This window comes from Dryobates pubescens, chromosome 16 (assembly GCF_014839835.1).
Source record: "Dryobates pubescens isolate bDryPub1 chromosome 16, bDryPub1.pri, whole genome shotgun sequence".
NCBI classification, from domain to species: Eukaryota; Metazoa; Chordata; class Aves; order Piciformes; family Picidae; genus Dryobates; species Dryobates pubescens.
Window position 1 is genome coordinate 248,889 of NC_071627.1, and position 144,179 is coordinate 393,067.

Sequence of the window (144,179 nt, forward strand, 5' to 3'; positions counted from 1 at the left end):
GGACAGTGGCACTGACTGCACCCTCTGCTAGTTTGCTGATGACACCAAGCTGTGTGGTGCAGCAGACATGCTGGAGGGAAGGGATGCCATCCAGAGGGATCATGACAGGCTGGAGAGGTGAGCCCAAGACAACCTCATGAGGTTCAACAAGACCAAGTGCTGGGTCCTGCATCTGGGTCAGGGTAATCACAGGCATCAATATAGGCTGGCCAGGGACTGGCTTGAGAGCAGCCCTGAAGAAAAGGACTTGGGCGTGCTGGTGGATGAGAAGCTCAACATGAGCCACCAGTGTGCACTTGCAGCCCAGAAAGCCAGTCCCATCCTGGGCTGCATCAAGAGAAGCATGGCCAACAGGTTGAGGGAGGTGATTCTCCCCCTCTACTCTGCTCTGGTGAGACCCCACCTGGAGTATTGTGTCCAGTTCTGGAGCCCCTATTACAGGAAGGATCTGGATGTGCTGGAAGGTGTCCAGAGAAGGGCCACAAGGATGATCAGAGGGCTGGAGCTGCTCTGCTATGAGGAAAGACTAAGAGAGGTGGGGCTATTCAGTCTGGAGAAGAGAAGGCTCTGAGGAGACCTTATTGCAGCCTTCCAGTATCTGAAGGGGGCTACAAGAAAGCTGGGGAGGGACTTTTTAGGGTGTCAGGGAGTGGTAGGACTGGGGGGAATTAAACAAAAATAGAAATGGGTAGATTGAGATTGGATGTTAGGAAGAAGTTCTTCCCCACAAGGGTGGTGAGAGACTGGCACAGGTTGCCCAGGGAGGTGGTAGAAGCCTCATCCCTGGAGGTTTTCAAGGCCAGACTGGATGTGGCTCTGAGAAATGTGATCTATTGTGAGGTATCCCTGCCCTTGGCAGGGGCGCATTGGAAGCAGATGATTCTTGAGGTCCCTTCCAACCTTAATGATTCTATGATACCCTGGGCACAGTCAAGATGTAGTTCCTGTTTCATTTTTTGCATATCTTTCAAGCAATTTCTACCACAAAAGGAGACATGTGAAAGTATTGTTCTTCACCACTTTTTTTTTTTAGGAACTGATTCAGGGAGTCTTATGAACAGCTGTTTCTGTGTCTTAGTTATTTTTTTCCAGGTGATTACGGATTTACCCAACATCAGAACATGGATAAAACTTACTTGCATGCAGGGACAGATTACTCTACCAGCTCTGAGGAATGGCAAGATACAAAAAATTACAGCAAGGTATCTCACTGTTGTAGTATCACACAGCTCAACACAACTTTTATTCTTTATTTGAAGAGCCATTTTTGTAGAAATGTCAGGGTCTCAGCTGCAACTGGTGTGGAGCTATCTGCACTGGGATTCAAAGGGGTGTTCACCTCTCCCTCCAATTTTTACAGAAAAGAGTCTGCCTTCCTTCTCCATTCCTGCTTCTCCCAACGACAATCTTATGACTTGTTGCAGCTTCCTAATGCTACAAAGTGTCCTTGATCCTGCTAAACTCAGCAATAAATGAAGGTGTAAAGGGGTGACTTGAGTTTGTGCATTTAGTTCCACCTGCAGGGCCCAGGGGAATTGTATGTGACTAAAAGACCACGCTCCGCCTGCATTCGCACTGGGGCGGTGTTGATATTTACCGAAGCACTGAAGTTCACAGCTCTCTGTGCTTTCATAGATAATCAATAAATCATACGTCAGTTCTGGTGATTGTGCATGTCAAGTAACAAGTCATCAACATCTAATCTATTAAAGATGGTGCACTATTTTTGTGCTAGTTTGAGAGCTGTAAATATGTTCTCGCTAAAAGAAGGAAACAGGAGGTGGGGACTGGGGGGGGGGGAAGAAACTCCATGTATGAACCATTACTTGCAGCCATTTCTGGGGCTGGTCAGGAAATGCAGAAACGTTTATGAATAAGGAGAGATGCCTTTCCAGTTAGACAAAAAAAGAAAGACAAGAAAAAATCTGCATGGTCTCTAAACTGCCCCTAGTTGTCACCAGCTGACAGATCTGAAAAATGAAAACCACTTTTGACATTTACTTATCTACCAGATGGTGTATGGCACTTCCAGACCAGTGTGAAGGGGAAGATGGGAACGGATGGAAAGCAAAGCAGAACGTAATTGTAAGCATCCTCTTTTGTGATTCTGACCATTTGCCACCTCATAAATTAATCAATCTAATTTCCAATGTATAGTTATAATTTTACTGAAAATCAGGCTAGGATAAATGGATCCCAGATAAAAATAAAGATTACAGAACATAAACAGAATTCTGTGCAACTGGCATCAGCACTTTACGTCCACTGGCTCCCTTCTGACACAAATGTATTTATGGGCTAAATTACTGCTAATGTTTCGTAGAGCTTAATTCATATTACTAAGTGGCTTTGCAATAAACAGCTAAAAGTGTGAAACATTACAATTCTATTTCCCAGACTATAATTTTCTGCAGCAGTAGAAATGCATTAGTGCTGGCTTTGCCTTCTCTTTTGCTAAATAAGGGCACGTTTTAATGCGTTTCTGAACGTACGGTATCTCATTCTTCCGGGGTAGTTCATTGATGTCTTTACAACTAATAAAACACACAGGCAAATGCTGTTGCTCTGAAATCTGGGATTGTACATAACATCTAAGAGCTTCCCTCAAGATGGCACTACTGAACTGCTTCACATACCTCTGAACCCTTATGTAACCTTGTTTGTACAGCATCAGGGTCATTTTAAAGCTAAGATCACACAATACTAATTTGCCCAACGATTTTCATTTTCATTTTGGCAAAATGCCTTCTTCATGCCTAAGCAGAGACATTTAAATGCAGTATTTTTATCAACAGCGTTGTAGTCAGCAAATGCTACTTAAAAACCAGCCAGGATTATATTCCATTTGCCTTAGAAACCATGAACCTCTCTGAAATCTGCTACGTAGATGTGTGTGCCTCGAATTTACAGACCACTTTCCACGTTGTTTGAGACTGGATCTTTGCCCAAGCATTTGAATTGAAAAGGATGGCACAGGAGAAGAATGGGAAGAACATTTTTTAATGTATATACCTGTGAACAGGGAGAGCCCCTACACACAGCTGTCTTCATTTTTAAGCAGGGAAACTCTTGCCTTTCTGCCACCTTCCTAGAGGCTCTTGAAACACTGCATAAAAATCAGAGGTCATACTGTATCTAGAGGTGAAAATTCTGGAGCATCTTCTCTCAAGCTACCGACATGATGTCCTGACCTTTGCATGTGTGCACAACCTTCCAGACTGGGTGCTTCACTGCAAAGAAAATCTGAACTATGATCAGTAGAGGCAGTCCTTAGAAAATTATATTGGAGGGGTTTTTGTCTTTTCTGATTTTCTACAGCTGTTCTCAAAATCCCTCTCTCTGAGAGGACAGGTCCCTGATACAATACTGTAAATATGGATTATAATTTGGGGTAAAATATCAAGGAAACCTTTGCTGATCTATATCAATGAGCTGTAGGAAGAAGCTGAGAATATTGATGAGCTGTAGGAAGAAACTGAGATAATATCATTTTTACTAGCAATCACATAAAACCACTGGAATGAATCTGGTTAAACTTCATTCAAGTGTTGTAGGAGTTCAGATGAAATGATCCCCATCACAGGACTAAGGAATCTTCCTGTTCTGTGCTAAAGCTGTTCTATTGTCCTGTCTGATTCATCATAGCAAAATGCCATCTGTGTACCTATGAATAATATGAAACTACCTGAACAATAGAACTGGAAAAAGTTTTTTGCACTGTGGAACATGGGTGCCATCATAAGCACAGACTCAAAAATATCACAGAATGGTGGGTGTTGGAAGGAGTCTCTGGAGATCATTGAGTCCAGACCCCCTACTAAAGCAGGTTCACCTAGATCAGGCTGCACAGTATGACACAGATTCATAGATTTATAGAACAGTTTGGGTTGGAATGGACCTTAAAGATCATCTAGTTCCAGCCCCTTGCCATGGGGAGGGACTCCCTCCACTAGACTAGATTGCTCAAAGCCTCATCCAACCTGGCCTTAAACACTTCAAGATGAGTTTTTATTATCTCCAGATAAAGACACTCCCAAACTTCTCTGGGTAGCCTGGTTCAGCGCTCTACCACTCTCAAAGAAACTTTTTTCCTCATGTTTGGATGGAACTTGCTGTGTTGCAGTTTGCTTGTTGCACCTTGTCCTGTTGCTGGGCACCACTAAAAAGAGACTGCCTCCAACCTCTTGACACCTGACCTTTAGATGTTTGTGAGCATCAAATCTTGTAAGAGATTTACTCCAGTGCCATAGTCATCTTCTCAGCCCTTCCTGGCTTCTCTCCAGTAGTTCTGTGTCTCTCTTGAACCCAGAAGCTGAGCCCTAAACAGAGTACACCAGAGCAGAGGTGACAAAAATCTCCCTCAACCTGCTGGTCACACTCTTCTTAATGCACCCCAGGATACCATTGGACTTCTTGGCCACAAGGCCACATTGCTGGCTCCTGGTTAACTTGTACATTAGGACTCCTGTGTCCTTCTTGTGGTGGTTTGAAAGGAAAGGCTCTGCTTTCCCTCCCCCACTGAGAAAGAGACCACGGCTAAACCCAGTCGGAGAAATGAGAGTATATTTTACAAGGAAACAGATTCTATGTAACACAACAAATACAGGTATTTTATAATATATACAGGAATATATAGCAAATGAACTCAACCAGAAACCAGACCCCCCACAGAGGGGGCTTCCCCCTGTGCCCCCTTCACCCCCCTATCTCCCTTCTCCCCCAAAGAGGTAGAAAAGAGATGTGGATGGTTAACAGGGCAGGAAAGGAAGAAAGGCCTGGCACAGGAGTTAGTATCTTATCTTAGTTGGCCAGAATCCCAGAAGCAGATCCAGCCGAGAGGGACAGCGAAGGAAGGAAGACTGAGAGAAAGTTCCCAGCTCCCCTGGGTCCAATCTCACCTCCCACCTCCTTGGCCAATGAATTTCGTTTAGACTACCAAAATATTTTATAAACATTTAGCCAGTGTGCCCCTTCCTTAAAGGCACAGCGTCAAACGGTCACACTTCTCCAGAGAGCTACTTTCCAGCAGGGCAACCCCTAACCTGTATCAGTGAACGGCATTACTCTTCTCCACATGCAGGACTCTACAGCTGCCCTTACTGAACTTCATTAGGTTCCTCTCTACCCAACTCTCCAGCCTGTGCTGGTCTCACTGAATGGCAGCAGAGCCCTTTGGAGTATCAGCCAGTACTCCCAGTTTTTTATCATCGGCAGATTTGCTGTGACTACACTGTAGCACTTCTTCCAGGACTTTGATGAATATGTTGAACAAGACTGGACTCAGTCCTGACCACTGGGAAACATCTCTAGCTGTAGGCCTCTAACTAGACTCCATGCTGCTGATCACAATTCTGTTTGAAGCCTCTAATATTTTGTGGCTTTTAAGCGTGTCCTCCATGTTTTAAGGCTAGTTGGAATACTAGATTTTTATGCCTAAGAAAGCTGATACAATTTTTTTTTTTAAGATGTAGTGATCTGCAAAAAATTCAATACACCTTCCTGTAATGTGGCACTAACACAGCTCAGGATATGCATAACACAAAATTTGTTCTATCCATATGAGACTTTTGGGATCACAAGTAGTGTGGAATGAAAAGCAAGTCTTCTTTTTTCTTGCAACTCTGTCAATTGATTCAGTAAAGTAAATCACATCTCCCTCAAAAATGTCACCTTCCCACAGCTGCAATTACAGACATCTTGAATTACTATAGAAGGAGCTTCACAGCTGTATGTGGTGGTGCAGCAAGAGATGACCAAAACTGTTCACTGCAGGTGAACAAGGGCCCATGAGCAGAAATAGCTAACTTAAATAAGGGCTTCTTAAACAAGCCTGGATACATTTGCAAATGTTGTCACACTGAAAAACAATAATTCAACACCATCTCTAACATAACAGTTGGAGAAGGTGATGCAAAGATAGTGTGTGGGACCTGCACCTTTAACAGTGATACCTGAGGGAATCCATGGCAAGAGACTACTTCCCAGAATGCTGGTGGATTCTCATTGACAATTACTGATTGTTACTTCAAATTCACAAATTCATATTGTGTTTTCCTCTCTCCATTTAAATAAAGTTGTGTTTTCAGAGTCTGATCAAGTACTTGTGGACTGCCCAACAGAAAGATTGGTTGGTATGTGCAACCAGCTTTTGAAGGATGAGAGTAGAAGTGCATATTGAGCTGTATTCATCTTATAACAAAAAACACAGACTTTAATCAAAATGATAAAAATACACACTGTCATTCTTGGGCTTTTTCAGTGAGGGAAATTACCTGAAGAAATTATTTTGTTGTCTTCCTTGCATGGAAAATATCAGTGTTTCTGAGCAACAGTGGTAAGAAACACTGTGATTAAAAGGTCTAGCTGAAGTTAATAAAAGCTTGCAATTTATTCAGCAGTGTCAGTGGCTCACTCATGAAGTTCCTGTGATGGCAAACCCGAAGTAAAGTAGTCTCATGATGTCTTGCTACTTGCTAAATCCAGTGATCAGGCTTAAAATAAATGGTACCCTGTTGCTCATGGGGTCGTGTGATGGGTTGAGGCAGACCCCCTCCCCACCACAGGCAAAAATAATGACTCAGACAAACGGATTGCAAAAGTGCTGGAAAGTTTAAATGAAAAGAGGTGAATGTTTACCGAGAGCCAGAAGTGCAGTGACAAAGGAGATCCCAAAGCACAACCAGAAAATATCCCATCCCCACCTGAGGGTACACCCAAGACACCCAGGGCTCCTACTTCCCCCCTCTCATCCCACTGCTAGGCTAGACTCAGCTGGCCAGATCTGAGACTGCCCATCCCCCCAGCCTTGGGCCTAAGCAGGCCCAAAAGGCCAGGAGACATCTCCCCCAAGTTACTGGGGGAAGAAAGAGAAAGTGCCAAACCCCACACTGGGATCTTGTAGTGGCACAGGGAATTATGGTACAAAATACCTGGCTTCCTGTGTCCACCCACTGGGCTGGACTTCTGGACACCCCTCGTATGAACACAGCAGAGGGCATCCAGCCCAAACTGCCACATACCACCCCTTATTTCATACCATAATTCCTGCACCCAAAACATATCATCAAATCGGAAATCTTCTGGTGACATGTCCAGCAAAGTCCATATCTTCATCTGGGCATCCACCCAAACAGTCTCTCATTGAGGCTCAAGTGTCAGTCCACTCCAGTTCTTCTGCTTTCATCCAATGGAACCTCCCAGCGACGCAGGATTCATTCTTCTGCAGTGCAAGTTCTTTGTGGATTGGTTGGACATCCTGGTCACCTGGAAGAACCTCACAACTTCTCAACCAAACCTTTATTTCCATCTATATTTACTCAGCAGCATATTTCCACCCCTGGGGTAAGCCAGTCAGAACAATCAGGCTCTAACTGCTTCTCCACCCTTCCAGGAAAAATAGCAAGCTGAGCCTTCCACAACCCTGCACGGACCTATCCTGAGCTCAGTGCTGACTGCTTCCAGCCGCGGCCCGAGGCTATAGAGATGCATGTCACAGGTACACTGCCCCCCGACTGGGCGTTCACATACCAAGGCGTGACCGCATCCGGTTACACAGCCCCCACCCCCTGGAAGAGGGAGGGGCTGCACCACAACCTACTGAGAAGAAAGGAGGTGGAGCCAGAGGGCACCCAGCCCAAACTGCTACAGGTCTTAATCCCAAAATCACTCATGCATGAGCTGCACTTCACAAACAAAGAACTTCTGACTAAATAATGTAAGACAACTTTCTGGAAATATTTTCAGAGTTAAGACCTTATATTTACTATGGATGAGCTGCAGGACTGACTTTGCTGATTAGCTCATCCACAGTGTAGAATGGTAGAATCTGTCCCATTATTAAATTGATTATATTATTGGTGTACTTACAATGTCTTAAATGGTAGCCTAGAAGGCACAGTCCTTCCTGCAAAGTGTAATAGTCTGAAGAGGTATGAAAAAAGGGATGAAGGTCAACACAGGAACGTGAATGAAACATTCAAATAAAGCTAGAAGTATTTCCAGTCTGCCTGCTGTTCCTTTAGCTCTGGCAAACTAGGGAAACCATTGCAGAACATTTCTGACTGTGTGAATGGATAACAATTTCAAGGTATGCCAGAAGAGACTCAGAACCTTAGCTAAAAGAGTTACTTTCTGAAGGCAGAAAGTCTTAGAACAGAAAAATTTCAATCCCACTGATCCATACATATTACACTTGTTTTTTCAGGTTTTCTACCCTTCCTCTTCCCACTCATCATTACATTTCAAGGCTATGATTTAGTATCTTACTGAATGTTTCTTCTACTAACCATGCATTTGGTAAATATTATCTAAAATTATTCCCAGATTTAAGGACAACAAGAAGTAGAGAAGCAGAGGAAAAAAAAGAGTAAACCTTTGCATCTTGGTCAACTCACACCTGTGAGTACAACCTCTAAAAATCACCCTCTTCAAATATATTGTACAGTTCCTTTTGCTTAGAACATTACAGATGTCAGTGAAAGGTGCAAGAAAGTGAACTTCTAATTGCTAAATGTGTCATACCCAAGCGTGTATGGAATGCCTGCTTTCATACTCGGCAGCACTGCAATGTGAAGTAACACAATAGGAATTTCTAGCAAATGAATGGACTTACAAGAATGGAGGTGGGCAACAAATAGATGTATGATATGTCTGTTTGATTCTGATGAGAAAGCAATATTCACACGTCCAAGTAGAAGCAAGAAAGGAACCACTAAGCTAGGCTTTCACAGAGAAGCCACTACACTGCTAGATGGAATCTAATCAATGCAAGCTTGCTTACAGGAAGGTTGGCATCAAAACACAACAGCTGAAGTGTAGCAGATGGCTAGATCTGAAGGAGATGTAAACAGAGGCTGAATAACTAAGCATTGCATTCTGCAGATGTCAAAGTTTCCAGGCTGTAAAAAGTTTAGTCTAAGTGCTCTCCTCAAAGCTCTTTATAGTTCTGGTTACCTAAGCCCTGAACTCTACCCACACTCTATCCGTGTGAGATCTTGAAGGCATCCAAATTGTCAAGTTTCCCAGCATTTAGTATCCCAGGTCAATGGGGACCTGTCCCTGAAAGGCCATAAAATGCAGAGGATTATAATTTCCCTGCTCCTTGTACATGAAGCCTGCCAGTACTGGGTGCTCTAGTGATCTCGTAACACTCATTCTAGGTAACAAGGAGATTTTGTAAAGGTGGGAACACTGACATCAACAGGGTTAAAAAGGATAGGAAAGCAGAAGGATGGAGTGGTTAATTCCAATTTCCTGCAGATCAGGGAAGCAACAGAAGTCTTTGATGCCCTTCCCCTTCCTCGCATGTTCCCAGCTTTACAGGCCTGTGTATGAGGAAGGAGAGAATGGCAAAAAAAACAGAAAGCAAGGCTGTGTGCAGGAGTCAATCGTCCACAAGGCAAATAGATTTCTGTATAGTCCTCCACAGAAATAAACAGACCTGAAAGCCATATGAGTCAGCCCTGATCTGTTCCATACATTTTCTGCTGCCTACTTCTTTTGTCATGGTCTTGCACTTGTGACTTGCACTTCTTTTCATATAACACCTCTACTTAGAACAGACCACTGTTTTGCAGCTTATAAGCACCACTCATCCCTTTCAATCCTCCCTTAAAACATTCTACCATTGGGGGGAAAGAAAAGAAAAAAAAAGGTGAGACCTCTTCAGCAGCAATAACTGGCCTCTGGATCACATTCTGCAAGCCAAGCCGAGCGTTGTTCATTCTCAGTGTGTTCTGTAATGGGTACGCACATGCTTGATGCTGAATACACAGTAATATCTGCTAGTGTCAAGTAATTCAAACTGTTAGGGAAGATATTTAGACTGGTTTTCAAGGAAAGGACAGCAAACAGCAATGCAGAGGGGAAAAATAGCTCATACAATGAGCCACTACCTGGAAACTGATACTAAGAAAGATTTGTAGGTAGGATGTTGTGTACCAGCTTGCAAGTAATGGAGAATGAAGTTCAATAGGAAAAAATACTGTGATAAAATTAACTCAGATTGGAAAGACTATTTTTAGTCTCTCATATTTAGTTAACTGCAACTGTTCCTGATAGTTAGGCATATCATAAATGATTTTTTTTTGTCTCATTTCTACCTTGCTTTGCAGGATTTTCAGATTTATGCCCTCTTAACTTCGGGCTGCTGCCAGCAATGCAGCTTATTTAGCATAATATGCCTGTCTCCAAACATCAACAATGCCATACTATGCCTTCTACTGTCAACTTTGTGAAAGACCATCAAATAATACCCTGCAGTTTTCTCTCCAGATCCTGCTCAGCAGGAATCTTTGACCCTTCTGGAACAAGGATTTGTAGGTCTTCCTTTGGACTCTTTCATCCCTCTTTGTGGCCTAAAGATAAACTTACAATCAGTTGCAATCTTGAAACTGACTGAAAAAAAGGACAATTTAAATGGTGATTTCAGTTAATATAGAGGATCTCAAACCATGCTATAAGGATATTTATGGTATTGAGATAGGTTTTACTTAAAGAACAAAAACTGATCATGCTTCAGCTGACATTCATCTTCAGCAATAAAGCTTTAGGTAATCAAATGTAATATGAGACAGTACTGCCATTCAACTAGATCTGGACAGGTTGGCGAGCTGGGCAAAGGTGAACCTCATCAAGTTCCATTAGGACAAGTGTAAAGTCCTCCATCTGGGGAGGAATAACAACAGGCACCAGTACAGGTTAGGGCTGGCCTGCTGAAAAGCAGCTCCACGGAGAAAGACCTGGGAGTCCTAGTGAACAGCAAGTGCTCCATGGGATAACAATGTGCCCTTGTGGCCAAGAGAGTCGGTGATATCCTGGGGTGCTTCTGGAAAAGTTTGTCCAGCAGGTTTAGGGAGGTTCTTCTATCCCTCTACTCTGCCCTGGTGAGACCACACCGGGAATGCTGCATCCAGTTTTGGGCTTCCCAGTTAAAGAGAGTTGAACAGAGAGCTATGAGGATGATTGCAGGACTTGAACATCTCTCCTATGAAGAGAGACTGAAAGAACTGGAGCTGTTTAGTGTTGAGAAGTCTGAAAAGGGATCTTATTAACGTCCATAAATATCTGAGGGGTGGGTGTCAAGATGAAGGTACCAGTCTGGTTTTGATGGTGTCCAGTGATAGGACAAGGAACAATGGATACAAGCTAGAGCACTGGAAGTTGCACCTCAACACTAGGAAACACTTCTTTACAGTGAAGGTGACAGAGCACTGGAACAAGCTGCCCAGAGAGATTGTGTCCTCTCCTTCTCTGGAGACTTTCAAAGCCCACCTAGATGCATTCCTGTGTAGCCTGTTCTAGGTAATCCTGCTTTGGCAGCGGGGCTAGACTAGATGATCTCTAGATGTCCCTTCCGACCCCCAAACATTCTGTGATCCTGTGATCATAGCAGAAGATAACTCTGAATGACATTGACCAGGTTGATGACTTTGCTGTTGAAATTATTATTAATGCTGACACTTCAGCTCTGGCATGTGGAAAACACTATGCTGTAGTCTGGGCCACAGACCACACAGGAAATTTAAGTCTACATCCCTGGAAGTCTAATTGTATAGTGTATGCATGGGCCGTGGATTCATGCCACTATGGTTTTAAATTCAGCTCCACATGTAAATTTTGACAATTCTAAAGGTCTTTTTTCCAGCTATCTAAGTGTTCACATCCATCCTTAGCTAAATGCTCTATCTTCTTTTCTTGAAAGGAGGAAGATTAATGTTATATAATTAAAGAATTAAAAGAGTTAAATAGAGAAAGCCCATGACCTTGACTGCCTTTTAAGTTCTGACTGTTTTCAGATAGCATGCTTGAAGCTTCTGGTCACTCACAAATCTTCCAACTTCATACTGAATAATCCATTTCACCTCTTTCCTGAAACATACCACAACACTGAGAATTTCTCACTATCTAGAAGGCTCAGGCGCTACACTGATGGACACCAGCAGATTTGAGAGATCAGTTTCTCAGATAACTTTGGCCCTAGTTTTGTCCTTTTGTACTAGCTCCTTGCTTCCCTAGCTACACCTTCCACTTCACTATTCCCATTGCAAACTTCCTGTGACTTCTGGCTATGAATGAATGCTTCAATCTTTTGGTGCAAATTCAGTCTTTCTCAGCTCCAAGGCACGCACTCATGAGTGCTGCTCTGTGGGGTGCCACACACTCTGGGCTGAGGCCTGGTGCTCTGCATGAATGCTGTCAATTTGATCTCTGTTTCTGTAGTTCACCTTTGTAGACACAGAGCAAAATTCCTCTTCCTATTGCTGCTATGGGGTGAGTTCAGCACCAGCCGACTGCTGCTCTTTTCCTTAGGGAGTATGGTATTTCAGACACTGCTTCCTATAGAAATATATTTGTGTACACAGACATATGTATGTTTATGTATAAATATATGTTACAGTTTGTTCAGATTCTTTTGGGGTAGATGCTGCTAACATAATGTTTTATAAGCTTCAACTTTGGCTATTTGCCATATGCAAGGGAAACATTATGACTTTATTTAATAAAACAAACAAGAATTCCCAAGCTGGTCCCAAAAAATCTAGGATCTGACCCTGGCCAATATCAGATACTTCAGAGAAAAATATATGAGATGCTACAGTACCTATATACAGAATAAATTTGTTAATTATACAGAATCACACTACCACAGTACACAGTATCACAGTACATTAGGGGCTGGAAGGGATCTCCAGAGATCATCGCATCCAATCCCTCGGCCAAAGCAGGATCACCTAGGGTAGACTGCACAGGAACGTATCCAGGTGGGTTTTGAAAGTCTCCAGAGAAGGAGAGTCCACAACCTCTCTGGGCAGCCTGTTCCAGTGCTCCATCATCCTCACTGTAAAGAAGTTTCTCCTCATGTTGAGGCGAAACCTTCTATGTTCAAACTCGAACCTGTTGTTCCTTGTCTTATTATTCCACACCACCAAAAAGAGCTTGGCCCCCTCCACTTGACACCCACCCCTCAGATATTTATACACATTGATGAGATCTCCTCTCAGTCCTCTCTTCTCAAGGCTAAACAGCCCCAGGGCTCTCAGTCTCTCTTCATAGGGGAGATACTCAAGTTCCCTAATCATTCCCGGTGTGGTCTCACCAGGGCAGAGTAGAGGGATAGAAGAACCTCCCTAAACCTGCTGGACAAACTTTTCCAGAAGCACCCCAGGATACCACCGGCTCTCTTGGCCACAAGGGCACATTGTTATCCCATGGAGCACTTGCTGTTCACTAGGACTCCCAGGTCTTTCTCCGTGGAGCTGCTTTCCAGCAGGGCAGCCCTAACCTGTACTGGTGCCTGTAATAAACCAAATATAGCTTCCACATTTGGTAAGTGAATAGTAACCATGCATTGTAAGAACACAAAACACAAGTGGAATCAGCTATTACCATGTTGAGCTGTGTATGGAGTTTGAGGAGGTTAACATGGTCTCCAGCTCATGCCAAACTTCCTGCATCTGCTTCTTCCAGACATCCCATTTGCCTCAGTAGAGTATGCCTATCAATACTTCAAGTACAGAGTTGTTTGTCTGTGTATGCTTGCAGTACAGCTAGCTGTTTATAACTGAAGCATTCATAAATGTTCTTATAAATCTCACTCTACTGGTGACTACCCATTATTCTGCGGTGTTCCTCTAGCATACCACTTATAGCATTTGCTTTCAGTTTCTGAAGCTCAGAAGCAGAGGAAGTTTCTATACACTGACAGATACCAGTATACACAGTGCATAATGAACTCCAAACCACCCGTGAGCTTATCCTCTGTTGGACAGCTTTGCTTTAATTAGCCTTGAATAAAAAATGATGGTACAAAGCTTAGCTCAGAAAATGCAATTTCCTTTCCATTCCAGGCTCAGAAATGCTCTGGATTCATGCCTTTTCACTAGTGGTTCATCTAAGACTGTGGGACTTTCTGTGAGCTTAGTCTCATATCAGTGACCAAGCCTCAGCCTCTGACTGCTCATCAGATGTGTCACTGGGCCTGACTGCCACCCAAAAATGAACTGACACGTATCTGCCAGGGATCTGCTCATAATTGCTCCTTTGATTGATTTAACACTGCCCACAGATATAGTTCATCATAACACAATGATATTATCAACTAGTCAGAAAGGAAGCTCAAAGACCAGGTGTGGGGTCAGTCAAAGGAAATGGTGAGGCATGACTGCAAACCTGCTTCATTGGGCTCTTCCCCACCTCCTACACCTTCAGGGAGGTAGGATAGAGAACAGATAACCCAGACAGGTCCTCTGACTTCACTTAGGCCTGAAGTCACTCTTCTGATGACTAACTCTGGGCACATGCCCTGAAGAGACAACACTGATACAGCCATTGTGTTTTGCATTCTATAATGCTGAGTTGCACAGTTCCCATCCTGTGTGCTTCTCCTAGGGGCTGCCAGAGAAGGAAAACAAACCATTCACTCTACTTGTTGCTCCTGCACATAGGCAGTCAGGCATCCATCTTGTTGAACCCATGCCATGATGGGAATGCACTTCTCAACTATCCAGAACTTGTATGTTTAAATTAATCACTATGAATAACAACTGTTTCTTTTTAACTTAAAAAAAAGGCCAAATGAAAAACTTGTCTGATTTAAAGAACAAACCCCCACAAAACCTGAAAAGCATCACTGTGAGATCTATTTAAACATTTGGAGGCAATTCTGAGGCAAGCATCTAAATTTAGTCAAGTGATTCAAGAGTTACATTAGCCTACATGATACCAGCACTAACTTGCCTGGCAGACAGCCAAAGCTACAGGGCCAGAGTGAGAGCTTCTAGAAACAAGACTTACTTGTCTTAAGAAAGGACTTACTTGTCTTAAGAAAGCAGTGCTAGTTGCTTTTATTCTTTTATGTGTGCATTCTATAACAAAAATATGTGGAGTAAGAACATAGGATATAACTATATCAAATGCTCTTGATTTCTGGCTCACTGACACCCAAATATTTCAAATTCTCCACAAACACTGGTGTGTTTACTTGCCAGCTTCACATAAGGCAAGTAGGATGCTTATTTACAAATAAATACTACATAGCACAGCAAAATTAAGAGACCTGTCTAGAATTTCTGAATAAGTGAATGTATGGTCTTTAAAAACAATGGAAGGCTATTCCAAGAACTTAAGTTCATTATAAGTTAACAATCTCTCCATAAACATTGAGGAAAATTCCTAAATGACAATCCATTTGTTCCTTCCTTCTGACCTATTCTCCCTCCTTAGAAGTGGAAGATCCTTAGAAGATCTCCTTAGAAGGGGAGATCCTGTCTGACCAACCTGATAGCTTTCTATGAAATTATGACCAAATGGGTAGGTGAGGGAACAGCAGTGGATGTCATATATCTCGACTTCAGTAAAGCTTTTGATACTGTCTCCCATAACATCCTCATAGAAAAGCTCAGGAAATGTGGCATAGATGGCTGGTCAGTGAGGTGGATTGAAAACTGGCTGACAACAGAGTTGACAGAGTTGACAACAGAGGGTCATCATCAGTGGCACAGAGTCAACTTAGAGGCCCGTGTTCCCCAGGGATAGGTATGGGGTCCAGTTTTGTTCAATATCTTTATCAATGACCTGGATGAGGATATCGAGAGTACCCTCAGCAAGTTCACTGATGATACAAAGCTGGGGGGGGGTTGGCTGACATTCCATCGGGTTGTGCAGCCATCCAAAGTGACCTGGACAGGCTGGAGAGCTGGGTGCAGGCAAACCTCATGAAGTTTAATAAGGACAAGTACAGGGTCCTACATCTGGGAAGGAATAACAACAGGCACCAACACAGGTTAGGGGCTGTCCTTGGGAGCTCTGGTGGACAGCAAATTCTGCATGGAACAGCAATGTGCCTTTGTGGCCAAGAGAGTCAATGGTATTCTGGGATGCATCAAGATGGATGTGTCTAGCAGGTCTAGGGAGGTTCTTCTACCTCTCTACTCTGCCCTGGTGAGACCACACCTGGAATACTGCATCCAGTTTTGGGCTTCCCAGTTCAAGAAAGACAGAGAACTGCTGGAGAAAATGCAACAGAGAGCCATGAGGATGATTAGGGAACTTGAGCATCTCCCCTATGAAGAGAGAGCCCTGGGGCTGTTTAGCCTTGAGAAGAGAGGACTGAGAGGAGATCTCATCAATGTGTATAAATATCTGAGGGGTGGGTGTCAAGTGGAGGGGGCCAAGCTCTTTTTGGTGGTGTGGAATAATAAGACAAGGAACAACAGGTTCAAGTTTGAACATAGAAGGTTTCACCTCAACATGAGGAGAAACTTCTTTACAGTGAGGATGATGGAGCACTGGAACAGGCTGCACAGAGAGATTGTGGACTCTCCTTCTCTGGAGACTTTCAAAACCCACCTGGATACGTTCCTGTGTGGACAACCCCAGGTGATCCTGCTTTGGATTGGACCCAATGATCTCTGGAGGTCCCTTCCATCCTCTAATATACTGTGATACTGTGAAGCAAGTATCTTGTTGGAAATTACAGACTGCTGAAATAGATCTTTCTGATAAACAAAACACTCCTGAAATTTGCAAGGCTTTTTGAAATTTTCCCCCCATGTACCTCAGCGGTAATCAGATTTTCCAGCCTTCTTGAAATACTGTAAGTTTCAGCTCAAATGTTAGGTCTAGGCCTGAATTAACAAATACTTTCAAAAGGAGGCAGAAAAGATTTTCCTTATCACAACCCTTGTCTTTTTGGTGAGATGCATCAGGACAATCAGCTTTGGGAAATGGCTGAAACAGACCTGATTCTGGAATTTCTGTAAAGGTGTGGGAGATGCTGGGAAGACATTGATGTGCAGCAGAGCTGTCTCCCAGGCTCTGAAGTGGGTTTAAGTGCAGTGTACTTCATGGCAGGCCACTGTATCCACTATTATGACAACCCAGCTATCTGAGAAAAGCCATTAGCATTTCTAATTCCAGGACACTCTTTTCAGGCCCTAGGTACCTTACCCTATTAAATTATTAATTTCTGTTTCAGCTTTGGCCACTTTCACATACTGGAGACTATGCTGTTTTATAATTGCTTTATTAAAAGTGCAGATGAAAATCAGTTTGAGCTGCACTACTGGCAGCAAATGAATTTCACTTAGAAGCTATTACAGTTACCAATCCTAAATTATGCTTATCCCAGTTGGAGTGGTGCCTTAGTCAGCACCTCACCTTTTGAAATGTTCTTTGTGTGATTTAGTCTCAGAAAAAATAATCTAGTTGGCCTTTATTGTAATTTTTATTGTTGCATTTCCAGTGGAGCTTTTTGCTTAACATTATGACAGAGTAACTCAGAAGCTCTGTGTGAATCACTTGGATTAACATCACTGCCATGAAAATGGAGATAAAGCCTCAGGGTGGAGATTCAGCCCTTGGCTTGTGCAGAATCTGATACAAACACTGAGGAAAGATGGTGTCTTTCCTGATTTTTTTTTCAGCTGGGACAACATCAGCTGTTGCCACACCTCTGGTGTGGGATCCTGCATGCCTTGGTACAGAAGAGCACTGGTGGGTGCTGTTAGATACTCTGAGCACATGAAAAGCAGTCCAGAAACACCTCAGACACCTCACTCTGGTGGGATGTTTTCCACATTGCTCCAGGGCTACCTGTTCTTACTGTTCTTTGTGCACAGGTGAATAATTCAGAGGCTGCACAATCCCTGTTCTGGGGTGATAGGGGTTGCATGGGACCTCTGGAGGTCATCTAGTCTAATCCCCCTGCTGGAGCAGCTTTACCTAGAGCAGGTTGCACAGGACAGCATCCAGGTGTTTTTTGAGTGACTCCAGAGATGGAGTCCACCATTCCTCTGGGCAGCCTGTTCCAATGCTCCAGCACCCTAAAAGTTCCTTCTCATGTTTAGATGGAACGTCCTATGTTAGAGCTTGTGCCTGTTGCCTCTTGTATTTTCACTGGGCACAAATGAGAAAAGACTGGCCCTGTCCTCCTGACACCCACCCTTTAAGTATTTATAAACATTTATAACATTTTCAAGATCCTGCCTCAGCCTTCTTTTCTCTAGGCTAAAAAGCCCCAAATCCAACAACCTTTCTTCATAATAGAGAAATTCTAGTTCCCTAATCATCTTTGTAGCCCTATACTCTACCTTCTCAAGCATTTCCCTGTCCTTCTTGAACTGGGGAGCCCAGAACAGGACACAATACTCCACAGTCCTGGTTATGGAGGCTTTTTGTATAAGGAAGGCCATTTGGTTGGACTTGATGATCTTAGAGGTATTTTCCAACCAAAACAATTCTGTGATTCTATGATTCTGTAACTACAGGAAACACCACATAACCCTTTTTATTATTTGCATGACTGACTTCAGTGGCAACACATCTCATTCACAGAATAGGACAGTTGTACAAGGAACAAAAAGGAGGACAAAAGGCCTGGTAGCTTGCATTTAACTGAGCAACCAACTGAGCTGTTTCCTCCCTTTGGAAAGAACCCTATATTCCTGGCAAGTCTCTCCACACTCTGGGTGGAGCAGACCATCAGTAGCTCTGTTGTGTGCAGCAGTGATAGGAGAAGGGCTTGCAATGTGGATGTTGATATGCCTGAGATGTCCAAGAAAAATCACCCTTGAGGGAGATTTAGCATACAAGACACTGAAGGAATCTAGTCAGAATTGGGTGAAGTTTTCATTTCATTGGAATGTGGTCATTTCAGTACGATTTTATTTCCCTATTGAATGTGTTAGATCTTGTTCAGCTATTGCTTGTGGTTTTCAGTTTAGATCAGCTCTAAAAGTGAATTTGTTCTCAAAATGATGGCATTATGTTACCCATGGCTACTGATTTACATATCCAGTTATTCAGTTTGTAACTAAATAAATTGGTTTTCTTTCTGCATAGCCTTATCATATAAATTTCATAATAATCAGCATCCATGGCCTGTCTGATCTTTGGAACCCTTTGAGCTATGACAGTTAAGATATACCAGCTTCTGATATGCTCTCAAAACTGTGAACACACAGTTGGGCTGTGTCAAAAGCAGCCATTTGACACCATCTCCCACAGCACCCTTGCAATTAAACTGAGGCAGTGTGGTCTGGATGGTCAGGTAGTGAGGTGGATTGTGAAGATGAAGGAAAGAAGTCAACGAGTTGTGGTCAATGGGACAGAATCTAGTTGGAGGCCTGTGCTTAGTGGAGTCAGTACTGGGACCAGAGCTGTTCAATATATTCATCAATGACCTGGATGAGGGCACAGAGTGCACTGTCAGCAAGTTTGCTGATGACACCAAATTGGGTGGAGTAGGTGACACACCAGAGGCTTGTGCTGCTGTTTAGTGAGATGTGGACAGGTTGGAGAGTTGGGCAGGGAGAAATTTGATGAAGTTCAACAAGGGCAAATGTGGAGTCTTGCACCTGGGAAGGAACAACTCCATGGACCAGTGTAGGCTGGGGACTGACCTGCTGGAGAGCAGTGAAGGCAAAAGGGACTTGGGGGTCCTGGTGGATGGAAGGTTGAGCATGAGCCAGCGATGTGCTGTGGTGGCTATGAAGGCCAATGCCATTCTGGGCTGGATTAGAAGGGGTGTGACCAGTAGGTCAAGAAAGCTTCTCTTGAGAGAGAGGAAGATGTTCCACTCCTTTAATTATCCTTGTGGCTCTGCGCTGGACTCTCTCAAGCAGCTCACTTCGTTTCTTGAACTGAGGGGCTCAGAACTGGACACAATGTTCCAGATGTGGCCTCACCAGTGCAGAGTACAGAGTAGAATGACTTTCCTGCTCCTGCTGGCCACACTATTCCTGATGCAGGCCAGGATGCCATTGGCCTTCTTGGCTGCCTGGGCACACTGCTGGCTCATGTTCACCCTACTATCAACCAATACCCCCAGGTCCCTTTTTGCCTGGCTGCTCTCCAGCCACTCTGACCCCAGCCTGTAGCTCTGCATGGGGTTGTTGTGGCCAAAATGCAGCACCCAGCACTTGGACTTCTTAAATGACATCATGTTGGACTCTGCCCATCTGCCCAGCCTGTCAAGATCACTCTGCAGAGCCCTTCTACCCTCTAACAGATCAACTCCTGCTCTCAGCTTGGTGTCATCTGCAAATTTACTGATGATGGACTCAATCCCCTCCTCCACATCATCAATAAAGATATTAAACAGGATGGGGCCTAGCACTGATCCCTGGGGAACACCACTAGTGCCTGGCTGCCAGCTGGATGTGGCACCATCACCACCATTCTCTGGGCTCAGCCTCCAGCCAGTTCCTAACCCAGCTCAGAGAGCTGCTGTCCAAGCCAGGGGCTGACAGCTTGGCCAGGAGTTTGCTGTGGGGGACGGTGTCAAAGGCCTTGCTGAAGTCCAGGAAGACTACATCCACAGCCTGCCCCACATCTGCCAGGCAGACACCTGATCATAGAAGGAGATCAGGTTGGTCAGGCAGGACCTGCCCCTCCTAAATCCATGTTGTCTGGGCCTGAGCCCGTGGCCATCCTTCAGGTGAGCAGTGATTGCCCCCAAGATGACCTGTTCCATAATCTTGCCTGGCACTGAGGTCAGGCTGACAGGCCTGGAGTTTCCAGGTTCCTCTATCCAGCCCCTCTTGTGGATGGGCATCACATTGGCCAGTTTCCAGTTGTTTGGGACCTCCCCAGTGAGCCAGGACTGGTGGTAAATGATGGAGAGAGGCTTGGAGCTCATCTGCCAGCTCTCTCAGCACCCTAGGATGGATTCCATCTTGTCCCATGGACAAGTGAGTATCCGAGTGGCTCAGCAAATCTCTAACCACTTCCTAATGGATTTCAGGGGCACAATACTGTTCCCTGATCCCATCTACCAGTTCAGGAGGCCAGTTTTCCTGAAGTCCTCCCATCGAAAATGGAGGGAAAGAAGGTATTTAGTACCTCAGCCTTTTCCTCATCTTTAGTTACAGCATTCCCCTCCAAGTCCAATAAAGAGTGGAGGTTCTTCTTGCCCTCTTTTTAGCATTAGTATATTTATAAAAATGCTAAGTTATGTTGTATTTGCAATTCTACCTGAGAAGATGCATACAATCAAGTGATGGGAATGAAAATAAAGATTGTTTTGTTCCCTTCCGTGCTATGCTAATATGTTTATGAAAGGCTCACTATATTTCCACAATCTGCACATCTGCAATTGAAGGAGTAGCCAGAATGATGACATCCTGTTGTACCTAAAATAGACTGGACAACCAAGGGGATGTGTCACGAAATGACATTTAGTAAAAACTATACTCTCTTCCACAGCCCTGCTCCCTGCCATGTCCTTCATACCAGTTATTGATCAGCTCTTCACTCAATGCAAAAAGCCTCTCTTTGAGGCCATGCTTTAAATGCAATAATAAAGTAGGTCATTGATTAACTGGAAGTATGACAGACAGCTCCTCCAGTCAGGTCCTGATACACTGTAAATCTTGAGGGAGGGAGAAGAGCAATGGATGAATCAGTGATGTGAAAAGAAAGCAAGCCCACAGGTTTGAGACTTTTGGGAGATCTGTCAGCAATGTAGTTAGTAGCATTCCCCTCAGCAAGTCGATGGCTATGCTAATTTACAAGATAAGCTTTTTGGGTTGCCAAAAAAGAAAAAGAAAGAAACCAATGGGTGAGGTGAAATTCACTTTAATGAACTGCAGTACCTAGGAACTTTTTTACTTTGCAGGTAACTAATATGGGCTACTCCTACTCACTGTTCTCTACATGTAGATATATGCAATTAAGCACTGTATAATTAAGCAATTTTACATGCATTGGTTTTCATTGCACTCTCTTCTGGCAGCACTTCCTTAAGAATCTTTATCCCTAGGTCCGCTCCATAGCTGCCCACTCCATCCTGGCCTCCAAGCAAAGCAGCTGTCAGCAGGAAGGCATGTGCTTTGCCAGGCTCTGCTGGAGCCTCAGGGTTTCTCAGTCCCAGCAGCTCTTTGAAGGACAGTTCTGAGAGCAGTTCTACCGTCCTATACACCTCATTGTCCCAATCTGCCCATTGCCCGCCAGCAGCACAAACATCCTCTTACGTGTCTTACTGTGCCTTTGCACTTGCCAAACAAAAAATGCAGCTCATGGAAGCCTTTCATAGCTGGTTTGCACCATTGGTAACATCTAAGGAAGGATGGTGCTTATACCACAGAGCAATTCCCTGTCAAACTTTAGCTGAGAAAAGAAGAGAGATGTGGCTTTGACTGAGCTGGTACTAGGCTTATCCCAGCCATGCTGAGTAGCCAGTATTTCCTCTGTCCCTGCACCCGCTGGATTTCTTTTGTTGCTCCAAAACTGTTCACCATGTGCCATGACTAGCACTGCTAGATGTCAAATCTGCTCATCAATCAGTTCAGAGAGCAGAATGATGTTGGCTCAGCACTATGCACTCTGACACCCAGCAGCCTTTACATGCTCATATTTGATGTGATTTTTTTCCTAAGCATGTAAAATCTACAGCCTCTGTTACTGCCTCCTCACTGCCTCCCATGTTCCCACTCAGTAAAAGCTAGCTCAGCTACTTCCATATTTGATTTTTTTTAAGATACTAGCACAGCCCACAGTCAGTCTACACAAACATATTTGTATGCAAAAACAGAAAATGAAACAAGTGGCATTTACTTAGCTGGTTTTGATTTACAGCTCCATCCTGTGGGCTTCATCATCACCCATCCAACTCTAGCCTTTCTGTCTCTCATGTCCACATCTCTGGTGCCCTGATAACTCCAGCTCTCCGCTCTCTCTGCTTAAAGCTGCAGTATACTGAGCTAGGTTGTGGCTACTTTCATGGCTTAAAGGGGGGAAATTAAACATGTGAATTAACTCAGCCGGTATCAACTAATTTAAAGTCAAATTCATGATACTTTTAATCAGAATCACACAAATATATGTATATGCATACAGTCAACAAATACACATCTAGACCTACAAAATACTGTCACATTACCCACTGCCTTGCATTTCGTACAGTCATCATACCTGTGCAAACAAACTTCAAGTGATGGTTAATATTGTCAAAGCATGTTCAGCTCTGGTGAGACCCCACCTGGAGTAATGCATCCAGTTCTGGAGCCCCTATTACAAGAGGGATATGGAGGTGCTGGAGGGTGTCCAGAGAAGGGCCACGAGGATGAGCAGAGGGCTGGAGCACCTCTCCTACGAGGACAGATGAAGGAGTTGGGACTGTTCCGTCTGGAGAAGAGAAGGCTCTGAGGTGACCTCATTGTGGCCTTCCAGTATCTGAAGGGGGCCTACAAGAAGGCTGGGGAGGGACTGCTCAGGATCTCAGGTAGTGATAGGACTGGGGGGAATGGAATGAAGCTGGAGGTGGGGAGATTCAGGCTGGACGTGAGAAGTTCTCTTCACTGTGAGAGTGGTGAAGCCCTGGAATGAGTTGTCCAGGGAGGTGGTGGAGGCCCCATCCCTGAAGGTGTTTAAGACCAGGCTGGATGAGGCTCTGGCCAGCCTGATCTAGTGTGGGGTGTCCCTGCCCATGGCAGGGGGGTTGGAACTAGATGATCCTTGTGGTCCCTTCCAACCATGACTGATGCCAAATGAAGCAGCATACTGGAAAATTACCAAGATTACTCAGCAGTTTCATCATAGGAGATCCACCTGTTCCTAGAGCAGAAAAAGCCTTTAATCATCCTTTTCCAGAAAAGACACAGGATTGAAGGATAGAGGATGACAATGTATTTCCTTAGTTGAATTAATCTACTGTCTATTTAGACAGAAAGTGCATTCAGGAATTACTTAAATCAGGAAAACACTACAGGAACTATAGAGAATTTTAAGAATAAGCATCTCGAACCCTCCTGAAAACTTGTAATAGCATCCCATTACCTAGTTACAGGGGCTGAAATTTCCTTGAGAGTTCAGAGTGCTCTTTGAGGTCTCAAGGGGACTGAAGTACCTGAATGCTTTTACAGATTCTCATCCAATAGCCATGCAGCTGAAGTGAGGAGCAGCCTTAGCCCCAAGATATACTAAAGGCCTGCACATGAACCCATCCCACCCTTCAAGGCAGTCTAATAAAAGTGAGCAAAGACTGCCAGAGCACTTAGGAGCTTCCACTGCCCAGGCTTGGGAGATGATAAGCAATGAGAGTGGCTCATTCCTGCGATCCAGGGATCCATCCTTAAAAGCCCCTGGAATCACATAAGGGAGGTAAATACAGTTTTCCCTCTTGTAGGCCTCGTCAGTGGACCATCAGTAGGTCTGACTGGAATGTTTGAGGTGTGAGTCCGTGAACTTCAGTTTTGAGGTTTCTCCTGTGAGAACTTGTGAAAGAAAAGTTAATTCCATGCACCTCTTCGAGACCCTGATAGCCTCTGCTGGAAAAGAGATCCTCCCTCAAGGATAACTCAAGAATTTATTAAGTCCTCTCATGCAGCCAAGTATTAAATCATCTCTGAAAAATACTTTGTTATGAACCTCTTGTGTGATTTCCCTATTTCATATCAAGTTTTGAAATACCCCCCCCCCAAAAAAAAATTCTAGCAGTAGCTGACAGAAAACATAAGGAAATTTGCTGAAATTTTGATAATTCAAAATAGTATTCATCAACCCACTTTAATCATAAGGAATACCGCAGAAAGAGCAGTGCATCAGATAACTGGGGGTTGCTTCCAGCAACATTTCATAGTGAGATGACTAAAGTAGACACTACTTTACATTTCTGTATGAAATGCAGCTTAAAATACACAAAGCATATTGACTACTGACTTTCTGTGGAAAGACTACACCTGAGAATATATTCCAAAGAGGTGCGTATATACATAAGTATACATTGCATGTTTATTTCTACAGTAATGAGTTTTTCTGCAGAAAATGTTTTCCACTCTCCACTCTTTAGCCAAAAACCAGCAACATCCTACAAGTTTTAACCGAGTAAAATACTTGAAGTAAAGCTATTACTGAATAATACTAAGTGAACATAGTTGAAGACAAGTATTTCTAATCTTTGTGTTCTTCTTTTTTTGCAACATGTTAGCTATTTTTAACAGATATTTTGATAACATCTTATTTGCAACTTGGATTAAGTGCTGAAATCTTTGGGCTGCATGCGGGGAGTTGGCAACCCTGACTGTGCAGTGAGTAAACAGCTTGCTTTGGTAAATGTGTATTTGAGTCTGTCCGTGTGGTTGGACTTGAAGACTGGAAGCCCAAATCCAGCACTGAGGTCCTTGTGACACTCACAAAACACTTTGCCCTCAGAGCTTCTTGCAAAACCTTCAAGCGGCATACTCTCTTCTGGAAGGTTACCTGTCTTAATGACACTAGTACACTCCTCAATTCAACAAGAATCACAAAATTCATATTCCTCACCCAGGCAAAGGGCCAAATCCAGTAGAAAAGTTCCACCTATGGTTAAATCCTTACAAAAATAGGCAGGACTGGCAAATGCAGCCTCCTTTAGACAGTGTATAGGATTTAATATATAATTCAAAGGATTAAAAAATATAGCCACATTTTTACTAAGACTACTAGCATACAGCATGAGCAAATGAAGGGCAATATTAATTCCCTAACATACTAAGTAGGTGACACAATTTACCTGGAGAGTTAGTAAACAAAAACATAACACTTAGGAGTAAATCTAAGAAAGGGGTACTGATTGACAGCTGGCTGAACATGAGCCAGCAGTGTACCCAGGTGGCCAAGAAGGCCAATGGCATCCTGGCCTGCATCAGGAAAAGTGTGGCCAGCAGGAGCAGGGAAGTCATTGTGCCCTGTACTCAGCACTGGTTAGGCCACACCTTGAGTTCTGTGTCCAGTTCTGGGCTCCTCAATTTAAGAAGGATATTGAGACTCTTGATTGTGTCCAGGGAAGGGCAACGAGTACAGCCCTGTGAGGAGAGGCTGAGGGAGCTGGGGTTGTTTAGCCTGGACAAGAGGAGGCTCAGAGGAGACCTTATTGCTGTCTACAACTACCTGAAGGGAGGTTGTAGCCAGGAGGGGGTTGGTCTCTTCTCCCAGGTAACCAGCACCAGAACAACAGGACACAGTCTCTAGCCATGCCAGGGAAAGTTTAGGCTTGAGGTGAGGAGAAAGTTCTTCACAGAGAGAGCTGTTAGCCATTGGAATGTGCTGCCCAGGGAGGTGGTAGAATCACCATCCCTGGAGGTGTTCAAAAAGGGATTGGATGTGGCACTTGAAGCCATGGTTTAGTAGTCATGAGATGTTGGGCGACAGGTTGGACTTGATGATCTTTGAGGTCTTTTCCAACCCTATTGATTCTATGATTCCATGATCCTCCCTTTGAGGATAATGAGACAACAAATTCAGAATGCATTTACCAAGCTACTGGGAGAGTGAAAAACAAGAGTCTGCTGCCTAAAATAAGAGGTTAAGGCATTCCTGTTTACATAGATTTTAACATATCTGATAGAAACAAGGCCTCTGTTTTACAACTGGATTAGGTGATGTGAATCTGGCTGCATCTGTGCAGCATCACTGTAGCAAGTGGGATCCAAGTTCATGACTAATCATGGCAGTGGACTTGGTTTCCACGCTGGGTTTTGAGATGGTCAGCTGATCAAATAGCCGTGTACGTACATGCCCATGAGCAATCTTAGTTCATTAGTTACATTGTGAATGCAGCCATATCACTTCTGAAATTTCCCTAATCTTTAGCAAAGCTAAAGAAAAAGTAAATATTAGAGCTCTCAAAATGCATTTCTTATGTAGCTGTACAGATTGGGGTATGCTGGGTGATAAATTATGTATAGAATGACAGGCTGAAGAAAATGAAATCTGTTTCAGAGGAAAATAAAACAGAGCAAACAATTGTAACTTTTCCACAGAAAATGGAAGAGAAGAAAGCAGGAATAATTTCAGCCTTACAAGTGCTCATCTGCTCTGCATTCAGAGTATTTGAAAAAGATGCCATAATTAAAAAATCCTTTGGAACAGAATTGACACTGTTTTGCTTATTACACTGTTGGTGATGTCAGCTAAATAACTTAATTTTTCATAACATCTTATTAGCCACTTGAAATGCTGAATGGTGGAAACAATTAAAACTGGAAGAGAGGAAAAAAACCCTTTTGATTCAACCAAATAATCAGAAATCCACCTAAAAAGTAGCAGTTGCTCACTTGTTCGTCAGTGTAGTGCAGCTGTGTAAATGGTTTGACTTGCAACCTGAGGCTTTCCTGACTGTTTTGTTTGGTTGATTGTTGGGGTTTTTTTGTATTTGTGCTAGCTTTGCTTAATGAAAATAGCAGAATAGAGGGATTTTTAATTTTTTTTTTAACCTCACATGTTGAGCTGAGAACACCTACAATATTTTATGAAAGTTTTGGCTGTTATTAATGTCATCTAGACAAAAAGCAGGGGGATGGCATTATTTTGTTACTGTGAAATGTTTCTAAATGTACCTAGCGGATTCATATAACCGTAGGATGGTATGTCTGCTGATGACTCATGCTGACTCACTCACCAAGCCAGAATTTACTGAGCTTTCTTCTATGCCCACACACAGGGATATGATTTCCAGTCTGAGTGAATTCTTTAAAATTTAATTTAGTAGGCTTTAACTACAGAGACAGATACACTTCTTCAATGGTTGCTTTAATTTGTATTTATGTCATATTAAATGTGTGTGCAGATTATGTTTTGCAGGATCCTTTCAAATACATTTTTAAAATAATGTGGATAAGTGCAACTGTACTTTCTGAATACGAAGGTCTGTCTGAAAACACTGTAGGTAAATAGAAGCAGTGATAATTTGCTGATACCATGGACCTAAAGGCCTAACAACATAATCACTGCCTTTTTGGTACGGCTATAGCAGCAGTGCACACGGGCCTCAGCTGCAGTAAGTCCCTAGGCTTAGGCAATGAATAATTGATAGAAAGACAGATTGACCTGATTCTGTTTTTATTTTTTATGACTGAAAATCTTATATTACCCCACTGAAGCCAACAGAATTAAATGGTACAAAACTGGGTGTGAAAGCAATTCTGTCCTGTCCTCTAAATCTGAAAGTGCTGGATGAGTGGACACTTCATCTCCTGTGGTTTCTGCTTCACTGACTTCTTGTACTTTGGGTATATGGTCCTTTGTTTCGCTTTTGCAAAAAAAAAAACAACCCAGACTTTAAGTCTTTACTCACACCTTCATGCCTGCATCATTGTTCACATAAAGCTTTATTGTCATTCTGTCACTAGAATTCAGAAGTTGTTTGAGTTAAACATGCTTGAAAACAGTATAATTTTGTTTTGTTACTTCAAGCCTCAGCAGTCATTAAGAAACTGTATGTAATTGGGATTGATAGGAGGAGAACCACATAACTGCATGGTAAGGTTTAAATGAAAGCTGAAATAGGTGTTTTTACCTCAGTCCACATATCTTCTGCCTATTAAGGCTCCTCTTGCTGTTGCACTGCCAGTATGTCATGGTAGGGCTAAACAGCCCCAGTGCTAACCCAGACAGACCCTCATGTGTCTAGACATGGTCCCCCTCTCCTCCCTCCTTCCTGCAGAAAGTCAAGGTAATGTGGGAAAAGGAACAAAGGGGACAGGACCATGTGTGTCTGGTAAACAACTCTCCTTCTGGGGTAAGGGCACATGTACTGCTCCTGCCTGACCAGGCCTATGGTTCTGCCTTTTATGGCCACAGCCTGGCAGAACCCCTTCTCATTGGGTAACTGTGTGCTGGCTTCAGTTGCCCTATTAGCCCACTTGGATCTCAGGCAAGATATATATATATACAGACTGATTTCTAGTTGCTTTGCCTTGCTTAAGCTTTGCCTAAGCTTTGCCTAAGCCTTGCCTAAGTCTTGCCTTGCTTAAACCTGTCTGGCTTGATGTTGCCTCGAGTTGTGTTGCCTCGAGTTGCATTGCCTCGAGTGCCTGGTCCAGAGCCTGGGATAAAGCCACGAGCCTACACACTGCAAGCTAAGAGAGAAGCCGCAAACCTTGGAGCCAGAGCCAAGCCTGCTTTCCCTTGCAACTAGAATTTCACCATGCCTCAGTTTCCCCAGGACAAAGCAAGTGCCCTTCACAAGAGGTGCTGTAACCAGCCTGCCATCGCTGAAGCCAGAAGAGCCATCAAGACTGAGTGGACTTCCTGCCAGCAACCTGCTGTTCCTGACGCATGACAGCACCCCAAAGCCTCAACAGCTAGTAGCAGCAGCACTCCCCACTTGGGTGGAACCAGCTGTGAGTAATTAATACATTGCCTCTTTGGCTTAACAGTTCTTGTCGAGTCTCCCCTTGTGTGGTCGATGCCATTTCACTCCCCGGGGGTATTCTCTCTCTGACATTTCCTCCTGGTTTGCATAAAATATTTTAAATGGTTATAGTTGCCTGAATACTGTATACTCCCATTGAAAATACATATTGTAACCATACATCGAACCTATTTTATAAGTTTTGGCAATTTTTCATGTTAAGGTTATTAATATTTTTATTTATATTTGCCATATAGTTTATAAATTAAGAACAATATATTCCTTAACACAGTCACAGTCTACATTTCATCTGAGGCCATCCACGATTTCTGTCAAACAGGCATACACAAAGGACTCTGTCCTGCTGAACTCCTGTCACATGCTGTGTAGGAGAGATGACCTTTTTTGAGATGCTACATTTTTCTTTAGTGATAGAAGAGAGCTATATACTGCAGTCCATCCTTTGCTGCTGAACACATCAATTTCCTGAATGTGTCATAATTACTGAATATATACAACAGGTTGCTTACAGCAAGTTTCCCATGCTGGAGCAATGAATGCCCAAAAAATACAGTAGCTGAGAGTAGACTAGTATTGCCAAGTAATTCAGACAGCTCACTGTTGGTCGTTATCTTTCCAAGTGTGGTGCCACAGACCTGCACAGAGAAAAGTGATTACTGGATTAATTGTTCTGACAGTAGCTCCTTTCTAAAAGCTGTCTTTCTCAAGGGACTCTGGTCCTTCCCATGTTTTATTGCTGAGCAGGGAAAGGGCCTCTGGATGTAGGCTACTGCCACAACCAGGGCAAGTCGTCTTGCCTACAGCCTATTGCAAGTCGTCTTGCCTACAGCCTATTCTAGAGGGCCACAGATGGAATAAATAAACCTGGAACTCATAACCACTGGAGACTGAACGCCTCTGCCCTTTTTGATGTCTGCAAACACTGTATTTTCCTTTCTTATACTCCTGAGTTGCAGAAAGTATAGTGATGGTGTAATGGTGATGTGCTAGTAATTGAAAAAAATAACATTCTTTGCAAGGAGTAAAAACTCCCAAGCCCCATCCAGCAATCTTATACACTGCTGGCATCCAGTTTGAAGCATCTTACTGTGATATGACAGTGCCAGCCACGTGTTTTGGCAGTGTCTACTCTGTACTTACCTTTGCACTTATTATACTTCAGCTGTGGAGCCTCTCTTAATTATCCATTTTTCAAACACTTTATGAGAAAGCTGATATTAAAAAGCTTTGTACAGTACTGCTCCACAGAGTCTGTTGTCATTCTTTCTTTTCCAGCTTACAGAATTTTGTTGTTCTTACACCCTTTTGCAATGGAATGTAGTATTTACATTTCTTGAATATTTTTCTAGATGTAAGATACTCACATGGCTTATGCTGGCAGACATACACTCTGTGATTCCCTATGGCACTCACACTTAACTGTCTTGGAGTTCCACCTACTCTGCCTCACTCCTCCTTCCCTGTGATGCATTCTGTACTTAGTAGTGCTGGAGCACTGTGTAACCTCCAAAAGATTTAATCTCAGTTGGGCACCTGAAATTGTGCAATCTCTTGCGTTAAATAAGTACAGCACTGGAAAAAGTACACCCCGTAGTGTAACACTGGCTCTAGCTATTTGTTAAGACATGTCCTAGTTTCCCACATTTCTCCTGGGTTGTGGGTATCCTATAGGTATGTGTGCCAACTGATTTATTTGGACTTGAAGCTTCTTCAGACATAATGTGCATGGTTACTTGAAATCACTGTTATTACTAGGCAAAATTAAGTAAGGAAAAGATTATACTAGCAAAGCAAGGCTTAGGTTGATGATTACAGAATGTAAACAAACTTAAACACACAAACAAAAAGCACAGAAGAAAATCTAATTTCAATAGGTACCTTGTTCTGGCAGTCACTCAGAACTTGCCTTTGGGAGCCAAGTTACCACTATAACCACACATTAGGATGTACTTGGTTGGGGGTTTGCCTGCCTCTGCCCAAAGTATGAGAGACTTTGCTATCGCAACAGAGGGTAAACCTAAGAACATTTCTTTGAACCACTTCCCTTCCCTTGCTTCCTTCAATTTAGGGAAAATTCTAACTTATTGTATAGTAGTTTTGATCAACCTGACCTGTTTACATTCATGCGAGTGAAATCTGTTTACACTTGCTTCAAATGGAATCATTTTTCATATGTAGTGATCTTCTGACATACTGATTTCCAAACATAGACTTGCCTCCTGCTCAGAAAGTCAGGTGAATTCTTATGAGGACTGGCTGAGGGAACTGGAGTTGTTCAGTTCAGGCAGGAGGCTCAGAGGAGACTTTACTGTTCTCTACAACTACCTGAAAGGAGGTGGTAGCAAGGTGGATGATGGTCTCTTCTCCCAAGTAATAAGTGATGGGACAAGAAGAGACGGTGTCAAGTTGTGCCAGGGGAGGTTTAGGTTGGTTATTAGGCAAAATTTCTTCACTAAAAGATTTGTCAAGCATTGTAACAGACTGCAAGGAAAGTGATTGAGTCAGCATGCCAGGAAGGTGTTTAAAAGACATGTAGATGTGGCATGTAGATGTGGCACTTAGGGACACGGCTTAGTGGTTGACTTGGATATGCTAGGGTAATGGTTGGACTCAATGATTTTAAAGGTCTTTTCTAACCTAAACAGATCTATGATTCTCTGAATTATAATCTGGTTTGGGTCTTCATCACCCAGACAATATAACTTCTTCTATGAACCATTCTTCATGGCTTTTAAACATCTTCTAAATTACAGATAACAGAACTGTCAGCTGTACATCGTACCCTAACGGTGCAGCTTGTGAAAAATGCATTACTTTATTCATAGGATTCATACAAGATATGTCACTAATAGTGATGATCAGTTAGGGTTGTGAGCATTTTCTCAAGTAATTTTCATTCCTCTTACTTTCTTACTTTAGCATATCAGAGACTTTACAACTATCATAGTAACATTCAACTCTAATTCCCTTAGCCAGTTATAGATATCCCAGCAATTTCTTTCAGTGTTATTTATTCCAGAGTTTCTTGAGGGTGAGTGGGCTAATCAGAGGTCTTCTGGTCTGCCCTATTACTTTGAGAAATACTGCTTTTAAACTGTCAAGTCCTATCACCGAGACTTTAGGTTTGTTTCATTTTTGTACTGCAGAGTGTAAAATTCACAAATCTGCTCATTTCTCCAAAGCAGAACATTTACATTTAAAAGCCAGTGTCCTCTTACCACTAGCTTTAGATTATCCTTGAAATCAGAAAATATTTTCTAATCATTTGAAATACACTTTTTTAGAGTTGCATAACAAGTAGCTTGTTAAAAGGGTACGCTTTATACATTTCACAGACTTAGTAGTTTTCCTGTTGGCAAAAAGCATGCTTGCAACATGCTTATTTTAACTAGCACTCCTTTGGTGGAGTGTGGGAACAGAGTTCATAACATCTGTTGTGCAGAGAGACAACATGGCTATTCTTACACTTTGATAACTGCAAGTACTAATGTATGATTGTATTTAAAAAACATCACTAGATTTTATTTTTCCTTTTAGGGGGGTTAGTCCTCTGTTTCTTACCTGGCTTGTATTCTTGCAAAGATTAGTGGCACTCTGGCTTAAGCAGAGCTGAACCCAAGCTGTGACCATGATGCTAGTTTCCCTTTGTTAAACAGGAGAGAGTCAGAGCACTCGGTGCCTCAAAGGAAGTACACAGCATACTCAGTGTTGACACTATTATTATTATGGTTGGCATATTTTGATCATCTTATTTTCTCTTTGATACTGATGTACAGTAAAGTGTGAACATTATCTTTAAGCTGCAATCTGATTTTACTGAGCTTTAAGTGCAGTGGAGGGCAGTGGATTTTCTCTTCAGCAGCAACACGAACAGCAGGAGCTCTGAAAATTGTAGTGGCAACAGCAGCTTCTGTTGTGACAGTTCTCTCATAGGTCACCATGGTGAGAATCTATCTGAGCAGGTTTGTGGGTTTGTTTTTTTTTCTGCCCAGATGATAATATAATTTCCAGAAGCCAGAATAGCTTATATAAATTAATACCCTTGTCATTAATAATCTCCACATGGATATGCCAGTAAGAAACATACACATTTTCTAGGAAAGATTTCATAACTATGCAAAGAAAGATTTAACAATACTTTCAAAACTAAATGTAATGTGTTTACCTTAAAACAACTGTCCTGTCTGCTAGTATATAATTGGGGGAAAAAAAACCTGGAAAAACAAACACTTAATAAATAACAACATTGAATAAGATAGAATAGAATAAACCAGGTTGGAAGAGATCATCGAGTCCAATCCATCATCCAACACCACCTAATCAACTAAACCATGGCACCAAGCACCCCATACAGTCTCCTAAACACCTCCAATGATGGCGACTCCACCACATCCCCAGGCAACATATTCCAATGGGCAATCACTCTCTCTATGAAGAATTTCTTCCTAACATCCAGCCTAAACCTCCCCTGGTGCAGCTTGAGACTGTGTCCTCTTGCTCTGATGCTGGCTGCCTGGGAGAAGAGACCAATCTCTGCCTGTCTACAACCTCCCTTCAGGTAGTTGTAGAGAGCAATAAGGTCTCCCCTGAGCCTCCTCTTCTTCAGGCTAAGCAACTCCAGCTCCCTCAGCCCCTCCTCATAGGGCTTGTGTTCCAAACCCCTCCCCAGCTTTGTTGCCCTTCTCTGGACATCTTCCAGCAAGTCAACACTGAACCTAGTCTACATTCTGCTTTGCTTTTCTTTGTGAAGTTTCATTACATGCTTGTATGTTTTGACATTTAAAACGTTTCTTTTGAACTGTGGACACTGCAAGACAATGCAGGAGTCATAGCTGGATATAGCCTGTAGAAGCCTAAGCTCTTTTCTCAGAGCTCAAAATTGAAAAGGCTGCAGAGCGACAAAGGGTCTAACATGGGCTACGTTGATGGTCAGGGGTAACACCTATCAAACCACTCTACAGAAGTGCAGAGAAGGAAGAATTTATTTTTTTTGAGCATCTCTATCTGGAGTCAGTGATAGTGCTATTGCCAACCATGCTTATTAGCTTTACCTCACAGCAAGCTGGTGTGCAGCCTGTTGATCCTATTGGATAGATTTGCTATTGGTGACTCTCTTTAACTGAGTCACCACCAAGTGTTTCCATGAGCAAGCTTACAACTAATCTGCAGCAATGACCTGCTGGGGTTGTGCACCACTGGAATGGATTCCAGAGAGGCCTGCTTAGATGCTATAAGAGGCACTTCCCTTGCCGTGGGCTTAGGCTTACCTTTTTTTCTGGTTTGGTTTGGTTTATTGCCACCTTTCCTTTCTGCTTAAGCTGCTATTCAACATTTGCATACATCTATAAACTACTCAGCAACCCCTGCTGTAGTTCATTTCTTTAGGAAAAGGTTCAGTGATGTACTGGACACACATGAAGTTTGTCAGAAGACTGCCATTTCCCCCCCTTAGTCTTAAAAAAACCCAAACACCAAAATCCAACCCAACCACCAGCAATGGAAAAAACCTTAGCACAACCCTATACACATGCAGAGTTTGGTTGCTAGTATTTCCTCCTCAGAGTCACATCCATTACAGTTTAACAGTTCAGCTGATCTTAGCAGAACACCCTCACCAGAAACATCCTTGAACAATACAAAGCACTCATATAGATTAGATTTCTTCTGCCTGATGTGTTGCCCCATTATAGACATATGTAATGTGTTACAAGCCCCCTCTCTCAGAGGAGCTCGCAAGCTGTTATTTTCCCTCAACAATGAAGAGAAAAAGAAATGATGGTGAATGGAAATGTGGGAGAGTATTTTTCACTGATACTATGAAGCAACCTTTGCCACTCTCCCAGGCAATCACATCTCATAGTTAAGGTAAGAAAGGGTAGCATGATGAATTAACAGTAATCATAATTCCATATAAGGTGAGAAAATATCACAAAGATTAAGTATGAAGCTGTTAACTTGTTGTCATTAGATTACTATTAGAGGTGTGCTTAGGACAAAAGGGTAAGTGGGCAGGAAAGGTAGCAATGGTGATTACCAATAGCAGTGTATCTCAGCTAATAGCTACATATTTAGATTACAAATTTTTCAGGTTTTTTTTTTCCTTTTTGAGTCTTTATTCTTGGATTTTCATTAGACTGTTCTGTACTGTGTAACATCGTATCAATACAGCATTTGAAAGATCTTTGAAAGTCTAAGTTCCCTTAATATACTTCAAAAAGGTAGTAAAAGTAATCTACAGTCCAGAGAGTCAGTGAAGAACAACGCAGGGCAGTAATAACGATCAAGGCATGTCACGAGGGTGGGTGAGAGTAGTCTAAGCAGAAACTGATATTCTAACACAAAAATAAAATGGGTACCAAAACTCTAGACTGCAAAAGTAGACATCTCAACAAAAAGTTAACAAAACTAACACTTCTAGTCTATCTCCCATGCTACCTACAATACTGCATTGACTTCAGTGCTTCTCAGTAGCATGGAGCAAATGTTTGAATGTATGCTCACAAGCGATTGGGTTACCGAGGAAAATTATTGCTTACTAGCTCGGATGCTATAGCAGCACATAGTAGCTTAAACTAACACATTTTACTTCAGCAGCCAGACAAGCTGGGTGCATGCACACAGGCAGTTATTATAGCTTGTCTGTAGAGTAGTAACTTACTAAGCCATGCTAAGTCAAGGCTTAATTACAAACTGGCTTGACAGCTTGTGGCTCTCTGTCCCTACCCAATTTAACAACACGAACAAAGCTCAAATGAAGGCAATAGAAATAATCTTGGCACATCAGCTCCCTCAGTTTGCTACCTCTCAAAGTCAGCTCATAGCTGCCTGTGTGGAGCATCAAATGAGTACTTCCACACTGCCAATTAAAGTGCCTGTGTAAAGGCACTTAACCTGTTGCCTAGCCATGCTTAAGATTGCATTTGTCATTCTAATGCTCCAAATAAGTGGCATTTTGTATCATGCTGTGATGTACTAGAATATTCTATCTTCATCACTTTTTGACGCAATGAACTCCCAGGTGCTAGAGGAAATTTCTGATATTAATCCCCAAAGGTCTTGCTTTTATATTCTTAAACTTAACTACATTTTTATTTCTCCATGACTTTGTGTATGGTTTCCTAGTTCTTCTAACTGTTAGTATCTCTAAGCACTGGGTCATTTACAAGTTTACTTTCCACCATCTTATTGTGTCAATGTCCTTAAGAAAATATCTAAAAGGTTTAAGCTCAAAACTCACCTTGGCTGGGGGCCAGGAGTGCAAAGAGAACAGCCTTTACTTGTATACTTCACCTCCGATCATTACATTTTGAATAGTTCATCACCTCCATTAGTGTCTGGCATTCCTCTGCTAACTCCTACCATCTCCTCCTTTATATAGAAGCTGAATGATATTATGAAAGATAGATATTAGGTTGATCTAGTAAGGTCTACCTTTCATACACAAGCATTTTCTCATTACCTGCTATACTTACTTCAAAGAGCTTTCCATGAGACACGTCATTTGACATTCTTTTCTGACTGCTGGAATGGGCATTACCTGTTCTTTCTACCCAGAGACTGCTGACTGTGTTTTATTTTCAGCTTATATATGATACTAGCAGTTCCTTTCCCCTCCTATTAGCCATCCTGCCTTCTAATTTTGTGTTCAAAATCACCTTCTTTACTGATAATTGATACAAAGCATGCATTTAGTTATAGAATCAGATACAGACTATCCCTAAAACCCACTTCTTCACTAGAAACCAACATCACTTCTTTCTTACAATATAATGTCACAGGTGGATAACACCTTGATATTTTTCCACATATCAAACATAAGATCTAAATTAACTTGATTTTCCAGTTAAATTCTCCATTCACTCTCACCTTTACTCATGTTTGAGATCTTTGCTGAACCAGACCTTTATTTCTGTTTTGTTATATGCTCTCTGCTTATAATTCTTACCTCTCTCTTGATGTCATTTCTCTCCCACCTAAGCCTTGAAGCCTCTACCTGTAAACTTTTTTGTGAGACATAGAATCCCAATGGAATTAATTATTTTGATTTTAAGATAGCTAAAATGTCTTCCAAATCAAATTTCTGTTTTCATTGTACAAGCTGATTTTATTGATGGGTCCCTTCATTAATCACATTAATCTTTCTGAGATTGAGAACGTTCTACTTTCTTTCATCACACAACTCATGACTACCTGCTCAAGGGTGGTCAGTCCTTTAAGGACACCTTGAACCATCCAAAAAGCTTCTTGCATGCTCAGTGACAGTTTAGAGAAGGCATTAATGGACTACCACAGTCCAGCATGTGTGGCCCCAACAATGAGTAGCATGTGTTTCCCAAACCAGTAACTACAAATTTGAAATCTCACTGACTAGTTCTTTGTATCAAAGTGGTACCATCTGTTCAATAACATGGAGTTTTCTAGCCACCTTCTAAATTTCTACCAAGGGATCTGTAACAATCTTACAGCCCTCTCCTTTCAATACACTCTGTAACCATTTTTTTAAAAAGTAAGTTGGAACTAAATTCTGAGATGGTTTAGTCCCTAACTTTTATTTGCAGAACATTGCTTCCTTAACACAGAATGTTTCTATCCATCTTTATTTGCACTGTTTCATTTCCCCAGCTGCAAGTCCCTTCTAATCTATGTGTTCAAGTTAGGAACTCCACCAGTTTCCTTTTATCACGAGGGCCTGGAGAAGAGGAGGCTCAGGGGAGACCTTATTGCTCTATACAACTACCTGAAGGGAGGTTGTGGACAGGTGGAGGTTGGTCTCTTCTCCTAGGCAACCAGCACTAGAACAAGAGGACACAGTCTCAAGCTGTGCCAGGAGAGGTTTAGGCTGGATATTAGGAAGAAATTCTACACAGAGAGAGTGATTGCCTATTGGAATGGGCTCCCTGGGGAGGTGGTGGAGTCACCATCACCGGAGGTGTTCAGGAGGAGACTTGATAGGGTGCTTGGTTGCATGGTTTAGTTGATTAGGTGGTGTTGGATAATAGGTTGGACGTGATGATCTTGAAGTTCTCTTCCAACCTCGTCTCATCTCGTCTCGTCTCTCTTCTCTTCTCTTCTCTTCTCTTCTCTTCTCTTCTCTTCTCTTCTCTTCTCTTCTCTTCTCTTCTCTTCTCTTCTCTTCTCTTCTCTTCTCTTCTCTTCTCTTCTCTTCTCTTTTCTCTTCTCTTCTCTTCTCTTCTCTTCCCTTCCCTTCCCTTCCCTTCCCTTCCCTTCCCTTCCCTTCCCTTCCCTTCCCTTCCCTTCCCTTCCCTTCCCTTCTCTTCTCTTCTCTTCTCTTCTCTTCTCTTCTCTTCTCTTCTCTTCTCTTCTCTTCTCTTCTCTTCTCTTTTCTCTTCTCTTCTCTTCTCTTCTCTTCTCTTCTCTTCTCTTCTCTTCTCTTCTCTTCTCTTCTCTTCTCTTCTCTTCTCTTCTCTTCTCTTCTCTTCTCTTCTCTTCTCTTCTCTTCTCTTCTCTTTCCTGAACTGCTCTGTGAAATTCCTCCAATGTTTTTGTGTTTGTTTTTTTTCACAAAATGCTGGAAATAATTCATCCACTTTTCAGTTATTTCATTTTACCAGTAATGTTACTTGGGTTTTGATTTTGTATCTGTGCTTTTTTCTTTACTACCCATCCCACACTCTTCCTATTCCCCACTGCTGTATTAGCATTTGTCTTCTCCTTGTTGAGCACAATCAAGGCAAAATATTACACAAAACTTTCCAACTTTTCTCTACTTATTTCTTAATGCAAAGACGATCTTCTTATCTCTGGTGATTTCCTTCCTTTCTTCACAGATGGTGTAATCTAGAAGGCAGACACAGGGAAGTGGTGAAGAACTTAACTACTGTTGTTTAGTAAATTCATTTCCATGGGAAGTTACTCAGCTGAGAATGAAAGAGGTTGTTTGCTTTGCAAATAAAAACCATTCATGCACCATGAATATTTTCAGTACCCAAAAATGCTTTCTTGTGGAACTAGAGCAGTTGCCATTTGTGCTCAGATGAAAACCTAACTTTTTCAAAACCTGAGGTAATAAGCTGAAATAAGGATGTGAAAATGCTGTCAGATCAAGCAGTTTCCCAAAGTTACTGAGATTTTGTCAAGACCTGTTTTACAGCTCATTCATTTGAACGTCAAACAAATTTAATTATTGAGATTTGTCAACAGCTGCTTCTGAAAGAAAAAAAAAATCTGTTCACTAATAGCAATAGAACAAAAAAAGGGGAATTTTAAAAAATCTGTATGGTAAGAACTCACTTTGATTCCTCTTCAGTGTCGTATCAAATGAAGCTGTTTGCAAACTGCCGTTATCCTTTTTACTAGTTAACATTTCTATAGTTCACAGTTATTTTCATCACCACTAAGAACCAGAGGGACTTTGCATGTATTAAAAATGCACACACTTTCAAGCATGCACACATTAGTGTTGATCCAACATACCTGTATTCACAAACACCCTGCTTTAGTAACCTTACACAAAGCTTAACTGGAGTCAGCCACAAAAAGGTACAAAATCCCTAGATTAGCCATTAACTCCACATTGCCACATAAACCCATTATTTCACCTACTTGTTACTTCACTCACTGCCCCTGCTGCCTATCGCTGCACACACACAGCCTCTTGCCACACACACCTCTTGAGCAATACCAGTGTTTAGTTTTAGCCCACATAAACCAGGCAGATATGCACATTTTCTGGTGTTTAGGAATGTGATGTTTACGTTGGGTTCATGACTCGTGTGCGTGGTGTAGATTTCTAGTTAATCTCTAACATTAAGCAGGTTGTGTTGGAGAAGTATTTAGGCACGTGATTTATTACATTAGAGATAATGTAAGGTAATATTTACTCTTTTTGGAAGTCAATCCAGTAAAGGTTGTCCTGGTAGTAAGGCAACACGATAAGTATTTTGTTTTTTCTAAATCTGTTATAAAATATTATATGCAATGCATTATATGCAAAATGACAGGTATAACAACAAAAGTGTTGAATCAAGAAGCAAGGAGAAAGGCGGGGTCAAGAGGTTTGAACGGCAAATGAAAGACTAACTCAATCTTTTCTTCAGTATTTCTGTGCATTTTTGGTTTAGTAGCCACTGTGGGAAGAACAGCTGCGAAAGTAAATTAGATGCAAGGGTCAGAGGCAGCAGCTGAGTATACCTTGGTTGCGCTGAGAAAAGTTATCTAATGCTGCCTATGGTGTCTCTCTGGCAGGTAGCCAAGAAGCAAAGTAGAGGCTGTAAACTGAGGCTTGATAAAGTTACAGTCCAGCTCTGTACCTGCTGAAATCTGTGAAAGATTTACCATTACTTTTAAGGAATGACAGGGTCTCAAAAAAATTCCTTGAAATGTTCCTCAAAAATCAATTGAAATAAAAACTATTTCAACAGTCCAAGACGTATCTAGGCAAAATGAATTTTATGCTCATCAACCCAAAGATATAGCAAATTTTAGCCAGATTCACCATTTTTTTAATAATACATGAATTTTGTATAAAAGACTATAAGCTGTATAAAAGACTATAAGGAAGAAAGGGAAAAAAAAGATCCCTAGCTAGATATATAGATACAATATCTTGAGTTCCAGATCATGTGGACACTGCAAAGTTAACTGTGTTGATTGGCAGCTGGGTCTGGGCACTTAAATTAGCTTGTCTATAAGCAAGTTTGCTATGACAGAAGGCTAACTGCAGTCTCAATGTTCTGGCTGTTTCTGGACTTGCTCCCACGGGCCTGTGCTGAGGCAATCTAGATCTCATTCTCAGTCAGCTCTGTCACCTGGTAAAGCTGTGGGAAGCAGCATGATCATGCTGAAGTGACCTTTCTCATCTTCTTATGCAGAGTAGACACACTTGTTCCCACAGAAAGCAAAGCTCCTGGTCTTAGAACTCCAGTTGCATAAGTTACCTGAGCTAAAAGTGCCTCCAGAGCTCAGTGAAGGGATTTTCTAATGTGATTGGTGGTATTGAAGACCTTAAAGCTAAAAGCTGCATAGCATTTTCTGTACTGTGGACATAATTCTAGAGAACTTGTAAAAATAATCACATCTGGAAGACTGGGAGAGAATTCCAACTCCATAAGGGGAAGTTCCTGCCTTTTCCAGGGCCAGCTCCTTTCCTAACACTCCAGAAAAAGAGAGATGGATAAATCAAAATGTATGTATCCTGCATTTTGACCTATGATCTCAAGACCTGTTAATTTACAGCAATACATATAGTGTGTGGGGAAGAAACACCAACGCAGGGGGACAAGAGCATCAGTAGACTAAGATGTAGGAATTTGTATGCTCTTTTTTAGGATGGTACACTGAACTTCAGGTGCTTGGGAGTGTAAGGCAAGGACTACAGTTCTATGCCTATGCCTTCAATGCCTTTTAGCTAATAAGCAAAGACTATAATGTCTAACTGCAGCCAGCAGAACTGCTGTACAGGGCTGCAGAGCAAGGCAGGAGTTGAGTCCCTCTCCAGAGAGATGAGCCTCAGCTGGCTTCAGCCAGCTCGTTGATTGAGAAAAGCAGGAATAGCAAGGGATTATGAAGCATCAGGGAGGTTTCACGTTCCTTCCTGAAAACATTTTGTTTGGGGGCGAGAAATAGGTTGCAGAGTAGGTAAGCCCACGCAGGGTGTGAATTACAACCTCCCACGGGAGGCTCTCGCCGCAGCCAGAGAGGTCGACGCCTGCAAGTTGCCCATTCCAGCACTGGCGGCTTCCTCGCAACTGCTGTTACTTTCCAGGCGGCACGTTGTCAACGGCTCCTGCGCGGTGGCTCGGTTCCCACCCCTTGAGCCCGTGCACCCGGGCCCTGCGGCAGACACGAGTAACTCCGAGAAGCCTTCCTCGAGCACCCCTGGAGTGGCGACCCCTTCCCTGAGCCGCAGCTACGGAAAAGAACGTCAACATTCCTCCAACTTCCTACTTTACTGTGGTAAAAAACGGCAGCTACGCTTACCGAGCCGGCTGCCGGCCACAGCCCCGCCCCCGGGGCGTGAGGCGGCAAGGCTCTCGAACGCGACCACCCGGCCCTGCCCTTCCGCGACCAGCAGACCAGCCCCGCGCTCCCTGATTGGCTAGCGGTGATGTAATGGCGCGCACATACGGGCATTGCTCACCGACCCCCGCGGCAAGCCCGCACCACTCCGCGACCAATCGCCGTGCGGAGCGGCGCCGGGCCGGCACATACTGCGGTTCCACTAGGGACGGCCAGCCCCGCTTTATTGGCGTGGGCTACGGCCAATCACGAGAAGGCAACCGTCTCCCGGTTTATGCCCATTTCACGAGTTGGGGGCGGGGACGAGTGAGGCTGCAGGAATGGCGGCGATGAGAACCAATGGCCTTCAGGCAAACCGCACCATGACAGATGTGGTGGGGGAGGGAGGCTGGGAGAGGCAAAAACTCCTGCGCTCACTGACTGCCGCTTCTATCAGTACTGTCCAGGCTGCGAGGCCGGTTAAGAAAAACTCTCGAGAAAGACAAGAGCCGGTGCAGTAGTACTTTGATTGACAGGAGCCACGGCCAATAGATCCCAAAGCAATGGGGAAAGGCCCAGTCAGAAAAAGTTTTGGGGCGGGTGAGCTGAGAAGGGCGCGACCAATGACACTGAGATAGGATAAAGTCAGAAGGGCAGACGGCCCAATGGCCACCGAGAGGGGACAGGACAAGGATGAGCGACGGCGGCGGCAGCCAGTAGCCTGGGAAGAACACGAAGTAGGGAAAGGCATCGATGGGATGAGGGCGGGGCTGTGGGCCGTGCCCCGCCCGCCCCTCCCGGAGCGCTGTGACGTGGGCGGTGGGGAGGGCGGGCCTAGCAGTGGCCTTTGGGACAGGGGCTCCCAACATGTCCGCGCTGCTGGCGGCGCTGAGAGTGCGCGAGCGGGTGGCGACAACGACCGGCGACGGCCAGCGCGGGGCGGCCCGTGCCTGAGGCCGAGCTAGGCCCGCCTTCACCCGGTCCAGGCATTGCAGGGCTGCCTGTGGCCTGGACGTCGGAGAACGTCGGTGCTCGTCTACCGACAGGTAGAGGGGTCACGACTGGCCGTGGGGTACAAGGCGAGCGGGTCGTGTCTGCGCTGGGTTGAGCCGAGTCGGGCAGAGAGGGGAAAGCGACCGAGAAGCCGGGCCGGGCCTGCCCTCGCCTGGGCGCGCATGTTACCGAGCGGCAGGGCCTGCGCGTGTGCCGTGTAGAGTCGAGGCTGGCAGCGCTGGCCCAGCGCCGTGGGGTCAGAGGGCCGGCAGGCAAGGCCTGCTGTGTGTGCAGTTTCCCGGGAGCAGGCAAGCTCCGCGCAGGCCCGGTCTCCGCGTCTTCCCGCCGTTGGGGAAAAGAAGGCAGAGGGCCGCACTGACATGGTCTCCTGGCGGAGGAGCTGCGTCTACCCGGGGTAGTTGCACGGCAGTGGGACGGCGAGGAAGTGGCGGGGAAGGCAAGCCCGCTTTTGTAGCTAGAGATAGGGGTTGGCGGTCTCGTCCTCTGTGCGCCACGATAGGCGGGCCGAGGCGGAGACAGGGGGCTCGGTGGCCCTGGCCCTGCACGCTGGCTGCGGCGTGACGGGTGAGTGAGCCGGCGGGCCGGGTTTCCTGTGAGTAGTGCTGTGTGCGGGGCGGGGAAGGGGCCTGAAGTGGCCGGCGTGCCGGTACTTGCGTGCGGAGCGCGGTTAGGGGGCGGCCGGCGGGTCGAGCGTTTCTGAGCACGTGCATTGGCTGGGGTCGGGGGAGTGGCGGGCCGGGGGCTGGCGGGGTCCGGTGTTTACCGACGGGGTGGAGTGGTGGGAGGTGGCGAGCTGCGGGGACGGCCCATGGCGTTGGAGGCAGAAGCTGTCGTTAGGCCTGAGTGCTTGTGACAAGCTGTGTGCGAAGGGGATGAAGTCACAGGCACATGGGCAGTGCCTGGGTTCTGAGCGTGCAAGAGAAAAGAAGTTGAACGCAGTTCTTTCTCGTAGTTTGGAGCTCGCTGGTGCTGCCAACCCATTGGATATAAACGCGTGTATACTTCTGCTGTAATTTGTAGCTAGTCGAAGAAAGGAAGTAATTTTGATGGGCTGTATGCGTGTTGCTGTGTTTTGTGGTAGGGTTGAGAGATATGTTTATGCCGTGGGGCTGGAGAGGTGGGCCCACGTCAACCTCGTGAAGTTCAACAAGACCAAATGCAAGGTTCTGCATCTGGGTCGGGGCACTCTCAAGCATTGATATAGGCTGGTTAGGGACTGGCTTGAGAGCAGCCCTGAAGAAAAGGACTTGGGGGTGCTGATGGATGAGAAGCTCAACATGAGCCACCAGTGTGCACTTGCAGCCCAGAAAGCCAGTCCCATCCTGGGCTGCATCAAGAGAAGCATAGCCAGCAGGTCAAGGGAGGTGATTCTCCCTCTCTACTCCCCTCCTCTGGTGAGATCTCACCTGGAGTGACCAGATCTGGAGCTCCTATTACAAGAAGGACCTGGATATGCTGGAAGGTGTCCAGAGAAGGGCCATAAGGATGATCAGAGGCCTGAAGCACCTCTCCTCTGAAGACAGACTAAGAGAGTTGGGGCTGTTCAGTTTGGAGAAGAGAAGGCTCCAAGAAGACCTTATTGTGGCCTTCCAGTATCTGAAGGGGGCTACAGGAAAGCTGGGGAGGGACTTTTGAGGGTGTTGGGGAGTGATAGGACTGGGGGGAATGGAGCAAAACTAGAAATAGGTAGATTGAGATTGGATGTTAGGAAGGAATTCTTCCCCATGAGGGTGGTGAGAGACTGGCACAGGTTGCCCAGGGAGGTGTAGAAGCCCCATCCCTGGAGATTTTTAAGGCCAGGCTGGATGTGGCTCTGAGCAACCGGATTTATTGTGAGGTGTTCCTGCCCTTGGCAGGGGGGTTGGAACAAGATGATCTTTGAGGTCCCTTGCAACCCTAACAGTTCTATGAAGCCATATGTATTTAGGAGTAGTGGTTCATGAAGGCTTGATACATAAACAATCATGTGTGTTGTGAGAAGTAAGGTGATAAGTTGTCTGACTTCTAGGTGTTGTGGAGGAGGGAGGTTTTGGGTGGTAGGTAAGCCTACGTACAACTTATAGGCACAGTGGTAATAGGCTGCTGCAAGGTTCCGAACTTGTTTTGTTTGGTGGCCACTGTGGTTAGGCTTAATGTGCGAGACCTTCGTGTGTAATATGAGATGGTATGTGGACAGAAAGGCATGCATAGTCTTTCAGCATGTAAGTTGGTTTGTCTGCCACTCATACTGAGAGTTGAGAGAGATTCCTGGTTGTCACCAGCTCGGCTTTGGGGTTTTTGTGTGTTGAGATGGGCTAGGGCATCAAGCAACCTGGTCTGTGTCCTGGGAAAATGAAAGGAGCTGTGAATTGGCATCTCATTTGTGATGAAATTGAAAGGCAGGGTATTTGTTGTTTCAGCCACTAGATACTAATTGGAAAACATACAGCAAATGGCAGGTGTTGGGGTCATGATAGTGCTCTTTGGAGAAAAGTGTGCGTCTGTCCTGGGGAGTTGTAGAACTCTAGGTATCTATATTTTTGGCAGGTGTCAGGCAGTGTAAATTTCTGTCTGAGGACATCAATGCACTCTTGCAGATAGATTTCCAGGGATTACCACAGTTTGTAAGGAAGTGAGGGATTCTGGGTGGGTTTTTAAAAGTAGAAATGAATGGTAGGATTTTTGAAAGGTTTGTGTTCATTTGAAGAAAAGTAGCATGAATTTGTGAGGGTTATGCATATACATGCTGACGATTTTGTTACACTATGTATACATGTGTGTATTGGGGAATGGTATTTGTAAAAAGGGAAACTGGAGTCTTTATATTGCTGACTTAGTGAGAATTCTTGTCTGTGTATGGAGAGATGCAGCAGGCATTTTTGGCTGAGGCTATGAGAAGTTGAAATAGTGTGTGGGAGGGATGGTGAACTGAAGATGGGGTCCCAGGTGTGTCCTGGGCAGGTGGGAGGCTGTGGGGATTCTTTGCTCCTCTTGGTTTGGAGACAAGTATTTTGTAGTTAGGACACTCAGTTGAGCCTAAAGAAGTGAATGAAGGTGAGGCAATTTGTGTATATTAAGAATATTATCTGATTAAAGGAAGCTACAGAATAGTCAAGTTTGTTGCTAAAGGCATTTTTTTTGTTGTTGTTGCTGTTGTTCCAGTGGGTAAGTTGTCCATTAACTTTAAGGGTAAACTTTTGCTGAGATCAACACTCATAATGGTGATGACAGGTCAGCAGCTAACTAAAAGCACTGAATGTGGTGTAGACGAACTCTGTGTATGTGTGGGTTTAGGAGCTTGAATGTGTCTGTTGTATACGTTTATGTGCATTACCGTAACCCTTTAAATGAGTGCACTTGTCTAGAGGACTTAAGTCTTTCGTACTGGACATATACTTGTTTTTAAGTGCAGAAACTTTAAGGATCAGAGATTGTGAAAAGGTGATCCATTCAGAACGGAAAGCAGTTTGGCTGAGGTGGAAATGAGGAAAAATTGCACATGTGCATACCATGTTCTGCAGATATATGATAGTATTTATTATTTGTTTATATAGCCTGTTGTCTTTTGCTCACAGATGTTTATAGGAGGTTATTACATAGGGTAATGAGCTAAATAAAGCACATAACATCAAGATGAAGAAAACTGAGGTGATGTAGTATGGAGAGGGCTAAATACAGAGTGCATAGAACCTATTTTCCTTTTATTGTGGTAGCTGTGAGGTGGTCAGTCAGTGAGATAGGGAACTAGAGAATAGTCTCACAGTAGTTACTCTGGATAATCCAGTTAGCTTCTTGTCTCAGTGGGGATTTATTGTTATTCACATTAGTTGTGCTTCTGACTTCAAGTAAACTTGAGACCCCATCTTGCAGAAATAAATCTGTCCAAACTGAAATGAAAGCTTGTGAAATCTGTGTGTTGAAGATAGTCTTTTAAGGTACTTGGTGTTAAGAACTATGCCTTTCAAATAGGGTGGTTGTGAGTGGTGAGTGTTTATGTGGATGTGTTGTCTCCATATTACAAAAAAGGGAAATAAAAAATCCACTAGGTCATGGATGTAAAAATATGTCTGTGAAATATTTGTATTATAATAACAGTATCACTCTTTGGAGTAGGAATTATTTAGACTGCTGTGAAGGATGACATGTAGAACATTGTTCAGTTACAGCTGCCCATCTTGAATGAAGCAAACCGCAGCACACCTAACTAAATGTTACCATAATGTTCCTAGGTGTATGTTTGTATGAGTTGTTTGTTGGTGTGGGGTTTTTTTTGCTGCTTGGGTTTTTACATTTGGGTATTCCTCCCCCCAAAAAAACCTCTAAAAATTTAAATCAGTGATTTGGTTGGAGTCTTGGTTCTTCAGTCCAGTAGGAGTGCTTAAATCTGCTGTCTAGGCCTGTACATGCCCACTACCTTAACTGTATTGAGTATGCTCTGTTTTGTGGTTTGTTTGTTTTTCAATTATTGCCACCATGTTCAACAAGTTTTCTCATCTCTTCAAATTACGTGCTGCAATAGTGTCCATCTTCACTTCTCTGGGAAAACGAAGAAGCATTTTGCTGTCTTGGCTCCTTCCTGGATTTTAGCTTTTTTTCATGCTGTGCTTAGTTGTTTATGCTTGATCATCTTCAAGATTTGGTTTAGTACTGGTTTGGTATGGGGTGTTAGCAGTGTGAATACAGGATATTTAAATATTTTTTTTTAACTTAAGAGGAGTCTGGTTTAGCTGTGGTTATCAATATATACAGTATATAATCTTCATGGAATTTTAAAAAATTTAGACAGGTTAGTACATGTTCTTAAAAGAAAAAAAAAAGGCCACCCAAATTCAAATAGCATTCAACTACAAAAGCCTGGGAAAAAGGAATTGCATGGACAATGAAAGGTGTGTCCCTGATGTAAGAACAAGGATACCGGGTTTCCAAAAGATCACCAAAGCTGTTCTTCCTTAAATGACAGACTCACAAACTACTCAGCTATTTGACTGGCCTCTTCTAGTCTTGAAATGTATCTGGCATGGGCATGTTGGTCAAACTTTTTATAAACTTTATTTGCCAAATTTTTATAGATTTGCATCTGTATCTTGTGCTAAAGGCAAATAAAGATTTTGAATAACTAATGGGTATATACTGGTCTGAAAATTTTTGCATGAGGTCATAAGAAATAGCTGAGCTGGTGTAGCTCATCTTAGTTTCTTTACATGAACAGTTCAGCTCATCTCAATTTCTTGAGACATTATTGGCATGATGAAACAGAAGGGCTGCCAGTGAGTGTAGGTTAAATTAAGTCTTTCAGCTCTTAGGAAAATGTACATTGAGAGACAAGGCACAAAGATGTATTAATGTAGATACTGATAGAAGGGAAAACTCTCTGTCTCATTGTACAACAGTCTTTCTTGCAATTTCAGAGGAAATTATTCAGGCCCAGGTGGCATTCTGCTAGGAAAAATAAGTTGCCTGCAGCTCTTTTCCCCCATGCACCATTAGTTTCACATTAGCATTACTTCAATGCATCATTTTATGATATTACTACATTACTATCTCATGGCGTAGGTCCTCTGCATCTTTGAGGGAAATAAGCTTTTCATGGAGTTTTCTTTCAAATAAATAGTACAACTAAACACTTATTTTCGCAGAAGTTAATGGGAATTCAACTCAAAGAAACATTGCTTAAAGATGTTTTAGACTAAAGTACTGGAGAGTTTAAGATGGTTCATCGGTGTGTAAGGTAATTACAAACTTCCAGTAAAGTCACAAAGGAAAGCATTGGTCTTTTTTTGTTTGCAGTTTTCTGAGGATTAGCATGTTAGCAGAAAATGTTGTTTTCAGTAGTTGTACTTTTGTATCTGCACCGCAATGTAGGAAGTTTACTGAATGCAGAGCAAACACAGCTCTGCAGTGTTAGTAAATAAATAACTGTCTTTATCAAGGAAGTAATGAAGTAAAATGATCTATTGAGTAGAAGAGGTAACACTTTGTTGTAATTTATTCATACAATACTGCTTTGGGTTACTGTTCAAAACTCATGATCTTGTATTTAAAATTTTATATAGAAAGAAAGACTGATGACTGGAGTAACGAATCTCAAATGATGGAACTACTGGGAAAGAACTGATGGTTTTGATTCAAGTGGAAGACTGAAACTGAGTATTACATTGGTCAGCTTGTTCAGAAACAAAATCCCTCTTTTTTGGCAGCTTTGGTTAGGCTTATGTGCAAGTAATATAAAGGATTATTGAGCACGTGGTGTATTTCTTTCCTGTCCCTAACTACAGTGGAACCATTGATGTGGCTTTGTGGATATTGTGCTGCTTTCAGTGTTATTAAATTAGTTATACAAAATAGTAAATGTAGGTGATGCATGAAATGTAGATTGTGAGGCTTTTAAAGCTTTGTTTAGGGAACTTTGCTAGATGTATCCCTCTAGATTCGATGTTCCTAACTGTAAAGGGATGGAATCAAAAGTGGATGAGTTATGAGACCCTGCTGCTATAGCTATCTCAGGAAAAGGAACACTCAAATTTGTATGCAGCCTTCCTTTTTAGGGCTGTTGTTAGCTTAAATCTGTCAGTTTAGTTACCACTGCATGAGGCTCTCTTAAATGAATGGGCAGTGTCTGCCACTCCTGCTTATGTTCATATTAACAAGCAGTATGCTGCAATTGAAGAATATTATAGAGGGAAGATGAAGGTTAGGAAGGAAGACTCAGTATCTATGATACATATACTGCTTGGGGCTTTATTTTAGGCTAGTTTTAGTCTGGTTTTGTGGACCATGTATGCTTGAGATGTTAGAGTAGAATAGACTAGGTTGGAAGAGACCTTCAAGGTCATTGCGTACAACCCATCATCCAACACCATCTAATAACTAAACCATGGCACCAGGCACCCCATCAAGTCTCCTTCTAAACACCTCCAATGATGGCAACGCCACCACCTCCCCAGGCAGCCCATTCCAATGGCCAGTCACACTCTTTATGAAGAATTTCTTCCTAACATCCAGCCTAAACCTCCCCTGGTGCAGCTTGAGACTGTGTCCTCTTGTTCTGGTGCTGGTTGCCTGGGAGAAGAGACCAGCCCCTGCCTGTCTCCAACCTCCCTTCAGGCAGTTGTAGAGAGCAATAAGGTTATTTGATATTAGATGTTTTCCCGGAATTTTGGTTTAGGTTGATCTAAGAAATGTCCAGAAAATGTTTGGAAACGTCTCTGAGATGTGAACCAAAGCACAGTAAGCAGGTGGTCTCAGTTATACTTAAAAGGTGTGCTTGTGATCCAAACTAGAGTGCTAGTATGTATTTACTGATTGGCCACCTAGGAGTGTTTCAGAGGGTGTGGAGCTGTGTGAGGGGCTCCATTCTGCCTTCTCCCATCTCATCAGTGTTGTTATCAAAACTGCAGAAATTGTCCTGCTCCCCTCTGAGTAAGGATTGTTTATCTTGAGTCGTAACTGAGTCTCTGTTCCCAAATTACTTTCCCTTGTTTTGAAATTAATTGTGAAAATGGCTGTTAAAAGTACAGTAAATTCTGGAAAGTATTTCTTTCACGGTTTTACTCTAGCTAAACCAGCTGTGTGAGCAACAGGTTATGAAGCCTGACTTCCTGTGGCTTTGTCTTGTGGTTGGATTTTTCTGGGTATACTGTATTGTGAGCTCTGAAAGTACTTTCATGCATTTAGGGCTCTATTTGACCTTCTGTCCTGTGTGGAAAGCTGGTTTTGGTAACATAGCAGAGCTCCTGCTGTGCTTATCCTCAAGGTGCACTAATTTGGATGTCTTTCCTTGATCTGACTGTTCATAGCCACAAAAGTTACATTATAGGGCCTGATTTTCTCTGAAATATTTACCCTTTTGTTAACTTCTGAAAGTGTGGCCAGTTTCAATAAAACGCAGTGGGGGTGGATGTGTGTGCAACCACAAACACTGTAGCTTGGCTTCCTAAGATTGTATTTTAATTCTTTTCTAGTAAGGCTCTCTTTTGTTTTATTGACTTTGTATATTTACTACTCTTCTAAATTTCTTCCAGAAGAGTTAAAAGTATTTAGTCCCCTAGCTTTTCAGGCAGTGTATCTAGAAGTAGGAAATTATTGAAGGATGCTAAAAGGGTCCTATTAAAGGATGGTAAAGGGTGCTATCTGTGGGATAGATAAAATTCTTTTAAGTATCTAATATGCTTGATAAACCACCTCCAAATAAATACAGACAAGTCTAAAGTAGCCTGTTGTAATGCATGCTGTAATATTAGTACTATGTATAGTAGTTTTGGACTGTGATTCTAGGAGAGAAGTTAATGATTTTTGAAAATGAGATATTGAAGTCCCTGGAATACAACTACACTGGATCTTGAGGGTGGTGGATTAGGAATTGGAGAAGGCAGGGGTTTATGTTTGTGATTGCCCTTGTGACCTTGAAAAGCTGCTGAAACTCTTACATGCTTTGAAACGTTAGATGAGAAGTACTGCACTGAAGCTATGTGGTACTGCAGACTGAGTTCTGTCTTCAGTGTACAAAGCTAAAGAAATTGTTCCTTTTGCTTCTAAGTGAGTCTGTACTCAAAGCATTGACTTCAGAGAGGTTCTGTAAAGGTAGGAAAATGCTCAGGTGTCTCTCAGTTTCTTTTTGTATCTTTTCTGCTCTTGCTTTCCATTTCTGTAGTAGAGTAATAAAATTCTTGTTTTATTTGATGTGGCTTCCAACAGGAAAGTCTCATCCTGGTCAAAAGGTACTTTACATACTAGTTGGTGCTCTAGGCTGCACTTGAGATGTGGTACTACTTAGAGGCACTGGTTTCTACCTGTGATGTTAATTTTGATTCTCTGTGGGATATGTGAGAAAAATGGCAGATAGCTGATCTTCCACAAAAAGGTCACTCTTCTTTAGTGTGCATGTTCAACACAGACATGAAGTGTCAGCTGTTGTAAAACTTGAATCCAGACCTAATAGAACTAGTTCACTGACTCCCCTAGGTAGTGATCAGTCCCACATGTTAGAAGGAAAAATTCCATCTATCTCAATAGAACCCCAATGCACAATACAGTTTGTTCAGACTCATGGATGTCTCACTTTGGGTGCTACCAGTAAGAACTGAAGAAATGTCTCTAAGGAAGTTACTAGAAATGTCTTAATTAGAGGTGGAATTCATAGGCATGTCTAGTGAGTCTTGCCCAGTAATTGTGGATTCACTACTTATAGGCATATTTAACTCCTTGAACGTGATGTTTATCTGTTTACTAGCTTGTCATTTTCTGTATCACATTTCCAGGAGTCCTAATACAGCAAGGGATTTTTTTTGTTTATTTTTTCCTTTTCTGAGGTGATGTCTTTCCCCCTCTTTTTGTACCCAATTGCTTAGGCTGGTGGATGAATTTATTGGAATCATTCAGTGTCTAGGTTGTGACTGATTATGTTATTCTGAAGAGCACTTTTTCTAAACTAATAGAAGGTTGGCATAGAACTTCAAATAGTAGGGGTTTTGTATACAAGCAAAATTAAATCAGTCTTGTGAAAACGGTAGAGCTGGGGGAATGTGATGTGTGAAATTTGTTCTGTAAATCCTGAGTGCACTGCTGTTTGAACTGCTGTCTAAACAATAACAAAGTTCATATGCATTCAGTCATTTAAAAGATGCTTTAATAAACTGGAAGTAGTTTAATGTGACTTAGTCCTTAGTGGGATTGAGGAAAAGACAGGCATGCAGCCTTTGCAAATGAGCATTGGAAAGAGTGTTTGCTAGGGTGAAATCGCTGTGCAGCCTCCTCTGCATACAGGCCTTGTAAGCTCATCTGCTTTCTATAAATGGTAAAAGCTATAGTTTAACATTGTCCAGTGTTTTAAAATTCAAATAATAATTAGGTTTGTGCTTGATGTAGAAGAAAACTGTTGTTAGGACTTTGCCATTGTGACATTGGTGTTTTGCAATTTCACTTACATTTCACCTTTGGTTTGCCTTACTTGGAACCATATCTATTTTTATTACTGTATTTGAGTGTTAGAGTGATGGAGATTGAGCTGTTTATCTAGCTTCCAACATAAAATCCAACAGAATGACTCCTCCCTTTCTTAGCTAGAATGCATCAAACACAAGCAACTGTAATACTGAGATGGACTTCTTGAAAATATTTATTGAACACAAAATAGTAACTGTTGTTAATCAAAACAGCTTACTAAGTGGTTTTGACTATCATTGTGGTCTTATTTTAGTTAAAAAGAAGTACTGTTAAAATATCTGATTTCTGGAGGGAAGCTGATAGACTTTACAGACTGTCGAAGCAATTACTCCTGTTGGTTTTTGTTGTTTGGTTTTGGTTGGTTGGGTATTTTTGTGTTTTGGTGGTGTTGTTTTTTAACGTGAGCTGGAGCTTGACTTATGGAGGGGAGGAAATAAAGTTCCAGTGTAGTTCAGAATTGTTGAAATAAGCTTGTGCACTGGTGACGCCAATGACAGGGAAAGGATTTAGCATGTTCAGGAAAATGTCACTAGGAAAAGTACTCTGAATTGTATTTTTTAAAAAATCTTTGTGTTATTTTCCTTGAAAAATACAATAAATTCATAATTATATTTAGCAATCATACTGATTTCTTAATCTATACAAAGACAAAATAGTGGCCTGTCTAGGAAAAATATTACTTGAAATTACCTCTTTTCACTGTTGTGTTGTTTTGTTCAGGGTTGCCAAATTTAAATGTATGTGTACAAAATAAGGTGTGGTGATGTTGGGGTGTTTTATTATTAAGGGTGTCTTAAGGTTTGTCCCTACTTGAAACCTGGTGATGTCAGTTTCACAAATAATACAAAGCTAATGTGGAAAACCTGTAAATGTGTCTCTTCATACTGCCCCTTCCTTCACAGATTCAGAGAATACTTGGGTAGGCATAGCACACTTCATCAAGGTGTATTCTTCATTATTCTCTTATCAAAGGCTTCTATTTTCTGTTTATCTCTTCATGTGAAATATTTTTTAGTAGTAGATACTCAACATTTTCATATCAATTTCTTCTCTCTGCCCGTAGTCTACTGCAATTACTTATTTTTCAGAGGTATAATGACTTTTGATACAGGCATGGGTGAAAACCAACAAGTGTAAATTGACCACTGACATATATTGCTGGGTGAGATGGGAAGCAACTTATTAATATTGGTATTCATTCCCTTTATTTTTGTTGACAGATAATTTCTTTGAGCACATTTTCTCTTCTGTGGGATGTGACACATGTGACCTCTGATAGACTATATAACTTTGCTGTATAATGTAATAAACGTCTTCGCCTGCTTACATCTTGTCCTGGAAGAGTTGCTTGAGGTAAATATACCATCTATATAAAATCTATATTATAACACTCTTGTTGTATCCTTTCTTGAGGAAGGAAGTTGGAAGAGAATGGGAGAAGACTTCGTCTGTTGTGCTTTTTCATGAGCTGTGTAAAAGTTTGCTGATTTTAGTCATACCACACTTCTTCTTGCCCCCTGAGCTTTGTATAAAGCTCTGCAGATAGAGGAAAACTTAGCACATGGCATGATCTATTCTTATTATGAGTTTAAGATGTCACGGAACTGGTAGACTCATATTACTGTTGCTGAGGAAGCAAAGATTTCTAGAAGGTCTTTTGGTGACTGAATGGATCTACTTAGACTAAATTGCCATGCTGAGAGAAGGAAAGGAAAACTAGAGTGAGCAAATGTGACCCAGAAAAACTTCTATTAAGAAGGTGAAAAGCAATAAAACTTGTTTGCTTCAGCTGCCAAAGGGTAATGCCTTCAAAACTGTAGAGACAGAACAAAGGTAAATCTAGCACAGTCAAAGAAATAGCTAGCATGTAATTTAGTTCAAGCTGAGGTTTTAATTCTGAATTTCTTCTGTGTTGGCTTCCAGGCATTAAATCTTATGCTACCTCAGTGAGGATGCTGGGTACTAGATACATTTGCTTCCTTTATCAGCCAGGCATTGTTATTTCTTTGCAGCTGTTGAAAACCAATGGATGTAACATCTTGGAATCTGGCTCACTTAATGTACACAATATAGCTTTGCTTTTGTCCCTTCAAAATAGGGAGTTCATTCTGTATTATCCAAACAGTTTTCTGCTACATGCTGCCTAGTTGGTGAGCATCTGGTATTCCTCTTTTTAGTTAAAGGTCCTTAGAATTGTTTGGGTTTTTCACCACTTTTCAGTGTTGTTGCAGTGTAAAAAGAGTTCCTGTTAGGCTTCTGTGTGCACTTACGCATTTGCATCTAGAACCCACTCATAATCCTGACTGTTTCATTAAGAAAGACATTCTTGGACAATTACCTAAGTATCTTACTGCTGCTTTATTTCTGTGCTTTCCTATCTCTGGCCATGTGCTCCTTTTCTTCCCACGATGACACTTGGCTATGTCACATCTCTTGGTGAGAGTGTGTTATGATGTGTGCATGCTGTGTATGTGTTGCTGGGGTGAATTTTCTTTTAGTTTAGTTTCTTGAATCACCATGCTAGGCTTGTGTCCCCATATCATGAGGATATGAGAGCAAAAGCTGAAGGAAAAGTTGAGAGTACAAAGTACATATGTCAGGAGGTAAGCAGCTATCGGTTTAGCTTTCATAGAATCAATAAGGTTGGAAGAGACCTGAAAGATCATCAAGTCCAACCTGTCACCAAACACCTCATGACTAACTGAACTGTGGCTTCAAGTGCCACATCCAATCCATTTTTGAACACCTCCAGGGATGGTGACTCCACCACCTCCCTGGGCAGCACATTCCAATGGCCAATTACTCTTTCTGGGGAGAACTTTCTCCTCACCTCAAGCCTAAATTTCCCCTGGCGCAGCTTGCGACTGTGTCCTCTTGTTCTGGTGCTGGTTGCCTGGGAGAAGAGACCAAACCCCACCTGGCTACAACCTCCCTTCAGGGAGTTGTAGAGAGCAAGAAGGTCTCCCCTGAGCCTCCTCTTCTCCAGGCTAAGCAACTCCATCTCCCTCAGCCTCTCCTCACAGGGCTTGTGCTCAAGGCCTCTCCCCAGGCTCATTGCCCTTCTCTGGACACTTTCAAGAGTCTCAATGTCCTCCTTAAATTGAGGGTCCCAGAACTGGACACAGGACTCAAGGTGTGGCCTAACCAGTGCTGAGTCCAGGGGCACAATGACTTCCCTGCTCCTGCTGGCCACACTATTCCTGATGCAGGCCAGGATGCCATTGGCCTTCTTGGCCACCTGGGCACACTGCTGGCTCATGTTCAATCAGCACCCCCAGGTCCCGTTCTGTTTGGCTGCTCTCCAGCAGCAGTAGCACTGCATGGGGTTGTTGTGGCCAAAATGCAGCACCCAGCACTTGGACTTCTTAAATGACATCATGTTGGACTCTGCCCATCTGTCCAGCCTGTCAAGATCACTCTGCAGAGCCCTTCTACCCTCTAACAGATCAACTCCTGTCCCCAGCTTGGTTTCATCTCCAAATTTACTGATGATTCAATCCCCTCCTCCAGATCATCAGTGAAGATATTGAACAGGATGGGGCCCAGCACTGATCCCTGGGGGACACCACTAGTGCCTGGCTGCCAGCTGGATGTGGCACCATTCACCACCACTCTCTGGGCTCAGCCTCCAGCCAGTTCCTAACCCAGCTCAGAGAGCTGCTGTCCAAGCCAGGGGCTGACAGCTTGACAGCAAACTGACAGTTTGCTGTGGGGGACAGTGTCAAAGGCCTTGCTGAAGTCCAGACAGACTACATCCACAGCCTGTCCCACATCCACCAGGCAGTCACCTGATCATAGAAGGAGATCAGGTTGGTCAGGCAGGGCCTGCCCCTCCTGAATCCATGTTGTCTGGGCCTGAGCCCTTGGCCATCCTGCAGGTATGCAGTGATTGGCCCCAAGATGACCTGTTCCATAATCTTGCCTGGCACTGAGGTCAGGCTGACAGGCCTGGAGTTTCCAGGTTCCTCCATCTGGCCCTTCTTGTGGATGGGCATCACATTGGCCCGTTTCCAGTAGTCTGGGACCTCTCCAGTGAGCCAGGACTGGTGGTAAATGATGGAGAGCGGCTTAGCCAGCTCATCTGCCAGCTCTCTCAGCACCCTAGGATGGATCCCATCTGGTCCCATGGACTGGTGAGTATCCAAGTGGCTCAGCATGTTCCGAACTAATTCCTCATGGATATCAGTGGTACTACACTGCTCCCTGCCTCCATCTACCAGTTCAGGAGACCAGTTATCCTGAAATCCTCCTGCCTTACTGTTGAAAATGGAGGCAAAGAAGGTATTTAGTACCTCAGCCTTTTTTTCATTTTTAGTTACAATGTTATGCTTCAGGTCCAATAAGGAGTGGAGGTTCTTCTTGCCCTCTTTTTAGCATTAATATATTTATTAAAATGCTTATTATTATAATTCCCTAACTTCAAGACTCTACCCTGAGATGTTTCAAAGCAGGTTTGTTTAAGGTGTAGTTATTAACATTGGTTCTTAAAATGAATGGTTCGGATTGCTCATGGCTTACCTTGCAATTGGAAGTCATCCTATGTTGTAACACAATTAAAAATGCTCATCTCCTCTTCTGGATTTTCCCCAAGTGCATAGCCTGCTACAGATGATGATACAACTCCCTTCACAGTAGTCATTCCAGTTTAATTAAATATCAACACTGACTGACAAGAATATCTTTATTCTGTAGGCACATGAGAATGCAACAGAAACCAAAACTTTACATAGGAAGTTCCTGAATGAGTCATGCTGTTTGTTTTGTGCTTTTTTTATCACATTTGCAAATTTCCTTAGGGGATAAGAGGTTTGGTCTGCTTGTCTGCCATGATGTTGGCTTTGTTCATTGCTTAATGTGGAGCTATGAGTATCTTATCTACTCCCTTCCTGAAGCATAAGTTTTTGGGGCCAAAGGATGTGAAATGTGTGTAATCACATCATGGGTAGAGACTGGAGTTTGCAATTGTTTGTTAGTTACTAAATGTTTTAATGTTCAGGAGTTCCTGAATTTGTTCAGGTTCAGAGGTCTCAGGAAAGTGGGTTTTGTTTCAATAGTTTGTGAGAAATTCAAACTACCTGAATTTCAGAAATTGTTTCTAATGTGCATAACAAAGCATGTTCAAGTTTTCTTGGCTTTTTGCTGTTCTTTTCCACACCTTTCTCTTCTATTTTTCAGATACTACTTTCTACAATAAATTCCAGGTGGAGTTATGAACACCAAGGTTTTTCCTTTTATAACATGCTATTAGTGTCTTGTTGCCATATACCTTATACTATTTACACTGTGGCTGGGAGAATGACTTGACAGTGAAAGCTGGTTGAAAAGTCATCTCAAAGGGTGACTGATAGCTCATACTTTGCTTGGATGGCAGTTATAACTAGAATGTACCTTCTGCAGGTTTGTGGTAGATGCACAACTCAGTGGCTTAAGGGAGAGCGCCCATTCTGAAATACTTGTAAGGGCTAGAGGACTGGGCCTATTGGAATCATAAGTTAATCAAGGGCACATGCCAAGGCTTGCTTCCAGAATCTGTAACCACCCTGCAGTGCTACTAGCTTTACTGAGAATGACCTGGTTCTGGCGAATAGTAGGCTAAATAAGTCAGCATTTCACCGTGGTAGTGATGAAAACAGCTTTATTCCTCTTTAGTTGGCATTTGTTCCAGATGTTCCCAGGTTGTGTCTCTAGTCCTGTGTCAACTTTTGCTCCTGTTCTGCCTGCTCCAACAGGAGCAATGTTGACAAATTTAGGGAGCTTGAGTATGTGATCTGTGAGGGGATGATGGACTTGTTTACCCCGGAGAAGAAATGCTTAGGCGGGATCCAGTAGCACCCATCTCACATATACAAGGATGGATACCAAAAAGATAGAACCAGTCTCTTCATCAAGGTGCACAGAGACACTGGTCACAAATTGAAATGGGTGAATTCATGTTGAAAAATATTTATTATGAGGGTGATAAGAGATTATAAAGAGGTAACCTGTAAGCCTGTGTGGAGGTGTTCAAGACTAAGTGTGTCAAGTCCTAAGCAAGTGGGACTGAGTTCAGCATTGACTGCGCTTCAAGAGGGAAATTGAACTAGGTGACCTCCTAGGCCCCTTCTATTCTGAATCATTCTATGAAGAATTGCCTGTGACAGAGACCTAAGTAGCCAAACCAATCAATATATTTTATTTGGAAACTTGGATCCTTGGTTCCTAGTCACTCTTGTTGACTTATTTTTGATATTAAGCATTATTTACTTGAAATCCACCTGTTGTGTAAGCACTCAATAAGCAAAATACTTTAACTGAATAAGCTCATTCTGTCTAACAAAGAAAAGAAAAACATTCCTTCATAGTGTTGAAGGTTGAGAACTTTATAGTGACTCATTATTCTGAGCTTTGTTATAAAACTATGTGAATGGTTTGTTGAAGTTACTGGTGGGGCAAGAAAGATACTGAAAAAGAAAACTAAATCTCAATTTCTCTAAGGTTGGTTGCTTTCCCTTTTTGCCCAAGCTTATGAAAAGCTGTTAGTCTAAGTGCTACAAGTAGACATCTCCAAAATGGAGAAGGCTTTAATTAGATTCATACTGCAGAAATTATCTAGATATGATGAGTCTAACTATGGTAGGCTTTTTCTTGTAACCAAGATAATTTTGGTGAATAGTTGTTTGTGTTTCTGCTTTTGTTGTTGAGGAAATCTGTAGTGGCTAGTAGCAGGCTACTTTGTCATGGTTTCCATGCTGTGGAGTAAGTCTGAATCTCAAATTTTAGTCATCTTTTGAGTCCAGGATCTGGATATATTCTTGTAAATGACTGCGTTGATATGTGTTGTGGTTTAACTCCAGCCAGCATCTAAACACCACATGCGTGCTTGCTCATTCATCCCTAGTGGGATGGTGAAAACAAACAGAAGAGTAAGTGAGGAAGTTAAATTGATAAGAACATAAGTTGATATGAACACTGTTTAATAGGTAAAGCAAAAGCTATGAGCGTAAACTAAGTAAAACAAGGAATTAATTTACTGCTTCCCATTGACAGGCAGGTGTTCAGCCATCTCCAGGAAAGCTGGGATCTATCACATGTAATGGTTACCTGGGAAAACAAACACCATCACTCTTAATGTTCCCCCTTTCCTCCTTCTTCCCCCAGCTTTGTATTGCTGAGCATGACATCGTGGGGTCTGGAATATGTCATTGGTCAGTTGGGGTCAGCTTCCCCAGCTGCATTCCCTCTCAACATCTTGTGCATCCCTAGCCTTATTGATGGTGGGATGGTGTGAGAAGCAGAAAAAAGGCCTTGGCTCTGTAAGCACTGCTCCACAGTAATGAAAACACCCCTGTATTATCAACACTGTTTCCAGCACAAATCCAAAACATAGCCCCACGCTAGCTTCTATAAGGAAAATAACTCTGTTCTAGCCAAAACCAGCACAGCATGCCAGACTTCTCCATCGTCTCCACACTTAAATGTGTATGCATATACATAAATGTATGCAGGTGTTCTTTCTGTCATGTGGTTGTACATACTCCTGATTTAGAAATGGATTTTGCTTGCATGAAGTCTGTGAAGGTGGTACATATTGACAGTGGGAGTTCTTTGGCAAGTAGTGGCCATTGATAATGTAGCTTAGATCACTGTACTTCGGTCTCTAACAAGTGAAAGGCTTTCGCATGAACTCCTGCTGCATTACCTTAGACAAGTAGGATCTGCTTGACTAACTTGGCCACTTTGAGTGGTTCATATATTTTTAGTTCTGATCTATAAGTTGCTATTGAGCACTTCTTGAGCTATGAATTTCCTTGAATATTGTGTTGAACTAGGAGTGAAATCGGTCGATTCATCAGTCTTACTACTTTCAGGCTCACAGGCCCTTCTTTATTCATCCCTAATATACAAGGAAGAGTCTTTAAAGTGAATCTCTATCAGAAGGACAAAGATCTGGAAGAAATTTGTACTACTACATTCAAGGTAAGACTTTCAAAATTGTCCATGACTGGATGACAAAAAGCATGAGCACTGAGGCTTGCTAAATGGTAGTATTTCAGGGTTCTTGGCTTCTGGCATATTATTCCTGCAGGAAATTATGAATATTAAGTATTAAATACTTCTGTGAAAATAATTATCAGAGGCATATAACCTAGCTATGCCTGTGTTCCTTAACTAAATAGTGAAGTAGATTGCTAGTCATAATTAATATTTACTATGCAAAGCTGTGTTTTGGGTAGCATGGCTGTTCCTGCTTCTAAAAGTGATACATGAAGTTGCATGATGCAAAATGAAATGGCTTTCTAAATTGTCAGTCTTAGTAACTCTTTTTGGTCCTGTAGTGAGCTTGTTGGAGTTTTATCTCTAAATGCAATATTAGAGCTCTTAATTGGAATTTCCAGTCAATTTCAGAATACCAGGAAATATTTGGGAGTCAGTGGGCAGGTTTGCTGTGTTTTGGAAAGAATGGTAGACACATTTCTTTCAATGAAGCCGTTACTTCAAGCACATAAACAGTTGCCATCTATCTGCAAGTTTGAGCACTAATCAAGTGGTAGGAACCATTAACATTCAGCAGAGTGATACCATTGCCTTCAGCTTCCATGCACAACTTAATAAAAGGTTTAGTATTTGTTTTGTCATTCCCATACCAGTCCCAGGGAAGAGTGAAAGATGCAACAAGGACTAGGGAGGTAGAGCCTGTAGCAGACAAAGCAGAATTCCCTCCAGTGGGACTAGTCTTGGAGAGAAGTTGACTGCCTTGTTGACTGGACTAACATCATGTTCATGGCATTCAAAGAGAAACTTAAAAGTGAATGAGTGGGACACGTACCTAATGTAGATCTGTTAGTTTGTATAAAAAGGGAAATGCAAGTCCATAGTGTTAAGCCACAGAAAGATGGAGACAGTCACCTGGAGACATAGCAGATGTTTTGGGGACTAGAAAGCACAAGTAGCACTTAACATAGGCAGCTGGTAGGCCAGGGCTAGCTCTTCAATTTTGGGGGGATGGAAACGTACTGAAATTGGTACTTCTGAATTCAGCACCTATGTGAAGGCTTAAACCAGCAGTTTGTTGTGACTGTGTGGTTCTGGGTTTTTTGTGCAGTAGGTTTTACTGAATTATCTGTGTAATCTTCAAGCTGAATGTCTGCTCTTCTTTCTGAACTGCTAAATCCATCAGATTCTTTCAATTATTGTTCTACAAAAGCCTGAAATTGAGAGTATGCCTTTGGGTGCCTTTATATATATGTGTGTGTGTATTTATATTTATTTTAATTTATTTTTTTTTAAGTTAATGAGTGTCTAGTTTAATCCAGACAGTTTGTTAAACCTAGTACAGAATGTATGCAGGTAGTAAAGTGGTAAAACTGAGTGCAAGCTTTGAAAGATAGAAATAGTTTTAAAATAGTTTGACATGTTGCCTCTCTGAATGGGTTGACAGAGTAGAGTTATGTCTTTGTGCTAAGGTGTGCCCATCACCATTCAGTCCAGCAAGAACATATCTTGCAGCCAGCAGTGTGCAGCAGCAGTAACCTCTGCCAGAACTGGAGATGGTGTCTAAATCTGTGTTACCCAGATTTGCCTGCAGCTAATGTCTGACCTGATGAATAGCATAAAGTGGATGTTGAATTACTAACATACTTGCTTCCTTGGAACCTTTTTGCTGTCAAGTCTGCATAGACTGTTCTAACTGCATTGACTGCCTGTAATGCCCTTAAGCACCCTCTGTAATACAGTTTTCTTTAAATCTGGTGTGGTGGTCTTGCATGTTAGTTTTAACTTTTGTATTGGTAAAATTGCCCTTTGAATTTTTGCAGGTATAGTTCAACATGTGATACTTGCATAGTGGCAAAACTAAACCAGATTTTACTCAATAAATAAATTGGAAACTTCAGCATTGAAATACATGTTGCAAATCAAGAGAGGCTAAACTGTATTGATTTAAAAATCAGTTGAAGTGATTTATTGTGAAACTGAAGTTGCAGTAGTAATTGGACACAACTGAATATTCAATCTCACAAGTTGCCAAATGGCTGCTTCTTGCCAAGTACTCTTCTGTTTAGATGAGAAGTGAAGCAGTTCAGATAGCCTCAATGCAGACACCAGAAAAAGATTCCATGTGTCCAGGCAACGGTACTGGAGACAGCTGCCAGAAAAAAAGGTAATCAAAGTTTGCTTCACTCTGCAGTTCCTAGACAGTAATTAAAAAAAGTTATACACTTAAGACTTTTTAAATGTCTCTCTACCCTAATGGAAAAGTAGAACATGCTGTAAGAGTGCAGAGGGGAGTACTGTATTTTCTGAAGTAGTCTGACAAGCCATCTGTGATCTGAAAACAAACTTTTTATAGCAAACTTTGAATAGTATGTATCATGTGATTACAGGTATATTGATCCTGGTAAAGTGTAGGAGTATATAATTATATATCATGTGGGATCAGCTGCTTGTCTTTAAGCATTTAACTACCTTAAAAAGCCTTTGAGATATGCCTTCTTTGAAATGAACGGAATCAGTTCAGCCGAGTTGATTTAGGAAGGAAATGAATGTATGCTAGCAGTAGGGGAGTGACTTGCTAAATAAATAGACCTTCTTAGAAATTTTAAGATGTCTACATTTCCAAGTGCTGAGTTTCTTCATACTCATGCAGTACTGTTATTGAAGTAACTTCTGCTAGCAGGTAGAAAAAAATTTTGACATGGAAAAGGCTAAGTTCAACAAAATATTCTAAAACTGAGGTATAAAAATAACTATATATTTTTAAAATTCATATTTGAAGGCTTCAATTCCTGTATTTAAATCAGTTCTTTTAAAAGATTGTGTGTAGGCTGTTAGTTGACATAACAGATGCTTGAATTATCTCTCTTCCTATTCTTTTCAGTAAACAATAAAATGCCTATAGCATAGCAAGTGTTAATATTTGGCAGCTGGTGTTCTTATATCACTGATTTGAATGAGCTGGTGATACTATGATATAGAATGACTTTTTTTTTTTTTTTGCATTTAACTCCTTTTTTCTATAAACCTAGTAAATGATAAAATAGCTTTAAAAATCCAACAAATAGATCCAAGTGGCTAAGTAGCATGGCAGAAAATTTGTCACATGTAACTGTCTGTACAGCAATATTAGTCCAAGGTGTTTTGGTTTAGGTGGGATTTTTTTGCTTTGTTTCTAATTTGCTGTGATGGCTCAGTTAGTTTATTTGTATCAGAAAACTTACCTTTAGAGTATGAGAGAAGAATAAGAACCTTTTTGTTGAGAGGACACATCCTTATGTAAAGAAATAAAAAACCTCCCTGCTATCCCTTATAAATTTGATGGAGCTTGATTTCTGTCATTGTCACATGCATCAGTGTTAGAGAACTCTTGGTGTATATTCTGTACCTGATATGAACTGAAAGACTGAATTAATATTTTTGCTTAATTTTTACTACATGTGGAGTTCAAATTCATTCTAGATTTTGAATATACTCATGGTCCCACTAAGGGTTGTGTGTATTATTATTAGGAAAAATGCAGTTATTTGGTATGTGTATAGTATAATGTCTTGGACAAAATGGCATGCAGTTGTGCCTTCATGAATTCTTTATGGGATATTTGCTCTAAATACAGGATCTGTGTATGTTATAGAATCCAGATTTAAGGTGTTGGGTTTGTTGTGGTTTTGGTTTCTTTTTTCCCGCTGTCTAGAGCAGCAGAAATAGAAGATGTGGTATTGAGAATAAAACCTTCAGTAGTAGTAGCAAGACTTAATAATAATAATAAACCAGGTTGGAAGAGACCTTCAAGGTCATTGCATCCAACCCTTCAACCAATCCAACCCACCTAAACAACTAACCCATGGCACCAAGCACCCCATCAAGTTTCCTCCTGACCACCTCCAATGATGGTGACTCCACCACCTCCCCAGGCAGCCCATTCCAATGGGCAATCACTCTCTCTGTATAGAACTTCTTCCTAACATCCAACCTAAACCTCCCCTGGTGCAGCCTGGGACTGTGTCCTCTTGTTCTGGTACTGGCTGCCTGGGAGAAGAGACCAACATCTGCCTGTCTACAGCTTCCCTTCAGGTAGTTGTAGAGAGCAATAAGGTCACCCCTGATTCCCCTCTTCTCCAGGCTAAGCAACCCCAGCTCCCTCAGTCTCTCCTCACAGGGCTTGTGTTCCAAACCCCTCACCAACTTTGTTGCTCTTCTCCGGACTCATTCCAGCAAGTCAACACCCTTCCTAAACTGAGGGGCCCAGAACTGGACACCGTACTCAAGGTGCCGCCTAACCCGTGCAGTGTACAGGGGCAGAATGACCTTCCTGCTCCTGCTGGCCACACTGTTTCTGATGCAGGCAAGGATGCCATTGGCCCTCTTGGCTGCCTGGGCACACTGCAGGCTCATGTTCAGCCTACCATCGACTTGATGCAAAATCTGACTTCTGTTCTAAATGTGTTGCTTGACACTGGATGCTAGGGTGGGATTCTCAGATAAAAATTTGCTTTTGGAAACTCAAGCTCTTTGCAGGACACTCTTCAGAGAGCAGTTAGTTGAGATAGCCTTTTGAGGAGAGTCTGTTCTTTCTCTTTGTGTCATTAAAAAATACTGGCAGTGATGTTAATTCTTTGAAACTAGCACTATATCCTACAGCTAGAGCATCTTAAAATTTTGGAGTAGTCCCCTGTATCTTAGCAAGGGAAGTAGGCAATGATGTTAGGTTTCTTACATCTTTATCCTGCAGTGCACTTAGTTACTCCTGTAACAACAGGAGTTTCCTTATTATCCAGCTGCACATACTTGCTACAGAATTAGCCAGTCTGAAATCTGTTGCTTTCTCTGATTTTTCTGATAACAGCTTCTTTAAGAATTCTTTGTGGTCTTACACTTCAGACATTTTCTTGAAAGGCTTAGCTAGAAAGGGCTAAGCCTTTTTTACTGCATTATCATTGGAGAAAGCTTTTATTTGCAAGATTACTTCTTAATTTCAGTAATACCATAGTTTGCCAGAACCTTGTTCTTCTCCTGGGGAAAGTAATGACAAACTCTGAACACTCTTTAATACAGCCATAGCAGGTAGAAAAGGTGTGAGACAGTTTACTTCTATGTGAAGGGAGGTGTGATTTAGAGATGTGCCGTTTTGGCCCAAAGGACTTCTGAGTAGATGTGTGTGCCCTGTAATGTTATCAGATGACAGGTGGAGTGGATTTTTTTTTTCAGAACATTTAACTAGTGCTCAGGCTGTGATTTCTACTTGTTTTAAGCAGATGGACAGTTAAGTAATCTACCTGTAGTGACTTTTTTTGTTGAACATTGGTTTGAAGTCAAGATGTTCACAAAGGCAACAAATGGACAGATGGTTTCAAATGGACACATTAGCTATCACTATTCTAGCTAGTAGGATGCTAATAAATTTAAATTTACCTCACTGGGAAATGCCACAGGAATGTGCTCAAAAAATAAGGCACTTCAATAATAGTAGCCAGGTGGGGGTTGGTCTCTTCTCCCAGGCAACCACCAACAGAACACAGAGGACGCAGTCTCAAGCCGCGCCAGGGGAGGTTTAGGTTGAATGTTAGGAAGAAGTTCTTCACAAAAAGAGTGATTGGCTATTGGAATATGCTGCCCAGGGAGATGGTGGAGTCACCGTCACTGTAAGTGTTTAGGAAGAGACTGGGTGAGGCACTTGGTGCAGTGGTTTAGTTGATTAGATGGTGTTGGGTGGTAGGGTGGACTTGGTGATCTCGAAGGCCTTTTCCAACCTGGTTAATTCTAGTAAACATGACTTCATGTTGTGCATGCATTTCTCTCTAGTGTATCTGAGTAGGGGTCTTTAATCATCATCAGGAAGCTGGATGTTTGCAGACTCTGTCCTTTAGGTTAAGAAACACAAACCTATGCAGAATATGAGCATGTCTTCCTTAATCTGCAACTCTTGGATTGCTGTGGAAGGCAAAATGCGTATCTAGAACTTAGACTACTGTTATAATGCAAGATATGATAAAAGCTACTTAGAGACTTCAGCAAACTCTTCTCTGGAAAGTCCTAGCAGTCCCAGTAAACGTGTTTGTTCAGAGTAGAAGCCCTTTGCTTACAGTCCTTCTTTGTGGCTTTAAGGGAGTTAAGGGGAATTAAGGGAGTTGTGGGGTTTTTTTGTGATAGAAGGCTTAACATGCAAATGCAATACATTTTAACTCTTGAAGATACTCTCTTCTCCTTAGTTCAGCTAAAGATCAGAGAACTGAATAGGAAAGCTTTGTACTTCAGTTATTAGACGGCCTTCTGCTTCAGTGTTCCTCAAACTGGGTATTTGAAAAGCTGTCCAGCACAACTGATAAAGAGATGATTCTGTATTTCTATGTTTGAATTATACTGTCTGTTAGAGGATAACAGAGGAGGAATTGCTTGCAACCAATCCAAATGTAGATTGCATATGTGCATTCTGAATTCTAAGGCTGGCTTTTGGTATTCCTTCATCTCTGCTTGTATAATTCAACAGTTTTGGGTTACTCATCGGCTAGATGAGCAGTCTCTGCTTCAGGCATTTACTTGTACCAGCAAAACTATTTATGTCTGATGCTCAGCCACATAGCATGTAAACGGGAATGAGCTGCTGAGAGAAAGTAAGTATTCCTTAAGCTACTATTGCTGCCAAGGCATCCATATATCCATAATATGAGTTTGCTGATGTGAAGATCACCTAAAAGACAATCACAGAGAATTTAGGAATTAGACTGCTTTACGAATAAATATGTATGAAAGAGATCTGCATGAAAAAAATTCAGAGTAGCTTTTGTAAAACATACAAAAAAGGCAGCTTCCTGATGCTGTAGCTTATGTCCACCAGTAACAAGGTGATGTTTAAAAATATGGACCTAATTAGAATGCTAAACTCATCCCATTATCGAGACTTTAGCTTAGTGTAGAATATTAGTCTCACAGTATCTTCCTATTGTTCAGCCTTGAATAGCTCAAATGACTAACAGATAAAAGCTTGGATTTAAAACTTCAAGCTTCAAACTGACTGAGCTAAATTTTCACCCAAACCCCAACTAAATTTATTTGAAGGCATATTTAGCGTTTTAAGAACCACTGGATGTTACTTCTAAAATGCAGATGAAAGAGACTCTTGCACTTTCTACAAAACCATATTACCAGATCAACTACTTCAAAAAGGATGAAGCACTGAAATTACTTCATAGATCTTTTTAGTTTCAAGATCTTAATTATTAATATTTTAGCACAGCCTCCATGTTTGAAGGGGGTGGGAAAGCCAATAAAACCCCTACCCCCACAAAACCAGAAATCAGGTCTTTGCCCTGTCTTGGATGATTCTCTCTCTCTCTCTTTTTTTTTTTTTTTAATAGAGCCAGAAACTATTTAGAAAATGCAGAAAGAAATCATTACCCTTTTACTACAAAGGATGAACAGCTCTCGCCTCAAGAGGAACTTTCTCTTTAGGGTGAAAGTTGTACATTGTCTCAAGTAGCAACACAGAAATAAACTGCTGGTTTAGTTTGGGCTTTGTGATATATGCAGGCTAAAGAGGAGCTACTGTATGAACTTGCAGTATAACTAGTGCACTTCTTTGGTATGTGCTGTCACATTCCTGGAAAAATCAAGTAACCTAATGAATGCCTCTTTTAGGAGAGGGATGTTATGTTACATTAACCATATGTTGGGTACATGCAGTTGGGAGACTGCAGTATACTAGCTAACCTATGATAAAGCTGCACTATTTATCATTTTTTCTCCCTTGCTTTTACTTCTCAAAGGCATTTTCAAATTTATATGAACCCATTTACAATTCTGGAGGTTGATATTGACGTGGTGATGTGATGTCATAAGGTCAGTTATGACAGATTATGGCTTGCTCTGTTCATGTTCAGGGAGTAGGTTGTTTGGTTTATGTACTTGTTTTAAAGCAGCAGCAATTTGGCTAATTGTAGAAGGTCAGAGCTGTTTTTGAATTAGAATAAAAGCAGTATTTTTCTGTTGCTTCTCTGGCCAGAGTCTGGAAGCTTGTGAAGGACTGGATCTTGTAGTGGGTTTTCTTTGTTTTAAACATTAGGATTCAGCTTGAGGATCATCAGGGCTTTTCTGCCAGGATAAAATGTATGTTTAATCATCATGAAGACTAGTGTTTGATGTCTATTCTTCTGTACAATAACATGGTAACATTCTTCAAATTTCTTAGACAGCATAACTTTTTTTCATGTGCTTATGTTTGAATATTAGGGTTAGTTCTTGTGTAGTGATTTACTTGGGATGGCTTTGACTGCATAGACTTTACCTTCTGAAGAAAATACTAGAAAAATTATGCAATTGAAATTCTTTATTTGCCAAGGAATTTTTCAGTTAAAAACTCTTTCACTGTAGGGTACTGATCCCTTAGCATCAAAAATTACAGAAGTTACTGAATCTAGGAACATTTACACACTCCAAACATCTAAGGAGCCCAAATGAAATGCTTAATTAATCCTGTAGTTTTGTTAAGCCTTTAATAGGAAGTATTCAGCTTTGTTCTTGTGATGTAAATCATGATGAGCATTCTGGGTAAGACCATTTAATTTGTGTATGTGAGCATTTCTTGCACACAAATTATTGGGGGATGGATATGGTAGGTTGTAGTTCCAAATCTGTGTCATGAATCCTAAGAGGTTTTTCATATAGAAAAACTCTGCAGCTAATTTGGAGAAGTAGAATCACTACTGTGCAGAAGTAGTAGTAGTGTCCTCTCTCTGTGCAGTGTTCACTGGTGGAGTATAGATCGTTAGATGCTTTTGTGTTTTGGGACACTGAATACTGTATTTCTTGCTTCTGAGAAGTAGTGTCAATAGAATTTTACAAATGGGTGCATATTCTGGGCTAGGATGCTCTTAGCCTAAAACACTTATCTTTGAATCTGCCCTACTGTAAGCAACCTATTTCTGGGCTAAAAGTCACACTAGTCTAATGGATTCTCTCACATTCTCTGTAGAGTAGAAGAATTTGGGAGGAGTCAAGCCTCTTGCTTCTGAGAAGCAAAATGCTTGAGTCAGACACTTCTAAAGGCTGCTGGAGTAGCATCAGAATAGCTGAGGCTCTTCAGCGCTTCATCTTGCAAGGACTCTGTACCCTCCTAGTTAAGGGTATCTTCTGTGGGTGGAAGACAATGCTTAAGTGGAATTGTGTTCTGCTCATGAGTTCTATGTTCATGTCACAGAGTCCTACTCTCTGATGTGTTTAAGAGGGAGTTAGGCTGCTTTGTGCAACTTTGTTTATCTGTGCTGAACATGTTCTGTTTTTCCCGAAGTTCTTGCATATAGAAGCAACTTTTTGGGGGGGACTTATGCCCTGTAGTCCAATACAGTGATCTTGGGACACTGGCCATCTAGTTCTTTCAAAATACTTTTTCAGAACTCATGAATGATTTAGTGGACGTTGTTAAGGTGTAGTTGAACAATACTCTGAGCGAATCTGAACTGGAAACAGCTGTTGATTCTGCATTTCTGGCATTGGCACTTGTCTGATCTTTCATTCCTTAAGCTGGTTCAGAGAGCTCAAGTGGCAGAAAATTATTAACTTTTTCTAGCTTAATATGATGCCTTGAACTATCTTTCCTGTTGTGGTGCCTTCGAGGAGAGAATGATGAAGATACAGGCTTTGTGGTTGTGTAACATTACAGGCGTAAAACTTACTGAATCCCTGCAATTCTTCAGACAATAGCAAAGTATTGCTCCTCTCAAGCAATTTCTTGCTCATGGCGTGTGTTTGTAGTTGAAAAGTACTATTTTAGTATTTGAAAGAGGCAAACCATGAAGAATTGTTGTCATAGCTTCATTCTTCAATCAGTGAGTTTATAGTCAAGGTCTTCAGTCCTGTTTGTCACTTATTCAGTTCCTTAGAGTGCTGTAATCAGTTTAAACTTGAAAGTATTAGACTAAAGGCTTGTATTTTTCTCATGCCCTGGGCAAAGCTGGTTGATACCTAGAATTTTTACTGTGGTAGTTCCTTCTACCAGTGTACTGTTAAGGTAACTTACTCAAGATGCAGTGATTTATAAGATTAAATACGTAGTCCCTGTTCCATAAAGGCGTTTGTACATTTGCATCCTATTCAAAAAAATGGGAAAATGCTTTTGTAGATACACATATCTGCATTATTAGTTACATGATGCTTTTACTGAACATTAATTTTACAGGAACTACTTTTGAAGAAACAATGGTTCTTATATTGTAGGAGCTGAAATACTCTTACAACTGAATCTTGCTGCATTTGTTTTAAATTCTTGCACATTTTTACATCTCAGCATGCAGAATAAAGAACTTAATACGTACTGCACTTGGTGGATTTAAGTCATGTCAAGCACTGAAGGACTGTACTCTCATTCAAGCAGATGAGTAAACTTAAGCAAGTAGCACTGCTATGCTAGCAGATATCCAAAAGCTATTCCTTCTGTTTTACTGAATTTAGGGACTTGAATACGAAGTGATGGGTTAGATGATTGTTTGTTTGTTTTTCTTTGAGTGCTTATCTGTGCTGATGAAGGAAATATAAAAAAGATTTAAAAATCTGGTTCTTTGTTAGCATGAATCTCTAATGTGGTGTTTATAGTGTGTGCTGAAATCTCTTTTGAGAGCCAGGCATAGCTTTAGTTCAAGCACTTTGGAAAAAGTTGTGTTCATGAAAAAATTAATGTATAAATCTGTTGTAAACCATCTGGAGTAGCTAACTACTTTCTTTGTTTCTTTTTAGGAAGTACCAAAATAGAGCAGATGTTGTGTCCTGTACTTTTATCTCACCATTTTGCAAGTCATTCTGTTACGTGCTTCTTGGCAGCAGGAATGTAAACTAATTCTTTAAGCACTGAACTAGAAACTTGACGAGATTGCAATTACAGGTAAGACAGATTCTGCCACTTAGAGATTTATTGGAAGATACAATTGGTTTACCTAGGGCTGTTTTAATTTGCAATTTAATTGATCAGGAATCTAAAAAATTTCAGAATGGACTGGATAAATTTGTATGGGTTTTAGTTCTTTAAGTGCATTTGAATTTTGCTTAATCTTATTTTTAATATAGAGGAAATGGAACTTGAAATGTAGCTTCTCTCTTCTCCAATACAAAACAGTATTTATAAATGGAAATTTATTAGTATAGGTAGTTTTTCAGCATGTAAATATGTGCCCACTCAGATTTTGAGGAAGGCATTTTCTCACACAAAGGACTATAGTGTTAATCAGTAGAATTCATGAAGTGATTTTCCACTGTGCTGAGATGAGTTTACTGCCTGTGAGGCTTTTTTCCTCACAAAATCTTTATTTCCTTAAACATGTTAATAGCAGCAGTGTTACTCTATTTATTTTTTGTTGTTGCTAGATCAGGGAGAATCTCTTAAATTTGTATAAGTCCCATTTAGCTACAACTCTTCAAGGTCTTTGTTTTCCAGGTTAGTAAGAATGTTTTACCTGCTGATTTTCTGTACAAAAGGTTAGAGATAAATAGCAGCCAAGCCAGTGCTGGAGATAACCCTTGTACCATTTCTGAACTTCTGTGGAAAACTAAAAGTTAATGTTCTTTTACTCTGAATTTTTTTCTTTAAACAGAGATAATTTCAATGTTATGAAACTGTAGCATTAAAAATATCCCAAACACACTACAAAAAATACCTGTTACAGGGATTACATGTTTTAATTTCTGTATTGCTTAATATTTCTGTTTTTAAACAGGGAGTATGTCTTTTGAAGAGTTATTCTTGAAATAGCTTTATTGCATATGCTGAATTTGCAGAATTATGGTCAAGGCCTTTCAGTCTTGATTTCACATTTTGGCCTCTTTAACAGGCAGTCACTTGCCTTAGGCTGTACTTGTCAATAGCATCAGGGCAAGAATGTGGACTGTTAGTATCAAGTAGTCACATATGCCTTACTCTGAAGTTGGATGATACATAGGTCACTGACAGGCTTCTACCTGTGAGTGGCGTTGATTGTTCTGTTGCTACAGTGAAGGAAGGGATCAAATGTTTTTTTTGTGGCATTTGCAATAATTTTTGTTACTGTCTTTGCTTTAATATTTTCACTTACCTTGCAATGATATGAGGTGTAAGTTGTGGATGAATTTGTTGGAATGGACCTCTAGCACTCGTTTAACGCAATCCTTCCTTGTGTCCTGCTTCCTCAGATGTTTGTGTGAATCAACAAATGACCCCTTGATTATGTAAATAAATGCTTTAGTGTTTTAGTGTGCTGCTGCAAAACACTTATTCTGGTCTTCAGACCTGTTTAGAAGCAATTTATTGATGGCAGAAATTGGTGATTCATTGCTGCCATATTCTCACTGTTACAGTTTGAAGGGGGAACTTTAGCCTAGTCCCCCAGACTGGGAAAAAAGTTCCATTGGATGTAAAAGAAAAAAAAATATTATAATAAGGTCTATATAATTAATTGGCTTGCTAATGGGAATATAGAGCAAAGGCTCTGTTGCTTCTGCTTGCAACTTCTCTCTCTCTTCCTGTGGCCTTGCCAGGGTATCTTTGTTTTGACTATTGTGTGAGTTAACGGGAAGGAGGAGGTGAACGGGTCCCCTGAATCCGTCCGGGGGTCTGAGGAGTTTGTGTTGTTTATAAATTGTAAACACATACAAAATATACAATATATGTACTATATATATATTATTCATTGCATTTCATATTTCTAGATTGTAGTTTGCTTCATTTGCTTCTATCCCAAACTGAGCTAGTCTGGTAATTTTATTTTTGGGGGTAATTCTTTCAAATTAGTTGGGGGACAATTTCAACCCACCACATTCTTAAATGGTACTTCTTCAGTATGGGGCTGTGCTCAGATTAAGAAAGACAAAATGAAGCTGGAATTCGGTGAAAGCAATGCTTGGAGGTGCTGGTGATTCTTGCTTTGGTTTTGTAGGTTATGTGTGATATGGTAACTTTTCTGTACATATTCCACCCAAGTTTCTTGAATTCACAGTCCCCATAACTGAGTTATTTAAGTGATTTGAGTCCTACAGTGGTTCATCTTCTATGCCTGAATTTCCCATCTTCTTCTGCTGTATTAGGGTTGAATATAGCTTTTTGGAACTAGGCAGAAGCAGTTTCAAAGAAGCGGTTTCAGATCACAGTGGGGGAGGAGGAAGAAGGTCGAAGTTCCGAGCTAGGAAACACACAGCTACAGCACCTTTAGAAAGGGAAAGACAATGTCCAGATACCGATACCCCCTTTCCCTCTGACCCAGAGATCTTGGATCAGCAGTCAATGTGGGTTGCTTTAGTGCCTGATATAAGACAGCAAAGCCAAACTGGCAGCCGGTAGCTCAAGCTGCCAGCGCTGGAGTCGCCACCAGTGCAATGCCTACACAAGCGGAAGCTGTGGCGGCAGCTGTGCCTGTAGCGGCAGTGAGCCCAGCAGTGCCTGTACAGGTGGCATCCCCTGCGCAAGCAGCAGCAGCAGCAGTGATGCCATCAACTCCGCTGGCAGTGGCCATTACTGATGCTAAAGAGGCACAGAGATTTCTGCCTACTGTGGCCAGAATGGAAGCAAGTCCGGCAGTGTAGGTGGGGTCCCAAAATGCGCCCGGTAGCACGGTGTGGTAGTTTTAGGCTATGTCTTTGAAATTTTTCACAGATCTTGAACAGAAAAGTAGTAAAATGTAAATAAATCACTATTGGGTGTAAAAAGTAAAATAAAGATAATTCTAAACAATACCATTGGGGAGATAAGGAACTTAAACTGGTTGTACCAAAACAATTTGCTCTTCTTGCTTCTTCACTCTGGAGAGATAATAACTTGCTTCTGCTTGACCTTGGCTGCATTGTTTTGGTTAAGTCTAACAGCAACTTTCTCTGCTCCTTTCTCCCTTCTTTTGTACAGGGGGGTGGGGGGCAAAAAAGGAGAAGTTAGTAGTTTCCCCTGGTCTTTCACCAGGGTGGTCCTTGTGCTGTTGATTATCAATTGTAAATATTGTAAACATTGTTCGTACATTTTCATTGCATTCCATTGTAGATTGTAGTTTTGCCTGTAAATATAGCTTTCATTTGCATCCAACTGGGGTGGTCTAGCAATGTTAATGTTGGGGGGAAAATTTCAATGCACCACATGAGGTTTCTGTGACAGCAGCTTCTGCTGAATCAGCTGCAAATTTCCAAGCAGCGCCAGTGTCTGTGAACCTGGTTGCTGCTGTGGGAACTGATCCTTCTTGTCCAACTCCAATCCCACCTCCATGTGAAGCAAAGTCAAAAACTAACCAGTCTTGGATGACCCCCCTCTATGATGAGATCACTCCTTCCTCTTCGAAATGGATACAAGACACAGCTGTCAGGAACAGGCATCCTCCTAGAAGGCCAGTTCTTACTAGGCTAATCCAAAATAGACGGCAGCAATCATGTGAGAGTCTTTGGATAACTCTGTATGACCAATTTGGTGAAAACGTGAATAAGTGGGATGGTATGCTCACTTCTGTTCTCTTCAGGAGAGTGCAAGAGCTGCAGAGTGGCAGAACCAGAGGTAAAAGTACCAGAAGTGTACCTGCCACTACCTCAATTTCCAAGAAAACTCCAATTGCTCCAGCAATGGTTCTGACACTAACACTAAGCACTGTGTCAACTGTCTGTGTAAATGCAATGTGTGTAATTTGGGGTGTCCTGCCTTCTGCCAGGGGTAGGACAGGGATGATGGAGATAACAGAATCTGTTGGAATGTATTCATTCAGTGGTCTGGCACTTCAGAATTTCAGAAGTAGAGGGCCTTGGTTGACACAGGAGCTCAGTGCACCATAATACCATCAAATTATCAAGGGACAAAGTCTACAACTATTTGAGGAATCAATGGTGGGTCTCAAGAGTTGACTAATTTGCAGATTGACATAAGTTTAGCTGGAAAAGAAACAGGACCAGATGGACCTTGCATTTCGGGAATTGACCTTCTGAGAGAAGGGCATTTCAAAGACCCTAAGGGTTACAAATTGGCTTTTGGAATAGCAGCTGTAGAAACTGATGGAGAGAAAATAAGGTTGTCCATTAGACCTGAACTTTCAGATGAATCTGCAGCCGTGGAACAACATGAGATAGAAGATGTGAAACTGCCGGTTGCTTCTCAAACTGTGCATCACAGGCAATACAGAACCAACCAAGACTTTTTGGTGCCCATTCATCAATTAGAAGGTCAGAATGTCATCAGCAAGACACATTCACCTTTCAACAGTCCAATCTGGCCTGTGCAAAAGCCAAATGGAGACTGGCATCTGACAGTTGACTTCTGTGCCCTGAGTGAGGTGACTCCAACCATGAGTGTGGCTGTACCAAACATTCTGGAACTCCAGTATGAGCTGGAATCCAAGGAGGCCAAATGGTTATGCTACCATAGACATTGCTAATGCTTGCTTCTCTCTTCCCATTGCAGAGGAATGCAGGCCTCAGTTTGCCCTCACCTGAAGAGGGGTCCAATATACATTCAATTGTTTACCCTAGAGGTTCAGCAATTAGTCATGCAGTGATTCATGATGCATTGGAGAAAGGTGAAGCTCCAGAACGCATTCACTTCATCAATGATATCGTCTGGGGTAAAACTGCTGAAGAAATTTTTGGGAAAGGTAACAAAATCATTGACATTCTCTTGAAAGCTCTTTTCCTATTAAGCAAGACAAGGTGAAAGGACCTGCCCGAGACATCCAGTTTCTGGGACTGCAGTGGCAGGATGGTTGCCATCACATTCCATTGGATGTGATAAACAAAATCTCTACCATTGCAAATCCCATGAAGAAGGAAACTCTTTCATGGGTGCAGTGGGATACAGTCCTGGATACAGTCAGATTGTGAAACCTCTTTATGATGTGACTCAAAAGAGAAATAATTTTGAGTTAGGGTTCTGAGCAACAAGCAGCCTTTGACCAGATAAAGCAAATAGTAGTCCATGCAATGGGTTTGGGACCTGTCTGAACTACTCTGGACATTCTACATATGGCTGCAAGTGAGATGGTTCCACCTGGTGCTTATGGCAGAGAGCTCCCAGTGAGACATGTGGACATACACTTGGTTTCTGGAGTCATGGCTAAAAGGCTCAGAGGCAAATTATACTCCAACAGAGAAAGAGATACTAGCTGCTTATGAATGAGTAAAGGCTGCTTCTGAAGTAATTGGGACTGAGTCACAACTTATTTTAGTTCCCAGATTACCAGTTTTGAATTGGATATTCAAAGGTAAGGTTCTTCACTACATCATGCAACAGATGCCACATGGTCTAAGTGGATGGCTCTGATAACACAAAGAGCTCAAAGGGGAAGTCTTGAAAGACCTGGTCTTGTGGAAAGTGATTACAAATTGGTCAGAAGGCACTGATTGTACAAAACCTCCAGAGAAGAGAGTGCTGAGGAAGCTCCTCCTTACAGTGATCTTTCTGATGATGCAAAGAAACCTTGTTTGTTCACAGATAGTTCCTGTCGTCTAGTTGGAAACAAGCATAGATGGAGCTGCTATTAAGTAGGCTAAGCAAATCAAGCCCTTGTGGTATGGTGAGCGATGGCTAAGTGAAGTATGGTGAAGTGTGGCAGATTGATTATGTCACTCCACCTCCTTCTGCAACTGGTAAACAATATGTGCTGACTATGGTAGACTCAAGCACTGGATGGTTGGAAATGTATCCTGTACCTGATGCTACTGCACGTAACACCTTTCTTGGTCTGGAAAGACAAATTGTTGTGGAGACATGGTACTCCAGAGAGAATTGAACCAGACAATGGAACTAGTTTCAAAATGTAATGGGTTGGGGCAGATCCCCTCCCCACCACAGGCAGAAATAACGACTCAGGCAAACGGATTGCAAAATAGTGATAGAAAGTTTAAATAGGAAAACAATAACAAACAACAATGAAAGTTTTACAGAGACCCACAAGCACCATGACAAAGAGAGAGATCCCAGAACATACCCAAGAACATCCCATCCCCACCTGGGGGTACACCCAACCCCCCCCCCCAGGGCTCTTTCTCCCCCCCCCAACCCAGCCTTGGGCCTGAGCAGGCCCAAGGGAGGCAGCTCACGCCATGTTACCTAGGCAGCAGCAGGGGACGAAAGAGGAAGTGAAGACCCCGCATGGCCTTTTTATAGGGGAGCAGGGCATTGTGGGAATGGAATACCTGGTCCCTGTGACCACCCCCTGGGCTGGGCCCACCCCTTGGGACCTCCCAGGTGTGGCCTGCGCAGTGGCATCTGGGCCAGCACCCAGCCTAAACCACCACACAAAAACAATCTCCCCAAAAAATGGGCCATTCTGTTTCCATGAAGGCACTAGGAGCAATAATCTGTTTGCTTAGCCCAATGTTGTTGTACTTAATGAACCAGCCTGGGTATTTATGTATCTTGGGTATCACCTTTTGTATAGTTACTCTGAAATTCAGATAAACTGTTTGCAGGTAACAAAAGAGATTGAATTTCCTAGACTTCATAGTGTTTGGAGATCTTGGTGAAGAGAAGTTGTTACCTGGCAAACCAAGATGAGTGACATTAAGTCACTGACTACAGCAGTTTTTCTTCCCGAGAGTTACACTGCATTTGTTGTTTTTGATGAAGTCCTAGCTGTGGTGCCAATGTGAAGTAGAGGCTGCTGGCTACCAGAAACACTGACAAGCACAGAATGTGCATAGTGAACTAGAAAGAGCACTGCATTTTAATAACTTTTTTTTAAGCTTTCATTTGGCCACAAAAACTACGTGAAGTCAATTTCTGTAAGATGCAAGCCGCACAATAAAAGGCTCAGTGACTAAAAGTGCATCAACCTCAGCACTGATGGCTTTCTACTATATGCTGTAATTGGCAAAGATGGAGTCTGCTTTCAAGGCCATTGTGAAGTTCATCTTGAATATCTGAGGTGTGGTCTCTATCTTTGTACCTACCAAACTGCATTCCAGAAAAAATAAGTGGCAGCAGAGGAGCATACAATTTGTCCATGAGAGACAGATAGTTGCCGTAAAAGGTAGGCTTGAACATTGGCAGTTTCTTAGCTGCATCTTAGTTGCAAGAATGTGGACTATAAAAACGAACCTCTGAAAAAACCACAAGCATGTGTTTTCCTGATGTTATCAACACAGTTTAAAATGTTAAGGCTCTTAACCTCACTTCTGTTGCTTCTTTCTGTTTGCCCCACTGTCTTCCCTGTTGAAGATTACAGCCCCTGTGGAGCTGCTGTCTAACATGCTGGCTTCTAAATCCACTGCAGTCAAAGGAGAGTTTCAGAATACGCAAGTTAACTTTGCACGTCTTTGAGGCAGTTCAAAGAGTAAAGGCAAAAGCATCTCTACTGGCAGTTCTGAAGGAAAAAGGGCATAGCAGAGATCCTCCCCACTGTTGTAGCAGTAGAGAAGCAAAAGTTTGTTTCAAAGTTACAGCTGTAGCTCCAACGCGCATGTTCTATCTGGTAGTGGGGTGAACTTGCAAATTTGATACTTCTGCTTTAAAAGCCTTTTGAGTTTTTTTCATGTCATCACTGCAGGAGAAGTTTTTGATTAGTGGGCACTATATGGAAGGTTTATGTTGATACTTAATTTCTTTGTGTCAGTATTTTTGGTCAGCTGAGATCCTTTGTAATGGTGACTCCCATGGCCACATCTTACTTAAAAACAAACAAAACCCTCAAAACAAGTAAACCCTGTAGTGAGTAGACAGGGATGATAATCACTGTCCTTTTATGTAGTTTAAGTGAAAGTAAAATATTCAGATCTACTGCTTAGATTCCAGTAATTGCTGTTTGACTTTGCCAATACTTCTAGCTGTGGAGCTACAGTAGTTGTTAATACCAAACTTCAAGTAGAGCTTTTGCTCAGAAATTCAGTAACTGTGTGCCTATTGTAAATTTATGTAGTGTCAGCATTTTTAAAATAGGTAAATCAAAATCTGGGATCAAAAATAAAGATCTTTAAAACTGCCTTCAATCATCATTTACTATACATATAGTGTAAACAGTATAATACAAGTTTGGTGACAGCATTAGGGTTGTATATTGTAAGATAAGTAAAAGATTACATAGAATATTTTGTCACTCTTGGGGAAATTGAAGGTTACAGGGAATAGTTATGAACATCAGAACTATGGTGTGAGTAAACATAATGTGTGGAGTGTGTGTATGCACACTCTATATGGAATGCAAGAGGGAGACAGAGGAAAGAATTTTAGTTTAGTTTATTTTAGTTTACTTTAAAAAAAAAAAGAAAAACCAAAACAGTATATTTCTTCCTGCACTTTAAGTAAGCTTTGCAATTGTTTGTCCCAGATATTTTGATTATTACAGAAGTCTTTAATGTCTAGTATAGCATTTTCTCTTTTGAAATGTGCCTTTTTTTTTTTTTTTCATAGCAGGAACCCATGTTTTGTACCAGGAAACTCTGCACATTGTTGTTTTCCATAGCGCTGACTTGTTACAAATTACTTGCCTGTTGAGTGAATCCTTTTGAGGAAGAGACATTTTATAATATACTTTTATAGTCTAAGCCAAAAATATTAATGTTGGACTGTTCTCGTGATAAGATACATTATTGTCTTTGGGACTGGTTGCCATCAAGGTATTAGTCTAGTTCTGATATTCTCTTCTGAAGCTGACATGTGAGCTAAAAATTATTTTATAGCATTAATAGTAACTTTGATTATGGATTTTAGACCTTTATAATCCAATTACATTTTGGCTGCCTTCATGATGACCAGCAAGTAAATATTTCTGCCTGTTAAAAGGAAATCTGCATAGAAAGGGGTATGCTTTTATTTTAAAGTAAATGCCTGTTTCCTCTTATGATGTAGTAGAGAATCATGGATATCTGTAGAGTGAGAGCTCTTTGCAATTTTATAAGTAGATCTTGGGAGAAAACCAATGAGGTTGGTAGTTTACTTTTTAAACAGAAATTCAAACTTTTGCACAGTCCTAATTTTAAGAACCTTTATTATATGGCTGATCTAATAAGAAAGTCTTTGCAATGTGCCGTGGGGAAAAGGATACTATACACAACTATGCACAAACTATGCACAAAGGTGCATGTCAGTGAACATGGCTTCATCTGTGTCTTAATTCTGTGTCTCAGGTGGGTAGATATCTTTGATTTTCCTGAGCTTGAATAATTGCTTATTTTCCCCTGTGTATGAGAGAAAGCTCTCATGTAGGATTTGTCAGGTAGGAAACTTCAGAGATGAAAATATTTCAACATTAGAGTGTGTCATGACATCAGAGTTGATAGCAGAAGCAATATAGGTACATAGAGACAACTAGCTTATGCAAGTGTAGAGTTCACTAATAAGTGAGAAACAGTCAAAAATTATGGTAGTATCTCCTAGCCTAACTGAAGGGGGTAATTGCACAGTTTTAGCATAATACTGTCAATGTAAAACCTCCATTTCTAGTTGGCTGTTTAAGAAATCATCTTTAAAAAATCTTTCTAAACATGGAGTCTTACTAGTGTTTTATTCCATGTCAGAACAGATACTCTGAAGACCTGTAATTAGAACATAGCATAGTACTCGGACATAGGAGCTATTTAAATTCTGACATTCATCAGTTGATTTGACTTGGCCAGGTGCTTTTTCTCTGCCTTTTTTTTGTAAGAGTACATCAAGTTATGTGGTTTTCAGTCTCTGCTTCTTTTTCTTGTTGGTAGCCTCTGAATCCAAGGCCATTGAACCTGAATTAAGACAGTGAAGCTAGACTAAAAAGTAAAGCAGATATGGAGTTGCTGCAGTATCTGGGGAATTTTATTAAAATCAGTATTAAGAGTGGGAGACAGTTGAAAAGTGAAGTAACTGGTAAGCAAGGTGTAGGGGTCTGCAGTGATCATTGGCACTTTGTGTTAGGTCACTGTAGCAGTGGGAAGGGTATTGTGAAGTTTGGTTTGTCTTGAGGAAAGTCCTGAAGTTTAATCCTAAAAAGAGAGATGGGATTCACAATCTAACTGTAATCTTCCTCCTTGCATTGTGTTCTTTCTTTTTATCTCTCATGTCAAAGCAAACCATGTGTGCTAAAAGTGTTTTTTAGCTGAAGGAAATGGCAGAAGTAAGGGTTTATTAACCTCTCTTTCTGACCTGATAACAAATTCTTAAACCAAAACTGCACTGTTGTGACTCTGTAGGCTTGGTAGGATTGGATGTGGCACTTGAAGCCATGGTTTAGTAGTCATGAGGCCTTGGGTTACAGGTTGGACTTGATGATCTTTGAGGTCTTTTCCAACCTTATTGATTCTATGATTCTACTGTCAGACCTGGTGATTTACTGCTCAGGATCAGTCACAGCAGAATTCTCTCAAATTCTTTTTGGATGAAGGCTGCTACAACTTTCATATCCACTAAGCAGTGATTTTTAACACAGTGAGAGGTGGTGGTATCTGTTTCTGAAGTTCTATGATTCTGTGGGAGTATTTTCTTCCTTTGGAAGATAACCTCTTGTAACTGGATGCATTTTAAAATCAAGGTCATTGTAGCTTTGAACTTAAAATCATGTGTAAGTTTATAAATGTCTTTGGTAACGGTAAAAAATGGATGTGGTTGTACAAAGGACTAAGTATAATTTATTGAGTGAAAAGTTTTCTTGAACTGAAGTGGGGTTTGCCTCCTTGCTTCCTTTGGCAGATGAGCTGTATTCCCCTATTGTCATTTTTGCCATGCTCTATAAGAATCCAGAAGTGGCACAGCATGTGGAAGGCTAGTGTGACCAGTCCATTCTTATTTATGAATTAGTAGTTTTTCTTCATGCCACAACTGAAGCATAAAGAGGATAGAAGTGACACAGTAGTTATTTTTCCAACGTGAATTAGTTTCTGCCTTCATACGGAGAGCCTTTAATTTTGGTGAAGTAGCTTTTTAAAGGCGCAACAGCTCACCAAAGAAAAGGCGGAGAGCCGGCAAATTCATGTTCGTTATTAATTGTTTTGTGCTGTTACAGCTGACTTCTGCACACACGTATGCTTTATCATTTGCTTTATAAAGAAGAAAGATAGGAAAGGGATAACAAAGTCTCTATGGAGTGGTGATTTCATAAATAAGACTTTCCTTCTCTGTTTTTCAGGTTCACTATCGCATAAACATGGGTGCATTTTTGGATAAACCAAAAACTGAAAAGCATAATGCTCATGGTTCAGGGAACGGCTTGCGTTACGGCCTCAGCAGTATGCAGGGATGGAGAGTGGAAATGGAAGATGCTCACACGGCTGTTGTAGGTATTCCCCATGGCTTAGAGGACTGGTCTTTTTTTGCTGTCTACGATGGCCACGCAGGATCTCGTGTTGCAAATTATTGCTCCACGCACTTGTTAGAACACATCACTAACAATGAAGACTTTAGGGCGACAGAAAAACCTGGCTCTGCTCTTGAACCTTCAGTGGAAAATGTCAAGAGTGGAATCAGAACTGGCTTTTTGAAAATTGATGAGTATATGCGCAATTTCTCAGACCTCAGAAACGGAATGGACAGAAGTGGCTCAACAGCAGTGGGAGTTATGATTTCACCTGAGCATGTATACTTTATCAATTGTGGTGATTCACGTGCTGTTCTCTATAGGAATGGACAAGTCTGTTTTTCAACACAGGATCACAAGCCTTGCAACCCAAGGGAGAAAGAGCGAATCCAGAATGCAGGAGGCAGTGTAATGATTCAGCGTGTTAATGGTTCATTGGCAGTTTCTCGAGCTCTGGGGGACTATGACTACAAATGTGTTGATGGTAAAGGCCCTACAGAACAGCTTGTTTCTCCAGAGCCTGAGGTTTGTGAAATTTTAAGGGCAGAAGAAGATGAGTTTATTATCTTGGCTTGTGATGGAATCTGGGATGTAATGAGCAATGAAGAGCTCTGTGAATTTGTTAAGTCTAGACTTGAAGTATCAGATGACCTGGAAAAAGTATGCAATTGGGTAGTGGACACTTGTTTACATAAGGTATGTAACTGTTTTCCACAAGCAGCTATTCTAAAATGATGTTCTATTAAGATGGATACAGTGTTAATAGCAGTTCCTGGCTTCTTCCTTCTCTTCTCCCTCTTCTTTTCCTCAAACGTCTGTCCCCATCTGACTATACATGTACTTTTCAGCAACGGAAGCTTCATTCTTCGTGCCTGGAAAGGTGTTAGCAATTGCAAAAATAAAAGTTTATTATTATTTTCTCAGATAGCATTTCCATATACTTCCAGCTCTAAACTTCCAAATTTTTGGAATCAATAAATTCTGTGCAAGGTAAGGTATTTTGGTTAGTATTTTCTGTTGATTCAAGTTGGGCATAAAAGCAGTGTTTGCCCCATCATCTCTCCAAGGCCTGTCATCTGACAGACAGCTAGCTCATGGTAGCTTAGATGGAGAAGCGCTTGTCAAATTTAGAGTTTGTTCAGAACAACTACAGAACAATCTACAGATGTTTTGTAGGTACACTATTTCCAGCATGCCCTGAGAATAGCACCTCCTACTAGTCCAAGAAGTTCATTCTTTAGGCCAAATACACGATTTTAAGGGAAATACTAAAATTCAGAACTCTAAAGGGTAAGTAATTGGTTTGGTTTGGTTTTTTTCTTCCAGAAGTAGGTTTGTGTTACAGCTTACACCATATATTCTATGATTGGTTTAAATACTGTGGCTTTTCTGACCAGCACTTGAGCCAGCCTTGTTAAAGGATGGTTACCTGAGTATGCTTTCAGTAAAATTGAACCTCTTTATAAAACAAAACGTCAGATCCTGGATGCCTGCAGTTTGTAACAATATTAGAATGTTGTCCTCGGTCTTCAGGATGTGAATTGTACCACATGTTATGAACTGCTGTAGAAGATAGGTGTCCCCATATGCTTGGTGTGAAAGGGAGTGTAGAGTAACTCCTGAGTACTTCGGAAGGAATTTATTATATTGCCAATTTCTTACTTAATTTCCTCAGGAGGAGAGTTGTGATAGGTGACAAGAACTATATTCAGCAGGTTAGGTTTATGCAGGAGCAGTGTGCAGTGACTGATGGCACAAAAAATTTCACCCCTGGCAAAGGCTGAGATCTTGATTTCAAACCAAGAGCTTATGATTCTGGTGGATCTGCTTGTAAGAGACTTAGACACTGTATTTTAAATTTGGCTGTGAATTGTTTTGAAAATTAAACATGAGCAGGAAAGTGGTATCAGAGCTTAGTAGTAGAGAACTAGCCTTAAAACTAGTATCTGAAAAAGCTGATGGCTGACATTGCTGAGCACACATGATAATCTAAGGTAGTCTTGGCCATACTAATTGAATTAATATTTTGTACTGCTTTCTTCAAAGTGCCCTGTGTGACACAGGTAGATTCTGATAAACAGACAGGGATCAGTGGAGCTAGCTGTTCCAGTAGTCTTGGGTAAGATGCATTTTCTATTACAACATGAGGCTTGGTTTTTTACTTGAGCTTAAGGTAACATTAAATGGCTGTCTAATTTCTGACCTGTTTTCTAGATAAAATTTTTATACAGCTGACTCTTAAGTCAGACCATTAAATACTTAAAATTTTAAGACTGAGAATGTACAATAGAATGAGTGAAATTAATTTTACCAAGTAGTTTAAATGGGGAACTACAAGGATCTTAATCAAAATCCTGTTTTATTGCAAGGTTTCTTTCTTCCCAGGTATATCCATAGCACTGTACTTGAAGCACATAAATCTCTAACTAGAATAGAGAAATGAAAAGTAAGACTGAAGATTCTAACTCTTCTTTTTTCTTTGTTGTATAGGGGAGTCGTGATAATATGAGTATTGTACTAGTTTGTTTTTCAAATGCTCCTAAGGTCTCAGATGAGGCAGTGAAAAAAGATGCTGAGTTGGATAAGTATTTGGAATCAAGGGTTGAAGGTAAGAAATCTGTTTTGTTCACTAAAAATGCTGCCATGACATTCTTGAGCATGAAAGCAGAACTTTGAAAGCCATCATGCTACTATGTTGGATCGAGTGATTTTGTCTCAGGAAAAACGTTCTGAGTTATCTGGTCAGTTTATTCTGGTATTGTGCAAGTGTTTTCTTAATGTGGGCGCAACCATGGTTGCATTTTGACCTGTAGAATATTCTGTCGGCTAAGTAAATTGTGACAGAATAGAATAGAGCTAACCAGGTTGGAAAAGACCTTCGAGATTAGATAGAGTCCAACCTATCACCCAATGCCATCTAATCAACTAAACCATAGCACCAAGTGCCTCATCCAGTCTCTTCCTAAACACTTAACAGTGATGGTGACTCCACCACCTCCCTGGGCAGCACATTCCAATGGCCAATCTCTTTTTCTATGAAGAACATCTTCCTAACATCCAGCCTAAACCTCCCCTGGCACAGCTTGAGACTGTGTCCTCTTGTTCTGGTGCTGGCTGCTTGGAAGAAGAGACCAACCCCCACCTGGCTTACATATTGTTCTTAAATGTCTTAAAACATTAAAAGAGATACTTGTGATACTTGTACCATTTTGTTTTACAAAAGTTTTTGATACATTGTGCTGGGTTACACCCATCCTGATGGGGACTGAAAGAACCCAGCCCCCAGGTGGACAAAAGAAACTTGATCCAAGTGGGCAGAGAGAGACTTGGTTTCCCCACTCCCAGGAGGAGGGGTCCCCTGGGTGAGAGGTGGTCTATTCCACTCCCCCTTCCTGTCCAGCAAGCCTATCAAAAGGACAGACATATTTTACTGCTCTCTCTTTCCCTGCTTCGCCTGCTCAAGAGAGATCATCTGCTGCTGCTGCTCCCTGCACTGACCACATGCTCAGGTCCTACTTTCCAAGCAGCATCCAAGCTTTCTAAAGAACTGGATCCACTTACATCCAGGGAATGCAAGGCCATCCAGGCTTGGTTTTGTATATTTTCCTGTTTATCCTTATCCTTTGCCTTTTTGAACCCTCCGTGTTATTTTGTTTTAAAATTTACTTCTTTTACTTCCAAACTGATTCCAGACTATTTTTCATGAGTTTACCTCTCCTTTCCCCTATCTGATTTTTTTTGTTTTACCTCACCAGGAAAGGGATAGGGGAGGAATCTCTCATCTGTTACCATCTGGGTAAAGCTCAAACCAGCACATATATGAAGAAAATGCTGTACTGGGTTTTCTTAACAGGTCAACTTATTAATCTTAATTATCCAGGCTATTTTAATTATGTCTGTTTGACACTGTTGTGAGGGTGGTTTTTTAAAAAAATGATGACTTTTTAAAATGCACTTCTGCAAAAACACAACAGAGTGTAAATGATCAAAACACGTGAATAGAAGAGCCTTAAATCTCCCCTTTGGATTCCATGTGCTTTCCACACATGTATGTGTGAATAAAACCCAATAAATCATCTAGAACTTTCATGGAGGACTAAATTTAATTCCTGTCTAGTTTCATTTAGTCACTGATACTTCTAAACAATTCAAAAGGCTGAAGGCAACTTCATCCTTTAAGCATAAACAGTTAAAAGCAAGTTAGAGTTGACAAAAAGTGAAGACTTGCCTTTGTTTGTTTATTACTTTTTTGCACTTTTCTTAATGTCAGGAAAACTGACATTTGAAACAGACTTTCAAACTCTTTCTTCTGATTGAGAATACCCTGTCACTGGTTGATGTTGTTCTGAGGTCTTAAGCCAGTTTAGACCTGATCATAAACCAGTCTTGAGGGCAGTACAGATGTACTAGTATCCTGGTCTCTTCAATCTTCCCAATTATTGCAGTCATGGTAGACTTGTAGGTTCGGTAGAAACTACAGCCCCTACTGAAGTTCAGGATTGATACTGAAATTTGCCTCTTTTTATAGTTTTGTTCTTGTGTTGGCACAGAATACGGGGTTTTTTTCCTTGCAGAAGCAAATCGGGCATGAAAATTACTGAGGTTTTGCAACAGTGTCTTGATGTTGCATATGTTACAGGAATAATCCTGTGATGTACTGTCATTGGAGAGAAGCAGCTGTCAGAGGTTTTGAAAACTTTGTTGTTCTGATGCTTTAAATTTGCGTAATCTTACCTGAAGAGTGCTGAAGTACTGTCTCACCCCCTTAGGGTGATGCAGCTTATTAACCTATTTGTTGGAGTTAATAGTTACAGCAGCAGTGTTCAAGGACATTTCAAAAGGATTTCCTCAAGAGAAAACTGTCTGAGATGATTTTCACCTGTTCTTGACTTGTTTCAGGGCTAGGCTAGAATGTTCTGAACACTAGATCTAAGTTTAACTGTGGTTTGTGAAGAGGTGGTGCTTTTGTGGGTGGATAATGAGTCATGTAGCCACCTTAGATTTATTTGTTTGGGGTGCTGAGACTAGTGGTTTAGCTTTGTAATACAATATTGCTACCCTGGTCATAATTCTCTGTATTCATACTGAAAAATGTGATACTGTCAGTCTACAGGAGACTGTTCAGCAGAGTTGCAACAAAGTGGTTCAAAACTTGATTGCCCAGACGTTTAGGACTTGGCAAGTCAAAATAACAGTGAAGCCACCATCTTGAGATTGTAACAAGGTCTTAATGACCACAGCTCTGGCCACTGACTGAGTGAGCTTTTTGTTTGTTTGTTTGATGAAAGAAGATGTGACTGATGTGACTGCAAGTTTATCAGTGTGAATCCAGAAACTTCCAGGCACCCAAAAGCATGGTGTGTATAATCTGTAGAAATAAAATGCTTGATTTCCCTTTTTTAAGTGCTATGTAATGAGAATTGCTAATACAGGACTCCTGCACTATTGCACAGGAATTATTGCATAGGTTGGTTTTGGTTTATTTGAATCTCTGACACAGTCACTAATTTATTTATTTTTTAAGCTGGTTAGGCCACCCCTTGAGTCCTGTGTCCAGTTCTGGGCCCCTCAGTTTAGGAAAGATGTTGAGTTGCTGGAAGGTGTCCAGAGAAGGGCAACAAAGCTGGGGAGGGGTCTGGAGCACAGCCCTATGAGGAAAGGCTGAGGGAACTGGGGTTGCTTAGCCTGGAGAAGAGGAGGCTCAGGGGAGACCTTCTTGCTGTCTACAACTCCCTGAAGGGTGGTTGTAGCCAGGTGGGTGTAGGTCTCTTCTCCCAGGCAACCAGCACCAGAACAAGAGGACACAGTCTCAAGCTGTGCCAGGGGAGGTTTAGGCTGGATGTTAGGAAGAAGTTCTTCATAGAAAGAGTGATTGGCCATTGGAATATGCTGCCCATGGAGATGGTGGAGTCACCATCACTGGAGGTGTTTAGGAAGAGACTGGATGAGGCACTTGGTGCCATGTTTTAGTTGATTAGATGGTGTTGGGTGATAGGTTGGAATGATGGTCTCAGAGGTCTTTTCCAACCTGGTTAATTCTATGCTATTCTATTCTAAACATGCTCTAAAGGATACAGAAAAAGCTGATTGGACATGCTTTTATTAGAAAGTAGTTGATATCCAAGGAAGTAGTATTAGGTGTAAATAAGTAATCCTGTACTGTAGGCCCAAGGAGATCAAGACTCTTCTGAGTGTGTATAACAGCAAAAATCCCACTCATCGTACTCTTTTATTAACAATAATTCTGTGTGTAATGCCACTGTGACATAGAATTGTAACATGATAGCTGTGGGCAAGCATTGGTTTTGCTCCTTCAGTATCAAAAATTCTAATGCTGGAAATGACAGTCCTATGAGTACTTAATAATTTGTTCTTTCATTTATGTGAAACAGCCTGTGAAAACTAGTCATGTTTTTTTGTCTAGATAGTCTTGGAGGGTTTTTGTTGCACTCTTAACCAAACGATGTAAACTCTGATTTTGTTTTGTTTGCATAAATGTCCCAGTAATCTAGATAGTTGATGTAACAAATGTGTAGTTTTTAAATATATGTGAGAAGATCTTCAGACCACAGTTCAGTTACCTCTGAATGTGCCGTTGTTGTGTGTCTTGTCTTTCCCTCGTGTTCAGATGGGATCTAAATGGAAATGGTTTACCTATTTCTGGTTTCTCTTGAGATTAGAGAGAGCTAATGGTCACTTCAAATGATAACTCTGGGCATGTTTCTCAGAGCTTGGCTTACATCCCAGGTTTCCTAGATGACACTAGTTAAGATAAATGCCTATTATCTTACTATGTCTGAGTAGACTAATAAACTTTGGGAGAGAGCCAGGAGCAGTTACCTTTACTGACAGCAGTCAGGTGTGCACACAGCAGTGCCTGGTTAGTATTCTCAGCTTTTTGGTGTCTCTTGTCTCAGTTAGAAAATAGGTGGAAAATGTAGGGAACTGCAGTGCATTTTATTACTTTCAAAAGAGAATATTAAGAAGATCAGTAGAAAAGCTGTCAACTTTGATCACTGACTGGTTTAACAGAGAATGACGTAGGAAGCACTATTGCTAGTAACAATGCAGGGTTGTAACATGATTGAGGTATTACTTTAAACTATCAAAATACCTTTTTCACAGGAATGTATTTTAGCTATATTGTCATATTTAACACATGCTGTACATACCATAAAAAATGGGGATCTTGTACTCCAAACTGATGTAGAGCCGTTCTGAGTGTAACTCACAATTATTGCTAAGCTTAAGGGCTCCAGATAAATTAACAGCCTCCGAGCTTGGAGTTCTGGGTCGAGGCAATCCCAGGCACAAATACAGGCTGGGCAGTGACTGGCTGGAAAGCAGCCCAGAGGAGAGAGACTTGGGGGTGCTGGTGGACGAGAAGCTCAACATGAGCTCTCAGTGTGCACTTGCAGCCCGGAAAGCCAATCAGATCCTGGGCTGCAGCAAGAGAAGTGTGGCCAGCAGGTCAAGGGAGGTGATTTTCCCCTCTACACAGCTCTGGTGAAACCCCACCTGGATACTGTGTCCAGTTCTGGAGCCCCTGTTACAAGAGGGATATGGAGGTGCTGGAGCATGTCCAGAGAAGGGCCACAAGGATGAGCAGAGGGCTGGAGCACCTCTCCTATAAGGACAGACTGAAGGAGTTGGGGCTGTTCAGTCTGGAGAAGAGAAGGCTCTGAGGTGACCTAATTGTGGCCTTCCAGTATCTGAAGGGGGCCTGCAAGAAGGCTGGGGAGGGACTTCTCAGGATCTCAGGTAGTGATAGGACTAGGGGGAATGGAATGAAGCTGGAGGTGGGGAGATTCAGGCTGGATGTGAGGAGGAAGTTCTTCACCATGAGAGTGGTGAAGCCCTGGAATGGGTTGCCTGGGGAGGTGGTTGAGGCCCCATCCCTGGCCAGCCTGATCTGTTGTTAGGTGTCCCTGCCCATGGCAGGGGGATTGAAACTAGATGATCCTTGTGCTCCCTTCCAACCCTGACTGATAACTATGATAACTCTTGATTATTTATTTTTTTACCTTTTTTTTTTAAACTTATTCCCTGTGTCATTCTGTTCTGATAATTGGACAAAGTGTAAGGCCTTTAAATGTCAAGTATTTGCCAAGGAATGAGAGCATATTTGTGGGAAATGTTTCCAAGAGTAGAGAAAATAAAGGATTTCAGACAAACTGGAAATATTTACCTGTTTTCTAATAAATTTTTGCATTCATAATAAATTGAAAAATTGGCCTAATAGAATAGAATTAACCAGGTTGGAAAAGACTTTTGAGATCGAGTCTAACCTATATTCCTACACCATCTGTTCAACTAAACCATGACACCAAGTGCCTCATCCAGTCCCCTCTTGAACACCTCCAGTGATGGTGACTCCACCACCTCCCTGGGCAGCACATTCCAATGGTCAGTCTCTCTTTCTGGGAAGAACTTCTTCCTAACATCCAGCCAAAACCTCCCCTGGTGCTGCTTGAGACTGTGTCCTCTTGTTTTGGTGCTGGTTGCCTGGGAGAACAGACCAACCCTCACCTGTTTCCAACCTCCCTTCAGGTAGTTGTAGACAGCAATAAGGTCTCCTGAGCCTCCTCTTCTCCAGGCTAAGCAACCCCAGCTCCCTCAGCCTCTCCTCACAGGGCTGTGCTCCAGACCCCTCCCCAGCTTTGTTGCCCTTCTCTGGACACATCTTTTTTTTGACGCAGTGTACTTAATTTTAAAAAGTGAGACTGCAGTTTTTACCTTACATTACTCAGTAATACTTAGTATTGAGTTTGGAAATGATACAGAGAAGTCTTAATGTTTCAAACCACTAAGCAGCATGGGGAGAATAATTTGGAAAGACATTGGATTCTATTAAAAAAGTAGATTCATTTAAGTTTTAAGCAGTGATCAGAAATAGCTTTAACTTAGAGGGGGAATATGTCATCTGTACACATCTCAAATGTTGGAGTAGTAAGGCAATATTTTGGAAGGTGAGAATGTCATTTTAGATCAGGAAAGGACTAGAATAGAATAAACCAGGTTGGAAGAGACCTTCAAGATCATCGTGTCCAACCCATCAACCAATCCAACACCACCTAAACAACTAACCCATGGCACCAAGCACCCCATCAAGTCTCCTCCTGAACACCTCCAATGACAGCGACTCCACCACCTCCCCAGGCAGCCCATTCCAATGGGCAATCGCTCTTTCTGTATAGAACTTCTTCCTAACATCCAACCTAAACCTCCCCTGGTGCAGCCTGAGACTGTGTCCTCTTGTTCTGGTACTGGCTGCCTGGGAGAAGAGACCTACACCCACCTGGCTACAACATCCCTTCAGGGAGTTGTAGAGAGTGATAAGGTCACCGCTGAGTCTCCTTTTTCTCCAGGCTAAGCAACCCCAGCTCCCTCAGTCTTTCCTCACAGGGCTGTGTTCCAAGCCCCTCACCAACTTTGTTGCTCTTCTCTGGACTCGTTCCAGCAAGTCAACCTCCTTCCTAAACTGAGGGGCCCAGAACTGGACACAGGACTCGAGGTGCGGCCTAACCAGTGCAGTGTACAGGGGCAGAATGACCTCCCTGCTCCTGCTGGTCACACTGTTTCTGATGCAGGCCAGGATGCCACTGGCCCTCTTGGCTGCCTGGGCACACTGCAGGCTCATGTTCAGCCTACCATCGACCAGCACCCCCAGGTCCCTCTCTGCCTGGCTGCTCTCCAGCCACTCTGACCCCAGCCTGTAGCACTGCCTGGGGTTGCTGTGGCCAATGTGCAGAACCCGGCACTTGGATGTGTTCAATCTCATGCCATTGGACTCTGCCCATCTGTCCAGCCTGTTGACAACTGCCATAGTCAGTTTTGCATTCATCTTTAGACTAAGTGTAGTCTGGAGAACAGTGCATAAAAGAGCTGTTCCTGAAAGGTTTAAGCTGCCTTTACTTCTAAAAACTTAAATCCTGGTAGGTATATTGTGATGTTGATAATATGGGTTTGATCATCCCTGCTAGTTATTTTCAAAAGACAGAAGCTGTATTTCTTTATCTTCTGAATATAGTAGGCATTTAGGATAATTTTCTTCAGGGATTTATATTTGTCACAATGTATTTGTAGTTCTGATGTTTCAGAGCTCTGAATTCGATAATCTAAGCAGAAGAATCTGTGTTCAGTTACAGCATGTGATTGTTTAAGGATGTTGCTAGGTCATGCAGGAAAAAAAACAGAGGCAAAAGCCCATTTAGAGCTTAGCCTGGCCTCTGCTGTGAAGGACAACAAAAAATCCTTCTACAAATATATTAATAGCAAGAGGAGAGGCAAGGACAACCTCCACTCCTTGATGGACATGGTGGGGAACGTAGTAACAGAAGACGAGGAGAAGGCAGAAGTACTTAATACCTTCTTTGCCTCTATTTTTAATAGCAGGATAGGTTGTCTTCCAGACTGGCAGATGGAGGCAGGGAGCAGTATAGTTCCCCTGTGTTCCAGGAGGAAACAGTTAGAGATCTCCTTAGCCACTTCGATCCCCACAAGTCCATGGGACCAAATGGGATCCATCCTAGGGTGCTGAGAGAGCTGGCAGATGAGCTGCCAAGCCACTCTCTATATCATTTTTCAGCAGTCCTGGCTCACTGGAGAGGTCCCAGATGACTGGAAACTGGCCAATGTGATGCCCATCCACAAGAAGGGCCAGATGGAGGAACCTGGAAACTCCAGGCCTGTCAGCCTGACCTCAGTGCAAGGCAAGATTATGGAACAGGTCATCTTGGGGGCAATCACACCACACTTAGAGGATGGCCAAGGGATCAGGCCCAGCCAGCGTGGATTTAGGAGGGCAGGTCCTGACTGACCAACCTGATCTTCTATGCCCAGGTGACTGCCTGGTGGATGTGGGACAGGCTGTGGATGTAGTCTGTCTGGACTTCAGCAAGGCCTTTGACACTGTCCCCCACAGCAAACTCCTGGCCAAGCTGTCAGCCCCTGGCTTGGACAGCAGCACTCTGAGATGGGTTAGGAACTGGCTGGAGGCTGAGCCCAGAGAGTGGTGGTGAATGGTGCCACATCCAGCTGGCAGCCAAGCACTAGTGGTGTGCCCCAGGGATCAGTGCTGGGCCCCATCCTGTTCAATATCTTTATTGATGATCTGGAGGAGGGGATTGAGTCCATCATCAGTAAATTTGCAGATGACAGCAAGCTGGGGGCAGGAGTTGATCTGCTAGAGGGTAGGAGCGCTTTGCAGAGGGACCTCAACAGGCTAGGCAGATGGGCAGAGTCCAGTGGCATGAAATTTAGCACATCTAAGTGCCGGGTGCTGCATTTTGGCCACAACAACCCCATGCAGAGCTACAGGCTGGGGTCAGAGTGTCTGGAGAGTGGCCAGGCAGAGAGGGACCTGGGGATAGTGGTTGATAGTAGGTTGAAAATGAGCCAGCACTGTGCCCAGGTGGCCAAGAGGGCCAATGGCATTCTGGCCTGTATCAGGGACAGTATGGCCAGCAGGAGCAGGGAATTTGTTGTGCCCTTGTATGCTGCACTGGTTAGGCCACCCCTTGAGTCCTGTGTCCAGTTCTGGGCCCCTCAGTTTAGGAAAGATATTGAGTTGCTGGAAGGTGTCCAGAGAAGGGCAACAAAGCTGGGGAGGGGTTTGGAGCATAGCCCTGTGAGGAGAGGCTGAGGGAGCTGGGGTTGCTTAGCCTGGAGAAGAGGAGGCTCAGGGGAGACCTTCTTGCTCACCACAACTCCCTGAAGGGAGGTTGTAGCCAGGTGGGTGTAGGTCTCTTCTCCCAGGCAACCAGCACCAGAACAAGAGGACACAGGCTCAAGCTGTGCCAGGGGAGGTTTAGACTGGATGTTAGGAAGGAGTTCTTCCCAGAAAGAGAGATTGCTCCTTGGAATGTGCTGCCCAGGGAGGTGGTGGAGTCACCATCACTGGAGGTGTTTAAGAGGAGACTGGATGAGGCACTTGGTGGTATGGTTTAGTTGATTAGATGGTGTTGGGTGATAGGTTGGAGTTGATGATCTCAAAGGTCTTTTCCAACCTGGTTAATTCTGTTCTATTCTATATATTGGGACTCTGTAGTAGATTTACTAATGTTGAAAATACCGGACTAGATGATGACTGTTCCTATCAAAAATGGACATTGTGCACAGTAGTTTAACATGAACATTATTTGTTAAAGAATTAACAGCTCACAAGTAGTGCTGAGATCCTGTGTATTTGTACAATGAGTTGCTAGTTATTTTTTAAGGTATTTCCAGAGTTATTAAAATAGAATTGTTGGTTTAACACTGAAATGGAGTTCCTGTTTTAACAGAGTTAATAAAAGACAAAAAAGTTGATAGTTTACAGATATTTTTAGTGGAAGAACTGTATACCAAAGCTGTCTTCCTAGTTTGGGTCTCAAGGTTGGCAACATATATAATAACTGCATTCCATAACTGTCATTTCAAGAGTGTTCTGAGATGCTTACAAAGTTGTAGCCAGTAGCTTGAGATTGAGTAATTTATGATAGTGACCATAGATGTGCTTCTGTTTTGAGTCTTTTAACTGGTTAAGTTTCAGAGTTATGTAGCTATTGGATAGGAATTTAGGCTATGTCAGTCTTTTCCTGCTGCTTTCAAATGCTACTTTCTGTTCTCTGTTGTGCTTTAACACAGCAGGCAGCTAAACACTATGTAGCCATTGGCTCCTCCCTGTCCCCACGGTAGGACAGAGGTCAAATAAAGAATGTGGAAAAAAAGGTAACAATCTTCAGTTGAATTCAACATTTAACAGGACAGAAAAGGAGGAGAAAATAAAAAGGGAAAAAGAATACACAGAGCAAGTGATTCACAGGGCAGACTGATGCCCAACCAGTACTCAAGCAGCAGGCTTCTACACCCCCATGACCCAACTCCACCCAGATTTAGTGTTGACTGTGCTATCATATGGTAGGGAATATCCCTTTGACCAGTTTGGGTCAGATGTCCTGGCTGTATTCCCTCCCAGCTTTGTATACACTCCAGCCTCCTCACTGGCAGGGCTGCATGAGACTCTTAAGTCCTCCAAGTGGAAGCCAGTGATGAGTGGAGTCCCTCAGGGATCAGCACTGGGACCAGTCTTGTTTTAACATCTTTGTTGGTGACATGGACAGTGGCATTGAGTGTACCCTCAGCAAGTTTGCTAATGACACCAAGCTGTGTGGTGCAGCAGACATGTTGGAGGGAAGGGATCCATCCAGAGGGACCTTGACAGGCTGGAGAGGTGAGCCCGTGACAACCTCATGAGGTTCAGCAAGACCAAATGCAAAGTTGTGCATCTGAGTCAGGGCAATCCCAAGCACCAGTGCAGGCTGGGCAGGGACTGGCTTGAGAGCAGCCCTGAAAAAAAGGACTTGGGAGTGCTGGTGGAGGAGAAGCTCAACATGAGCCACCAGTGTGCACTTGCAGCCCAGAAATCCAGTCCCATCCTGGGCTGCATCAAGAGAAGCATAGCCAGCAGGTTGAGGGAGGTGATTCTCCCCCTCTACTCCACCCTGGTGAGACCCCACCTGGAGTACTGTGTCCAGTTCTGGAGCCCTTATTACAGGAAGGATCTGGAGGTGCTGGAAGGTGTCCAAAGGAGGTCCACGAGGATGAGCAGAGGGCTGGAGCTGCTCTGCTATGAGGACAGACCGAGAGTGTTGCGACTATTCAGTCTGGAGAAGAGAAGGTTCCGAGAAGACCTTCTTGTGGCCTTCCAGTATCTGAAGGGGGCCTATGAGAAAGCTGGGGAGGGACTTTCTAGGATGTCAGGTAGTGACAGGACTAGAGGGAACGGAAAAAAAGTAGAAATGTGTAGATTCAGCTTGGATGTTAAGAAGTTCTTCACCATGAGGGTGGTGAGGCTGCCCAGGGAGGTGGTAGAAGCCTCATCCCTGGAATTTTTTTTATGGCCAGGCTGGATGTGGCTCTGGGCAACCTAATCTATTGTTAGGTGTCCCTGCCCATGGCAGTGGGGTTGGAACTAGATGATCCTTGAGGTCCCTTCCAACCCTAACAATTCTTTGATTCTGTGGTTTAATTTAAGGTCTGCTCAGCAGCAGCCAGAACATCAGTATTGTCAACATGATTCTCAGTCTAAGTTCAAAACACAGCACTTCTCCAGCTGCTAGGAAGAACAGATTAAGTAATCTGTCCCTGCCAAAACCATGACATGTGGGGTTTTTATCTGATTTTCAGAGATCCAAAGTTTGATCACAGGAAAAGAAAAGTAGGCACAGAAGTCAATTAAATTCTATATGCTTCAGTTAATTTGAAAGGGTGTATCAGATATGCAGTCATAAAAAACCCAAACCAAAACCAACCAATCAAAACTCCACCATAACTCACTAACTCTCCAAATCAATAATAGAGGCGTGTGTTCTTGGTAGGCTTAAACAGCCTCAGCAGTAGAGTTGGATGGGACATTTCACATACTTGGGATATATACTGTATATAAAACTGGCTTGTCATAATCTTATAGCTGAAACAGAAAACTTTTAATGTCTGGATGAAGACTTACATTGTATATGATTGAAATAAAATTTTATCTGCATTTTCAACCAGAGTTAAATGTTAAGCTTTTAGTGAAAACTGTTTTAGAAGTCAAGTAGTAGATTTCATAGTGGACTTTCGTAGATTTGCATATATGATTATATCAGGAAATAACTCTTTAAACATCTCCTATTACTAGCAAACCCATAAAAATTTCTATAGGGAGTAGAAAAATTAATTGCAGGGTTATGCTTATTCTAGATCTAAAGGTGAAAGCCTTGTAAATGCTTATAAATCCATTTCTGAAAAGCTTTTGGTTTCTTCCTCTAGTTGCCTTTGTCAAACAAATCCACAGTGTGTATTGGCTGACTGATGTGTAGAGAGAAAAGGTCATGCTTAGTCATTTGCTTTATTCTTGGACTTGCTTTTTTCTTGGATCTCCCTGTTTGTTTTTTTCCCTATCTCAGAGAGAGGGAACATGTTATTAATTTCCATATCAGGAAAAGAAAAAGGAGATGGTCACTTCCAGTAGAATTCCACAAGAAATCTGGGGAGGGACTTTGTACAAGTGCTTGTAGTGATAGGACAAGGGGGAATAGATTGAAGCTTGACGAGGGTCGATTTAGACTAGATACTAGAAGAAAAATTCTTTAGATTGAGGGTACTGAGACACTGGAACAGGTTGTGTGGCCAAGTTGTGGATGTCCCCTACCAGGAAGTGTTCAAGGCCAAGTTGGACAGGGCCTTGAGCAACCTGGTCTGGTGGAAGGTGTGTCTACCCTGCTTCTGCCTTAAGTCGCAGGCTCCAAATCAGACGTCCAGAATATAATTTATTTGAAGAAATTGAAGTGATTTGTTTATCTTCAGATAGTCATCAAGATGCAGACTGATAAGTACTTTTAGGATATTTGAGAGGATTCATTCTTAATTTTTTTTGTTTTGTGGGTCAAAGAATTTATATCCACAACAATGACTAAAGGAAACGGTAGTACACTCCTTAATTCGGTTGATATTCAGGGGAAAAAACAACCAACCAAAAAAAAATTCCTTTAAAGTGTGACCAGTTTGTACAACTACAATTATCAGATAACTTAGTGAACCTTTATCTCCTGTGGTAGTAGTTGAACAGAAATTGAAGCCTGGAAGCTGGTAGCCTTATGTTTATGTGAATATATTACATATTTGCCTTAAAGCACCTTTGATGGATAAGAGCATATGAAGATTTACTTCATTTTAGGTAGTTCTTTTCCAAGGTAGAAGCATGTACCGGCACTGGACTTGTGTGAAATGGTATTCCATTTTCAAAGCAGAAGTACTATAAATTATTTGTTGTCAGTTGTATATTTGGTATTGGCCACTGGTGTGATAATGGGCTATTATATGTGCTGCTTTATCACATGACGGTCTTGGTGTTTATGCCGTGGAGATTCAGGCCTTTGAGAACATATGATGTTACTTCCAAGGAAATAGTACTGAATTCCTGGGAAGCACTGCCTTTATGGCATGTAACTTCTTGAGTATATGTTGCAGTGCAACGGGGAGGTAACTGAAACAAGCTTGCATCTGTTTTCTCTTCCAAGAGAACAGGCTATTGTATCCAGTTCACAGTCTGGTTCTGAATTTCTCTGAGAGAGGCTGGCTAGAAGCATAGTGGAAAGGCAGGCTGTGAATTTGAATAGCTGTGTTCCACCATGGAAAATGTGTATCTAAACTTGAAGAATGTTTCTTTGTTTACATATAACTTTTTCACAACACCTCTGTTAAAAAGTGCCAGTATTTTGTGTTGCAGTGTCTTAAAGGACAAGTGGTATTCATTCAGTAATCCAAGGACTTTCTCTGTTTGTTTTTTAATTAGAAATAATGGAGAAATCGGGTGAAGAAGGAATGCCTGATCTTGCTCATGTTATTCGTATTTTAACTGCGGAGAATATCCCTAATTTACCACCAGGAGGTGGTTTAGCCGGCAAGTGAGTACTGGAGTTTCTTGAACTGCTTAGTTCACTGAAAGAAGTACTTTTATTTAAATGTTCTAAAGGTTTCTTATTGTAATAGTTAAAGAAAAAAAGTTGAGTTTTACACTGTAAGCTAGTTGACATTTTGTGCTACATAAACATTGTGTCACTGTTCCCAAAACACACACAAGAAAGGGGCAAAAAAACCCACAAAAAAGCCAAGCCTCTACCCCCACTATAAACCTCAACTCAGCTTATTCTTGGCTTTTTCACTGCTTCACATTTCTCAGGAACTGTCAGTAATCTAAATGGACTGTCAGTATACCAGTTCAGTTTTCCTGATTTCATGTTTCTGCCACCACTTAGCCTCCAAGTTTGAGTCAATGCCTGTTTGTTCAGTAATCATTCCTGTAAGAAAATTGGTTTTATTTGTTTAATATTAAACTGAATGTCATATAAGCAAGAAATGGAAATGATATTGTGGGTATATTATTTGTTTGTTTTCTAGGTAGACTAATGCTGATAATCTAGCAACCTGTAACTTAAGGATTTTAATGAATATAATTTAGGATAGTATAAAAAATTGTTCACCTAGAATCTTCCAAACAATGGTAGCCATTATTGCTCCCTGGCATAGGTCATGTTGTTGCTGGAATCATTTTATATTTCAAATTATGAAGTCTTGTTCTCTGAGCATTTGTGAGTGTATATCTGTTTAATTGTGCCTGCTCATTAATGAGCACTATTTATTGCCTTTTTTTTTTCTTTTTTAATTGCCTTGAAAGTACCTGTATGTTCTTAGCACCTCCCAACTGCTGAAGGACTTAGTGTGTTTTGTTGTTTTGCTCATCAATAACCACATCATGTACTGCTTCATTATTCTGGAACCTTTGCATATAAATTCTATTTTAGTTTGCTGTGACCCAGGATACACTTGTAAGGGTTTTAGCTTCAGAATTTGTCTTTTGCTGTCTTTCTCTTATTTTTTGCTGTCATTGTCTTATTTTTTGCTTTTTAAAATCCTATTACAGAAACCTGATATGAGATGTACCTGCAGCTGCTTTTTTTTTTTTTTTTAAGAAAATATCATAGAGTATTCATTAACTTTTTCTTGGCCTTCAAACTTTAGGACAAAGACAGGTGGTGAAGTAGTTAACTTGTAGGATTGAGCTCCTGAATGTATGTTTTGAAAAAGCATGACCATACAATCCAAACCCATATACTATGTAATTTAAAACTTTTGTCCTTACAAGAGAATATCTTTGTCTCAAGGTCCTTATCCTGTGATGTTACCAGGACACAAAGAATTAGTACTTTGTCCTTCTGTTTGAACTCCAAGACCGGGCTCTGACAAACTGCAGAATTTTATTTGTGGCTGACATCCTTGATTTTTTTAGCACCAATTCTAGCTGCTCCTTATATTAGTATGTCTGAGCTGGAGAAATACAATGCAGTGTTACCTTGAGTACCTAGAGACATACCTAGAGTATGTCTGCAAACCTTGAGAACCTCTGAGGTAGCTCCCCTTCAACTGGTGTGGTATCTTTCCTTCAAGCATCTCACTTGCGTAGAAGTGTTGACTGGATCATTCTTTGAGATGAGAGCTAACTGTCAACGCTACTGTGGTCTCTTGATGGTAGTGTTTTATCTTTTAAACTCTCACTCTTCAAAGACTTGTTTCAGGCTTGACTTGAATCCCCCTGTAACTTCAGATGTTGCCAAAAGAATGTTCATTTGTTGCTAAAGAAAAGTTCCAAGCTACCCTGTCACTTGAGCATTAGTACATCTGCTCAGCATCTTACTGTTGAGTTTTCCCATAAAGTAGAGAGAAATAATGGAAAATGCCCAAATTCTCTGTGATACGTGTCAACTCTTTCTATGGCAGCATTCCTTGGACTAGATTAGGTGTTTTCTGTAAGGTTTTTTTTGTAGGAGAATCTTCCATCACTGGCTGATGGGTCCCATACTAGCTCAGCAATGCAACCCTTTCTTCTTAAAGCATTGATTAACAGTGCCATTGAAGAAGTTGTTCTTCAGTGGACTTTTCATATCAGACATAATTTCTGCAAGAGTCATTGTCAATTTAATTTTTAACTTCTTCCTTGGTCCTCATTCAGACACAGCCCAAAACCTTTGATTGTGAACACCCACAACTGGCATATTCACCAGTGTTTTGAGGCTTCAAGTTGTCAGGTGTCTATTGTGCCTGCCTTCTGCTTGTCTTGATGTGGTGTGTCTAGATAAATGCAGACTTCATCATTGACATACATTGCCTCTGAACATGTGACCATGTGATGTCTTTTCAGTGCTGTAGATCAGTGGACATCCTGAGGTTTGATACACTGTCCCTTGCATTCACTGGTCCATGAACCATCTCCCAGAATTCTGAGTCTTTAGTAGGTGTTGTTTTAAATGCTGAATTGTGACAGGAAAATGTGTTTTCATGATGGCCACTACTTGCTGAGTTTACCTAATTTATTTTGTTCTGTTGGAAGTGGACATAGGTGCAATGTTCCGTTCAAAAACTGCACTGTTCTGAAGCTTCAAATGTGCTTTTGCTCCCATAGTGTGGGCATAAAAACCTTGACATGCTAGATTAGGAATTGATCTAACTCTGTGTCCTGTCCACAGGATAGCTGAAAGTAGATGCCTAGGGAAGACTATAAAATTAGGAAAAAATGTAAAATATTTTCTCTATGATTATTATTTTGGTTTTCAGCTTTTTACAGCTGAGGTACTTTCTGATTTGATATATTTTGTGTACTTTGACTTAATTTCTCTTCCATTAAGTAAAGTTTAGAAAGAACCTCATTAAACTTCTGACATGCTCAGTATTCTGGGGCAGAAAGTTCTGTTGCATCAAGAGCTATCACTATATTTTTGGGATATTTGCTGCTGTCTTCATCTGCTGCCTTACTTTCTTTGTTTGGAGCAGTCAGCAGTGCTTGTCCATGTTCTGTAAGATGTCATTTTTGTTGACTGCGACCACTTCAAAACTTGAGAGCCTTAGTTCATGTTGCAGTTCTTTCTTGTTGAAGCTGTCAGTAACTTTGATATTTATTATATTTGCCTGGACATTTCCCAATTATTACTATGATTTGAAGATGTCAAGACATAGCGTTTTCCTCTCATCAATCTGTTTATACTTGAGGGTTTATATTTTTAGATACTTTTTGTGCTTGTTTTGCATACCTGTGAAGGTGTGGCCTTATGGCGTTGCCAGAAATTAAGTCTAGCTAGTGGCATTTGAGTTTCAATTTCTGAAACTCAACTCTGAATAGACAGTAGTTAACATTTTTTAGAGGCCATATACTTCAAGGTATGTAGACAAGTAGTAAGCTGTGCATAGGTAATAAAAATGGGGGAAAATACAACTGCCTTCAAGTTTCACATTCAGAAAACCAGCAAAATAATAATAAACAAAATATGGCTTTAAATGTTGCTCTTGCCAAAGCTCAACTATATAGCTGTAACTTCTAAATATGTAAAGTAGATGACAATGGAGAGGGTGAGGTAAGAATTGTTTTTTGCTTTGCTTCTAAGTCTTCACAAATCCCAACTTACTGCTAAATCCCCAAACATCATATTGAAAGTGAAGTAGTGACACTGGGAGCAGACTTCATCTTTTTAACAGGCAAGTTAAAGGCAAAACATCTTAAATGTTTTGAAGTTACTACTGTGCTCAAACTTTTTAAGCTCTCAATGTTTTGAAATCCTTTGTTACGCTTAATGTTTTCAAACTTCTCTTTTTAGGCGTAATATTATTGAAGCTGTGTATAGTAGGCTGAATCCACACAGAGAGAATGAGGGGGTAAGTTCCCATTTTTTGCTACAGTTTTTTTGTTTATCAGAATATCAAAATACAACAAGCAGAAATGTACATTATTGCAAATACCATGTTGTGAACACAAAATACATACTGCCAGCAGACAGTTCGTTCTGACCTTGTTTTGGGTGGATTGAATATAGAGCTTTGTCCTCAAAGACAACAAACTGACACCCAATTCTGAAATACTTTTTTAACTTTTTAAACAATTAATTACTGCTTTTTCAGTTTAACCTGTGAGGCAACACTGCAGAGTTTTTCTAAATTCTGGGATATTATTGGAAAAAATTATGGTCATCGTATTCATTCATTACTTAACTAGCTCTTATGTCTAGAGTCCATAAATCTGCTAGAGGAGGACACAAACACTACTTACTCTATCTTGTGTGGAGGACCTTAGCACAATGAAAAACATTGATGCTAACATTAACCACTTTTTTTAAAAGTGTATACTATCTTTATCCTATGTGCAGTGATCAAGTGTGAATAGATTTAAGTTTACTTCAGTTTTAATTTCTAAAGCAGCTTACATTCTTCTGCCTGGTTCCTAGTAAGTTGAATTTTAAATAGTGTGTTGAGATACGGTTTACTGTAACTTTAAACCTGATTACTAGGTGATTCCTTAATATTTGTATACAGAATAATACCTGGTGTTCATATCAGTTGTGGTTAAATTTGTTTTAAAAAAATCTTTGGAAAACTGAAGAACTGACAAATAACATCACTGCTTGTTACATGCATTGTCATGTGCTGTACAGCCTACATAAGCTAGTCTGTGAAGGTACTGTTCACCTTTTAGCAAATATTTTGTCATACTACTTTTGTCTTCTGAGATGACAAGTTCCTCAGTCATAATGAATGGTGTTGGAGACATAACAACTTCTAACTACTTTGAAATGATCTGTTGTGCACCTTGATATTGCAAATGCACTCTCACCACAAATGCTGTGTTCTTCCACTGTCATCTTCTGTTGCCTACCCTGTAGCTTGTTTATTCTCTTAAGCTAGAAAGCTTATAGGGGGAAGGGGCAACTATTCTGTTAAGAGAACAAATAGAGCAGAAATCTCTTATGGTTTAGGATTTGTTCCTTTTTAAAAAACCTTAAGAGTGTACATTTTCCATTTGATTTTCAACAAATTGTGCAGCATCCCCCAAAACAAGCCAGAGAGTTTTCATCGTTTCAGCCTTTTCAGTAGTTCAGGACGCTGTACCTCTATCAGCCTGCTACTGCTTTTCATATTTAGCCATAGTTTTGTTTTGCAGTGAAGTTACTGGTGAAAAGGATTTATGTGAAAATTAGACCATTGGTTTGATAAGTTGCTCTGCTTTTTCTAAAAACAAAACTTCAGTTTGTCCAGTGGTGACTTTCTAGAAATGTCATATGCCATAGTTGTATTTATGATGCATGATGATGATCTTTTCTACATCCAAAATGACTTTGCAATAGCCATGCAAGCTTGCTAAAAGTCCTAACATACAGTATAGCATCTTTCATGTATTGGCTACTTCTAGGAAATTTGTGTACATTTTCCATTTATAACTTAATTGAATGAGTTAACTAAATGTGCAAATTATGCATAAAAAGAATATAGCTTTAACGCTTATTACCTTTAACAGCTCTGACCTTATTGCCGTGGGTAGTTACTTTGGATCCTTTTAATCTGTCTTCTTGAATATGAAGTGTGAGCAGTACATCCCAGTTTACTTCGTAGATTTTCCTTTCTGCTGGTGTTTAGTGCAAATCTCAGTAATGATATGGGTGATGTGTCTTGAATACAACAAACTAAACTTCAGTTTGATCTTGTGGTAAGGTAAATGCCATTGCTCAGTCAGTACCATCCTAAATGATTATGACCCAGAGCAGTTTGAGAGGAGAGTGTGCCACTGGGTGAAGGATGCAATTCCTATTGGCACTCCCTCCACAAGTAGGAATTGCTTACTATCCTTGAATTGGATTAGTTTAGTGGGCCTCATCTCTGAGGTGATGAGAACAGAACATCCTTGCTAGTATTACTTAGTTGCAGGTATATATGTGGTAATCTCTGTCTTTTGAACTGAATCCTGTAGTGCATGGGGAGGGTAAAGGGGAAGGAAACTGTTCAGTTGCTCAACAGGAGACTCTCCACAATGTCTACACACTGTGGTACTGTTACTACAGGTCTCACATTTAAACAGGAAGCAAAGGTAGGAAGGTGCTCAAGGACAGAGCGTAGTAGTGGCTCTGGTAGAGTTAGATGATGGGTGGAACTGATGATACTGAAGATCTTTTCCATCCATAGTGGTTTTGTGAAACGTATGGTACATCCCAAGGATGACATTTCCAAGTGAGATCAAAATACAGCTAATAATGCCTGTGTTTAAATTAGCATGAAGTAAGAGCAGATTCATATGAAAAATAATGAACTGCAGACACATGCTGAGTCTGCAGGCCGCAAAGGTGCACTCACTTGTACTTGGAAATCCTTCCCTGTGTGTACATAACAGCGTACATGTCTGTCTGAGCTTGGGCCTGATGCAGAATGCCGCTGGTACTGACTGGACAGTCTTGCCTGTGGCAGTCATCTTCATCTGATGGCTCTACCTTTTTTTCCCCCCCTTTTTTTTGGGGGGGTGTGTGTGTGTAATTTTTTGTTTGTTTATATTTTCTACCTTGATAAAGTAATTACTAAACTGTTAATGCACAAGTAAAAATGAAAAAACACCACAGTCCACACAACCACCCAAACCAACCAGATTAACTTTTGCAGTTGAGCCCATGACTGCCTTTTAAAGACTGTACTGTTCAGCGTTGAACAGCTTAAACTCGTTTACTTGAATTACTGTGATGGGCATCATAATAGCTTGGCATATAAGTTCTTAGGATATAAATCAATACAAATGTGGTATCTCTTTCTAATTAGCATCACACTTACTCAGTGTTGCAAAGTTTTCAGTTAACATTGTGTGTAGAATTTGTTTTTACTTTTTTTCATCAAAGCCAGTGATGGTAGAGTAACTTCTTAAAAATCATCACAGGCGTTTTCTGACAACCATAAAAAAATAAGGAGTAGTTCTGTAACGTGAAAGACTCGGGAGTGAAGGAATCCTTACTACAGCAGGATTCAGAGACTGTTAGTAGGGCTTCAGGGTATAGCAGCTACAAGTTTTCTTTCTTTCAGTCATCTCAGCAGAGTCATTTCGTAAATCCAGTCAGTGGAGCACTCTGTATTGGGCTCACCAAGAATAACTTTGCCAGTGTTTCAGTAAAGGAACTCCTGCTATAACTTTGGTGGCTTGTGCCTTTATTGTGAAATCATATTGTGCCTTTATTGTGAAATCATAGAGATCTTATGTGTTGTCCCTTCCTGCTTTGGGATCTTTAAAAGGAATTTAAAAGGACTTCTTCATGGTGAAATCATTGGTACCCCTGAGTCCTTGTTCTTCTTAACATTTTTAAATGCTACTCTTACCGTAATGTCTTTACTACTTAGACTTTTTTTGTGTTCCTATGACTAAGAGGCCACAATTCAATTAGGTTACTTAGCTGTGTATATATCTTTGAACACAAGCAACAATGTTGTTATTAAAGTGGTTGTGTTAATGGTTTCATTGGCATTTGTTTCAAGCTGCATTTGAGTATAATGGTTGACGCCAGTCAAGTTTCTCTCTGACTTACTCTATACTGGCACTTCGCTAAATCCAATCATACATCCTTAAGCACTACTACAGATAATTTTAACAATCTTAGTAGACAAAATTCTTACTCCCTTAAATACTGTTAATCCTGTCCCTAATACATAGTAACCTAATTTAACAGAGCAGAACTTGAGTAAAAATTGTGCAAGAACTTGTGTAAATGTGCATGTTAGGTGTAGGTAACACAAGTTGTTTGGTTTGTTTTGGTGGTGGTTGTTTTGGTTTTATTTTTTTGACAGTTGCACTAAGTTGAATTAAAACATGAAGGTGGACAAATGCGAACTTGACCAGTAATCAGTTTCCAGGGACCTGTTCTAGCCACACATCATTAGAGAGTAATGAGTGTTAAAGGGTATAGGTAGTGTATAGGACATAAAAGAAGCAGCTTCTGTCCTACTGTTTTGTGTAGGGTTTCTTGTCTGCTAGCACTGAGAGAGATGAAGGAAGCAGAAACTAGCTTGCCACCAGAGTGTAAAGCAAAGCAGCTTGTGAGTTAGAATATCAAACACTAACAGCACTGTTACTTTGATTCCTACTAGCATTTGAATGGCATAAGGAGTCTCATGGCTGCTATTATACTGCTTATTGCTTTTACTCTTCAGCATTGCATGAGAGCAAAACCACTTCTGCAGTTTGGAGGTTCAGGCTGTGTATTTGCTGATGCCAGCTGCAGAGCAGAACTGATAAAGATGGAGGAAGTATGGAATTTAGGTGTGCTCTGAACTTTCAAAAGGTAGACTTCTTAGCTATGCTGCCTTATTTAATATTAGCTACATAAATAGGATTATATTTTTTCCAAACTTACAAAACAGGATACACGCCCTTTATGTGTGGTGCTCACGGCATATTGAAGTCCCATTTCTTAGATGAAAACTGCCTGTTTAATTTGCTTCTCACTCTGCTCTTAAACAGCTATCTGAATGCAAAATTACCTCTACAGGAGAGTCAAAATAATTCAAACTAAGACCAGAAAGCCACAGCAGAAGTTTGTCCATTTATACAAAAAAACTAAACTTAAAGTGATAGCATTATATGCAGTACCATTAGTTTTTGTGGTACAATTGTCCCACTTTTATCTTGGACTTTGCTAATCAGTCTCAGGGCTTTTATTCCAGCAATATCACAGCATCCAAAATCTTACTAAACCCAAGATATTGTCTTAATCCTGCCATTAAGCTTGTAAATGAGTGACTGCAGTGCTTGTAGTTCATGGAGTTTTGGGGCTTGACGACTTCAAAAATAAGGTCAGAATGGGAGCAAGACAATCTGCATTTTGCCAGTCTCACAGCTTCCAGAGACAGTGTGATAGAGATAGAGAGAGCTTCCAGAGACTAGCTTGATAATTTGCTGGGTATTGATAATTTAAAATGTACTGTTCCTTTAAAGCAGCAGTATTCCTGTAGCACTTGAAAGTTAAAATTAGAAGGAAAAAATGAACAAAAAACCAAACAACAACCACCAAACAACCAAAAACCCCCAAGACACGCCCCCCAAAACCACAACCCAACATCCCACCCCTTCCCCCCAAAAAAAAACCCAAACCAACAAACTCAAATGAACAAAACCCTCTATAAAGCCAATGTTCTTTAATCAGCTCTTGTTACTTCAGATTGAGTGCTGCAGTTGTTTTGACTGTAGATAACTGCTCTTGTTCATATCTTTAGGCAATGAAAGCATCTGCAAAATAGAGTACCTTAAGTGTTCAGACACCACCACTCTTGGTGCTGCTCGGTAGCTTTTTGTTTATTCTGTGGCAGCATCATGCAGGCAAAAATCTCAGGGATTGTTTTCCAGAACATTATGCTGATGTGATGCTTCAAGTAAATTGCTAGTGATAGAATTATCTTTGTAGTAAGTTTTTCACAGAACTGTGTTGCTATTGGCTGTGCAGAAATTCACAATTAAACATACTAACCTGATGGCTAAAGAAGCTTAAATTGTCAAGTTTTTCATTAACAACTGACCAAAGTTGTGTTAATCAAAAGACAATTTATATCTACATAGAGTTAATTGGAAGGGGGTACCATATTGATGCTGCCTGGCTCAAAATAAATTGAAATTACTAAAATACCATTTTATAGCTACAACTTCTTAAATTATTGTGTTGTATAGACTAGACGAACATGGATGATACTGTTCTAAGATGTATTCTGCTAATAAGGTGTTTTATATTCAAATAGAGCAAAGCAGATGTGTTTCTCAATCTGAAAAAAAAAGTGTTTTTTTCAAATGCCATTAGAAAATACTCCAGTTTAACTGCTGATTTTTTTGGGGTCTTGAATCTTAAAAAAAGGACCCTGGCGAAGCCGAGGAAAGTGGAACGCAGGGAAAATTGGTGGAAGCGCTCAGGCAAATGAGAATTAATCATAGGGGGAACTACCGCCACCTCCTGGAAGAGATGCTGACTAGTTACAGGCTAGCTAAGATACAGGGAGAAGAGTGCCCTGCTGAATCAGCTGCAGCATCTGCTTCAGATACTCGTGCTGGACCCAGTTACCCTGTACCAGACACCCACACAGAATCTGAGAATCACCTTGCTGAAATGCAGAGCTCAAACGAAGATTCAGGGATGAATGAGATGAGTGATAAACAGACGTAATGTTTTACACAGTGGATTTAATGCTTCGCTTCACTTGATGTATTTTCCTTTGTTTATATATCAGCATTTGTCACTTCTACCTTAGAAGTCTCTTTGGTTTTGCTTTAGTTATTTGTACAGATTGTTTATACGAAGCTCTTTTTTTCCCTTAGACATTCAACTACTATATTAATTGCCTCTATTGTATAGCAAGCAATTAAATTATCTTTCTAGATCTTGTGTTTTTTAAATCCTGTCACACCAACAATTGGTATCTGCCATGCTGATGGAAAAAAATCTGAACTTTTAAAGTATATTCTTAAATAATAATTTTGATGGTATATGTTTGTTGAATGTGAAGTAATTTGCATCTTAATTGTCTCTGTTGTGCAAATTAAGGGAATAATAGATTCTTTTTTTTTCCTCCATTACATCATATGCTGCATGTTTGTGTTTGAACTGTGTATGGTTTATATTACAACTCAATTACAAAAGCTATTACTTATTAGGTTGTTCCTTATTCTTCATGAAATGTATTTGACTTTCTTTCCAATCCAGATTGTATCTCCTGTTCATCATAAATACCAGTTTTCTAGATGACTGTATTATTTCCCAAGTTGTAGGATAACGTATATCCAGAAATGAAAATGTACTTAGATTTAGTACCCAGTGTCAAGTTCTAAGAATTTGTGTTCAAGTGAAAATAAAGAATATGCTGTGAATAATATGTGTATGCATATTGACTCTTCTAAGCAAGTAATAAACTTCTTTTGAAATGCTATCTTTCTGATGTGACTTGCAACTTTTCATAGCTTCTGATATTAACTTGTGAATGCTCATTAACCTCTACAAATATTTGAGTAATTTTGGGCTTGGCGCATTCATCATGATCTTCTCCTTGGGCAATATTTCTCAGGTTCACGTTAAGCATCAGTCATATAAATGAATAAACTGGCTCTTCTACCTAATCTTACCATCTACCAAGTCTTTTCCCTGTCTTTTGGTGTACAACACATGTATGTATGTGCATTTGGGTGTATCAGTGATTAATACTGGGAATTTACAGTGGTGGTAACTAATCTGCTAATTCTTGTGACAGTGGTTGGCTCATAATAGAGCACGCGCACAAAAATATTGTTCAGAGTAGGTGCAGATCTCACTGCCTTAATGAAAAAGAGCCAAAGGGAATTTATTGTGGACCAGGAATACCTGAAGAGCTGAGTTCTTAGTATTTTATAGACGTTGTTTATTAGTCCATAAACGTAGACTCGATTAATAGGTACAATTTAGTACAATTTTAGATGATACTTGGTTTTAAGTATGCCACAGTAGCTTTCCCGGGTTCGTATTTTGGAAAAGTAAATTGCTTCATGAAGTTGAGGAGCAGAGAGTGTTTGTGTAGAGAGGTGGGTAGGTATGGGGGGGGAAAAGGGAAAATGTCATGTATTGTGCACTAGTATTCTACTTAATTATGGCACTGAATCCAAAGTGCAACAAATTGTGTTCATTTATATTGGCGAGTAGTAATATTTCTCCTCTTCTTTTCCTGTAGGGTGCTGGAGAACTAGAAGATCCGTGGTAGCCTTACAAATCTACTAAAATGCTTTTGATTCTGAAAGGGGGGAAAAAAAACCCTTTTAAATCTGTTTTCTTCAAGGGAAAAATTCTGGTGGATTTCCAACATTTTGTGAAATGGGCAGAAATATATTAGATTTTTCCATCAGTTGTTCATTTTTATGTTTTCTGATATTGCCACTCTTAGCATTGCCTGTAACTACAGTATTTTTACCAGCCTCGGGCATACTATTTACATCTATAATGAACTTTGGCCCTTAAAAGGAAGGAACAATTCTCCCAGCAGATCAGTATGTGTACCTGAGGTGCACGGGGTAGTGGGTGTGCTCTGAAGATACACTATGGCTAATGAAATGTGCAACACTCGAGCGCGAGAGAGTGCAAAGTAATTGTGAGACACGGCTGAAATTTCACTGTACGGAGTTGGAAGGCTTTGCAGCTCTGTGGCTTGGAAATTATTTTAATTGGGCAATATGCTATCAGATGTGTTTTGGTATTTTTAATTTTCCAGTTTTACCTGTATTGCCAGACTCTTAGGTTCCCCTGCAGTGTCCAAATTGTGATGTGTTGCCTACTGCTTGCTTTAAGAGAATTGCATTTGGCAATAATATATGAAGATTCTAGGCACCTAGGAACAGCAAGGATTCTGTGCACGTGTACCACACACCCTGAAACTTTTGCTAGAGAAAATCTTCTAAAACCAAACTGATGAATTTGTAGTTAGTGACTTGCTTTGACATCTCTCACAGCTGCAGGGTTGTTGGTTTTGGTTTTTTTTTAGAATGCTGAAAATTTGCCTTTATTATAATGTAAATTTTTTTATTCTGTGTGGTTTTCTATAGTTTTTTGATTTTTTTTTTTCAGCTTAAGATACAGAAGTTTTGTGTAATATGGGTATAATTTTTAATTGTTTGCATTATTTTCAAAGTTCAAATTATCACTTTGAGATTACTATAAATACACTTAAAATTATCTATTTTAAATTAAGAAAATATTAGAGATATTTTCATGGGTTCAACAACCTTTCATTTTATAAGCAATGGGCATGGTACAGAGTGGCTGTCATGTAAGGTACTTGAAGATTCTTAGTTTAATTCTATTTTTGCAATAACTTTGACTTTTTTTTCTGACTTCTTTGAGTTGTGCATGTAATGAGTCCAGTAAATGCTGAAAATGGGGAAGAGTAAAGTATTTATCTAAAGTAAAAGCTATTAGGGAGGGGAAATCGTGAATGTATCCATCTGTACATGATTTACATGCTGTGGATGCCTTGTAAACATTTTCCTATTTGTTTAAACTGTGTTTCAGCGAGGATGTAATTGCCCTTGTGTGTAGTTTTAAGCTAATGACAGTCATCAACTGGTTTTGTGTGAAATGAAATTCATGGTATTTTTCTGTAACTTTATCCTCATGGTGAGTCTGTAGAAACCACACGCTCTTTCATACTGGTGCCGAAGGCAAGCTTTCCCCATCATTGGATTCACTGTGTATCTAATATTTTTTTTTTTTTTTTTTTGGTCTAGAGAGAATTATTGCTACAGTATATTTTATTTATTCATTAGATTTTAGCCTTGTAAGTTAAAAGTGTTCTAAATGATGATGTTAACAGCTATTTGTCCCTTTACTGTTTTTGTTTTGGTTTGGTTTTTTTTTTTCGGTTGGTTGGGTTGGGTTTTTTTGTTTTGGTTTGGGTTTTTTTGGTGTTTGTTTTTTTTTGGGGGGGGGTGGGGGGGTGGAAGGGGGCAGGTGTTAAAAGATAGGGAATGAAGAATGCAAAATGGTTTATTGTTCAGACTGTCCGCTCTGGTCCAACCCTGTACTGATAGTACTTTCCCAGTATGATATTGTGATGTTTCATACAATACAGTGAACATAGCCAACTTGTTATCTTCAATAAAGGATTGCTAAAACAGTGTGATATGCTTTATATTTTCTTGAGAAGGATCTTATCAAGCAGAGGTAATTGTTCTGTATAAAAACATAACCAAATAGGATTTGTGAGGTGCCTTGGAGATTTGTGCTATAGCAAATGTGGCGTTTTGTCCTGATGAGCCAGAAGTCTCAAAGTAGGCTTCCCTGTGGGAGAGAAGAGAACATCTATTATTCCTGGAGCAAATCCTTCCCAAGTTCATCTGGAACAAATTTTATTCCAGCTATGGGAGAGCATTCATTTAAAGTCTAAAAATTCAGATTGAACTTGGTTTTTATTTAAAAAAAAAAAAAAATTATTAAAGGTCAGATGTTAGACCTGTAAAATGTTCCCTTTTAACAGCATTTTAGATAGACATTTCTCTACATTAAAACCTTTAATGAGTTGTTTGGGGTTTTTTCTAATTTATTAACAAAGTTGTTTAGCTGGGTGGGAAAGGAGGAAGATTATTACCATGCAGTATCAGTAATATGGAGGATTTCTAATCTCAGTACTTACTACTACTGTGGAATGGGTGTGTTTATGAAAAAACAACCTGTAGATTTTGGAGTCTGTAAGTTCTTCGAGCAGGATGTGTGTGGGTTTTTTTCTTACAACCTGGAATTTTAATACCTCATTCCACTAGGAAGGGTTCTTGTACTCCATAGGCTCCAGTCATATTGTGTAGAACTGAAGCATATACACAGATTTTTTTTTTCTGATTTTTCTCCCCCCACCCCCCAAAGGATTATAGTATTCAGTATCAGTATAGCTTGCAGAGCTACAACAAAATCTAAATTAGGACCTCTTCTTGCCTCTAGACCAGCACTACTTTCTGTTATAGAGTTTTATTAAACACAATACATCACCGAATAGATAATGTTGGCAATTTATTCAGTAGCAGGGCAGGAGCAAACACAGCGCTGGGTGACAGGGGAGTCTCCGCTCCGCCAACTGCCGCACTTATGGCGAGTTCCAGTCCCCCTTTATAATCTTTGTCCTCTTGGTGACGCCCTCCCTCTTGAAACTTCGTGACTCTACTCTGCGCATGTGTACTCAGTCTCTCCAGGTCTCCCCTGCCTCCTGTTGGTCGCAGTGACGAAGATCCCCGGATGGCAGCCTTGGTCCCGCCCCGTGGGCGTACCCATGTACACAGAGTATGGCTCTGTGGATAAAACTAATCAGGATGTACATCCCATTCTATCACAATTCCCCCTCTGTCTTCATCCTGATTTGTTTTGTCCATTTTATCTTAACAACTCTTCTTCCGCCAGCCTCATTAAATGGTGGCCTAATATAGTAACATAACCGGCACCCTTCAAACCAGGGCACATATAAAATCCCGTCAGGTTTAACATCTAATTACAATGATATCCCAACCTTAGAGCTTGGGGCTCCAACTTCAATCACTGTTTTCAAAACCCCATTATAACTATTACTTGTTTGAACCATAAAGACAAATAAGCCAACCAAAACCACTTGTAAGGACTAAAAGGGTCTACAACATCGAAAATCCACTCCATGGTCTTGCTTTTGTATCTCTACTAATTTTCTTATTAGGGGTTCTTGATCTCCACTATTTTCTACTCCTCTGCCTCGCTCGTCGACTCGGGTGCCTCGAGCCACGAGGGGTGTCATCTTCTCGGCAGCAAGAGTATTCTTCAGGAGTCCCCAGAATAACTGTCTCTGTTATTTGTTACAGAGGTTTATGGAGGGATTTCCTGGTTATCTCACCCTTTGCCCTTTACAAAATATTAGATTTCAATGCTTTTACAAATACAGATGGGATTTAAATAATATTGACTCAGGTCAGTAAGACTCAAGTCCCCCGGTCCTCGGGTGACTTGCCACTCTGGTCCTGAATCAAAGGCTTCCTTTTGGTCTGGTCCCCGCACTGGTCCTTTGATTCTGCTAGCATGTGTCCATCCCTTTCCCGCTGTCCGAACTGCGGTTTCTGTGGTTAACAGCACAAGGTAAGGTCCCTCCCATCGTGGAGCTAGGGTAGTTTCTTTCCAAGTCTTAATCAATATCCAATCTCCTGGTTGGATGCGGTGCAGTTTTAGGTCCAATGGGGCCCTTTGTGCCAAAGCCCCTTTCTTCCACAATTGTTCTCTATACCTCATCAAATTTCTTATATAAATGTTGAAGTCTTGTTCTTTTAGTACTGGATGATCCAGAGGTCTCTCAATATTATAGGGCATTCCATACAGCATTTCAAAGGGGGAAAGTCCCATATCAGTTCTAGGCTGTGTTCTAATATTCAACAGGGCCAGAGGCAGACACTTTAGCCATGACAATTTGGTTTCCATCATTAATTTTGTCAATTGTTTCTTTTATTTCCCCATTCATTCTCTCTACTCGTCCCGAACTCTGTGGGTGCCATGGGGTGTGGTGACACCATCAAATTCCCAAAGCAGCCATAGTTTCCGTAATGATTTTGGACACAAAATGCGGACCTCTGTCTGAATCAATAGATTCCACCACACCATACTGGGGAATGATTTGTTCTAAAAGAATTTTTATGACCGCCTGGGCAGTGGCTTTTACTGTAGGAAATGCCTCCACATAGTTAGTAAGGTGATCTACTAACACCAGCAAGTACTTGTATCGCCCACTCTTTGGTAGTTCAGTGAAATCTACCTGTATATTTGCAAAGGGTCTTTCTGCTGCTGGCCGCCCTCCCTTCAGGGGCTGTTAATAAGGCTGGCCTTATTAACCTTCAGACAGGTGATACATCCCCGTACTATTTGTTTTGCCAAGTCATCCGCCCCAAAACACACATATTTTATAGTAAATTGATCAACAAGTGCCTGCGACCCCCCAGGAGTTTTGCTGTGTATCTTCCTCATAATATCCATAGCAACTGGTTTGGGTAAAACTATCCTGTCACTACCCGGAAGCCTCCATTCCCCTTTTAGGTTTTCTTGTAAACCCATTTTATGCATCTTCTCTTTTTCTTGTGTGGTAAAACTGTATAATGTCCATGGAGGAGGTTCCTCTGTCTCCGGGGGCCAATCCTCATATCCTGGATCCTTGCATACACAGTCTACAACATACATCCTGTCTCCTCTCTTATGAATATAACAAGGCTTCTTCAAATTCTCCCACAGGTCCCGCACTTCATTCCCTGCTGTACGTGTAGAGTTAGAAGAGCCGCTCTTTTTGCTTCCTGATCAGCTATGTTATTTCCTCTGCTTTTAGGATCCATTCCTCTCTGATGCCCTCTTACATGAACTACAGCAATTCTCTTAGGTTCTCTCGGAGCCTTCAATACTGCCTGTATCAATTCCCGATGTATTAAGCCCTTTCCTTGTGAATTTATCAGTCCTCTTTCCTCCCAAATCTTTCCAAATGTATGTACTACCCCTTAGGCATATTTGGAATCAGTATAGATGGTACCCTCTTTATCGGACAGTATCTGTAATGCTCGTAGCACAGCATACAATTCACACACCTGTGCTGACCAGGACTTATTTAGTGGTCCCGACTCTATCACGGTTAACCCTTCCCCTTCAATTATAGCATATCCTGACACACGCTTTCCATCCACCAGTCGAGATGATCCATCAACAAACAGTTTTTCCCCTTCACCTAATTCTTCCTCCTCCAAGTCTGGGCGGATTTTTGTCTGTTCTTCTATAACTGACAAGCACTCATGTGTTAGGTTCCCTTCTCCGGGTGTCCCATACAAGAATTGAGCTAGGTTCTGTAGGGCGGTTACCTCCAAAGATAATTTGGGGGAGTCAAGCAATATTCCCTCATACTTTAGAAGGCGGGAGTCCGTAATCCATTTTTCCGCCTTTTGCCGCAATATCCCTCGGATATTGTGAGGGGATAGTACTCTCAACTCTCCATTCAAGGTAATCTTATTAGCCTCTTCGACAAGTAACGCACATGCCACTATGGCCTGTAAACAAGTAGGCCATCCTCGACTCACCGGATCCAATAATTTAGATAGGTACCCCACAGGTTTCTTTCTCCCCGCCCAATCCCGGGTTAGTACCCCATACGCGGTTCCGTCTTCTATATTTACAAACAAGTAAAAGGGTCTCTTTGTATCCAGTAAGCTCAATACCGGTGCATTGACCAAATCCTGCTTCGATTCATCCAAACTGTTTTCATCTTCTTTACTCCATTTCAATAATCCTTCCTGGCTTATTTTGTTATACAGAAACTTTACCTTTGCACTATAATTTGCAATCCATTGTCGGCAGTATCCAACAAGCCCTAATAATTGCCTCACCTGCCTTTTATTTCTGGGAGCTGGCATCTCTAAAATTCCTTTTACCCTTTCAGGGTCTATCTTCTTCTCCCCCTTTCTAAGATAATGCCCTAGATACTTCACCTCTTCCTCAACAAACTGTAATTTGGCCTTTGACACCTTTAATCCCATTATACTCAAAAAATTCAATAACTGAATACTTTCCTCCCGGACTTCTGTGTCACCGGCAAGGAGTAAATCATCTACATACTGGATAAGAACCACCCCTTCCCTGGTCTGGTATTCCTGTAAGATTTGCTCCAAATCTTGTCCAAACAAATTTGGGGATTCTGTAAACCCCTGGGGAAGCACCGTCCACCTCAACTGCTGCCTTCGGTGTGAGATAGGGTCTTCCCATTCAAAGGCAAAATAATCCCTACTTCTTTCATCTAGGGGACATGCCCAAAAGGCATCTTTCAAGTCTATGACACTATAATATTGTTTTTCTGGACCCAGTCTACTCAACAAAGTATATGGATTAGCTACCACTGGAAAACGAGCAACGGTTCTTTTATTGATTTCCCTTAAATCATGCACTAATCTGTATGACCCATCCGCCTTCTTCACAGGCAAGATGGGGGTATTGAAAGGGGACATACAGGGTTCTAAAAGACCCTTGTCCAAAAGTCTCTCTATCTCTGGTTGCAATCCTGCCTTTCCCTCAGGGGAAATGGCGTATTGCTTTATACACACAGGAACTTCTGGATCCTTAATAATGACTGAAAAAGGGGTTATATTCAATTTTCCAACACTTTCAGGGGTGTACCAGACCTCTGGGTTAATCCTCGCCTCATCCTCCACCCTTAAGGGGCAAAGTCTAATCTTTATTTCCTTATTCACTACCTCTATGTTAATACCTAACTCAATAATTAAATCTCTACCTAGCAGATTAAAATCCGCTTCTGGAACTAGCAAAAGGTTTCCTACTCCTATCCTTGAGTCCGTCTCTATTAACACATCCTTTATTACTGGGACCATAACGGGTTCGCCCTTAGCTCCCACTACTTGAGCCACTTCCTTAGATAAACTACACCCTTTAGGTAATTTTTGCACAGTTGATCTTTCAGCCCCAGTGTCCACTAAGAACTCAACCTCCTGTTGCTGGGGACCAATCTTCAATTTTATCAAGGGCTCCTGATGTCTCTGGGTCCCCAGCAAATAGAGCCCCTGACCCCTCTAATCTTCCTGAAACTCTTTTTCATCCTTTAATCTTTTCCTGCACTCCCTCTTACAATGCCCTTTTTTCCCACAGTAATAACACACACTAACTTCTCTCCTTTCTGCCGACATTTCCTTTCCCCGCCTTTGTCCCCCACCCGATCTTGTCCTGTAAGAAGCTCCAGCCTTCTCAGCCTCCTTCACCACCGCTACCATAATCCTAGCCTGCCTGCGCTGACTCTCCTCGTCCCGTCTTACGTATACCTTCTGTGCTTCTCGCAGTAACTCATCCAAACCTCTGTCCTGCCAATTGTCCATCTTTTCCAAGTTCTTACGAGTATCTTCCCATGATTTAGCTACAAACTGTGTTTTTAAGAGGGCCTGTCCCAGTTGGGTCTCGGGGTCCAAACCTGAGTACATCTGCAGGTTTTTCCTGAGACGTTCCAGCCACTCAGTAGGTGATTCATCCTTCTTTTGACTCTCTTTGAATGCTTTGTTAATATTTTGTCCCCTAGGTACCGACTCCCGAACTCCCTGTATTATTATTGTCCTAAGGTCTTGCATGCGGATTCGGTGTTCTAATTGTTGATGATTCCAGTTTGGATTTTGTAAGGGCCATTTGGTATACACCAGTGGCCCCTGGGCATGCTCAGCATCCCAAATTTGCATACCTGCTCTTCTAATCATGTTTCATTCTTCTGCCGTGAATAGAATACTAAGGATGGATTGCAATTCTTCCCAAATATAAATGCTAGGTCCTAGGAATTGATCCAACTTCTCTGAGACCCCAAAGGATCTTCTAACAATTTTCCCATTTCTTTCTTAAAGTCCCTGACGTCCCCGGAATTCAAGGGAATCGATACGAACCCTATTATTGGGTTCGGGCCCTGCCCTCCAATAGGCATTTCCCGGAGTGGATACAGGTTTTGGTATCGTTGTGCCCGTCTCCGAGTTATAGGTCCCTCCAGTGTCTCTTCAGAACTACCACCTGGATTATAAGTTTCCACGAAAGGTGTCCCCTTAGGAGGCAAGTCATAGCCCTCCAGAGGAGCACTTGGGACCAAATTATGGGCTTCTGCTGGAGGTCTATTGGGGAAGGGGTTATTTGGGGGAGGAGACAAGTCATAGCCCTCCAGAGGAGCACCTGCTGGAGGTCTATTGGGGAGGGGGTTATAGCCCTCCAGAGGAGCACTTGGGATATGGGCTTCTGCTGGAGGTTTATTGAGAAGGGGGAGGAGGAATATATAATGACTCCTCCTCCTCTTTTCTATGTTTCCCTTTCTCTTTTAATGGGTACAATGAAACACCAACTGCTGGTTGTGTTGCCCAAATACCCGCATAATCTCTCTCCTCCTGATTTACAGGGGTTTTATCATTCACCCACAGATTAAGTTTCTGCCTCACCCAGTCTTCCGCTGACCCAAACATTGGCCAGAAAACATTTGGGGAGATTTCTTTCCCTCCCCAAATAATTGCACAGTAGTGAACCATTTTTTCCTTCGTCTTGTCTCTAATATTCGGATAATGTTCCCAATTTTCCAACATGAATCCTAACGGACTGTCCCCGGGTATCGGGGGGAGTTCTATAAGGGTTAAGGACTTGCTCCTCCCCTGTCCCATCTTCTGGAGTGCCTCTCAATCAATCGATGTTCAGTCGCTTCCCCTGTTTCGTGGCTCACGCTCTCGCGAGCAATGAGAACCGCACTACTAAGGGTCCACGCTCGCTTGGGGAATCCGAGCTGCCGGTTCCCCTCTCACACTCACACACAGTCACTGCAACTCCAGGATCCCTGACCCAGACCGAACGGTTCCCGCAATTACTCACACGTCCCGCATCTTCGTCCGGACCTTTGTGCACAAAGTTTATAGGGTCTGCCGGCTTCCCTTTGCTCCAATACCTTGAATTTAGGTTCGTCGGTACAACCAGGGTGAGATTGGACCACCAAGGCCACTAAAAATCAAGTGGGGCACCTCCTTGGAATGATCACAAGCCCAACCGCTTACGTTGTATCCGAGTCACGGCACCAAATTTGTTACAGAGTTTTATTAAACAAAATACATCACCGAATAGAAAATTTTGGCAATTTATTCGGTAGCAAGGTAGGAGCAAACACAGCGCTGGGTGACAGGGGAGTCTCCGCTCCGCAACTGCCGCACTTACGGCGAGTTCCAGTCCCCCTTTATAATCTTCGTCCTCTTGGTTGACGCCCTCCCTCTCGAAACTTCGTGACGCTACTCTGCGCATGTGTACTCAGTCTCTCCAGGTCTCCCCTGCCTCCTGTTGGTCACAGTGACGAAGATCCCCGGATGGCAGCCTTGGTCCCGCCCCGTGGGCATACCCATGTACACAGAGTATGGCTCCATGGGTAAAACTAATCAGGATGTGCATCCCATTCTATCACACTTTCCACTCATGCATCCACCTGGTGTCTGAATTCTAATCATGTTTTTAGATTAATCAGAATACTGTTCAGAGTTCAGCAGCCTGAAACAACCTTACGGTTGTTGACTTTGTATTCTTAGTGTGGGAGGTCTGCATGTTTGATAAAATTAGTTCATGTATGTGCCATAACTTGTCAATTTTTAACATTTTTTAAAACTCTTCTCCTAAATATGTTGCCTCATGATAACTGATGCAAAGATACTAATACAGAATGCTGAGGGTGGGGATTCTCTTCCACTTCAGATCTTCCTGACACTCAAATTCAGCTTGATTGACTTCCCCACCCCCACCCCCTCTTCATTTTTACAACTTTTCCTGTAACTGAGACAAATTGGACCTGTCAGTTCTTATATCTGCTCTCTGATTATCTTGAGCAAAGTAAAGGTTTGTTTTAACTTACTCTGTTTAATGGGTTAATGAGGATAAGGAATAAAGAAATGCAAGTAAGTGGTGTCATCCTGATCTCAAAAGGCTTGTAAGTGAGGAGTTAACAACAGTGAAAGACTCCTCATTGTAAACAGAATCTTCCCATGCTTATTTGAGCCTGCTGCAAATTTTTGCAGGACTTGGGCAGAATACCCATACTTTTCATGGCCCTCGTGAATATGATGCTGACATTGCTATTCTGGTTTAGAAGTAAAGCAGCCAGCCAACCTGTGCATTCAAAATAAGTAAGATGCCAATTCTTTTAACATAAGCTAGATATTAGTGGTTATATTACTTCTAGGTGTCATGTGTAAAGTAGAATTAAGTCAGCTGCTTCAGTCTCAAGCTGCGCCAGGGGAAGTTTAGGCTCGAGATGGGGAGAAAGTTCTTCACTGAGAGAGTCATTCGTCATTGGAATGTGCTGCCCAGGGAGGTGGTGGAGTCACTGTCCCTGGAGGAGGTCAAGAGGGGATTGGACATGGCACTTGGTGCCATGGTCTAGTCATGAGGTCTGTGGTGACAGGTTGGCCTTGATGATCTATGAGGTTTCTTCCAACCTTAGTGATACTGTGATTTGTCAGCTTTCTCATACTGTCAGCCATAAAATTAGCCCCAGAAAACACCTCTTTTTTTTTTTTTTTTGTGGGGGTGGGGAGGGGCACTTAAGAGCTTCATAGTAGAAATCAAAATTAGCAGGAACTTGAGACTAGTTGCAGCATTGAACTAAGCTTTAGTGGGCAGGTTTTGCTTCTGAAAGATGAATCAAAAAAATCAGTGCCACTTTTCGGTACATAAGTTATCAGATCTGTTCAAGCAAAATACCCCACAGTGCCAAGCCGTTCTTACTGCCAGCTACTTGGGGATTTGTAGGGCTAAGAAGCCAATTTCAGGTTTAAAGATTGTCTGCTGAAAACATGTTGCTTTTATCTCTTTATAGATGTTTTTTTAGCTCTAAAATAAAATTTAAGTCAGAGGGAGGTAGCTCCACAGGTGCAGGTGAGCAACTGTATGATATGCTCAGAGGTTTGAAAGCAATTTGGCAAAACCACAGAAAAGTACCCAAGTCACTGAACTTTTGCCATGTAACCCAGGTAAGTATACAGCTTGTGGAGCTTAAACTACACCTTATGTCTCATATGTGTTGGTAACTACTTTCTGTTTGCCAGTCTGATCTGGTTCTGCTCATGTTTGTTTCAACTCTTGCTGTCCAAATCTGACTTAATGCTTTCTGTGTAGCATTTTGTTATTGCTACCTAGCTGCTTCTCTGATCACAAGACAAGTAGCTTTTGCATTTAGCAAGACTTCACCACCTTTTTGTTTAGCTTGCTGCTTGAGGTTATTTCTTGCTTCCATCCTTTACCAGCTAACATCCTTAATCAGTGCTTCTGTGCTTCTATTTTTACATCTGAGGGGTCATATTTCCCAAAACAATTTAATTTTTCCTTCTTCAAAAACATTCTGAAAGCATCCTTTTGCTGTGATGCTTAGACTCACAGACTGGGATTCCTGAAAACTTCTTTCTCTGTTGATGACTACTTCCCGCTTCTGTTTCTGCCTGTCTTCATTTGTCTATATGTAGCTTCACAAGGAATGTCCAACAGAAAAAAAGCTTTACTGTTAGGATGATTACCAACTGTGAATTAAGATCAGCTGAATGTATCAACACCTGCTTTTAAAGCTTAGCAGAAGCTGATCAGGTTTCAAGTCCTGAGGATGGACTTAGAATAGAATAGAATAAACCAGGTTGGAAGAGACCTTCAAGATCATGGTGTCCAACCTATCATCCAACAGCACTAAACCATGCAACCAAGCATCCTGTCAAGCCTCGCCCTGAACACCCCCAATGATGGCGACTCCACCACCTCCTCAGGCAGCCCATTCCAATGGGCAATCACTCTCTCTGTGTAAAACTTCCTCCTAACCTCCAGCCTAAACCTCCCCTGATGCAGCCTGAGACTGTGTCCTCTTGTTCTGGTACTGGTTGCCTGGGAGAAGAGACTTCTATAGGAGAAGTCAGTTCATCAGTCCTTCATCAGTTGGGTTATCTGTGAGAGCAGTTGACCTCCCTAATAGAAGAAAAGCACTGTGTAGTAGGAAGATGCCTTCTGAAGACTTGTAGCAATGTCACTGGAAATCTGAAGACTTGAAACAATGTCACTGGAAATCTCTCCTGTAGTGTCAAGTCTGACTTGGGAATTCCTGTTTCAAGGGTTTTTCTGTTTTCTCAGACTTCTGGAATTTAAGGTGAGTTGTGGTGAAGTTGAGGTTATGTTACAACAGTATTAGGTGTTACGAGGACCCTACCCTTGACCTTTAAAAGGTGGAAACATTCCAATTCATGAGTTCTCTCATGATGACCTTGGAAGTTCCTCTCATCTATAAACACAGAAATGCTGATTTTTCTGGCCTTCTTCAGGGGACTTCTGGATTCTGCTGGGTAGTTACTGGCTCTCTTCAAACAAGTGTTGTTCGGAAAAAATTGCTAAATGGGTTCTACTTTTATCACTTCAAAAAATGCTGCAAAGCTTCAGTGGAAGAAATTGGCAGAAGTTCATAGAATGAAAATTCTTAGCCTTAGGAAATACAGCAATATTTTCAGTAGTTAGCATTCAAAACTTTACCCAAAAAATGTCTAGGTGTTACATTCCTTTCAAGAGTAGTAGTTTTTGCTGGGGGGGAGGATCGAATTGTCCTTTTCAAAGAAAATGTGCTACAAGAGAAACTGGTGGAAACATGCCACTGTGTCCATGTTTATTTTAGCCACTTTGGGGGGATGTGTGTGAATTTCTAGTTAGCATTTAGAAGTTAGTCAGGAAGTTTGAAATAAATATACAGAGATTGAAGTCTTTTAAAACATATTTGCCACTGTTTTTGTAAGGAAACATCGTATCATCCCCATCAATTTCATTCTGTGAATGTTTGTTTTGGCAGGTTACTCACATGCAGAAAGGTAAGGCTGTCTGCTTAGTCTTGGACAAATCTACCATACTTAATATTTGTTGTTCTTAGGAGGAACTGGAGAATGCGCTCAGGTTTGGGGTCTGTTTGCTTTGGGTTTTGGTGGTGTTTTTTTCTTGTCATCTTCAATTCATAAGCACATCTGAATTTAATGGTGCAAAAAGGATTTTGGCCTGGATGTGTAAAGTAGATGTATTATTTTTCTCTTCTAGTGTGTTTTCAAAGTAATGTATCACTTTGGGGAGCAGGGAATGCCTGAAATTAAACAACATAACTGTTTCCAGATCTCCAAAACTGGCATTTAATTTTGAGTGATACAGGTGTAGGAAATACTCTGCTAATGCAAACAGTGTGGGGCGTGATCGAGTGTGATGCTTTACAAAAAGAACTCCATCTTCACTTTTAATTGTGGACATCATTTTTTCATTTTACTTACTTGGTGGGAAATTTTTAAATGGTGAAACACTCTTTTACATTAATCTCTTTATTCCCATTTGTCCTTACCTTAAGTAAATTTCATACTATTGCTTCAGAGATCACAATTATTGCATTTAACTTCCCACTCCACTTAAGAGAGAGAAATCAACCTAGAAACAAGAGTAACTGCAGCAATTCTTTTTTACATGCAGGTACCATATTTCAAATGCTGTTGCTGTGAGCTGAAAGGAAAGAGAAGTTTTATCTTGTTCATGTAATTTCCAATATGCTCTCAGTAGCCCCTGTGCCTTGAACTGCATGAAATAAAAATGTCTGGGTGAAATTAGGGAAAAGAAGAAAAAAAAAATCCCAAATCATAGTCATAGTATCAGCCAGAGTTGGAAGGGACCACAAGGATCCAACCCCCCTGCCATGGGCAGGGACACCCCACACTAGATTAGGCTGGCCAGAGCCTCATCCAGCCTGGTCTTAAACACCTCCAGGAATGGTGCCCCAACCACCCTCCCAGGGCTTCACCACTCTCATGGTGAAGAAATTCCTCCTCACATCCAGCCTGAATCTCCCCACCTCCAGCTTCATTCCATTCCCCCTATAGTCCTATCACTACCTGAGATCCTGAGAAGTCCCTCCCCAGCCTTCTTGGAGCCCCCTTCAGATACTGGAAGGCCGCAATTAGGTCACCTCAGAGCCTTCTCTTCTCCATACTGAACAGCCCCAACTCCTTCAGTCTGTCCTTATAGGAGAGGTGCTCCAGCCCTCTGCTCATCCTCGTGGCCCTTCTCTGGACACCTTCCAGCACATCCATACCCCTCTTGTAACAGGGGCTCCAGAACTGGACACAGTACTCCAGGTGGGGTCTCACCAGAGCTGAGTAGAGGGGGAGAATCACTTCCCTTGACCTGCTGGCCACACTTCTCTTGCTGCAGCCCAGGATCTGATTGGCTTTCTGGGCTGCAAGTGCACACTGAGAGCTCATGTTGAGCTTCTCGTCCACCAGCACCCCCAAGTCTCTCTCCTCAGGGCTGCTTTCCAGCCAGTCACTGCCCAGCCTGTATTTGTGCCTGGGATTGCCTCGACCCAGATGCAGGACCCTGCACTTGGTCTTGAACCTCATGAGGTTGGCTTGTGCCCACCTCTCCAGCCTGTCAAGGTCCCTCTGGATGGCATGCCTTCCCTCCAGTGTGTCTGCTGCACCACACAGCTTGGTGTCATCAGCAGACCTGCTGAGGGTGCACTCAATGACACTGTCCATGGCACCAACAAAGATGTTGTACAAGACTGGTCCCAGGACTGATCCCTGAGGGACTCCACTTGTCACTGGCCTCCACTTGGACATGGACCCATTGACAGCCAGTCCATCAAGCCAGTTCTTTATCCATCTAGTGGTCCAATGGGTATTATGTTATCTCTAACTTAAAGATGCTGTACAGATGTCTTTCTGTTCGGCCTTCAGTACCAAAATATTTGGAAGATCTGCCTTTGAAATGCAAGCTGGTTTTGTTTCATGTGCTGAACTTGGTACTACAGACTCTAGACAGCATAGCAGAGATAAAAGCATGAGAACTATGAGAGAGTGCCTCATAATGAAGGACAGGCACTTGCTTTCATTATTCTTTGGGTGGGGAGAAGATAGGTGATGAATGTGTCCTGCAATAGTTGTCACTCCACTATTTGAGAATGGGATGGGGAGGGGTGGGGCGACAGGAGGGTGTGCTTTCACTGCATTGTGTGAATAATTGCTGAACACTTCCTTTGCTTCACTGGTATGCACAAACCAGGTACCTGAAACTTATTTTATGCTGGTATATAATGTGAGATATGGCACCAGAAGATCCCACACAGCTCAGTGAATTCACTAAGTTCAAAATGGAAAGGCTTGCATTCACAGTATCACAGTATAACTAAGGTTGGAAGAGACCCCAAGGATCATTGAGTCCAACCTGTCTTGGTAGACCTCACGACTAGACCATGGCATCAAGTGCCACGTCCAATCTCCTCTTGGACACCTCCAGGGACGGTGACTCCACCACCTCCCTGGGCAGCACATTCCAATGACGAACGACTTGCTCAGTGAAGAACTTTCTCCTCACTTTGAGTCTAAATCTCCCCTGGCACAGCTTGAGACTGTGTCCCCTTGTTCTGGTGCTGATTGCCTGGGAGAAGAGACCAACCCCTTCCTGGCTACAACCACCTTTCAGGTAGTTGTAGAGCACTTCAGGCAGTGCTTTTTTCGCCTTTCACCAGGCAACGTTTTCACCCTGATGCTTGAATGCCTGACACTTCTGGAACAAAACTTGTTTCAGATAGTGTGCAGATATTAGTACTTACATTTTTAGCAGGTTAGGTAACTGATACAAAGTAAGGAGAATTGTCTTCTATTTCAGTCCCTGTATACTCAGGTGACTTATGAAAGTTAAGTTCTGCTACCTGTGTCCACACTGAATAGCACATACATCCTTGAAAATTGCTTCTTAGTGTTGTGAAATGCTTCCTTGATGCGGAGGTCTAGTTTCTGCTGGCCAGAGTGTCCCTTCTATGAACCTTGCATGTGCAGATGTTGCTTTGCAACATGCCATGGTGGTACCCCTAAACTGGAGAACTGGGGGTTAGGGTTGTTTTTTCTTGGGGGGGTGTATATTGTTCTTTGTCTTTTAGTTTTGGGGGTGTGGGGTTTTTTGTTGTTTGTTTTTTTTTTTTTTTCTGGTAGTTTTGAGGTTTGTTTTGTTTTTACAAGCTAGCTCATATTCCTGTTGCTGGACCATTGTGGTCTGGTGTGTAATTAATGAACTCTGTTGGTTCACTGTGAAATTAACCAAATGAACCAAGTCAGCCATTGTAAAAGCCTTGGGATGCAGTTCAGTACTGCAGAGTGATTCTTTCTGTGGGAATACTGGAGCTATCTGGTCTGAGCTGAGCTTTTTCAGCAGGAAATTATTTCAGGGGTGCAAAACCTGAGTAGATTTGATCATGAAATACCTACCACCAATTCAATATGTGTGACAAAGCAAATTAGTTACAGGAAGGCCTATATGTGTGCACTGGTGGAGACAGGAGGAGTAAACTCAGTATATTAAGCTCTGAAAAACAGCACAGTTTGTATAGTCTGGCAATAGAATAAGAATAAGAATGAGAATAGAATTAACAAGGTTGGAAGTGACCTTTGAGATCATCAAGTCCAACCTATCATCCAACACCATCTAATCAACTAAACCATGGCACCAAGCACCCCATCAAGTGTCTTCCTAAACACCTCCAGTGATGGTGACTCCACCACCTCCCTGGGCAGCACATTCCAATGGCCAATCTCTCTTTCTGGGAAGACCTTCCTAACATCCAGCCTAAACCTCCCCTGGCACAGCTTGAGACTGTGTCCTCTTGTGCTGGTGCTGGTTGCCTGAGAGAAGAGACCAACCCCCACCTGGCTACAACCTCCCTTCAGGTAGTTGTAGACAGCAATAAGGTCCCCTCTGAGCCTCCTCTTCTCCAGGCTAATCAACCCCAGCTCCCTCAGCCTCTCCTCACAGGGCTGTGCTTGACGTCTCTCCCCAGCCTCATTGCCCTTCTCTTGACACCTTCCAGCATCTCAACATCTTTCCTAAACTGAGGGGCCCAGAACTGGACACAGGACTCAAGGTGTGGCCTAACCAGTGCTGAGTCCAGGGGCAGAATGACCTCCCTGCTCCTGCTGTGGTCATGCAGCAGTCATCCCTGCAGTCAGAGGCAGAACACATTATTTCGTACCTGATCTCTCCTCCCTGAAAATCCTGTCATCCTTCCCCATGAGGAAGTGTTTAACAGACCAAAATTTGCTTCTTAGCTATTATTCAGAGATTAAATTATTGTCAGAGATGAGAAAGGATAGGTGTGGCTTGCTATGGGGTGCTGCCTTTTGCTAAACCAAAGGATGGATGGGTGGTCATGGCACTACAATGCCATTGTAATGTCGAGCTTCTGCATGGCTTCCTGTTGGGCTGCCTAGCTGTGCTGCCTGTATCAAAAATTTACCATTGCAGAGATCTTTCAGTAACATCAAATCACCCTCACATTTACAGGCATAAAGACTTCAGTAACAGTCTTTCAGAATTTAATACTATGCTGAACATCCCTAGCTCATCCAAGGGTAAAATCAAGATCAGGGTTTCTCACCAGCAATGGTTTTATGGATTAGACTGAAAAAGAACGTTCTTTGAAAGCTGACATCCTCTGGGACAGAAATGTGATGGATGAATGCTGTAAAGGGAAGAGTGGTAGCAGTGTAAATTGAGCAGAGTGCAGTTCTGTGAGCTTCCTGGAGAGGCAACAAACCTGGAGTTTACATTAAAGTAACTAGGGGAGGACATCCAGACAAAGTCGACTGCATGCTGCTGCTCATGCAGGTACAACTGCAACAAATGAAGGATGACTTGATTTAGAGCAGGATGAGAAACTCAGTCAGTTTCACGTATTATGCTTTTATTTCAGCACTGGACACGGGGATCTTTCCCAAAGGCCTGTGTGTCTACAGAGAGTTCAGTACATGTTGATATGCAAAAAGTTCTCTATCTGAAATGACAGAGGTGCGTTGATATTTCACAGAAAATCCAGGTGTTTGCTATCTGTACAAAGGTTATCTATCTAAGAATAGCAGAAGTATTTCACAGAAAGTCCCGGTTCCTGTTTGATCTTCCCTTCTTCAAGGTCCATCTGCCCCCTCCTGTATTGGAGCCAACCATAGCAAGGGGAGTTCTCTGTTGCTTTTGTCCTTTCATTGAATTGGCTGTCCCTTGATCAACTCTCTGCTTGTGTTAAACTCGGTAATTGTTTTTAAAGACTTTCCTGCTCATCTTCTCCAAGGATTTTGTACTTCCTTACATCCAATAATATATTCCTATACTAGATTTTCTTAAATAATTTCCTGTTTCTAACTCATGCCTAAGGTTCTCACTTTTATACTTCTGGTATGATTCCACACTGCTTTTTCCAGTACACATAACTACCTTAATCAAAACTAATATAAATATTATTAATATGGTAATCATTACAATTCCAACCAACAACTGTTTAAGCCAGAAAATGTTGGGCATCTATGAGGTTAATTCTTCCCAGAGGTTTGAAAATCTGTATGATGTATCATCCTTGCTCACCTCATGTTTTGTCCATCAGTTTTAATTTGTCCTGACTTATCATATGATCATAGAATGAATAAGGTTGGAAAAAATCTCAAAGATCATCAAGTCCAACCTCTCAGCCAAGACCTCATGACTACTAAACCATGGCTTCAAGTGCCACATCCAATCCCCTTTTGAACACCTCCAGGGATGGTGACTCCACCACCTCTCTGGGCAGCACATTCCAATGGCTAACAACTCTCTCTCTCTGAAGAAGTTTCTCCTCACCTCAAGCCTAAACTTCCCCTGGTACAGTTTGAGACTGTGTCCTCTTGTTTTGGTGGTGGTTGCCTGGGAGAAGAGACCAACCCCCACCTGGCTACAACCTCCCTTCAGGTAGTTGTAGAGAGCAATAATGTCTGCCCTGAGCCTCCTCTTCTCCAGGCTAAACAACCCCAGCTCCCTCAGCCTCTCCTCACAGAGCTTGTGCTTGACACCTCCCCCCAGCCTCATTGCCCTTCTCTGGACACGTTCAAGAGTCTCAATGTCCTTAAATTGAGGGGCCCAGTATTGGACAAGTCCTCAATGTTATGAATATACTAGTGATTTGTGTTAAAAGTATAGAATTCAAAGTGCACTAAGATTAAGGGTCAGAAGCTTGCTGTTTTGAGGACAAAGGGAAAGCTGCATATTTTACAGACTTAAGCATAGACTGTGTGTTTGGCTAATTGGAGACACCAAGGCTGAGGAGAAGCTGTATTAACATAAACACCCAGTTCTATCCAGAACTGAGAATTTTGTTTTCTTTAGATAAGAAGCCTGGACAACTGAGCCTCAGGAGGACCCTTACCACACAGAGTGTGCATGAGCAGGGATTTGATCACCTATTCTGAGAACTCATTATTATATGCCTGCCTTCTATTTAGCATAAGTTTGTTTGTGTAGATGATGTAGCTATATAAGATGAAGAAAGCTATTGTAAAAGTGCTGGGGGGGGGGGGGGTGTGAAGCCCAACTGCTTGCTTTGCTTGCTTTTATTGCCTTTTTATGGTCCTTTATTGCCAATAAAATTGTGACCAGAAACTTTTACCTGGAGTCATCTGTAACACTCAAGTTGTGGCCTAACCAGTGCAGAGTCCAGGGGCACAATGACTTCCCTGCTCCTGCTGGCCACACTATTTTTGATGCAGAAATGTGTATAAGTGCAACAAGTGGTGTTAATCAAGGCACAGCCCCCTCCCATTTCAGCTGTAACAATATCCAAAGCCAGCCTGGTTTGCATTGACACACCACTCACCGACTTCAGATTCTGCACCGTGTCAGCTACTGAGTTCAGTGGTTTCCATTGTAGCTGATGTATTTACTATTGCTTTTTCAAGTTGTGCAACACCCAATGCAGGGATCAATGCTCCAACAAAAATGTGATCTCCAGTTTTGTGTCTAACAAGGGGACTTTCTGTTCTTCAGTGTCTTCTCCAAAGAGTTCTCCAATATCCTCTAGGCAGGATCTCATTATGGACAGCGATTTGTGGGCTTAAGTAGCCTGCAGTGCAAACTCCTGTCCACTTTAGGGGTAAGCTTTTTCTGGCATACCCATCCCCACATAGCCACCAATCTCCGTAAGGGAGTAAGCAGCTAGTTTGACTCAATTGGGCTACCCCAGCCCCTATGACATCCAGTCTGTTTGCCTTAGAAGAGGTACAGTTGGTTTCCTGAACCCACCTGAGGCTTTGTGGTGGGTTGAAGGGCCGATCCTCCCTTCCCTCCCACCACAGGCAGAAAAAAAATGAGATTCAGACAAACAGATTGCAAAAGCAGTGGAAAGTTTAAGTGAAAACACGGTGAATATCTTACAGAGAACTACAAGCACAGTGACAAAAGAGAGATCCCAAAGCACACCCGGAAGCATCCCAACACTCCCCTCCCCCCACCTGAGGTTACACCCAAAAACTCCAGGGCTCTCTCTTCTCCCTGCCTCCTCCACTGTTAGGCTAATCTCAGCTGGACAGATCTGAGACTGTCTTTCCCCCTTCTCCTCCCAGCCTTAGGCCTAGCCAGGCCCGAGAGGTCTCGAGATGGCTCTTCCTCCATTACCAGACAGGGACCATCTCCATAGGAGCTGTGAGGGAAGAAAGAGGAAGTGTGGAACCTTGCTGATGTGTTTTATAGGGAGCAGGACATTATGGGATGAAATACTCAGCTTCCTGTGTCCACCCATGGGGCTGGACCCTCAGGACACTGGAGGTGTAGCTTGTGTGGCCACAGCAGGGGGGCACCCAGCCTAAACCACTACAGGCTTCTCCAGGAGAAGAGTAATTCCAACGGTAGCCTAACCCTGTTACATTTTGCCATCCGACCTTATTTTCACTACTTTCATTACTTTCCACAAAAAAAGGGTTTGTGAAGAATCTACAATTCATAAGTCAAACTTTGGACCCAGGCTCTCTGAACCATCTTTCCCATGTTGACAATTTTGGAAACCACTACCAGATGTAGTCACCCAGACTGGTGGCCCCCAAGTCCCATTCATTGAGGCTACCCCAAATAGTGGTGTCTCGGTCCGGAGAGGGAAGAAGACTAGTTCTTTTGAATATTCCCGTGTTGTGAAATTAATAGGCACAAACGAGGCCAAAATATCAACAGCTAGACTATTTATTACATAAATAAAATGGAAATAAGAAGGGGAGAGGGAGAAGATAGGGGGGGAGAGAGAGAGAGAGAGAAGAGGAAAGGAGTTATATTACCACACCCCTCACCCACCCCAAGACAGTTTGAGTCTGTGGAGGCAAGGTGCTGCATGAGGTGCTGGGTTTGTGCTGAGGCTTTGGCTGGAGATGCGATGTGATCCCTCTGGGCAGCCTGGGTCTGTAGAGAAAGGGTGCTGAGGCTTTGGCTGGAGAATAGATGAGGTCCCTCTGGGCAGCATGGGTCAGCTCCATGAGTAGCAGCAAGCGGGACTTAGGACATGGAGAGAGGGTTCAGTCTGCTTCCTTCCTTCTCAGCGGCATGCTCCTCCTTCAGCGTTTTTCTCTCTGCGTTCCATTGCGGTTTTCTTCCTCTGTGTTTTTCTTCCCTGCTAAGCCAGTAGTGGTCAAGACTTTTATACAGTTTTTAGTCCTTAGGTATGTGTCCGAGCATTGTCCCTCAGGAATTCAGGAGCCAGGAAATCATAAGTATCCAGATATCGTTCCCCAGGAAGTCTTTCTGTGTATTCATGTGAGTTTGGACAGTGGTCTGGATGGAGGGGGGGGGGGGGCCTCCGCCTCCTTCCTCTCCATCTCCCTGCCTACCCACTTATCACACATCAGGAGACAGGTGGAGAGTCCATTGACTCATCACCTTCCCTTCCTGGGGGTATCTGATAGCTGTCTTGAAGGCGTGATGGCTGGGTCCTTGGGTCATCGTTATAGGCCAGCTGCAGTCCAGTGTTATCACGATGCAATCGCAAGGTGATTTGCATCCAGGATTGGTACTGTCTGGGCAAGCAGCAAGTGATTTTATCTTTGTTGAGTCACACCAGGAGTAGACTCTTACAAGTGGGGTCCTCGTTTGGCCTCGGGGAAGTTTGGTGCATACCCAACAGTTAGAAAGATTAGTTTGCAAAGCCAATTCCCATCCCTCAATTGTGGTCACAATTATTTATAGAGCTTGAGCTTTAAGGGTCCCTGGGAGTTCCCATTCTCCTGCTGAAGTCTTCTTGCCTTGGGTGTGGTGGATCCAGGCAGCTTGTTCCTTGATTTTAATGGCTGTGAAGGATGTCAGTAACACCTGATATGGTCCAGACCACTTGGGCTCCAGAGGATGCTCTGAAGGAGATCTGACATAGTCTCCAGGTTCCACATCATGGGCTGGTCTGCCTAACCCTCTCACACTGGTTCCCATCACCTATTTGTTAACAGTGCTCAGGTTCTTATAAATCTGCTGAACATACTTGTTCAACATTTCCTCTCTGAATTGCCCTAGTTCAGAAGGCTCTGGAGTTCCTACTACATAAGGTCCTCCAAACACGATTTCAAATGGGCTCAACCCTTCCTTTGTCCTTTGCTTAGTTTGAATTCACAACAGGGCACTTGGTAATGCTTGTGGCCACGGAAGGTTTGCTTCCTGTCCAATTTTTACTGTCTGACTTTTGATTAAATGGGTCATTTTCTCCACTTGCCCACTTGACTGTGGATTGCAGGGGATGTGGAGTTGCCAATCAATCCCTAAGATTTTCCCTATTTCTTGTACCCCCTTGGCCACAAAATGAGGTCCCCTGTCTGAGGAAATAGCAGCAGGTACCCCAAAACGAGGTATTATCTCTTGTGACACTGTTTTAGTAACCTCTGGTGCTTTGTTTGTGCAGCAGGGAAATGCTTCTGGCCCACCAGAGAAGGTGTCAGTGAGTACCAACAGGTACCTGGATCCCCCTTTCTTGGGAGCTCAGTAAACTCGATTTGCCATTGTTGTCCTGGATCACTTCCTTTGCTAATCTGTCCCAACCTAACTCCTCTCCTTACCTCAGGGTTAGCCTTAAGACACACCTCACATTGTCAGGTTGCCTGTTCTGCTGTGGCATATAATTTTCATGCTAGACACTCCTGAACCAATTTTCCACACAGGGCTTCTGTTCCCCAATGAGTCTTTGCATGTTCCATGTGAACAGAAGCCCAGAGAAGGTTAGTGGGTGTGATTAACTTCCCATCCCGTGTCCTGGCCCAGCCCTTTCCTATCCTGAGCCCTAAGAGGTCTTTGATTAATTTCTGATCCTCTGTGCCATACACAGGGTCTGGCTCTTTTTGCTCAACTGACAGTTTACCATCTGGGATCAAAACAAACTCTGCCACCTTCCACCCCTCCCTGGCCACCCTTTGAGCTGTTTCATCTGCCAGTTGATTGCCTCTCTCTTGGCCAGTATTCCCTTTTTGGGGTGCTTTGCAGTGCATTGTGGCTACCTTGCTTGGCTCTTGCACTGCTGCCAGCAGCCTCAGTATTTCTTCTGCATGTTTAATACCTTTTGCTTGGGATGACAACAGTCCTCTTTCTTTCCAGATGGCTCCATGGGCATGTACCACCCCAAAGGCACACTTGGAGTCAGTCCCTATGTTTGCACATTTCCCTTGGGGAAGCTCAAGGGCTCTGGTCAGTGCTCTCATCTCTGCCTTTTGAGCAGAGGTGTTACTTGGTAGGGCTTCTGCCTCGATTACCTCTTCTCTGTAGCTACAGCATACCCAGCTTTGCTTTCTCCCTGGATCACAAAGCTGCTTCCATCGGTGTACCAGTTATGGTCTGCCTTTTCCAGAGGTTCTTCCTTCAGGTCAGGTCTGCTGAAGTAAGTAGCCTCAGTTGTTTCCAAACGATTGTGGGTAACTGGCTCTCTGTCACCCCCCTGGAGGAAAGAGGCTGGATTGACCACATCAGTAACTTTGATTTCTATATCATCCTGTTAGGATGGCTTGGGATTGGAGAAATCCTTGTGGAGGCAGCCAGAGTCCCTCCTTGGCTTCTAGAACAGCACAGATGGTGTGCGATACCAGGACTGTGATCTTCTGTCCCATTGTGGAATTGTGAGACTCTTGAATGTTAAATTGCAACTGCTGCCCCAGCCCTCAGGCATCCTGGCCTTGCCTCGCTTACTTCATCCACTTGTTTAGAGAGGTGTGCCACCACTCTTCGGTAGGGTCCTAAGGTTTGTGCTAGGGCTCAGATTGCTATCCCTTGGCTTTCATGGGAATGCAGTAAAAAGGGTTTGGTGGCATCAGGTAGGCCTAGTGCTGGTGCCCTCATCAATTCTTTCCTTAAGGTATGGAAAGCTTGTTCAGCTTCTCCATTCCATTGCAAGCCTTAACAGTCTCTTCCAATAATTCATAGAGGGGTTTCACAAGCAGGCCAGAATTACAGATCCACAGCCAGCACCACCCTGTCATTCCCACGAAGGTTTGGAGTGCCTGTACTGCGTTTGGCAGTGGGATAGAACAGATGGCCTCCTTTCTTCCAGGGCCCAGCACTCTCTGTCCTGCAGTCAGCTCATATCCCCAGTAGGTTACTTGCTGCTGTACTATTTGGGCCTTCTGTGGGGAAACTCAGTACCCATTAAGGCCCAGAAAATTCAGCATACTCACAGTCTGTCTTTCACATTCTGCTCAGGTCTGGGTGGCCAGCAGGATGTCATCTACATACTGCAGCAGAACTTGTCCCACTTTTCTAATTCTTTTGCAAGTTGGTTTAGTGAGGCTGTTCTTAAATCCTTGGAGCAAGACTGTCCAAGTTAATTGACATTTTTGGTTAGTTTCTGGGTTCTCCCATTCAAAGGCAAACAATGGCTGGCGCTCAGGGGCCAGGGGTAGGCAGAAAAAGGCATCCTCTAGATCCAAGATGGTAAACCATTCTAATTCTGTTCTTAATTGGGTCAAGAGGGTATATGGGTCAAGAGGGTATATGGGTTTGCCACCACCAGATGAATATCCTTTGTTATTTATAGTATCACAGTATAACTATGATACTATTTACGGCCCTTAGGTCCTGCACTAACTGATACCTGTAAGGAAAACAGCTGGGGAGTAAGATTGGGGTGTTATAAGCTGATTCACAGTCTGTTAGCAGCCCATACTTAAGGAATTTTTCTATAATAGGCAAAACTCCTTCCCTATCTTCTTTCCTTAAGGGATACTGTTTTAACCTAGCTGGTTGAGCTCCGGGCTTAAGGTCTATTATCACAGGTAGGGCATTTTTGGCCCTTCCAGGCTGCTCAGTGTCCCAAACCCCAGGATATACTTGACCCTTTATGCTTTCTCTTACTTTGTTTTTCTCTTGCTGAGGGCTCATTAATGCAAGACTTAAGATGTCAATTAACTGTTCCTCCCTTACCCTGAATTCTACCTTGCCCTTATTAAATTTGATTTCAGCTCCCAATGCCTCTAACAAGTCCCTTCCTAGCAATGACTTTGGGGCATTTGGCATATATAAAAACTTATGTAAGCCCCAGGTTTTACCATATTTATATTTAAGAGGTTTTAAAAAATATGCCTTCTCAGTTTGACTGCAGCCCCTACCACAGAACTATAGCTCTCATCCCAAGGCAACAGTGCTCGAGTTAAGACTGAAAAGGTCACTCTGGTGTCAACTAGGAATTCCAGTGTATTTTCTTTTCCCCCTAGCTTCATTATAACCAGAGGGTCTGCTATGGTATTTGTAGTCTCCTCCGATGCTCCCTAATCATCCTCTTCCTGTTGTGCCTGTATCTTATTTTCCTTTTTCCTTTCTGGACATTCCCTTTTCCAGTGTCCCTTCTTTTTACAAGTCGCACATCGATCCTTTTCCAGCCGTGCCCTAGTAGGCCCTTTAGTCTCCCTACTTTCTTGCAACACTGCTACCAACACCCTCTTTTCTTTTCTCCTATTCTCTTCTTCCCTATTAGAGAATATCCTCCATGCTACATCCAAAAGTGCCTCTAAATTCCTTCCCTGTGAGGCTGACAACTTTTGCAACTTCTTTCTGATATCACTGGCAGACTGCCCAATGAATAGTGATGCCAGTTGTTGTATACCTACTTCTGATCCGGGGTCAAGAGAGGTGCTTTTCCTCATTACTTCCCTCAGATTATCCAGGAATTCTGAGGGTGATTCACCAGGCCCTTGTCTGACTGAGTATAATACAGACCAGTTAATTGCTTTCAGAATGGCTTTTTCTATTCCCCTGGCTACCAATTCCCAGTATCCTTCCAGTCTAGTCCTTTGCAGGGCATCGTTCATATTCCATCCTGGATTTGGGAGTGGAAATACATCCCCTATGTTTGCTCCCCCTCCCTGGTTTTGAATTCTTTCTGTTGCCAGCTCTAATCCATGTTTTTCAATTAATTGTTTTTTCTGTTTCAGTAATTTGTTCTAATAATAACTGGATATCATCCCAGTCTGGACTGTGCTGCCTGATCATGAATCAAAAATGAGTGGCTGTCCCTGAAGGGGCATTATGATAATTTTTAGCCTTTTCTCTCCAGCTAGCCAAATCCTGACTTGTCAGGGGCACTTAATCCAGACTGGGTCACCCTCTGGCCCTACTGCTTGTTGCAAAGGGGCCTGAATGGGTACCTGGGGAGCCAGGGCAGTTGCTTGCTGTCCTCAGGGTCCTTCTTGCCACTGGGCTTCCCAGAGCACGGGTCATGGAACTGACTCCAGTACCACTATCAGAATCACTGCTGCTCCCAGAACTTTCTACATTATTTCCTGGACCCGCTGTCACTACCCCCGGCAATTTTCCTGGAGAGTGATAAAATTCCAGAAGGTCTTTTGGTTCCTCAAGTTTAAGACATCTCTGCCCTATGCTGCATGCAGAACAACACCTTTTCAGCTGTGTCTGTCTCTTGTTCTTGGACTTGTTTTCCTTTTCAAGGGCCAAAACCATTGGATCTGAGGAAGGTCTAACATCACAGTCCCTTTGGAGCTTGGGATGTTCTCAGAGATAGAAAAACATATCAGCATATATTGACTCACCCCATTTTTGTTCCCTTCTTAAAAACAGCATCAATTGCAGTAAAGTGTCATCCTCCAGACTCCCATTTCCAGGCCATTTTCCTCCACTGTCTAATTTATATAATGGCCACCACCGGGTAGAGAATTTAGAGTCTTTTGGTGTGTTGATCCTCCTGGAGGGCCTCCAGTTTCCTCCCAGCGGGCAAGTATGCAACCAAGTGTGCCAATGGCATCCTGGCCTGCATCAGGAACAGCATGGCCAGCAGGAGAAGGGAGGTCATTCTGCCCCTGTACACTGCACTGGTCAGGCCGCACCTTGAGTACTGTGTCCAGTTCTGGGCCCTTCAGTTTAGGAAGGAGGTTGACTTGCTGGAACAAGTCCAGAGAAGGGCAACAAAGTTGGTGAGGGGTTTGGAACACAGCCCTGTGAGGAGAGGCTGAGGGAGCTGGGGTTGCTTAGCCTGGAGAAGAGGAGACTGAGGGATGACCTTATTGCTCTCTGCAACTACCTGAAGGGAGGTTGTAGACAGACAGATGTTGGTCTCTTCTCCCAAGCAGCCAGTACCAGAACAAGAGGACACAGTCTCAGGCTGCGCCAGGGGAGGTTCAGGCTAGATGTTAGGAAAAAGTTCTATACAGAGAGAGTGATTGCCCATTGGAATGGGCTGCCTGGGGAGGTGGTGGAGTCGCCATCACTGGAGGTTTTCAGGAGGAGACTTGATGGGGTGCTTGGTGCCGTGGGCTAGTTGTTTGGGTGGTGTTTGATTGGTTGATGGGTTGGACGCGGTGATCTTGAAGGTCTCTTCCAACCTGGTTTATTCTATGTATTCTATGTATTCTATGACTTTGTCTCCCTCCCATTTTACACAACACGGTACTGCCTTTTCACAACACACAGAACACGTGACAAATACAATTACAACAATAATTACCATCCCTACATACACAATTATTGGCCACACTCCCAGTCACAAGTTTCACTTCATCCATTTCTGGCTGTGCTCCTTGCTGAGAGACAGAACTGCAGGTCAGGACTCCCACTGGCTTCGTAGAGTTTTCTACATCTCACTCGCACACACACTCAACCACACATTCAAAACATGAACAATGTTTCTAATACTTTAAGTTTTTTAGGAACCCTCCTGGCCCCACACAGGCTTAAAATATAAACAATGCTTATGATTCCCTTCAGGACCTCCCTGGTCCTGACCAATATAAACAATGCTTGTAGTTCCATTCCGGACCCCCTCTGGCCACAACCCACTTTGAAATGTAAACAATGCTTATAGTTCTCTGTGGAACCTCCCTGGTCCCAACCCAAGAGCTCTTTTACCTAGGGATGCAATAAACGCCTCTCTCCCATGCAGAGCATCCCCTCACGGCATGTGGAGTTACCCCTTTTAAAAGCAATACCTTCTCTTCGCCAGCAGTCTTGTCTGTCCCTGCAGTGACCTGATGAGTCGAGGAGCTCTCCTTGAGAATATCTCGGGGGCGCCCTGAGAAGTCCCGTGCCTCAGCAGGTGCCACAGCCAGAGAGATTTCTCCTGCCTGGCTCACCAAAATAATTTAGAGCAGGACAAGAAACTCAGTCAGTTTCACGTATTATGCTTTTATTTCAGCACTGGACACGGGGATCTTTCCCAAAGGCCTGTGTGTCTACAGAGAGTTCAGTATATGTTGATATGCAAAAAGTTCTCTATCTGAAATGACAGAGGTGCGTTGATATTTCACAGAAAATCCAGGTGTTTGCTATCTGTACAAAGGTTATCTATCTAAGAATAGCAGAAGTATTTCACAGAAAGTCCCGGTTCCTGTTTGATCTTCCCTTCTTCAAGGTCCATCTGCCCCCTCCTGTATTGGAGCCAACCATAGCAAGGGGAGTTCTCTGTTGCTTTTGTCCTTTCATTGAATTGGCTGTCCCTTGATCAACTCTCTGCTTGTGTTAAACTCGGTAATTGTTTTTAATGAATTTTCCACTCATCAGCTCCAAGGATTTCACTAAAAACAGTGGGAGAAGCCAGCTCTGCTGATCACCTGTGAGGGCCAGGGACCTATCCCTGACATGTCAGGTGAGGTAAGTAGGAGCTAATTACATCACTTATAATGCCATTAACCTTTAATCACATAGTCCATTAGTGGACTAAGAGCATTAAAAAAAAAAAACCAAACAAAAACACCCAAAACCAAAGAAAACAACAAAACAAACAAGCAAACAAAAAACCCCAAACAACAACGAAAAAACAAACCACCAGCCCAAACAACACAACACCAAAATCCCCACCCCACCAAACCATATCACAGCATCCCACACAATTACATTTTGCCAACCCCTAGGGCTCCAAGCTGCAGGCTAATGGCAGAAACCTCACTCACACTTAGGGATGTGCAGATGCCACATCAGAAATTTGCTGCTTGAGAGCATCTCTTGATGGCTGCCCTGCATGTCAAGGGAGGACTTTCTAAGTGCTGAAGAAACATGGCTTTAAAGGTCAGATTATCCATCAGTCTTGTGGGAGCCACCGAGGAAAAACTGACAGCCATAGTGTTGGCTTCTTTACATGGGTGTAAAGCTGGCCCAGATTTGGTAAGTAATGAGGTTATACTTAGAGTGCATTATGTCAGACCTGTTCCAGTGGTAACAAACCATTTAATAAAAAAGCATTAAGCAGGAGAACTTTTTCACAATAAACATCTTCCTACACTTGTCACATTAGGGTGCTTAATCACCCCTCTGCACGGTTTTCAGCGTAGTAGGTACGGTATGGAGTAACTGGCAAGCTACTTGGCATTTGCATAGAATCAAACAGCAGTCTCCTTAGCCAGCCTGTGCATCTAAATAATTATATATAAGAAGTGCTTGTGGAAATTAACCCCTCCATCTTGCAGAAATAACCATGGCAATCTGTGTGGAGATACAGCTGTTACTGCCCACATACCGATTGGTTTTGTTTCACTATCTAACTCTGAGGTAAACAGAGTAACAGGCACAGAATGCAGTGTTTTCTTTACCATTTAATGCTTTTCAGCAGATTCTGCCACCACAGTTGCACTGGCTAGTTACTCCTGCTCAGCTATGAAATTGCTTGGGAGGGAAGCATTTCAGAATGGCCGAAAGCATAATGCCTGCCTACAGAAAATACATTTTAAAAAGAAACTGGTAAAGCTCAGTGGGAGTTGTTGGTGATCTGCCTCTCTTCGGATGAAGTTTAGTGTTTCCCTTTATCAAATAATTTTATGGCAAGCAATTCCTCAGAACTAAGATCAGAGTGGGAAATGGTCTCTAATAAAATACCTGTGTGGTTTTATTTGTACTCTGTGAGGAAGAACATACAGGAGGAAGTACTAGATTCTTGGACTTGTTCCCCAGCATCTGTGGTAGTTGATTGTCCAGACTTATTTTCTTTGCCTGTATCTGCCCTCCAGATATTCTGGAATAATTTTCAGTCTTGAAGGTCCAGATGTCCAACCTAAGCATACCTGTGCTCTGCTGGTACCTGTTTGTGCTTCAGTTCTTATGTAGCAGCATGGGGTTGATCTTAAATGTGATTGAACTCTAGCTGTAGAATCAAAGAATTGTTAGGGTTGGAAGGGACCTCAAGGATCATTCAGTTCCAATCCCCTGCCATGGGCAGGGACACCTCACACTAGATCAGGTTGCTCATGGCCACATCCAGCCTGACCTTAAAAACCTCCAGGGATGAGGCTTCTACCACCTCCCTAGGCAACCTGTTCCAGTGTCTCACCACCCTCATGGGGAAGAATTCTTTCCTAACATCCAATCTGAATCTATCCATTTCTGTTTTTTTGCCATCCCCCCTGCCCCCCAAGTCCTATCACTCCCTGACATCCTAAAAAGTCCCTCCCCAGCTTTCTCATAGGCCCCCTTCAGATACTGGAAGGCCACAAGAAGGTCTTCTCGGAACCTTCTCTTCTCCAGACTGAATAGTCGCAACACTCTCGGTCTGTCCTCATAGCAGAGCAGCTCCAGCCCTCTGCTCATCCTCATGAACCTCCTTTGGACACCTTCCAGCACCTCCAGATCCTTCCTGTAATAAGGGCTCCAGAACTGGACACAGTACTCCAGGTGGGGTCTCACCAGGGTGGAGTAGAGGGGGAGAATCACCTCCCTCAACCTGCTGGCTATGCTTCTCTTGATGCAGCTCAGGATGGGACTGGATTTCTGGGCTGCAAATGCACACTGGTGGCTCATGTTGAGCTTCTCCTCCACCAGCACCCCCAAGTCCTGTGTAAGCACAGTCAGGCTGACTCTGAAGAATGTGTGTTTACCAGCTTCTTGGTAGTTTCCAGGATGGTTTATATTATCTTTTAATCTTAAAATAGAGTGTCTCTGTATCTTTGTGTGTCCTGTAGCCACCTGAAGAAGACTGAGGTTAGTTCACATGGATTTGACTATACATGGCCTCCAGCTCCAGCTCTACCACAGCAGCAGAATCCTCCTCTTTTTAGCTGGACACTTGGCAATTAAAACACAATCTGTTCTACTTAAGGTATAAATAAGTCTTTAATGTTGCTTGGAGATTACATTAGGACAAGAAGGGCATTTTTGAAGATAGAATTGCCATACAGCAGAGTTTACAGAGAAGGCATTGGCCATTCCACTCACGCAAGATATTCAAATAAGGGTGTGTGGAGAGCAGTGACCATTTGTGACTGCTGAATTACTGAATTGGCATTTTATCAGTTGTGTGAATTATGCATACAAAGAGTAACCTCCCTCTTATCCTTAGATGAAGTGCAGACAATTATCACCATTAAGTTTACTGCCTCAAAGAAAAGGGAGGGGTTGAAATAACTGGGACCAGAGTTTCAACAGTGTTTTGAGTAGTAGTGATGTACTATGTAGATAGAGTGCAGTTAGGTCCCTGATTCTCTGCAGATTTCATTCACGTCTGGGAGTAACCCTCTTCCCATCTTCAACATCAGCAGCATTTCTGGATGTCAGATTTACTGTTTTCTACTTATGGAAGTAAAATGTTAGGACTTTCTATAAGGGACAGACAGAAATGTATCACAGTACTGAAACAAATATGCGAGATAAAGGCTGTGGCTGAAGAGTTGCTTGGTCAAGTGATTGTGCTTTGTGGCCCCTTTCCCCACCTGTTCTCCTCCTCTCTGTGATGGGCTAGGTGAATCATTGGTGTGGTCTCATGGGGACCAGGTGGATTAGGAATACAATGTTTATGGTTTGTTTGTTTCAGCCAGACCTGTTTCCCAGTCTGATTCACTGCACAGCTGCCTGAATACTTCATCTGGCACTGAGGCAAGGGATAATTCAAGGCTGGTACAGGCAGTCAGGGATAAGAGTTGATGGAGTTAGTACTAAGTGATGGAGAGTTAGACACAAACCTGCAACTTCAGTTCTGATCATGTAGCATTGCCTATAGAGCAGCTATTTGTTATGATAAATTATGTGTCTGTGTGACAGTGATGTACTGGAGATACTTTCTGGGACTTGCAGAACTGCTGTTCCATGTCTCAGGATGTTAATATTCTGACACATGCCTTCTCTGATTCTGTGCCCATGCTGCAAAATGGTAAATGTGAAGATCCTCCCAACTTGTGCTGCATTCTTTAGAAGAGATGCTGGCTGTAACTTGCAAGATCTGCACAGTGCAGCCATGATGTGGTGTCAAGAAAACTGGCAACACAGCTGCCATTGGCTCTGTGGGCTCATGTGTCAGGTGTGCTGTTACAGAGAGAAATGGAGAAAGCAAAAAGAAGCACTAAAATCTGATTAAGGTGTCACTGTTGACACTTGGCTGTTGTGTCATGCAGTGGTCTTCTAGCATGA

The 144,179-nt window shown here is 42.1% G+C and overlaps 1 protein-coding gene across 4 annotated transcripts; it reads left to right on the forward strand.

Moving 5' to 3' along the window:
• The first annotated feature begins 42,915 nt into the window (after positions 1 to 42,915).
• On the forward strand, positions 42,916 to 112,094 carry PPM1B (protein phosphatase, Mg2+/Mn2+ dependent 1B). Of its 4 annotated transcripts, none has more exons than XM_054168222.1 (8): positions 42,916 to 43,134; positions 60,871 to 60,979; positions 71,720 to 71,864; positions 83,002 to 83,865; positions 85,660 to 85,777; positions 99,488 to 99,599; positions 103,338 to 103,395; positions 111,217 to 112,094. In XM_054168222.1, exons 4-8 carry the CDS (start codon positions 83,020 to 83,022, stop codon positions 111,244 to 111,246), a joined length of 1,164 nt encoding a protein of 387 aa, XP_054024197.1. In that variant the 5' UTR covers positions 42,916 to 43,134; positions 60,871 to 60,979; positions 71,720 to 71,864; positions 83,002 to 83,019; the 3' UTR covers positions 111,247 to 112,094. The 4 variants fall into 4 exon arrangements, with proteins under 4 accessions (XP_054024197.1, XP_054024193.1, XP_054024196.1 ...); XM_054168218.1 differs by lacking the exon at positions 111,217 to 112,094 and adding an exon at positions 109,380 to 111,073; XM_054168219.1 differs by lacking the exons at positions 42,916 to 43,134; positions 111,217 to 112,094 and adding exons at positions 54,264 to 54,376; positions 109,380 to 111,073.
• Positions 112,095 to 144,179: the final 32,085 nt, after the last annotated feature.

What these genes read in the sequence shown, in the direction of transcription:
- PPM1B (XM_054168218.1), top strand. Translation starts at nt 83,020, where the DNA reads ATGGGTGCATTTTTGGATAAACCAAAAACTGAAAAGCATAATGCTCAT. An exon ending in TGGACACTTGTTTACATAAG is followed by an intron (nt 83,866 to 85,659) that starts GTATGTAACTGT and finishes TTTGTTGTATAG; the next exon opens with GGGAGTCGTGATAATATGAG. An exon ending in CACACAGAGAGAATGAGGGG is followed by an intron (nt 103,396 to 109,379) that starts GTAAGTTCCCAT and finishes TCTTAAAAAAAG; the next exon opens with GACCCTGGCGAAGCCGAGGA.